The following is a 121,896-nucleotide window of genomic DNA, read 5'->3' as shown; positions in this document are numbered from 1 at the left end:
CCCGGCACTCAAGAGGCAGAGGTAGGTGGATCTCTGTGAGTTTGAGGCCAGCCTGGGCTACAGAGTGAGTTCCAGGATAGACAAGGCTACACAGAGAAACTGTCTTGAAAAACCAAAAACCAACCAATCAAACAAACAAAAAAACCAAAACCCAAACCACCACCCCCCCCCCCCCCCCCCCCCCCCCCGACCACCACCACACCAAACCAACAACGACACACCAGCAGGGGTGGGAAGTGTGTGGTGTCTCCATGGTGACGGGAATACCACAGGATGCGGGAGCCAGAGGGCTCCCAGCAATGACAGGAGGACCAGATGGATAAAGTCCCCATCCGTGTCCCCAGTGTTGCTCCTTTGACAAGACAACTGATATAAGTGATGGGACAGATGTTATCTGGCTGCTCCAAGAAATTTCCTCCAAACATTTTCTCATCCTTCTAAACAACCCAAGTCAAAGTAAACTATGAACAAACACCATCTTTAAAAAGTTTATACCCTAACGGTTTGCAGCAAACTAAATAAAACGACGACCTACCTGTTATGTGCAGCACCAGGTCGGCAGCCACGGCACTCCAGCCTCAGCTTAGCTGGCGCATCAGACAAGGTCTGACCTCTGACCTCTTCCCGGTGAGCTGTTGGTGGCTTCTCCTGGCTCTCCTAATTAAATATCCCCAACTGTGATTTTACCGTATGATAACAGTCTGTTATTTTTCTTTGGTTTCTTCCATTACATCAGATCATCCAGAAGGGAAAATACAGACTATACAATTTTTAAGTTTCTGGGGCCAACTCAACAGGTGAAGGTGCTTGTGAGCAAGTATAACAACCTGAATTTAGCCCCCAGAACCCACATGGTAGAAGAGAACTGAATCCTGCAAGTTTTCCTCTGACCTCCACCCGTGACAAGGACGCTCTCTCCCTAACAACGAATGGATATTAACAAAAATCTTAAAGTTCATTTCCTATGTATAAAGTGAAGAATACATATTTTACAGACCTGTTGGCACATTTACATGTGTTGGTGTATACTGCGTTTGACGCAGTCTCTAACGTGATTGCAGCAGATGAGTGTCAGTAGTACATGCATCTCTGTGCCTGGGTACGGCTTCAATACATGAAGCAGTACTGCTGCAGAGTCCTGCAGCAGACAGTGGTGAATGCATGCTCACAGAGCAGCTATACAAACGCAACACCTGCTCAAATTCCCTAAGTGGTCACCACTTCGGCAAAATGCCCTCCAGTGATTTGTCTGTAGAAGTGATGTGTAACTGAGTACGGCTTAAGTCTTAATAATTTAAGGTGAAAGTTTTAAGATCTGAGGATGGGAAAGAAATGCAACTTCAATTATAAATTTCTAAACTTTGGGAGAAGTTTATTAAAAGTAACATGTAAAACATCTTCACATTCAGAGGAAAAAACCCCCACAAATGTCTTGGGAATGAATGTGTGCTTTAATTGTTACCATGTAAAACATTTTCATATGACAAACTACTTGTAAATGTTTGCTCACGGCTTTGTGAGAAAATCAAGTGTTCTGTGTGGTAGAAATAACAGCAAATTGGAACTAGGAAATAGTGGATTCTAGCCCACAAGTTAGCTGTAGAACCTTCTAAGTCTTCTGGTCACAAAAGCCTTCCTTTACTATTTAAAGAGATCAGTCTGATCTTTAAATTCCCACCCAGCTTCAAAGTACAAAGTGTGTGTGTTCATATTGAAATGTTGATCTTATATTCTCCTGCCCTCCACTAGACACTGAAATGTTTATTGTATTCATATTCACACTTGAGTGCTTACAATCAATGCCTATTTCTCTACCTTAGACAACCAAGTTAATAACTAAGTCTAAATGACAAAGTGCCCTTGTACAGAGTGTCTAGCTTCTTAAAAAGGCATAAAACCAGAAATGGAGGGATGGCTTCAGTGGGTGAAGGCATCTGCCACCAAGGCCAGTGACCTGAGTTTTGTCGTGGTGGAAGGAGAGAACCAACTCTCACAAGTCATCCTCTGACCTCCACATGTGCTGTGACACATGTGCACAGCCTACCCACATAAACACACAAAATAAATAAATGTAAAATAATTTGAAAAAATTGAGCTGGAGAGATGGCTCCATGGTGAAGAGCACTGGCTGCTCTTCCAGAGGACCTGGGTTCAGTTCCCAGCACCCACATGGCAGCTCACAACTGTCTGGAACTCCAGTTCCAGGGGATCTGATATCCTCACACAGACATATATGCAGGCAAATGCACAGGAAAAAAGTAAATTTTATGGTATAACAGATTAGTACTTAAATGAAAGTATAACTATTATGTTAGAACAAGTAATTCTATACTAGCATGGTTGTTACGTTCAATATATTTATACATCCTATTGTTATTTTTGAAAATTTTGCTAATTTAGAAAAATTTGAACTTAAAAGATTCCCTTACTTCTGATATATTCTAGAGAAACATGAATTAGTTACAAGACACAGAGAAACCCCATTACCTTAAAGGGCCGTACTCACCAGCATCTAAGATCCAAGTGTGTACTGTATGGTAGCTTTGTGTATCTGCTTTCCTGCAAGACCACAGACAGAGAAGTCTGGCGGACAAAGAAGGATCACTAGGAGGCATGTGCCCACATAAGATCAGGACTCCGCTGCCTCACCCACTCATTTCCATCAGTACTTAGTGCTAGCTCAGTGCAGGGCAGCTCCAAAGTATTCTTATCATGGCATGCAAAGTAAAGTGACTAACTGTTACGGTCCACAGAGACAAGACAGTTTCTAGTGGCTATCCCTGGATGTATCCAAAAAGTCCCACTTCTCCTAGTTTATTAAAAAATATGGTTGAAACCCAAGGTACACTCACTTCTCAATGTCCTGTTCCTGAAATGCTGTGAAAGCTGAGGAGGGGCCCTCTGTCTCCCCAACCCCAGCACTCAGCCTGAGTTTGAATGTTACTCACAGATTGATTTTATATAATGCACATTCACACAGTAAGTTTATTGTTAAATTATTATGGTACCATATGCAGAATCAAGGGGTTGTAAGAAGTAAGGGGTTGATCTCCTTGTGCACTGACACGGAAATTCTTGAATAAATGAACAAATTATCAGCTAGGAAAGAAAACTGGAGCAAAGATTTTCTATAAGTCTTCTAATCCCTCTAATAGTTATGGAAAACATGCTCAAAAATTTAGAAAAACATTTTTAACATTAGACATATTAATAAATAAGCTATATTTACCTCAATAAATTGAAAAGACTTCATCAGTTTTAAGGGCAGTCTATATCTGGCTAATGAAATTATAAATATAATGTAGGCATCAAAAAATACAGGGGCGGCATAGTTTAAATTTTCCCGAATGTTGGAACTGTTAATGCTGAGTTTCCAGTTCCAGGATTGTCCACTCCCCGAGAGGTGAACACTCTTCAGAGGGGACACTGGCCATGGTGGCACTTGCTGAGGAACCATCCAGTGGGGATGACACTTCACTCCATCTGTTCCAAGTGTCAGCACGTGCTGAACCCTGAGGGTCTGAGCTATCTCGAGCTAGAAAGAGTGTCTGGTTGATTAAATACTGTGCTAAACTCAGGTCTTCAGGAAGAGAACTTGTGACATTTAAGTTTGCGTCTTGTTCAGAGAGCAGATCTCTCAGGAGTGCCCAGTCCTGTTTGGCAAAGTGCTGACCGTCTTCAGAGTCCCTGTCTATGACATGGATTTCTGATCCCACTTTCTGCTCAAATGCTTCTGTTATATCCACCTCATAGACTGGAGAGAGGGTTTGTGAAGGCCGGTGGTCATACATGCAGGTTTGTGCCAGTGTGCCACAATCCTCTATGTCTCCTGAAATAATTCACAATACTACACAATGTAAAAATTGCACATCGATACCCCTCAGAGTCTTGTAGAATAGTAACACCATATAACAGTATTAACTGCCCTCAGAAAAACACAACATGGAAAAAAATAACATTTTTACAAAATTGACAAAATTTTTGAGGCATTTATTTTTCTGTTAAAAAATTCAAGGGTAATGTTTAGCAGCAAAATCAACATAGGTAACTAACAATAATTTTCCACATTTTAGTTTGAAAACTTAGAATACAGAAAATAACATAAATTATTTAAACATAAACATAAAAGTACAGACAAATCTACTTCACTACAATAGAAACTCAAGGAGGAAAAAAAGACAGTCATTTGGAGATACCTTAAAAATGACCGGGTTTCGGGGGTGGGGATAAATACACTGTATCTAAAGGCTTATGTGTATATTGCACATGCAAAGGAGGATGCAAGCCAGGACAAACAAACAAAAATACAACTTTGGAAGACCTCCTAGTCTTATCATTTTACTGAATAGGGATTTCTGGTCAATATTTTTCTTAATTACGATACACAATAGTTACTCAACCAGCTACTATTGCATATTTTAACTCATTAGTCTGAACTATTGAAATAAGGAAGACAAAAACACAAAACAATTAGACAAGAAATTATCTTAGCATGTGAAAGAAGACTGGGCCTTTTCATATATTATCATTGCTTCTAAATATAATCTCTTTTAGGAAACTCATCTTTTTGCTTGAAAAATTTAGAATAGAATTATATTGATACTGAAGAAGTCTTAGTTTCTGTAAAATGCATATAAATTATAATAATTAATCTAGTTAAAATAGTTGAGTGCTTTTCAGTACAGACTGCTATAGTTATTGCACAGCCCTCTTAGATATATCTAGAAAATTCATAAACATATCCAGTGTAGAATACAACTTCCAACAGCGAAGAATGCTTGTATTAAATCAGACATAACAACTGAAACGACACCAAGCTAAGTTCCTCTTTTTTTCCAGGTAAGATCTAGTATGTTATCTGTGTCTAGTAAACAAGGTTTTCCACTACATACTAATTATTCACTAAGATTGTAAGCAAACAATAAATAATGAACAGCTAGCTCATTTTGATATTATTAATAAATTTAAATTCTCATTTAAAAGCTGGAACTGTAGCTTAAATATTCTAATTAAAATATAACATCCAGGGCTACAGACCACTCTAAACTTCTATGAACTTATTTTCCTATGTGTCTAGCATATCTATTTCTGTACATTACCTGAAAACACAGCATTATTAGCTTTCTTGGGAGCTGTGGAATGGCTCTCTTTCACTTGACCTTCCTGAGGCAGAACCTGGCTCGAATAGGAGTCTAGAGATTTTGTTGAGCTGATCTTTGGTATGCTGGAGCTGAGTTCTCTCTGATGAAGCTCCAGATGACACGGTCTTTCTTGAGATTTCGTGTCACCATCCACGAGCATGCTGTGCTGCTGGAAGTCATTAGCCACCTCACTTCTATTATTTACTTCTTCATCTTCTGGAGAAAGCTGTTGGCTTCCTGTGGATGGAACATCTAACCTGTTCTTTTGGTCTGTTGAGACACTCTGTTTATCTTTTCTTGAAGAGTCTTTGCTACTAGGACCCAGGAGAATGCTTTCATTTTTATATAAACAGCCTTTATTGTTGTGTTTACAATGTACAGTAGTATCTTCACTTTCTTTTGAAAATCTGGAGTAGCCTGTCCTTCCATGGTGCTCATAAGAAACACCATCAAAAACATCAGAAGGTGAAAGAGAATCTATAGAGGGTTGGAAGGGGGTGTGAACTTCCCCTTCATCAGACCCCACTTCTTCACATTCATCTACTGAGAGCAACACCGACCTTCTAAACCTTTTCGTTACAGAAAACTCACGACTTTCATGTTCAGTCCCATCTTCAAAAGCTAAGTTAATTATTCCCTGAACGTGCTGAGTACCTGAGTTGGACGGGGAGGAATTTTCCCCAGCATTTTCTGCTTCCGATCTTTCATCTTCTGTTTCATCTGCTGAAGAAGAAACCTGGTCCATTTCCTGAGCAAATGGGATAATGCCTCGTGGGATACTTTCTCTTTCCCTGGGATGGATTATCGTGGATCGAGACCAAATGTCTGGCTTTTTCCTGGGAAGCTCATCATCACTCGTTGAGTTAATCTGGAAAAGGTCGTTCCCACTTTGCTTTTTCATTTTGACTTCAATTCTTAGGTTAGTGTCATACACTTTCAGTTCTTCTGGGGTGCTGGTATCACTGCTGCTTCTTCCGAGAAAGTCATGGCACAGCACAGTGCCACACTTGGAGATGCCTCTGTCATTGGAACCCTCATCATCCTGAGACCCTCCAGCATCATAGTCTTCAGAGCGGGGCTTTATGTCATCCGAAGATGTGGTAGCACTGCCAGTGTCCGACTCTGGGCTCTCTCTCTGATGTGTGGCACTGGTGCGCAAATCCCAGGGACCCAAGAACGGAGCTTCTGGAGTTTCATGGCTCTCTGGGGTTTCTGATGTTTCCATATTTTTATAATTTTTTTCTGATGGGTATCCCAAAAGACATCTGGAAGAGACAGCTGAGCTGACTGTAGCACATTTACTGTCCTTGGTAGCAGAGTCACCGGGTAACTGGCTTTGAACTGATGATTTTCTTTCGTCCTGAACAGAGTTGACGGTACCACTTGTCCCTTCAGGAACACACAGTAAACTTTCCTTCATTTTCACGCAGTTCATACTTGGTTTAGTGTCTGTGTTTTTTCTTCCTATTTGTTTCTCTCTATCTGATAGTATATAGATTTGCTCTGCTGAGTCTGAATCACAAACTGGGTTAGAGTTTATGGAGTTTTCATTTGGACTTGAAATCACAGATTTTAGAACAGTAATGCTATGACAATTCAAATTTGCATTGCAATGATTCGAGTCTCTGTAACTGGATGTGTTACTTTGATCTACACTAGTTTGTTTTGGCTTCAGTTCATGTTTTATTGATTCCTCCAGCTTTGAACTATTTTGGCATTCTAGCTCGGGTTTCCTTTTTTCTTGACTGTCTAATGGCTTCTGTGGGTGTGGTCTGCACAGTGACTGGAGTGCTTCTGCACCACTGGTCTCAGAAGCCAGGTTAACCAGGGACCTGTGAGACCTCTGTTTAAGAACATGGTTCTTGTCACTGGCATTGGGAAGTATGCACTTCTGTGTGGTGGCTGTTTCGGTTTTGGAAGGTCTCTGAGAAGCCTGAGTTTGTAGCATCCCTTCTCCAGGAAGCACTTTCTGTCTTGGATCTTTGTTACTCAGAGTTCCACCTTTCTTGGACTGAGTTGGGTTTTTAGGCATGGGCACCACTTTTGCATTGACCTTCTGCAAAGTTCCATGTACTTGCCTGACAATTTTCCTCTTAGGTATTTGTTTATCTGCAGCTGGACTGTGCCTCAACTTTGTCACACTTTCATCAGACTGCCGGGAAGACACTGAAGATCTCACAGAGTGTGGGGACTCGCCATGGGATCCTAAGAGAGTTGGAAATGCAAAGTATTCTCAAATTCTGAGTGAAATTCAATGTTTTCAAATCACTTTAGAGGAAATAAAATCAATAAAAGCAACCAAAGGGAGACATATAATACTGACAGACAAGGAATAACGAACAATAAGAAAGTAAAAAAACTTTTCTATTAGTATTTACAATATAGAGGGACTATTCCAAGACCTGAGTAAAAACCCTTATAGCAGAATCTCTTTTCATCAAGAATTTTTATCATTATTCAAAAATTGAATTTACATAAGTGTGTAAGAGTAGAAAATCTGATTTTCTTTTATCAAAGCAGCAAGAAAGGCCCTCTCTTTGAAGTGTTTTTTTGGGGAAGAGGGGAATAAAAAACAACACAGCTAAAAACAAGAACCGACCTAAAATAAAATGGACATTTATGCAAATTGTTAGTGTTTCTTCAAACTGGAATAAACTTATACTAGAGGATGACAATTGTTGCTTATCAGGGCTAACGACCCAGATCTGTAATGAGAACCAGACTGTCGGATACAGAAAATTCAGAGTAAAGTTCATTAATTTTTCATTAAAAATCCCATTTATGCATTCTGGTTAAAGTCTTAAAAATAAAATTTGGGGCACTCAAATCTGCCAACCCCAATTGCCAGCTTTATTTCTGAGTGTGTTTGGGGTGGAGTGGTATGGGGGACTAGACTGGCCAGGGACATGTGGAAGGTAAACAAGTCTTCTGCCGCTGAGCTACCCAGTCCTATGAAGTCATTTATGTCTAATTTCCAGCTAGTACTAGAATATGAGTAATTTTATCTGCTTTAGTTTCCAACTGACTTTCAGTATTAATTCATTATGCAAATAAAGATCATTTTTCTGATTTTAGAACTGCTCTAACGCATGAGTGCTTAATACATAAAAAGCAACTATTTGTGTGTGTGTGTGCTTGTGTGTGACTGTGTGCACGCCAACGGTCAATCTCAGTTGTTACTCCCCAGGAGCCTCTTAGCAGCACTTGGGGCTCACTGATGAGGCTAGGTTGTCTGGCTGGCTATCGAGCCTCAGAGATCCATCCATCCATCCTGCCTCCCCAGGGCTAAGATTCTAATGTGCTTCATTACACTTGGCTCCCCCCCCCCAACCTTTATGTACTGAGACATTCCCTCAGCCCCCTTCCACCTTTCCTCCCCCTCTATGTATTTTGAGATAGTATCTCATGTAGTCCAGGCTGGTTTTTGAACTCACTGTATTGATCAAGGATGACTTTAGCTTTATTTCCCCAGTGGAACAACTACAGGTCTGTACCACTAGCCCAGAAAGAAAGAAAGATTTAAAAATGGTTGCTCTATGCAGATTACGTGACCTAATCAGTATTCTTCTTTCTCAGAACACTGAAAACAACAGCATGGGGACAGGTTCTGCAGGAACTCCCCCAGCTCCTGCTGCTCCTTAAGAACCCTTCAGTGCTTTTCACAGACAGAATTCCCCTAGTCACCAAGGAAACTTCCAAGAAACCTAAGCATCTCCACAAAAGGACCAGAAACACAGATGAGACAATGACTCCTTTAAATGAAGGACAGGAAAACCAAAATCAATCCCCCAACAACAAAACATTTATAGGAAAACCATAAACTTGAACTACGTCCCACTTTGTTCCTCTCTGACTACAGGTCCAGCCAGAGCTTTGCTTGTCTAGCTGACACAGGACTGTACCCAGAATCCTCAGGGCCGCTGCAGCTTTACCTTGAATCTGAGCCAGGGTGGGAGGGGCGCTCTTTGTCCGTGGCTGAGCTGCTGTGTGTCCATTGCTGCTCCCTCTCTTCTTCACAGTTGCCCGTGGTGCTGGGTCATTAAGGCCTTTACCACTCACCCTTTTTATTACACTGAGGAAAAGGACTGAACTTAGCATCACAGTGATACTCCAACACAGGAACTTACAAACACCGTATACGACCACAGCCCCATATGACCACAGATCTTGTCAAGAAATAGAAATATATATCTCTTCTGAAAATAAACCTATGTTCATAAACCTTTAAGTTTTGAAATAGTAGACCATATATGATAAGACAATGCATAACTTCACATGCCATTTAGTATAGCTAGGAAACTTTTACTGCATTGCACCATTTTATATAAATATGAAATAAAGTTTAAAAATATATTTTCACTAATACATTTAAATGAAGAAAAGTCTTTAAGAATGTTCAGTTAGAACTTAGTTTATAAACAGCAGAGACAGGTGAAGAGTCCTACCTTCCACCTATGTTAGAGTCCTGTTCATGAATGCTTTTTTTATTGGGTGCTCCATTGGTAATTCTTGAAACTGGTCGAGATTTTACAGCTATAAAGAAGAAATATCAGCCATGAGAAAGAGAACATTAAAAATAGTAACAAATTGGATAAATATACAGATTAGACACTAAAAATCAAGTGCTGACTGGGGAAAGACCATGTTCTCTCATTTTGCACATATGCATTAAAAACACAATTTTATCACTTAAAAGTGATTAAAGCATTCAAGGATCGCTCTTTCTGGGAAATTTTAAGTACTGGGACCTACTAACAATCAGGGCTTCAGGGCTGGGGTACAGCTTGTTTAGCAGAGTGCTTGCCTGGCGCAGAGGAAGCACTGGGCTTCACCTCCAGCACCACATGAACCAGGCATGATGGGACGCAACTGTCATCCTAACACCCAGGAGGTAGAGGCAGGAGGACCAGAGTTCAGAGTCATCAGCGACACAGCAAGTCTGAGGCCAGCATGGGCTACTAGAGAGAGCCCGGCTCAAAAAAACTTTGGCACTTCGAGTTGGTGATGTAGATTGTTTGTCCAGCATGTACAGGGCCATGGGGTCTCTCTCTTTCTCTCTCTCTCTCTGTCTCTCTCTGTCTCTCTGTCTCTCTGTCTCTCTGTCTCTCTCTCTCTCTCTCACACACACACACACACACACACACACACAGAGTGCTAACCCACCTACAGTTGACACGACTCCATTACTCAACGCCTGTCCTGGAGAGTCACTCAAATGCGGCTTCTCGTCAGATGACCTGTCTCCCACCGATCCGTTTTCTTCGGGCTCATCCACACATCCAGTGGAAGTCAGAAGCTCCATACTCGAATCTGCAGATCTACTAGAGGGTCCCACAGTGGTGCGGCATGAAGAATCTTTCCTTGCCACTGTTTTCAAAGGCTTGGCTCTGGGTTGCACGTTCAGGTTTGCAGTGAGGACCTTGGGCCTGGCCCCCGTGGTCTGCGCTTCTTGGCGCCTTACTCCTTTCCCATGCACCGCGTCCTTCTGTCCATCTGCTGCCACTCTTGCTGGTCTTCCCACAACTTTGGATGACAGATCTTCCAACTTGGTGTTATCACTGTTTTCTATCTGGGGCTTTATTATAGTTTTAGACTTGCCAGAAACATTTTTCCCCTCAGTTTTCAATTCTTTTGTAACTTTGGATATTTTTGTACTATCATCATGCTTGAATGCTTTATTTACACTATTTCTGTTAGTGCTGGATGTATGTCCAGATGCTCCTAACCCATCAGATTTCATCTTCTGATTAGTAGAGAGATATGTTCGACACGGTGTTTTGTTATTTTCTGTCCAAGGTCTTTTTTTTATAACATCAACTTCAGAGCCTTGTCTCCTTTGCTAAAAGAAAAAGAAAAAAAGAGAAAAATCTTATAAATTGACAAGTCTTTGATATAGAATACCTTATGTTTCAATAAAGTTTTGGGTTTGTTATTGTTATTTATTGAGACAGTGTCTAACTATATAGCTCTGGCTGGCCTGGAACTCATTCTGTAGATCAGGCTGGCCTTGAACTCACAGAGATCCACCTGCCTCTGCCTCCCAGTGCTGGGATTAAAGGTGTGCACCATGATACATGGCTTCAGTGAAGTTTTTATAAGGAACAATTTAGTAAAGCTCACATTAAGCTAGGCAAGCGCTCTCCCAAGGAACGGCACAGTCCTGGCTCTTAAATTCCTATGAGGATTTAGGATCACTCAAAATGTTTTTTTTTTTTTTTTTTTTAATTTTATTTTTATTTATTGATTATGTATAGTGTTCTGCCTGCATATATGACTGCAGGCCAGAAGAGGGCGCCAGACCTCATTACAGATGGTTGTGAGCCACCATGTGGTTGCTGGGAATTGAACTCAGGACCTCTGGAAGAGCAGCCAGTGCTCTTAACCTCTGAGCCATCTCTCCAGCCCCCAAAATGTTTTTTACATCATTTTTTTTCAATCATTTTTCATAAAAACTTTAGGTTTCTAACTATATTACCTCAATCAAATCTGAAGTGCAGTACTAAATGTTTATTTAATTTATGGTGTTACAGTAGAAATTAATCCCCGAAGACTCAGGCTATCCTGAGTAAATAACACTTGAGAGTTTCTGAAGCCCATTGTCAGGGTCCACGCTAACATTTTTATCTATCATTTCACTTTCATCCTTAAAAGTAACCCTGTGAAATAGCTCCTGTGGCTGTCTTCATTTATTGGATAAGAAATTAGGTATTAAAGCAGACATGTGACTTACCCAAGGTCACATGCCTGGAAAGGACAGAATTGGGACTTGAGTTCATGATTTATTGTTATTAGGATGTAGTCATCTAAATGGTATAATCAAGGGACATTATAAAAATTTTCACTAAAAATTCTTCAACTCAATGCCAGGAAGAGAGTAGGTTTAAAAAAAAAAAATCCTAGATGGTCATACAGTACTAGCCATCTATAGTCTGTGGAGGAAAAGACATCCTGAAAACACCTGAAAAGGAGAACCCAAGGCACAGAGAAGACTACTCAACCATTCTCTGGCCTGACCTCAAAGATGGTGGGAATTTTAGAATAAAATGTTGTAAAAACATCAACATATGTAAACAATGCTGATTTTTTCCCCTTGGCAAAGCTGAGTGAGACTGTAGGCAGAGCTTATATTGTCTTTATCTTTTATAATTAAACCCCCTTTACATTCCACAACATACTGGCGGGGTCCAAGAATGTTTGTAACTGCTGTTAAAATAAGCATGTAGTGATATATCATTCAAGGCTTAATTTCTAAATATATAAAGGCTCTGTATATGAGAAAATGGAAATACTTGGACAACACACATGTATATGCATACATGTATATGTATAAAGAGTAAATAAAGGCTAAATCTAGGAAAAAGCCAGGTATAGTGATAATGGAATCAGTAGATTATTGTCTCAGCTTTGGCTTACTGGGCCTGGGATATTTTGGAAATTTTAAGCATATTTTGTCTTTAGATTATGTATATCTGTAGAGTGGAGAATGGTTTTCTTCAGAACAGTGTTCCAGAATTCTAACTGTTGTAAACTTTTCTTCATTTCTTATTTTCTTGACCAAATCTTAACTTGAAACATAATATTCCTCCCCGCCTCTGTTTTTCAAGACAGGGTTTCACTGTGTAGCCCTGGCTGTCCAGGAACTCACTGTGTAGACCAGGCTGTCCTCAAATGCACAGAAACCACCTGATTCTGCTTCCCAAGTGCTGGGATTTAAGGCACACACCACTGTGCCTGGCGTATTTCTCTATTTTTAACACTGACAACTTAGCATGCTCTGCCGTAAGGCCTCTTCCCCATGCTTAATTAAAACTGATCCCACTTAGGTCAGTGTACCATTATCTCTGTGAACTTTGAACTGTTATGCTGTGGGTAAATTTATGTATTACATGAGATAAATATATCCTTTAGAAATTTCACATTAATATCATATAGCATGATAAGGACTCAGTTCTATACGTTTCTAGGCAGCCTTAAGACTTATGTCTGTAGCCGGGCGGTGGTGGCGCACGCCTTTAATCCCAGCACTCGGGAGGCAGAGCCAGGCGGATCTCTGTGAGTTCAAGGCCAGCTTGGGCTACCAAGTGAGTTCTAGGAGAGGCGCAAAGCTACACAGAGAAACCCTGTCTCGAAAAAACAAAAAAAAAAAAAAAAGCCAAAAAAAAAAAAAAAGACATGTCTGCAAAGTTCATATACATTTTTATAAATGCACAGCCAACTGGAGGTGGTCACCAGTTTATTGACAAAAATGAAAACGGAGGACCCATCTTCTCAAAGGAAACCTACTTCTGTTCGACATCTTTTCTACTTTAGTGGTACTTCAGACTTCTTTTGAGACAAGGTTTTTCTGTGTTGGCCATGAACTCACAATCCTCCTGCCTCAGTCTCCCTAGTGTTGGGATTACTAACTTAGACTACAATGCCCAGTTTATAAACAAACTTACAAGACAGAACAGTATGAGTCACTATGTATCTAATATCCAGCAGTAATAATTACCAATTCATGGCCAATTACCAATTCATATTTTGTTTGTACCCGCCCCCAATTTATTTTGAAACAAGCAACAACAATTAGAATTTGTTCTATTTTGCTGGCTCAGCAGCAGGACAAGGCCTAGCACACCATGGGGTAGATTTCCAGCACTGAAAAGAAACCAAACCAGACAAACAAAACCCAGTCAAAGAAGCCGGGGAAAGTACACAGAAAAACGAGCAAGCAAGAGCGGGTTGTGAGGGGGCACAGAACACACTCAGCAAGGCTGGGAAGTCAGGGCTCCCATGCTCACAGAACGGAAATTTTAGGTGAGAAGGAGAGTTCAAAAGTGCTTTTGTCTGTTTTTTTTTTTTTTGTTTGTTTGAAGACAGGTTTTCATTAGCCAAGCTGGTTTCGAACTACATCCATTTCCCAGGGCTGGGACTGGAGGAGTGCACCAGTACTCTTGGCTCTGAGGGGGCTGCAGTGTGCAATTCTCATTAGACGCTGGGGAATGTGGGGTGCAATTCTCAATTTATTAGATGCTGGGGGCTCAGGTCGCGATGCACAGCAGAATATGAAGCACTCCAGAAAGCAATCCCAGGAGGTTTGCTGACAAACCCCCATGTCCCAGTTTCCAATCAGAGATATTTAGGGGGTTATATCACGGCTGCAGAAGTAGTAGTTCCTACCTAATGGGTTATAAGGAAGAAAACAGTATTCCCCATCTAATTTTCAACGGAAATATGTTTTTTACATTCTAAATTAGAATGCTAAATGAATAGTCCACATTATCACTGGAATATGCACAGTCTCATTTTGTACTTACATATTTTATTGATTACATGAATATCTGTATAATATAATACCATTTGAAAGGAAGAAAAATACATTTCAGGCTATAATAAAATCATCAAATAATTTTTTTAAAAAGGAAAAATAGCAAAATTGCCATTTTAATGTTTTAAGAATGGGGTGCAGTCAGGTTACTCTGATGATTACACAGGAAGTCTCTAGAACCTTGTCATGTTCTGGTAATGGGAAGGCAGTCTAAAAGCAGAAATCAAACAGGATCATAGATGTCTAAACAACTCCTGGTTTACTGGAACAGCTCCAGTATGTTAATTTGCCAAAAAAAATTTCCAGGAAATGAAAAAGGCACATATTTCCTATACCAAATGAATATTAGAAATTTACATAATTTAAAATGTATATATTAAATGCTTAGTTGATTTTTTTAGACTCAAAATTACTTCCTCTTAAAAATAGCTTTAATTAATAAAAGATTTATTTTGAAATATAAAATAATAAATTTAAATAGCTTTCTCACTGGGACCCGTCCAGTGCTGGATGTTTACCTGAGAACTGGTGAGCACAGGCTTTCTGCCAAGTCTTCGATCATCACCTTTGTCAAATGCAGCTGTGGGAAAAAACCAAGCACTTTATTTTTATCAAAAACATTATTATTACCAGAGAAGCCCAGGAAAAATAGAATGCCAGGAGAAAATGTTAGATTTTGATATATATTAAAAAAAAAAAAAAAACAACTTGAAAGCAAACCAGTACACAAAACAATTTATATCACATTTTAGAATAAAGAACCTATTCTTCAATCTTATTCTCTGATCCGGAAAATTTTGTTTTTAAAGTTAATAAATGAAAATGTAAAATCACATACATTCATTTAAAAAATCTAGAATTTTCACAAACTATAAATTTTTGAATATCTGGTTTCATTTAGTTTCTAAATTAAAAAATAATATTTTACACATAATTTAATATGAGAAAATATCCAATACTATAAAAATATTCTGCTGAAATTAAAAATATTTTCTGGTTTACAGATTGATTATAATGGTGGAAAGAAGAGAAGCATGTAGTTCTGAGAACACAGCAGGAGACAATCCTATAACTCATCCATCCTCACTGGAGCTAAATAAAGATTCACTTTGTAAGGTTATGCGGGAATTACTGGGGGCCTCGTGCTCGGCACCAGGAAAATGCAGAGAAAGAGTCTGAGGGGCGAGGGCTGACGTCCAGTTTGGATTTCCAAGGTTTACAGGGCTTGAGGTTTGACTATGAAGGAATGTATTGGCACATACAATTTCTCAAATGTATTTACTTTTAGTAAACAGCTATCGAGCATCTTCTACAATGTCTGTTCCACAGGATGCATGCTACACGACAGAGCAAAGACGGGTCTGCAGCAATCAAATGACCGCACAATAATACACAGAAGATAAAGAATTCTCCATCAGTAACTCAGCAAGAGAACGTTAGAGCAAAGATGAGCCACAACAGTAACCACACACAGGTCAGGCTGCACTACACCTCAACCACTTAAAATTCAAGATTACCCTGATGCAAGGAAACACAATGAGAGGTTCATATGATAATTAACTGCATGGCCACGGACAATTTGTCTACATATGTATATGAGTACGTGTAAACTTACTCAGATTTCTAATTAGTACTATAAAGAACACTGAAATTCAACTTAGTTGTGAAATCCTCTAAAAAAGAGAAAAACAAAGTTTGCTACCAATCAGAAGCGAGCTCACAGGACACCCACTGATGGGACGCTCATCTTTGCGTCTTCACATTGCAGATTTTGAAAGCTAATGTCTAAAATTCAGCACAGAAAAGTCACAAGGAAAAAGTGTTCAATTTCTAAAGGTTTGATGATTTTTATTACATGAAAAAAATTATCTTTGAAAATTGTTCTTTAAATTACATCTAGCTGCTTTAGTAAGCAGGTCTCAACATAAATATATCACTTAAGAATTTTATATAGCTGAGATATATTTTATCATACACAGCTTCCATGTTTTAGAACACTAAAATGTCTGTTCCATAAAATACAGTCTTTTAGCTTAATGTCAAAAAAAATAAATAAATAAAAATGTAGAGCTGCTAACATGCCAGTGTGATTTCTGAGGCACCTGCTTTAACCTAAAAATAGTCATGAAGCCATTTTAGTTCCACACCCTCAAAATTCTATTTCAATACTTTTTAAACACACACACTTTCTGATAGATATACATCTTTTGTTTAATGCTAATGCTTCAAACCGTAACTAGTAAATGTCAGAGATCACTGTGCGGCACCCGAGGGACCCTCCGCAGTAGCACACACTGCATCCCTGAACCAGTCACTCATGAAATAAAGCCATCTAATCTCAGCAAAACCACAAGAAAGGTTCTTATGATAAAGATGGGAAGCTTCATGGTGAAATACGTTTTCATAGGGGAGAGAGTATGCTTGGTGATCTGACTGTACAGATTATGTCCTTTTACAAATCTAAGCTCTTCACAAGGATTTTTTTTTAAGCAAATTTGGCTAAAAAATATGAGGATTAAAAATTGATAATTACATACGTTTTCTAAGAACAGCAGATAAAGCATGGTTTCTCAAAGCAGCCTAACACATCATCACTAGTTTTGGGTGGCACTCCATTACTGAACAGAAGCTCACAAATGCTAATTAACCAGAATTCAGAATGCCTTCAAAATATCTGCTCTCACAAAGATCACAACAAGAAACTCTGAAGATTAACATACCTGCTTGGATTTTCTGCTGGTCATCTATGTGCATCCGTTTCCAGCCTTCTGTGTGACGAACAGCATAGAAGGACTGAACCAGGAAGGTCCACAGCTTATCACGCACAGCTTGGATCTTGCACGTAAAGCCCTGTGTTCCAGCAACAAATCAGCAGCTGGTGAGAGCCACATTGTCATAGCAACCAGTCATTATTCCTTTCCGAATCTACTTACTCCTAAGCTAGATCAATGATGTCATCAGTTACATTTCTAAGATTATCGAGCACATGCTATTTATGAAGGCTCACTCATTAACAGAATTTTACAGTGAACACGAAGCTGAATGCTACTCTTGAAACATTATTTTAAAACAGCAATGGGCTTTATACGAACACCTTCCACAACCTTTCACATTAACTATGACATGACAAGGTCAAATACTTTATGTGATAATAATAAATTTGATGAAACATTTTATCATTCTTGTAGAATAAAAATGCAATAATTAGTAATTATCTATTGTCACTGATTTTGCATTTAAAAAGAACTGATATTTAAATTTTTCATTTTTCCTACTCAATCTAATTTAAAAATAAGGTTGGTTTTGAGAAATAAGGAATTACTAATACCATATAATAAAATACTAATGATGAAAAATACTAAAATATACATTTTATATGTATAAGTTTATTATAATTATCAGAAAAAAATACCAAAGTTACATTGTGCCAGATAATTGCTAAGTCCCAAGCTGTGCTTAGAATTAAGGATCCAAACTGCCTAATTCTAAACTTTAATAAAAAGTTAATTTGAAAGCAAACATAATTGAAAAAAAATTTTTTATTAGGAAATATTCCAAATAGATACAAGAAACTGTATCAAGTCCCAAGGTGTCCAGTACCTGACTACAATGACCTGTGCAACATTCAAACTGTTTACAATATTACATATTTTAATGAACTTTGTTATATTCAGTACCATTTCCTTTGTACTTTCAGAATTCAGTAACGTGTCCAGAGCCATAAGGAGGGAGCAACTATTTTCAGTGGTAATATTGTCTTCAATTGCTTTAAAAATTTTGTCCAACAGATGAGCTGTGCTGCTCATTGCTTGTGACTACAAAACACAGAATTTGACATTTAATGAAATACGTGTAAAATATACAAAAAATGTTAAAGTCTAGTGTAACAGCAGTACAACTGTCACGGCTGGGTACATAACATCACCTGGAAACACATCTGCTTTTCCTTTTCTGTTCGAAGACTCCACGAGCATCCACCACCCCCTCCATACACACATACACACACACACACACACACACACACACACACACACACACACACACACACGAGATACATGCACAAACACACATGTGCACACAGACACACACTCGAACAAGACACACATGCACAGGCACATGAATGCACGCACACATACACACAAACGCACACATGCACACGTGTGCACACAGAGTTTTCAGGAGCCAATATAGCCTAATAATTGAACCTAGAAATAAAGACAACATCTTTATTCAGTGACTAATTTTAGAAAAAGTAGTTCCTTATAAAAACAGAGTTTTAGAGAACCACCATCTTTACAACTTGGGTCTCTAAAATGTGCTCATGGTGACCAAGGAACAGAGCTGGCCCAAGTGACAATGTGCCTTGCCAGGGCACTCAAACCTGTCCCTCCTGCTTTCTCATCTGTGAGCCAAAAATCCTGTCCACCATGCTCCAAATCTGTTGCAAACATGCCATCTGCTGTGGAATTTACTTGTCAGAATATTTTAATCAAAGGCAACCTGACTTTAAAAACACTTATGTAATTAAAACCAGAACACCAAGATGGGGCTGAGTAGAACACAGCCTCTGGACACGGTACCTGTAAGAGCAGAGTGAAATTTTCACTCTCAATGATCTTTGAGAAGTTTTCTACAATAAATGCCACACACTCTTCTTGCAGCTGGGATGCCATCGACAATGCTGCTTCTGTCCACTTCACTCTGGGTAAACCCATGATTAGCCTGTCACTTTCCATCAGAAGAAAAGCAGCATTCCTGTGATTCTAGAATTTTAAAAACATTTGGAAAAATTAGGTAGTATTACTATTCATAAAATAACTTCATAAGCAAATCAAATCATTCTCATAGGGATGTTTCCTATGAGAAACACAATCCCAGGTAGCTATTACCTTTGCCAATCTATAGAGGACTATGTGGAGTGGCCAGCAGCAGCTCGGCCCACAGCTCCTTGTAGCAACAGGAGCCATCTTAAGAGAATATCAGCCACGGGTCAGCCAGTCAACCCCCATCATTTTAGAAATAACAAATTACAGTTTCTAGCCATTCAGTTGTGAGATGGGTTTCTTACACAGCAATGAAATGGAAGACTGAGTACTTAGCATAGATGCTGGACATTCTTTAATTACTGAGGACCGGCTTCCCTGATCCTTACACCTTTACCACATACTTTTTGTACATGCTATCAGAAAACTTGTCCCTTTTCTTTAAAGCATGTAATTCAGATAAGATTATTCAAATATGAACATAACATCTGCACTGTATGTTCAACATCTGGTTTTGCTTACTGCTGTACTGTAGGGCCTACTACAGAATGAGTCAATACTGAAACTCTATGTTCATTAGGTTTTTACTATTCTCAGCCTTAAACAGGACACCTAAACCACCTACTCCAAGGCTCACGGTACATCACTCAAGAGGGGGTAGAAAGAATGTAAGAGCTGCATGACATGGCCATGGTACTAACAAATTCACAGCAGCTATGGCTGCTGCAAAAACCCAACACAAAGCTGGACCCATAAATATTCAGTCAGAGATAGGGGAGGGGCTCATGGGGCCCAACCTGCCCAGGGGAGGAACTGGCAGTCCAAGGTTGCTGGAAGAGAGGAAGTCATTGTCTTCATTGAGTTACTCATGCTTCAGGACCATGCCCACACAGTTAACTCTGGGTAAACCCAGTGGGTTGCCAGGTAAAAACAAAAACAAACAGAAGGACATGAAACTGGGATGAACTTGGTGAGGAGGACCACCAGTGGGGGGTGGGTATGAATATGACCTGAATGCATTACATACTTGTTTGAAATTGTCAAGAAATAAATTAACAAAATAAATACACAGACAGTCCTCTACTTATCTACATGGTTCCCAATGTTTTATTGTTATGTAATAATGAATTACCTTACATATAATATTTTATACATATGTAAATAGAGATATAGGATACATTCCTAGAAATAGAGTTGATAGGTCAATACTACTTGACTACTAAAGACTGAGACTGAGAACTAGATCACCAGGAAGTGACCTCAAGGTCACCTGAACTACGATGAGGAAAGCTGGACACATTTACTAGCTACTTGTTATTCAGTGTGTGACCTGTGACACTGTATTAGCCAGAGCTTATTAGAAATACAGAATCCCTGGCTCTTCCTTTGACTTAGCGAGTTAAAGTCCACACACTTAAAATCCGTAAGTGCTTTTGATGGGTTTAAAGTTTGAGAAGCACTGGTAGTCTACTGGTATATTCACCGTGAGAATGACTGGGGCTCACCTCTGTTCAGGACTTTCTGAAGAATCTCTCACCTTGGGGCTCAGCAGAAAGCCAACAAAACAAAACAAACAAAAGTTCTCAGCATCTCCTGGAGAGAGACTGTGAACCTGAAGTCCTAATTCCGATGAAGGTCTTGACTGTTAACCTAACCTTTCCCTGAATGACAATGGGGTCCACCATCCCCTAGTCAACTGAGGGCCATCAGAACACAGACCACAGATATGTTAGCACTGCTAGCTTAGATCTGGTTACCATGGGCTCTCTTAGAAGTTGGACTCAACTTTCTGGGGTGATGTCAGTCTCACTGACTCAGAACACTAATGGGAGTTAGCACAGGCCGCATGCCTGGGCTCACTAGGAACAAAGAAACAGGAGACTAGCAAGAAGACTTGAGTAGATCACAACTTGATGGGCTGATCAGTCTCCAGCAGGAGGCCACTCCATGAAGACCAGGAAAGGTGGCTGCTTTTTCTAACACAATAGAAAGTCAAGCTTGTCTAATATGCAGACACTAACACAGAATTAAGAGAAATGAAAAATAATCAACGAAGTAAGTTCTAAACAAAAAGCAAGGTGGGTCTCTAGAAACCAGTCTACACTAAATGAAGAACAGGCAGCCGAGATGCTGAAGTCAGTTCCAGACCACACAAGAGTGAGCACCATGGCAAAGCCAGTCAGTCACCCTAGAAAGCACTGTCCTCCTACCTCACAGTAAGAAGAGCCTAATTTCTGTTCTGAAGAACATGGAAACCTTATACTGCAGTGCAGTTTAGTAAGTACACAATGGCATCACACCTAAAGAAATGCATATATCATAAAGATCTGTACTACTGAGGAGCCAATGAGCACCTGCGACTTTGTGAGTCAGAATCTTTTCTGGTAGAACCTTGTCTCAAGGCTGATGGCTGCTGACTCATCAAGACAGTGTCTGATGAAGACTGGGGAGACTGCTAAGTTCTTAAAATAAGACGAAAATGAGGTTTGCCACACTAGCCTTTCCTTCCAAGAGATTTCTCTGTAGAATGTGATGCTGTTTCACCTACAAATACTTTACATTTAGCCACAGAACTTTTAACCTTTGAGTCAATACTCTCAAACCCTGAGAGGAAGAACTAGCATCTCATGGGGATGAGTCTCCTAACTGGTTATCTAATAAAAAGTGATCAGCCCTGAAATCATATATACAAACCACACTAAATGGACTCAGGAGGTTGTGTGTGTGTGTGTGTGTGTGTGTGTGTGTGTGTGTGTGTATGCATCATACACATATGATGCACTTATGCATCTCTAACCCCCCTCTCTCCACCACCCCATATATGTGTGTGTAACAATAATCAAAGAGGCCATCAATTTGAGAAGGGGTGAGGAAAAGGGGACATTGGAGCAGTAAGGAAGAAACATTGGAGAGGCTGGGGAGAGGGAGGGGGTGGGGAGAGGGAACATGGGAGGGGCTGGGGAGAGGGAATATGGGAGGGGTTGAGGGAGGACAGAGAAGAAGGAAGTGAGGCAATTATATTTTAATTAAGAAAATTTTAACAAACAAAACACTCTGTCCCTTTCTTACCAACTACATTTACGTACCATTTGAACGCTCTATCATTCTAACACTGTTCACAGCATCTGTTCTAGTAGATTCCACCTTAAGAACTGACTTTCAGGACTGGGCATGGTGGTGCACACATCTTTAATCCAAACATTCATGAAGCAGAGGCAGGCAGATCTCTGAGTTTGAGGCTAGCCTGGTCTACATAAAGAGTTCCAGGACAGCTAGGGCTGTTACACAGAAAAACCCTGGCTTGACCCCCCGCCCCCCCTCCAAAAAAAAGAGAGCCAACTTTCTTTGCTCATCTTAAAAATAAGCAGCAGCTACTCATTCATGAAAGTAGCATCAAGAGGTTGTAGCCATTCAGCCACTTTTCTAGACTTGATTTCTAATTTCATTTCTCTTACTATTTCTACCACATCTTCATTTATTTCCTTCACTGAGTTTTAAATCCTCCAAATCATTCAACCAGGAGGATTAGAGTATGTTTCTTCCAAATGTCTGCTAAAGTTGTGTGTATGTGTGAGTTGTGTGTGAGAGAGAGAAAGAGAGAGACACACATTCAGGTACACAAACACAATAAATCTTTAAAAAAAACAATAAAAAAGATAAGCAGCAATGCTTATGTTAAAAACACAGTGGTGTGCTGAGATGACAGCTTTTTAGTGTGGGTCCTGGGACTCAAACTCGGGTCATTGTAATTATGCAGCAAACGTTTTACTAGCTGAACCATGTCCCCAGGACTCTGAATACTCTTAATGGCATCTAGACTGATAAATGCTTTCCAAGAATGTTCCAATGTCCTTTGCCTAGCCAGATGCATCAGAGGGTCACTATGTGTGGAAGCACGGTGTTATAAACCATACTTCTGAAACAATAACACTTGAAAATAGAAATTACTCCTTGATTCTGGACCACAGAATGGATTCTGGGTTAGCAAGTATAAAACACTAATCCATCACACATCTCCATGAGAGCTTTTGGGTGAACAAGTACCAAGTACATAGTCAATGAGTAGTATTCTGGAAGGAGTCTTTTCCTTCTTTTTTGAGGAAGAAGTCTCTACAGTGAATTTAAAATACTCATCAAATTACGCCATGAACAGACACTACTTCAGACTTTGTTGTTCCATTTACAAAGTGCAGGCTGCATGGGTTTGGTATAATTCTTAAGGGCCCCAAAATTTTCAGAATGGTCAACACAAGCACCAGTTTAGAGTAATCAGAGCATGAGTCCCTAACAGAATCAGAAAGTCATTTGATGCTTGTGGAATCCTATATGACATCTTCTTCCAGCACAAAGCTGTGTAATCTGTACTGAAAACTGTTTATGTGGTCACCAATCAAGCATCTTAGCTAGGTCTTCTGGGTAATTTCCTAAGGAGGCTCTGGCCCAGCAGCCTCTGCAGCAGCAGCAAAGCTGTTTTGCTTTCTTGTCTCCTCTGTGCTTCCGATAGCAGCATTTTACATTTCCTTATTAACTTTTCCTTTGCATCCATAACTTGGCTACCTGGTCCAACAGGCCTGGGTTTCAGTTCCTCTTTTGTTGTTGTTTATTTGAATTCTATTTCTGAGATAGCGTGCTGCTATGTAATTCAGGCTGGTCTCAAATGCTCAAGTGCTGGAGTTGCAGACATATACCATACACCAAGGCACCAAAGCTGTCTCGGCTTTCTTTTGACATGCTTTCTTTGAAAGCCAGGCTAATCATTTCTAGCTTTTGACTTAAAGTGAGAGATCTGTGACCCTTCATTTCATTTTGATACTTATACCCATTGGTATACTTATACCCTATTCATAAGGTTATGAATAGGCCTATAGAATAAAAATACAATTGTAAAGAAGAAGGAGCAGCATGGTTTGATGGGCTTATTCTTCAATTAAACTCAGCTACCACTTATGAAAAATCAAAATGAAACCCATTACAAGACATTTGATTCAGTTAACACCTCCTCCAGCGTGGGTGTTAACGGACCTGCATCAGGCTCATCTCCTCTATTCCAGACGCAGCACCGTGGGGCCCCATCAGCAATCCCCCAACCTACTTCTCTAGTTTGAATCTGTTCTCTACCCTCTGGCTCAAACCACCTCTCTTCCTCCAGTCACATTTACTTTAGTCTCTGTGGTCTCCCATACACACTCATTCATTCGTCTATTTGACAATATACCAAGTACCTAATATATGCTGGGTACTATTTCAAGGCTGGGTCTAAATTTTAAATAAAATTGACATGACCCTAAACACTAGTATCTTTAGAATGGCAGCAATATATTTTAAATCTTCTTTGTCATTTACTGATGTAAGCATAAAAGAAAACATCTCGACCATTCTTTTCTCGTCTATGAAACAGATAAAACAGTATCTGTCTTATACTAAATTTCACAAAAATAACAATATATGAACTCTATGTGTCTGATAAAAACACTCCACTACTTAGGGGTACTACTTGTACTTAGCAGTAAATAATATTTCTATTGAACTGAATTACAGCTGGAGTAACTCCCTTCATGACTGGGAGTAACTACTCAACAATGAAGAAAACTAACACAAAAACAGTGACAAGTGACAAAGCCCGGCCTTCAGAGTCCATGAGTGTCACCTCATGAGCTACACTTGTTTTCCCAGTTAGATTTATTCACCTGTGCCACCCAGGCTCATGTTATCATTTAACCATGAATAAATCACAGGAGCAGGGCTGCTTAAAGTGTATGAGAGACAGACAGACAGACAGACAGACAGACAGACAGACACACACACACACACACGCGCACATACAGAGACAGACAGACAGACACAGAGAGAGAGACAGGAGAGGAGAGGAGAGGAGAGGAAAGGAGAGAGAGAGGGGGGGGAGACACTCCTTGTCTAAGGCAAGAGAGGCTGAAGGAGAGGACAGCTACAGGCTCTTCAGTGTCAACAAAACGATTCAGCAAATATGCAGCAAATTGTGAAGCCAAGAGCAACAGCATCTGCCTTTACCACATCTTCTCTCTAAATCTCACTCCACTCTGCTTGCGCAGGCTAGTTTTATGTCAACCAGACACAGGCTAGCATCATTCTGCAAGAGGAAACTTCAATTAAGAAAATTCCCAGACCAGATAGGCCTGTGGTATGTTTTCTTAATTGCTAATGTGTGGCAGTGCCCGGTTCACTTGTGTGGGAGGGGCCATCCCTGGGCCAGTGGTCCTGGTGCTATAGGAAAGCAGGCTGAGCAAGCTATGGAGAGCAAGCCAGTAAGCAGCTCCCCTCCATGGCCTCTGCATCAGCTCCTGCCTTGAGTTCCTGCCCTGACTTCCCTCAGTGATGGACTGCTGTCTAGAAAGGTCCTTCCTAAATTGGTTTTGGTTATGATGTTTTATCACAGTAATAGACAACTAACAAAAACCCCAATTTTGTGGTCACTCTAACTGGATATGGACACAGAAGAAAGTTCAGGATATAGACTTTGTCACTGCCAGGCAAATGTTACAACACCATACCACCAAACCCTGTCAACCTGGGACCTGAATGTAACTGCGAACTGTGCTTTGCTCCCTAGTGGAAAGAATAAGTCATGCTGTTTCCTAAAATGACACAGGTGTCACTCACCATACAACACGCTAACCCTTTTCTAAAAGGAGAAAATAAAGACAGAGTCTGTGTATATGCTGTGTGTGATACTCTTCAAACAGACTCAGTTCTCAGGGCCTACCAACAAATATGGAGGCGCAAAGTGAACTGGTACCAGCATGTCTTAGACCTTAGCAATGAAGTCACAGTTAAAATTAGGATATTTGACTACTAATCAGACAAACAGAAGAGTGTGAATACTGCACATGTGTCCTAACTGCGGCTCATTCTGGAACTGACACAGTCATTTTTTTTTCTTTCTGTTTTTATAATCACCTTCCTCCACTCCTGATTCCACATTTTGATTTTAGCAGCCGCCTCTGCTGTGTGTGGCTCCTAAACTGGCAGAATGGGCTAGACTGTTACTGTTAAAAATCCTGGGTCCTTATTGTCACTGCTCATAAACTGCTATTGTTTCCTGCTGATCTGATGCACAGAACCTGGGTGTACTGCATTCCAGATGTGTTCCGATGTAGTCCTCCTTATCCACAATGGAGAGTGGCAGCCCAGTCTCTCCCTAACAGCCAAGCTACTTCTTGGCTACATGGATTTGCAGACCAGCTAGAGAAGGCTGGTTCAACTATCAGCTCAATGGAATCCTTCCTGTCTGTATTCCTGATGGAAGCATTCTTTTCACTGGTGCTAAGGTCTCTACATCAGCAGCGCCCAAAACTGCATAGAGGAGAGGCAAAATTGTGCTTGTAGGTCAATAGGAACAATTCTGTGTGAGGTCAATCCCACCTCCCCATCTTGATTTCTGGGTACAGGAATTTTGACTACAAGAGAAACAGCACCTTAAATGCAAAGCTGACGTAGTGCACACTGTATCTTGGAGACACTACCTCAGCCTGGGAAAGTACTGCCACCTAGCTGGCACTGTAACGTATCTTCTAAAGGCCCTCTTCCATTCTATCAGACCAGGAGTTTCAGGGTAATAGGGAAATTTGCAAGTTCAACGAATTACACAAGCATGAATCCATTGATTTTCATTTCTGATGTGAACTTCTTAGTCATTACTGTACTGTGTAGAATCAAAGATGATAAACAAGGAAATCCATACATTCATGGATAGCAGTTTTAGCAGAAACACAGAGTTAGGAAGGTAAATTCACATCCAGAGTAAACATCTATTCTAGTAAAAACAAATGTATCTTTTCCATGAGGAAAGCTGCCTCCTGTGAACAACCTGTCACCAGGTGGTGAACCATCCCTTGAAAGAGGATGCTCCTGAGAAGGTCTAGTGTTATGTTCTGAATCACCCTGGCGATGTCAGCTTCCCTGCACTGCTGAACCAATGCACAACCTCCATTTCTGGAACCCTTATGTTAATGGTTCTACCCCAAACTAGTGAAGTAAGCACTTGAGAGTAGCTTCCGAAGACCAGGATTTCAGGGCTGGATCTCCACTTTGGTCCTGAGTTATCTGAACTGTGACTCTCACTTTGCTTTTATAGAAACATTAACATTCAATTTCTGCATTCCAGTCACTGACTAAGCTACCTGATGGTACACATAAAGCATTTAGATTATACTTACTAAGGACTGAATCAGCATACTGAGACACGTTTTCTGAATTTCAGGAGGCACATTTGCAAAGCTTCTTTCTGACCAAAACCTTGCAAAATGGCTTATAATCCAGCTGTTAAAGTAAATAATCCAAGTTAGAGTAATGAAAAAACGTAAAAGTCAGTATTTTTTTCAATCATATAAGCACATATAAACCACATATTGGGACCAACCCTCACTTAATTTTATAGGCTCTAAGATGGACTTAACTATATTCACTTTCAGAAATGTAGAGGGCATGAGGTCATCATGCTCATGGATAAATATTGGAGAAACCAGGAATGTTATCACACAGGGCTGTCTCCTCAGTGGCGGAAATAAAATATGTTTCCACCCAGAAAGCTAGGAGTGGATTTTATTAATAACCTGGTGACCTTTGCTATCTGTAGAGTCAGACCTCACCCAAATCCCCCAGAATGTCTATTCCAGACTCTCCCTCTTTAGACCTTTATCTTTAGCTCCTAGTTAATAGAACCCATCCTTAGGGGGATGTCACATGCACTTTATAGCTTGCTGACCTCTACGCTGTCTCAGTCAGAGACCACACTAGATCTTAGGCCCTTTACCTATAGAACCCACCCTTGTGGTCACATGTGGGGTGTTTACCCACCAACCCCACAGCTCCCCAGAGTTTTCTTGAGTATGAGCAGCAGGAAATATTAGATAGAAGGATTTATTGCGGAGAATCTTGCAGAGATAAACAGATTGAAAATAAGGGATAGCCTCGAGAGGGCCTGGAACCTTTTCCAATGGGCCCCGACTGCCTCTGCCCCAGGGTTTTATAGAGACGCCAAGGGGTGGAGCAAATGACCTCCTTCCCCAGCACAGCCAAGTGCAGACCATCTCAGACACCTGCACTCAGGCCCGTGGTTCTAATCATCCTCTATGTGCACTGCTGGGTAAAGCCACGAGGAACCCGAGAACGGGCTCCCACAGTCACATGTACTTTGTAAGGGAGTTTCTAAGTAGTCACACCTTAAGCTTTATTGTACACCTGGAACTGGAATGATTCCTGCCTGGAAACTCTTTTCCAAATGGTACTGTGTATAAATATGCTTATAATAAACTGCCTGGCACCAGACTCCCTAAGTTTGATCCAGACCGACTAAATCAGGCTGAATGGAGTTTTCATTCTCACCTCTTAATGGTTTGTTTCTCTGGCTGCCGTGATGCTTGAAGGGACTCCCACACAGAAACACATACATGTTGGTTATGTGTACATTTTTACATAGCCCTGGTTTATCTTCGATGAAACTGACCCCATGTGTCTTAAGTAACATCTAAATCCAACTTCTCAATTGGTACAACTAGTTAAGCACTTGAACTGTGTTTGAAAAAACAGACCAAGACTAAAACTGCCCACGAATGTTAGACAGTAGGAGTATATGTTATGTATACATATATATAGAGGACACACAATAACCACGGCACTGCATAAGGTGACTTACTTCATGCAGTCAGCAAAAAGACTTTCCACTCCAACTGAATGAGCAATAATTAGGCATTCTAGAATCGATGCCAGTGTTCTGGGAACAGGCTAAAATTGACAGAAAATATCACATTCAGTCTTATTAATTTACAGAGGCTGAAAGTATTTGGTTCATAAAGAAAATCGGATTTATATACTTAAACCATGAATAAATACGTATAATTCAAAATTTGATAAATTTAAAATTTCACTTCTTGGAGATCATTATGTAAAATTAAACAATCCAGACTCAGAACAATAAGTTATACATGCTTTCTCACACATGCAGATGTAACTTTAAATTCATATACATCTGTGTGTGTGTGTGTGTGTGTGTGTGTGTGTGTGTGTGTGTGTGTTTCTGTAGCACATCAAAATAGAAAAGGACTACGAAAAGGATGAAGAGGTCTAAAGCGGGGGCAGCAAGGGACAAGCAACCGTGATGGGATGTGTACGGCTAAAGGCACTAACCTCAAGGCTCCTTGGGCCCCACTGGTCCCTGTTAACATGGACACACATCAAAGCCACCAGGGTCCTCTGGCCGGCAACCCCACCCACCCTCCACTGCTACCCCAAACCTCAGGCTGTTCCAGTTTACAGCTCCCTCCTCACCACAGCTACCTTGTACCTGGCAATGCTTTCCTTGCCACCCTCTCTGTCCCAGGGAGGTAGCCATGGCAGCTTTGGACTCCCCGCAATGAGAGACAGCCATGTAGCAGTTTCTTATTTCCCAGAAACCTTTCTTTTCACCCAGTGGGAGGTCTGGTGAGGTGGTTTCACTGTGCTATCATTTACACCTAACAATCTGGGAAAACCAACACTCATTTGTTAGTTGGGAGTTTATAGACTACTAAAGATGATCAACAACCTATCCCTACAGCAAACTTTGAATACTCTCTGCTCTACAAGTAGAACAAGGCTTCTTTAAAAACATGTGCTTTTTAAAAAATATTTTTATTTTATAATTAACTTGATTTCACATATCAGTCACGGATTCCCCTGTCCTCCCTCCTCCCACCCCCCATTCCTACCTCCTCCAAGGCAAGGTCTCCCCTGGGGAGTCAGCCCAGCCTGGTAGACTCAGCCAAGGCAGGTCCAGTCCCCTCCTCCCTGCACCAAGGCTGAGCAAAAGTGTCCCAGCATAGGCCCTAGGTTCCAAAAAGCCAGCTCATGCACCAAGGACAGGTCCAGGTCTCACTGCCTGGGGGCCTCCTAAAAAGTTCAAGCTAATTGACTGTCTCACTTATCCAGAGGGCCTGGTCCAGTTCCATGGGGCTCCTCAGCCATTGGTTCACAGTTCATGTGTTTCCACTAGTTTGGCTATTTGTCCCTGTGCCTTTTCCAACCACGGCCTCAATATCTCTCGCTCATACAATCCCTCCTCTCTCTCACCGACTGGACTCCCAGAGCTCCACTGTCTGATGAAAGAGGATGTGGAGATCCATGGCTGAGCCCCAGGTGGAGCTCTGGGAAACATTTCCTTCTAATCAGGGCAGTGATTTCAAGCTTTTGAACTATAACCTGCTATTAACTTGATTTTTCAACTGTTGAAGTATTTAAATACGTCAGTATTTAAGAACTGAACGTAGCTTGGGGTGTAGCTCGGCTGGTAGAAAGCTTGTCTGAAATTCATGAAGCCTTGGGTTCAAACCCTAGCACTGCATACAGCAGGCATGTGAGTGTAAGCCTGTAACTCCAGTACTGAGGAGGGAAGGCAGACGGTTACTCTTAGCTTCGCAGTGAGTTTGAGGCCAGTCCAGGCTACACGAGATCCTGTCTCAAAAACTAATAAAAATAAATAACTGGATGTAAATATTTTGCTTTGCTCATTGATGCTTTTCTTTTTAAATTTTATTTATTCTTTAATCTTTATGTGTGTGGTGTTTTCCCTGTGGAGGCCAGAAGAGGGCGTCAGATCCCCTGGAACTGGAGTTACAGGTGGTTATGAACTGTCACATGGGTGCTGGAAATCTAGGTCCTCTGGAAGAGTAGCCAGTGCTTTTAACCACTGAGTCATCTCTCCAGCCCTTTAATGCTTTTCTTAAACAAGATCCCTTTAAGATAACTGATACTCTAGGTTTTCCTAAAATCAGAAGTTACCATCATTATATACATTATATAGTGGTAATTCCATGAAATGAAATGATTTGGCTTTCTGATCCACCTCATAAGGGACATCAGATCAGTATGGTGGAAAGGACTTGCATGTACACACTTGACAGCCTAAAAGCACCCAGATGTCTGAAAAACCATAAAGTGTGCACAAGAGTTAAAAAGTCTAGAAGTCCAATTTTATTTAGGAAGAACCAGCCCTATGTAACACAAAATCTACTATTTAATGTATAACAAGAATAATTTTTTTGGGGGAGGGGTTTCTAGACAGAGTTTCTCTGTGTAGCTTTGGTGCCTGTCCTGAATCTCACTCTGTAGCCCAGGCTGGCCTCGAACTCACAGAGATCCACCTGCTTCTGCCTCCCAAGTGCTGGGATTAAAGGCGTGCACCACCACTGCCTGGCCAACAATAATTTCTATAAAAATGATTAAAATAAAAACTACGTACTGATTACCAAGTGTTTTTATAAGCAAATGACTGGCCTCCAGTCATTTTCAGAACCTGTTAATGGAATTTGGGAAGACATAATTATAAGAAAAAAATCACAATGCAAAGCCCACCATAACCCTACTAAGGAAGTCCAAATATGTTTAACTATATAAAATGTTGGATAGAAAATTAATGAAATGACTAAAACTAGGTTTAGTAGATCTGGAGCCAGCTGTCCATCATATGTATTCAAATGTGTTATTAGAAGTTTATGATGTTTAAGTTACTGTGATGCATCAATAAAGACTGAAGTTAAAAATGGTAACATTCAAAACTTCATTTATAAAAATAGATGTTAAGGTCTACAAAAGCAGTAATGTTTAAGAGCCAGCTCAGCAGAAGCAGGAATCATCTCAAATACTTAAACACAGCACCAGTCTACAGTAAGATGTTCCACAGAATGGCATACCACATAAACAGAATTCCCCCAGGATCTTAATAAAAACAAATACCCCCTTTGTTTTTAGACACTTAAATGCTAATCCTTTTGTGGTTCTTGGTGTGATAACTGGGTTCTCACACTATTATGTGAAGCGTGCTGCCCTCAAACCCATTCAGTGTCAGCAAATGAACTGTCCAGTTAAAAAAAATACCAAGTGGATTACTGTATATTATTGTATATTGTACTGAAAGTATAACACAAGAAGGTGCATTTGACTCCTATGCTCGTGAACATATGGAGAAGAGGCAACTGTGTGCAAAGATTCCTTATGGAAGAGACTTACAATGTAGACAGGAACCGGCTTCTCAAGCAGTCTCGGCTCAGAATGGGCACTGACACAGAATGTTTGTTTTTTCAGCTACTACTTTAAACCGTATCTGCCAGACATGGTGTCCCAGAGTGTCGCTTTAATACTTCTGTGATATCTGACTCCAGCCTTTCCCTCCTCTCAGACTAAAACTCTGGGGAGATTTAGAATATGGAGTAGAGAACAGTTCACTCTTCCATTCTCTGGATCTAATTCCTATGGAAGCAGAAACTAAGATGGCAGGGAACTGTCCTTGACTTTAATTCAGGGAGACAGAAAAAGCTTTACTCAACATAGACACTGATTTAAATGTTATTAAAATAATAAAATTAGAACTCAGACAAATGGGTTATAGTGCATCAAGTACCTAATAAGAAAAAATAAAGAGTTGTTCTGTTCATTATTAAATAAATAGATGCTCAATGAATTATAGAAAATGTATAAATTAAGAAAAAGCATAAATACATGAATTAACTTACATTCACAAAGTATATTAAAGAAATGACCAGTCAAAGCATAAAGTACAAGATGGGTTTGAAATGCACAGTACAGGATCTTTCTTTAGACAGTAAATTTGTGTAAACCAAAACATGTTCAAACCCCCTCAGAAAACGACTGTTCTCCAACCCAGTGAAATGCTCTGATGTGGCAGAGGAAAAACAAAGAACCAATAAAGCCTCGTGTGCTCTGCTAAATGGAGACGGAAACAGCTTTCTTTTTTTGTGTGTCAAATTCAGCAAGAGTCCTAGCTGTACGCTATCTTTGAATTACACAGGATTCTTTACATACTGTCAGTAAACCCCCTCATCATTTGACATTCTTTTAAAACCATTACAGTCAATTTCTGGTTTTTACAAGCATATCTCATGTTATTTCTCAACAAGAGTGCATACTAGCTAGACTGTGGCATTTTTAAGCATGACTGTGTTCACCGTTCCCAGTCGGGTGTGTGATAACTGGTGGTGTGTCAGATGTAACAAGTACCTTCTGAAAGAAGTTACAGTAGTCTCTTCTTAAGATGTAGACTGCTACTTCTCTCAACCCTTCCAGGCCGTACATGTCAGCCACGTTCAGTATCTGACTAAAGAAAACACATGTCAGCTGATAATTCTCAAATGCAAAATCAAAGTACAATACACAATAATTTCTTGATAATATAGTATGTCCAGAAAAAAATCTCAATTATAACTCTATTTGCTTTACATACATAGGTCAAAGTTGTCGGCACAGACACAGGATTTGGTTGTGGCAAGGAGGGAGGAAGAATTGAGATGTTGTGACATACAGAATAAAAGTGCTTTAAAGGCTATAATTTTTTTTTTTTTTTTGAGACAAGGTTTCTCAGTGTAGTTTTGGTGCCTGTCCTAGATCTCGCTCTGTAGACCAGGCTGGCCTCAAACTCACAGAGATCCACCTGCTCTGCCTCCCGAGTGCTGGGATTAAAGGTGTGCACCACCACCGCCTGGCTAAAGGCTATAATTTTGTAAAAAAATTTTATTTTATGTATGTGAGTATTTTGCCTGCACGTATGTCTGTATACCACATGCATGTCTGATGCCCTTGGAGGCCAGAAGAGGGCACAGGATCTTCTGGAACTGGGGTCACAGATGGTTGTGAACCTCTTCAAAACCAACAAGTACTTTTAACTACAGAGTGAGTTTTTAATCTTTCTAGTCTCACACTTACTGTTTTTAGGTATCCCCCCAAAACATAATCAAAACAGAACAAAATAGACAATAAAAGTTAAGCTGCTACTTCACTGACACTTTGCAAAACAGTTCAACAAAACAGAACCCATATAACTTTTATGTTCAAACTTACTTTTAATAAGTAATACATACCCAACATTAGCTTTGTCTGGTAAATCCAAAGTCCCTCCATATATAAAATGCATCACAACATTCATTTCTACATGGGTGATACTGCAAGAAGAAAATAACACTCAAATCTAGAAACAGTTAGGGTTTAATTAATATCAATGACACATCCTATTTTCCCATAAACTTGAAGTTCTAACCTCTATTCTTCAAATAACATCATGTCAGTATAACATTAATTTAAAATCAGCAGCTCTGCTAGGCATGGTAGTGCACACCTTTAAACTCAGTACTTGGGAGGAAAAGGCAGAGAGATCTGAGTTCGAGAACTTGGTCTATGTAGCAAGTTTTAAATCAGCCACAGCTACACTGTGAAGCCCTGAATCAGAAAATAAAGCAAAGGCTGGAGAGCTGACTGAGCTGTTAAAATACTGTTGCTCTTGCAGAGGACCTGGCTCAGTTCCCAGCATTTACATGTTAGCTCACAGCCATCCTTAACTCCAGTTCTAGGGGATCCAACACCCTCTCCTGATCTCCACAGGCACCAGGCACACACAGGGTATACACACACACACACACACACACACACGTAAACACACACACACGTAAACACACACATATATATACAATATACATATATGTATGAACATGTATATATGCAAAACATTCATATACATACAATAAAAATAAATCTAAAAAAATTAAAACAAAACATCTCTAGCAGCTATGGATTTTTATGTAAGTTTAAAATGTTATATATTTTCAAGTCTTTTTCTTAGTCTTTGAGGATTTCATATATTTTAATTTTTACCACATTCTGTTGCATCCCCCAACTCCTCCCCAATTTCATGTTCTTTTTTCTCTTAAAACAACAACAAAAACAAGAAAAACTAAAAACATGGAGTGATCTATGTGGAAAGTGCTTCTGAGCACGAGGCATGCCCTGAGCATGGGGCGTGCCCTGGGGTAAGGCTGATCTGTCCAGTCACTCCACTGCAGGGCGTTTACCCACCAACCCTACAGTTCCCCAGAGTTTTTTTGAACGGGAGCAGCAGGAAATATTAGATAGAAGGATTTAGATTGTGGAGATAAACAGATAGAAAATAAAGGATAACTTCCAGAGGGCCTGGAACCTATTCCAACGGGCCCTGTCTCTGCCCCAGGGTATTTATAGAGATGCCATGGGGTGGAGCAAAAGACCTCCCCCCAGCATAGCCAAGTGCAGACCATCTCAGATACCTGCACTCAGGCCCGTGGTCCTAATCATCTCTCTATGTGGACCTGCAGGGTAAAGCCACGAGGAACCTGGAAATGGGCTCCCACACTCCACCTCCTTGTCCTGGCAGCTGTCATCTGTGAACAGCTTCCTGAGGGGATAGGACTTTGTGCCCACTGCCTCTCCTTCATGCTGGGGTTTTGTCTGGCTTGAGCTTGTGTGCATCTCACTCATGGTGTCAGAGTCTCTGTCAGTGTGTGTGGATCTGCTCTGCTGTGTCTAGTAAAATCATGAACCACTTCTGGCCCTTACAATCTTTCTGCCCCCTCTTCTGCATAGATCTCTGAGCCTTGAGGGGAGGAGTGTGCTAAAGACACGCCATTTAGGGCTGAGCATTCCTAAGTCTCTCACTCTCTGCATGTTGTCCAGTGGTGGGTCTCTGTAAATTACCACCTACTGCAAGAATAAGCCTCTCTGATGAGGGCTGTGCAATGCACTGATCTACAGGTATAGCAGTGTGTCACAGGAGTCATTTTATTGCTGTGTTAATTTAGCACAATAATTAGCCTCAGTTTCACTAACACTATCAGGTATGAGTTCTACCTCATGGAGTGGGCCTTAACTTTTAAACATGGTTGATTACTCCCGTAATATTCGTACCACTATTGCATTGGTAGAGTATCTTTCAGGCGGGTCATTACTATAGCTTCCAAGGTTCATAGCTGGGTGAGACTGAGGCTTAGTTTTCTCTCCTAGTTGTAGGTTTAGCGTCTTCTCACGCTATGACAGCTGCCCAATGGAGATGATGCCTCCAGTTGAGTACTAGCTACATTTCCCATGTTCTATGCTACAAGTATGCAGTGTCTTCAGCAACAGGGTCTTACTATCAGGTTGTGGAGGGTAACCAGTGAAACTGGCAATACCCTTTAGTGTCTGGGGAGGGACTAAGGGGCCCTTTTGGCCAAAGATTCAAAAAAAATGCAACCTACTCACGGTACTGGGGTTTTTATTTGGTATCATATGATATCTAGTTGGGATACTGTCTTCCTCATTATATGAATGAGTCTTTTAAAATCCTTTTATATATGTATATGTATTAGGAAGCTCCTACAGCAGTAAGTTTTAATTCGGCTTTTTACAAGGCTTGTAGTGTTAGCTATCCGTCCCCACATTTCCAAGTCTACCCTGTCCTTCCCACCCTTTTAACTCTCTTGTTCTAATTTCCCTGTTGTCTTTTATAACACCACATTCTATGACCCCTTAAGTCCCTTCTTTCCCCGATCCTTTACTAGCTTCCTAACCTCTGTGGGTTCTCTAAATAAAGCATACATATTCGAAAGCATAAATGGTAACATATAAGAGAAAACATACATGTTTGCCTTTCTGGGTCTGGGTTACTTTACTCAGGATGACTGTTTCTAGTTCCATCCATCTACCTGCAAATTTCATTTTAACAGCTGAATAATTTCCCATTGTGTAAATGTACCACATTTTCATTACCCACTCATCAGTTGGACATCGAGGCTGTTTCAATTTCTGACTATTATGAGTAGAGCAGCGATGAGCATGGATGAGCAAGTATCTCTGTTGAAGGTTGCAGATTTCCTTGAGTGTGTGCCCAAGAGCTGTGTAGCTGGATCTGTCAGTAGTTTAACTTTTTGAGGAACTGCCACACTGATTTTCATAGTGGTTGACAAGTTAGCTCTCCCACCAGCAATGGATGAATGTCCCTCCTATTGCAAATCCTCACCAGCACGAGCTGTCATCTGTTTCACTGATTTGGCCATTCTGAGTAGAATAAGATGAAATCTCAGTGTGTTTTTAGTTCCTGTTCCCTGGTGGGTAAGGATGTTGAACATTTTTAAAGTGTTTCTGAGCCATTTGTGGTTTGCCCTTTAAGGACTCTCTTTAGTTCTATACCCCATTTTAAATCGGGCTGTTTTCTTGATGTTCCATTCTTTTGAGTTCTTTGTGTTCTAGCTTTCTGTCAGATAATTGGTAAATACCTTTTCACATTCTGTAGGTTGCCTCTCCTCAAAGTATAGTGTCCTTTGCTTTGTGGAAGCTTTTCAGTCTCATGAGGCCCTATTTATTGTTGGTTTTAGTGTGGTGCCATCGGGATCCTGTTCAGAAAGTCTTTTTCTTGTGCCAATGAGTTCAAGCCTATTCCCTATTTTATTTTCTATTGAATTAACAATATCTGGTCTTATGTTCAGGGTTTTGATCTATTTGGAGCTGGTTTTGTGCAGGATGATAAATATGGATCTATTATCTTTCTTCTACATGCAACTTCCAGTTTGGCCAGCACCATTTGTTGAAGATGCTGTCTTTTCTTCAGTATGTAGTTTTGGCTTCTGTCTTAATTTGGGTTTTCATTGCTGTGAAGAGACACCATGACCACAGCAACTCTTAGAAAGGAAACATTTAACTGGAGTAGCTCGCTTGCAGTTTCAGAGGTTCAGTCTATTATCATCACGATGGGGAGCATGGTGGTGTGCAGGCAGACAGGGTGCTGGAACTGAGAGTCCTACATCTTACAGGCAACAAGAAGCTAGCTGGCTGTCACACTGAGGGAAGCTTGAGCAAAAGAGACCTCAAGGCTCACCCCTACAGTGACACACTTCCTCCAACAAGGTTACACTTCCTAATAGTGCCTCTCTCTAGTAGTTCCACAACCACCATAGCTTGTTTGTCTAAAATCAGGTGTCTGTAGCTTGTATGGCGTCATGTCCAGGCCTTCTATTCTACTATTCTAATTACATTGATCAGTGTGTTCATTTTTACACCAATACATGCTATTTTTTATTGTTATATCTCTATAGGACAACTTAAAATTGGGGGTGGTAATACCTCCAGCAGTACTTTCATTTTTCAGGATTCTTTCAGCTAGCCTGTTTGTGTGCATGTTTCCACATGAAGTTAAAGATTATCTTTTCATTTTCTGTAAAGAACTGTTTTGGAATTTTTATGAAAATTGCTTTGAATGCACAGATCGCTTTTGGTAGCACGGCCATTCTCACTAAACCAACCCGACCAATCCATAAGCATCCATTCTCTTGTGTCTGCTTTAATTTCTTTCTCCAATGCCTTAAGGTTTTTATTATACAAGTCTTCTGCTTGCTTGGTTAGAGTTACCATAGGATAATATTTTTGAGGCTATTGTGAAAGTTATTGTTTCCATGAATTCTTTCTCAGTCTATTTGTTATGTGTATATAGAATTTTTGTATGTTAACTTTGTATCCTAGTACTTTGCTAAAAGTATTTATCAGCTGTAGAAGTTTCCTGATGGAGTCTTTAGGATCATTTACGTAAAAAATTGTACTGTCTTCACATAAGGATGACTTCTTCCTTTTCTATTTGTATCCCCTTGGTCTCCCTCAGTCATCTTATTGCTCTAGCTAAGATTTCAAGCACAACAGTGAACAGGTAAGTGAGAGAGAACATCCTTGTCTTGTTCCTCATTTTAATGGAAATGCTTTTGAATTTTTTGTTGTTTTTTCTGTTTAGAATGATTGCCTTTATTATGTATCTTGTATCTGTAATCTCTCCAGGACTTTTTATCATGAAAGGATCTTTGATTTTGGCAAAGACTTTTCTTGCATCTTCTTCCAGAATTTTTGAGTTAGAAGGGATTTTAGAGGTTGCTGTCCAAATTTTTTATTCATTCAGTCCTATCTACTGCTGTGAGTGTAGCTCAGTGACAGAGTATGCAATGCCCCTGGATTCCATTTCCAGCACTATACACACACACACACACACACACACACACACACACACACACACGAGATATAATCTCTCCTCAGCACCTTTGATAAGTAGCCTCTGGCTTTACTTAAAATGAACACTTTTATTCACTATAAGGCTCCTTGCTATACATACAAACTTTTTTTTTTTTTTTTTTTTTGAGACAGGGTTTCTCTGTGTAGTTTTGGAACTGTCTTGGATCTCATTCTGTAGACCAGGCTGGCCTTGAACTCGCAGAGATTCGCCTGCCTCAGCCTCCCAAGTGCTGGGATTAAAGGTGTGTAACACCACTGCCAGGCTCAAACTTCTTAATTACAACTTATCAAAGGCTCTAGCTTGGCTGGTGTCCTGAATTAGGTGAAAGAATAAAGACACGACTCAAGAATTGACATTTGTAGTAACTGTACGATTTACTGACTCGGGTGACGACCTCTACTATGTTGAAATTTAATCTCCACTATAGGACATTAAAGACAGAGCCATGTGTTTAGGATTGTGCATTCATGAGGATTAATGGATTATCTTTAAAGCTGGTCTACTATAAAAACCAATTGGACTAGGTCTCTGGGGGTGACCTTGTCTGTGACACTTTGGGGCTCAGCTAGCAGTAAAGCAATCATCAGACGTATCTCATCAATCTTGGACCAGAATACCCCAGTTCAACCAAGCAGAATGTTAATAAGGCTTCCCCTTTTCTTTACTTCCTCCCTTCCTTTCCTTAATTTTTTCTTTTCTCTCCCCTTTTATTCCCTCTCTTCATCTCCTTTTCTATACCATTCTCATTCATTTTGAAGTCAGAATCTCACTATGCAAGTTAGACTGGCCTGCTACTACATGGCCCAGGCTGGCTTCAAACTGGTCATCCTCCTGCTTCAGGCTCAGATTGTCTGTTTGACTCTAATTTAACCAGTCTGTGGGATTGTTATTAGCAACAGAAAATAAAGACAACTTTCTTCCCTTTTCATCTCAAACTTTCATTAATACTATCTTGTTGATGGCATTGTTAAGAATTACCTTTCCCAATATACACCACTCTATTTGAAAGGGAATCAATGTATCTGGTTGGTAGATAACAATTGATCGGTTCTTGCAGTAAAGTACATTGTGGATTAGTTCAATGGAACACTATAAAAGATTTCTGTAAGATATAAACACTGTCTTGTTTTCTCACTTCATCTGAAGATTCATGCTGTGGATATCATTCTGTATAAATAAAACACTGATTGGCCAGTGGCCAGGCAGGAAGTATAGACCGGACAAGGAGAGAGGAGAATTCTGGGAAGTGGAAGGCTGAGTGGGAGAGACACTGCCAGCCACCGCCATGACAAGCAGCATGTGAAGATGCCGGTAAGCCACGAGCCACGTGGCAAGGTATAGAATTATAGAAATGGGTTAATTCAAGATATAAGAATAGTCAGCAAGAAGCCTGCCACGGTCATACAGTTTGTAAGCAATATAAGTCTCTGTGTTTACTTGGTTGGATCTGAGTGGCTGTGGGACTGGCGGGTGACAGAGATTTGTCCTGACCGTGGGCCAGGCAGGAAAACTCCAGCTACAACAGACAAATATATTTTAAGATTTAAAATGCTTTAGTGTCACTGTGCCTTAGAGAGCGCCAAAGTGAGCTGATATTAAGAGAATTAAGGTAAACCTGAGTTCCAACCAAAGCATTTAAGACAAAGCTCTCTCTGTAAACACTCCCAGTCCGACAGAGCCCAGCATTTACAACTAATGACAAAATGTTAGTTTAAAATGTTATTACACTCAGAAATACAGGATGTAGTACACAATATCCTTATTTTTCTTAGATTCCTCAATAGTTCAATTTTATAATTCCTTTAAAATCCTTTATAAGACAATCTCTCCAGTTAGATAACAATGACTAGTTCTTTCTTTGCAGCTGTGGCTGCAAATTACAGCCCACCAATTAGGAAGCTGAGATTTATTACATGTGTATTGTTGGGATGACTCTGTTTCTTATCATTTACTTAAGAAATAGAATGTGACCTTAAAATGTAACTCCTATATTCATCATGAAAGGGTCAGTTGGGTAAATATAGCTGTGAAAGACAAAGAGATTTGGAACCAATGTGAGAGAATCAGGGTAACCAACATGAGAGAATAAAGGGGAGCCAATATGAGGGAATAAAGAGTATTCAAACATGAGAAAATAAAGAGAGAAACCATCAGAACACGTGCGAATTCATTCTATTCCTAAAAAAGCCCTCAGATAAGAAGCCCAAAGTTTCGCTAAGCTGTAGCTTTCTCTTTGAGCCCTGTCTGCAGCCTTGGAGCTGATCTCTCAGGCTACAATACTCTACCTCAAAGAATGACTGGCGTGGTGAATGTGGAGGAAACACAGAAAGCATGAATGGGATTATTACACATTGGCTGAGGACAGAGAAGAACAAAGACATACATGATATGTGCCAGTTGGTTAAAACTGTCACCAACTTACACAAAATTTTAAGATTTGTTACAGGAAAACCATTAGACACGCACTCTATAAATTACTTTCTTTTGCTGAGGAATCCCTTAATCGATACAGTTCTTTGACTCTGAGCAACAAAAAACCATGTCATTTAAATGAATGTCAAAAAGTTGGCTCAGTAGGTAAAGCCCTTGCCATGCAAAGTGAAGACCTGAGTTTGATCCCCTGAACTCACCACAGGAGGAAAGAATGGGCTCCTAAAAGTTGTTCTCTAACCTCCACACATATGCTGTGGTATTACATGTACACACACACACACACACACACACACACACACACACACTAATGTAGAAAAAAGGCTTTAAAGAGTTGAATTCTGAATCAAACTAGTATTATTCCTTAACTTGAATTCTCACTGAATTCAGTTTTCATAGAATATATTGACAGTTTTTTTTTAAAAGGCAGACGTCTATACTATATAAAACAGGCCCAGCCAATTTCCAAAATTAACACAAAAGCAGCTACCCTTAAGACCATCACACTGAAAAGGTCTGGCTTCTGCTAGCTCAACCTTTCCTACACTCAGAGGGCATTTTAAACTCATCTCAAAGAAAGAGATCTCATCAGTATGATATACAGATCTTTCAAGTTGTTTTATTTTGTTTTGTTTTAAGATTTTTTTAAATTTTTATTTATGTGTCTATTTGTGCTAGTGCCCACGGAGTCCAGAAGAGGACATCAGATTCCTGGAACTGGAGTTACACACATCTGTGAGCTGTCAACATGGGTGCAGGGAAACTGACATGGGATCCTTTGTAGAGCAGAAAGGTCTCTAACCTATGGACCATCTCTCCAGTCCCCTCAAGCTGTTTATCAACATGGATAATGTCACCAACAGATCTACTTTTTCACTCCTCTTATCCACAGGCTATAAACCTTCCAGTCTGCCATTTAAATACCCCATAATTGGAATGCACCCATTATGAAGTGACTGTGTCCTCCCCAAATTCAAATGTTGATGCTCCAACCTTCAGCATGTGGCAATGAGGCTACTAAGGAAATAAATAAGCTAAAGTTATGCCAGAGGATGGAGCCTAGGTAGAACAGGATTAGCGTTCTTAAGAGACACACAAATAGCAAAAGCCATGTGAGATGCAGAGAGCCGTTGTCTACAAGCCCTGGTAGATGTCAGCTTTATTAACATCTTGAACCTTCAGTCCACAGAACTATGAGAACACGGGTTTATGTTATTTCAGCCACTCAATTCTGGTACTCTGTTACAGTGCCTGAGCAGATTCATACAGGATCTCTACTACTAAATGCTCTCTACTGCCTTTTGTTTCAGAAAATGTCATTTGTTGAGTTCTACTGAGCACACAGGAGTGAGTGCTTTGTGTGTCTTCTGTAATCGAGTCCAGTCACACTGCCTCGTAGAACATCACACTCACTTACCCTTGAAGAGTAACACACTCTTGGGAGCTTTCAGCCCAGCAGCCACTCAGCATGGCAGCAAAATAACCAGACCTGGCACTTAAAATGGCCCTGCAGAAAGAGGAGGAAAGCAGGTGAGCATCCACATACTGCGCAAGCGGACATCTTATCAACCTTTCACTTCAGCTTGTACCAACACAGCCTTACTTGTCTGGTTTGTATTCACTGACAGAATTCCTGTAACAAAAAACTATAAACATAGTTATAGCTAAACATTTTGTCTATTTAAAACTAACTCAAAAGTCAAGCTTCATAGCACATGCCTGTAATCCTACACTTGAAAAGCTGAGGCAGGAGGATCAAAATCTACTTGGGCTACCTCATAAGACCCTGTCTCAAAATTCAAAACCAACCAACAAACAAATTGAGTAAAACACTAGTTACAGTGCCCTTATTATCACTTAAACACTTCCTCTTAAAAGTTCTTTATACTTACAAGACTAAGAAAATAAGCCATTTACAAATGGGGAAATAAAGAACAAAGATGTACTTACTAACTTTCAGGAGCATTGTTAAGAAAAAGACAAGGGTCGGGCAGTGGTGGCGCACGTCTTTAATCCCAGCACTCAGACAGCAGAGGCAGGCAGTTGTCTGTGAGTTCGAGGCCAGCCTGGTCTACACAGTGAGTTCCAGGACAGGCTCCAAAGCTACACAGAGAAACCCTGTCTTGAAAAAAACCAACCAAACAAACAAAGAACAAAAAAAAACCCCAAACAAACAACAACAACAAAAAAAAAAAAAAGAAAAAAAGAAAAGAAAAAGACAGGCTGAAGCGATGGTTCATTGGTTGAGAGCACTGGTTGCTCTTGCAGCAGCCCAAAATTAGGTTCCCAAACCTACAAGGCAGCTGACAACTGTCCATAGCTCCAGTTTCAGGGCATCCAAAATCCTCTTATGGACTGTGGGCACTAGGCACACATATGGTATCCATAAACACATATAGGCCAAACACTCATACATATAAAAATAAAAATAAATTTTACAAAAAGGGAAAGATGTGGAAATCACTGTCAATGATTTTTTTAAGAGGAACTTTTCAATAGAGGTTCTGAGATCTGGCTTAGAATTCACCACAGTTGTGTTTGATAAAAGCTGTATTCTAGGCCTGAGACAATGACAGAAGAGAGATTTCCTTTTGAATTTTCATGAGATCTTCTCAAATAAAATATTAATCAATTATTTAATTCCGAATACCCAATGATTTTATCTGTATTGGGTTTTACTGCAGGTCTGAGAATGTGCACTGAGTAAGACATAGAGAACAGTGTTAACTCTGGTGGGGGATGGGCTGGAGTGGAAAGGAGGGAGGGAAGGGCACTCTGTCAATGGCTTATTCGCACATATGCATGCATATGCACACGTATGTACATGTACTAAAAAATAAGCATGTGTTAAAGGCATCTGTATGACCACTGTTGGCAGGGTGGCATCCTGGCAGTCTTCATAGGCTTGATGGGCACTATTACAACTTGGCACATTAAAAAGGAGTTTTGGTAAACAACCCAGGATTTGAGTTTGAATCCTCAAAGTCAAACTCTAGGATGAAGAGGTCAGGAAACAAACATGTCCTTGTAATGACAGCTTTGAATCAGTCAATACCTGACGACAACAAAGTGATCTAGTCTACCTGCCATCCAAAAGCAAGAGAAATCCTGTCTATATTAAAATAGCATCACCCAAGAGTCACATGCCTGTGCTGGATGGTTTTATGTCACTGTGACACAAGCTAGAATCACTGGACAAGACAGAACCGCAATTGAGAAAATGTCTCTTTAAGATTGGGCCTGCAGGGCATTTTCTTAATTAGTGATCAATGGGCTAGGGCCCAGCATAAATGTGAGTGGTGCCACCCCTGGGCAGGTGGTCCTGAGTTCTACAAGAAAGTATATGAGCCATGGTGAACAAGTCGGTACGCAGCTCCCCTCCATGGCCTCTGTATCAGCTCCTGCCTTCCAGGTTCCTGCCCTGTTTGAGTTCCTGTCCTGATTCCTTCAATGACAAACAATGATGTGGAAGTGTAAGCCCCCTTTCCTCCCCAAGTTGCTTTGGTCATGGAGTCTCATTACAGAAATAGAAACATTAACTAGAACATAGGTCACAGTATAAATTTTTGGTAAAATGACAAGAAATAATCCAGAAATAAAACCGCAAACTGCATATTAGTGAAGCGGGGAGGTAAAAAAAAATTCCACTTATACTAGTATGGAAAAGGTTCCAAAACATAGGAACAAATGTAGCAGAAAAAAAATATATAAAAATTCTATACTAAACTTATACAGAATAGTATAGACAAATTCAGAATGAGCTAATAGAGAGCTAAAGTCCACCCATTGATTTGACTTTTTATCTTATTTCTGGATTTGCCAAGTGTTTTCAGTGTATATACACATTTCAGTGTATACACACACACACACACACACACACACACACACACACACACACGAAACATATACCTCAAACAAGCACCAAGAAAAAGAAAAAAATGAAAAAACGGGAGGCATAATTTCAAACAACACACTGTCACTTACTAGAAATCAATAGTCATCAAGACACCTCACACCACTTACAGAAAACAACTAACAATAGAACCACCACTAAATGTACAAGTTAATATTATAAAATCTTCAAGGAAAGGAAAACACAGGTGGAAATCTTTTAACTTTGGAGTAGACGGTGATTTTTTTATGTTATTTATCTTTATTTTACGTGTATAAGCGCTTTGCTTACATGTATGTGAGAGGGGGCATCGGATCACGTGGGACTGAAGTCCCAGAGGGCCGTGGGCCACCACTGAGCCATCTCTCCAGCCATGGACAGAGATTTCTCAGAGGACAAAAAGCACAATACGGAACTCTTCCAAGTACATTAGCATATTCACCAGGACAGACATTCTGTGCCGTCAGAACAATCTCCATATTTAACTCAACTGAAATAATCAATGTTCTAGGACTGCAAAGGAATTGAACTAGAACTCAGTAATGGAGATGCAGTGAAAAATTCCCTAGTATTTGACAATTAAACACACTCTATTGTAGGGCGTTTACCCAACCACCCCCACAGTTCCCCAGAGTTTTCTTGAGTGTGAGCAGCAGAAAATATTAAATAGAAGGATTTATTGCGGAGAATCTTGCGGAGATAAACAGATAGAAAATAAAGGATAGCCTCGAGAGGGCCTGGAACCTATTCCAACGGCCCTGACTGTCTCTGCCCCAGGGTTTTTATAGAGACGCCAAGGGGTGGAGCAAAAGACCTCCTCCCCCAGCACAGCCAAGTGCAGACCATCTCAGACACCTGCACTCAGGCCCGTGGTCTAATCATCCTCTATGAGGACCTGCTGGGTAAAGCCACGAGGAACCCGAGAACGGGCTCCCACACTCTATACAATACATTGGTAAAGAACTTTCAAAAAAATTAGGAAATACATCTTTAATTTAAAGAAAGAAAAATACATCACCGGACCCAGTGGCACACACCTTTAGTCCTAGCACTCAAGAGAAAGGCAGGTGAGGATCTCTGTGAGTTCTAGGCCAGCCAGGGCTACACAGTGAAACCTGTCTCAGGAACATACCACAATCTGTGGCACTCGGCTGAAGCATTGCTCAGAAAACCTTTAGCTTTTAAATTCCATCTTGGAAAAAGGATGGCTCAGTGTGTAAATGCTTGGTGTGCAAATGTAAGGGCCTGAGTCTGAATCACCAGCACTCACACTGTCTGGAGAGATGGCTCAGTGGTTAAGAGCTCTGGCTACTGTCCTAGAGGACCCAGGTTTGATTCTTACCACCCATATGGTGGCTCACAAACATCTGAGACTTCAGTTCCAAAGGATCTGATACCTTCTTCTCACCAGACATGATGGAACACACCTGTAACCCCAGCCTTAGAGGCATAGGGAGATGGAGACGGGTAGATTTTAGGGGTTACTAGCCAGCCAGTCTACTTGAAAGTTCTAGATTCAGTGAGAGACCTTGTCTCAAAATACAAGGTGGTGGGCCTACAAGATGGCTCCGTGGGTAAAGGCACTTGTTACCAAACCTGATGCCCTGAATTCAATCTCTGGGACTCACATGGTGGAAGGAGGGAACTGCTTCCCATAGACTGTCCTCTGATCTCCACCAACATGCCAAGGCATGCATGCATGCACGTACACACTAAAAATAAATGTACTTTTAAAAGAATATAAGGTAGGCAGCAACAGAGGAAGATACTTGAGGCTGACCTCTGACCTCCAAAACTGTACCTACAGGAAGCATACTTGTAAGAAAATGCAACACACGCACGCACGCACGCACGCACGCACACACGCACGGAAAGAAAAAAAAGACTCATAGGTTCCTATCCATGGTCTAAGAAATACAGGAGCCAGGCATGGAGCACATGCCTGTAATCCAAGCACTGGGAAGGCAGACAGGAAGAGAGTGCAAGGCTGCCAGTCTGGTCTACACAAACAATTCCAGCCAAGACTACAGAACAAGACTATCTTAAAAGATAGAACAAAACAAAAAGCATGAAGTATGACAAAGGCAGAGTCTTTAAAGTCTGACAGAGTCTAATGAACAGATTACATGCATTACAGTTTATGATTCCTTCCTAAAGACAGAAAGACAAATGGCAAGAGCTTTAATTTACGAGATGTTTGTAGTAACGTGGTGATATTTTGTTCGTGATCTAACAAATAAGCTTGCCTGAAGATCAGAGTGCAGAGCTAAGCCACTAGTCAGCCATAGAGGCCAGGCAGTGGTGGTGTACACCTTTAATCTCAGCCCTCGGGAGGCAGAGGCAGGTAGATCTGAATTCGAGGCCAACCTGATCTCCAGGACAGCCACAGCTACACAGAGAAACTCTATTTCTCAAAAAAATCAAAAACCAAACCAAACCAAAACAACAACCAGCGCACTGACTTGTCCTTCCAGGACGTTGCCTCGGCAGCCTCTCACTAAATTTAAATGTGTGCACTCTGTTCTGTTCTGTGCTTCATCCCTTTTCCTCTGTGGATCTCAGTCTCACAACACCCACAGTCTGTGAGTGCTCATCCAACAACTGTTGCGGGGTACTTTTTGAGAGAGGCCTCACTAAGTTTCTCAGGTTTATCTGAACTGATTGGTTAGGATTGGCTGCAAACACTTGGTGATCCTCCTGCCTCAGCCACCTGAGTGCTGGAATTAGATGTGCACCACCATGCCCAACTCATTGAGACACTCCTCATGAACAATACCATTAGAATTCTGACAATCCATCTACACAGTTTCTCTGGCTAAGCCTAATCATAAAGACCCATAAATACAGAGCATGCGTCTCCGGACATTCCTGGAGAATGCATCCCTTCGACCTCTGACTGTGTAACTCACATACAGCCCCAGTGACAGCACTCTGGAATCTAAACCACACTAATCCTGAGGCCACCTTCTCATAAATCACTCTTGCCAGTGATTGAGCATCTGTGAGACGGGGCTTTTCTGATGGGTGACTCTGCTTGGACAATTCCCAAAAGCCTTGTGAGAACTTCCCCAGACATACACAGCAGCCTAAAGTGCACGTAGTCCATTCCCGTCATCCAAGGTCAGATCAGCACTGCAGCCCAACAGCCCTCAGGGTTCTCTGGCTTCCGCCCCATGTTCTCTCATATTTACTGTACATATTTCCTACAGTCTAATCTAATCCTGCGTCTGCATCACAAGATTTAACTCTCTCAGCATGCTAGCTCTTTCCAGAGAAAGCATTAAGAGCGTCTAAGGATTAAGTGATTGCTCTGATCTTAAAATAGAAACTTAGAAAAGATTCCTTTTTAATTAGGACATCTGCCTCCGGTTAAAAAGTAATGCCATGGATGGTATGGCATATTAAGAATCTTTGATGCATCCTTTTTATTTTCCAACATGTCAGAAACTATTTTCTTCTTCTGACTAATTTCAACTGGCAGTGCTGCTGCCGGCCCTGTCCAGATGCCCCAGTTTCCCCCTTGCTGATGCTTTGTGCAACGCTACTCAGTGTTTCCCAAGGTTAGCTGAACTAGATTCACTATTCCAGGCAGAACAATGGCCTGGATCACTCAGAAAACGGCTCTAGACGAGATAACTTCTAAGTGCTCTTGCTTGAAGGGACACATAACCGACTAAGGACCAAACACAGAACAGTGGAAACATCCTCTAAAGATGTCACCATTATGCTCTCTAATTCTTGACAGATATTTTAGAGAATGTCTTTTGATTGTGGCTTTCATGGGACTAGCCATTTTAAGTTAAATTGTAAAGTGTAACAAATGTCCTATCAGCCGATACAGTAAGGCCAAATTCACAGCTGATCAATGAAAACTATCAGGATTTTAAAACAAGCTGCATACACCACAGACCTGAAATGAATGCACAGGACGGAGAACGCAGCTCAGTGGCTGAGCTCTGGGCTCTATCCACAGCACCTCAAGTGCCTTCACTTACTTATCTTTCACAACAAGGTCAATCTTTCTTTAAAAATGAGGATTCACTTACCAGGGCCTCTTTTTTCTTGCAAGAATAAAACATGTATGCATCATGATTTCTAACTCCAATTTCTCTAACGTGAAGAAAGGGATCCAAACTTTGGTGAGTTCATCTGGGTGTACTACTTTGTTATATCTCAGAACCTGTCTTCCCAGCGTTACACTGTTTTCACTAAATTCAATAGCAACTTTAAGTGCCCCTTCCCTAAGTATCTTTTCAAAGTATCCACATTGATGTTACTGGAAAGGATAACTTTTTTTGTATTTTACATATTTTTGGATTAAACAGTATTCATTAATTTATGTCATCAAATTGATGGATCCAAATGGGATGGGTATACTGAGAATAAACCCAAGTGATTTTTGGAAGGCACAAACTTAAAGCAGAAGTAAGGTGCAGTAGGAAAACAATCTGCTGGGCGTGTGTGTGTTCAGCTAACTGTGGGCAGCAAGGTTCCCAGAGGGCCCCTGGGGAGCCTGAAGCAGAGCTAAGCTAAGACCCTCTAGCCTGCGTATCTTGTTTGTTTCAGGCACCAGGTGCCTCTTTTTGCCTTTAGTTTCCCCTTCAGAACCTCCAAGGCTAGTGGGACCAAGGGATTTTACCTCTTTCCCTTTACTGCTCACATTTCTAAGTTATCATTATTTTAAGACAATCTACCACTAATAAAGTAATACTAAGATGTTAATCACCTCCTTTTGTACAGTAATATGAAATCTTATAATTATTTCATTAAGTATATGTATCATTAAGTAGAAATCCTATAAAGACGGGGATAGCAAGTTTATTCTGTGAAAAGCCAGACAGTAAATATCTTAGGCTTACATGTCCACCTTACAGCTTCTTTGTCTTGTCTCATACTTGTAGTTTGCTGACTCCTGCAGTGTGGGAGGTGTACCAGACAATACCAAACTTCTCCAGATATCTAAAGTGTAGAGCAACTAACATTTGCTTTCAAAGTGTTATAGTATGCCAGCCACACACAGGTAGGTATGCTTTGTGTGATTATCTGATTCAATTCACACAGCCTCTTATTCTATACTATTATTATTACTTTTACAAATTAAGAAATTGAGACAAGAGATTAAACTATCTCTGCACTATTAATAAATGCTTACATCAGAATACAAATTCAGATAGACCCAACTTACTAAGGCTCACCACTTCTGAAAAAGCTTTCAGCTAATGTACCCAAAGATGCACAGATAGTGGCCTGGTCCAGAGTAGTATGCTGACCCTGTGGTGCTGTGCAATTTATTAATCTTAAAGAAGGACTGGACAACATCACAATCCAACAACGAATCTCTAGTATTATACACTAAACACTGATAGGAAGAAAATATCAGACCCTGAGTGTCATGAAACTAAAATTAGGAATCACTACCTTGCTTTTTCAATAAGGCAACAGAATCTTAATTACGTGACTCAGAAATAAACAATCTTTAAAAATGTAGCGATCAATTTATCTGACTAAACATTAAAATAAATGACATTTAAAATGGGAGGTCAGGAACAGATGGTTGTAGTTTGGAGGTAGCTTCAAGGTGACAGGAGGAAATAGGAGCAAATAGAAATACTCAATATGGAGATGGGATTCATCTGGTAATCGGTGAAACTGAGACAGGAAGCTGATGCTACAGAGTTCCACAATAAGCAGCAGTGTGTTACTTAACACTGAATAGTGTCAGAAAGATAGACCATAACTAACAAATGAGACCCTAGGAGGCTACTAGACTTGTATTTTACATCACTTCCTACCCCTGAATAAAAAACTCTCTTCACTTCTGATTGGGGTGTCAGTATTGGGTATAAATAAGGACAGATAAAAATATGGCCAGTACACAAATATGTGATTTCTGAGCTATTTGTCTCAAATATTTGAATATAAAAATATTTCTATGAACTAAACAGAAATGTTCAAATTTGAGCTGGGAAGATAACATGATTCAGAATTTCTATCATAATATGCAAAACAAAGTAGGAAACAAGTCAGGTTTTAAAACATATTCTTAGGAAGTTGCTTTTCTATTAATTCAAATTTCCTTCTGTTACATGGACAAACCATACCATAAATAAAAACCATGTCATAAAGTTTATTTTCTAGGGTATGGAGAGGTTAGGAGCACTTGTTGCTCTTCCAGAGGACCCGAGTTCAGTTCTTAGTGTCCACATGGTGGCTCACAAACCTAATATTCTAGCTCCAGCTCCTGGATGACCTTAGTGCACTCGCGGTGCACATAGGACGGCCTGCAAGCACTGAGGACAAGCTGCAAATAGCCATGCCTGCCTCTCCTCTCTGTCAGGAATAGCTTCAGGAATCCAAAAGCAGAACTTTGGTGCCCATAAGGACTCAAGAAAAAACTGGGTACAAAATGAAGTCAAATTTAACAGTATTGGCAAAAGATAGACAGACAACAGACACACAAGAATGCATGTGCACACACACACACACACACACACACACACACACACACACACCACTACAAAGTCTGCTTTGTCCTCAGTAGGAACACACAGAGGAACTTCTTATCAATCTTCCTGTTTCAAATGGAGGGAAGACTGTCTGGCCTTCTCAGGCTTCTGGTTGATTCTAGCCCACAGTTGAGACCTGGCAATGTTTCTTTCCCTCCAGTCTCTGTATTACAGATTACAGATAATCTGTATTTCTTGTTAATTTTTTTCTTCTTTCAAGCAGATTTTAGCTACTTAACAATGAAAAACCCTGGCCAAAACAGAGCAGAATTTAATTTGAAACATAAAAAGCCTGGACTATCTAAGCAGTCTAGTCTAAAACACGAAGTTTTTCAAAAGTACAAGGAAACATCAGATCTCCTACCCAATGCTATTCATGAACATCCTCTATTTAGAATCACAGAACTTAAGCCAAAATGCATTCATATATGCTGTTCATGTAGAAATTATATTTATTACTATAAAGCCTACAAAATAAAAACTGCTTTTAAATACATTTTCTGTGACAGTAGATTTTAAACCTATTTTAGGCAGGATATTTTCTTCTGATTAAATCTTAGCTTCATGTGGATTTGCGCAGATTTACTCAGGCTGAAACTTGCACATGTGTGAACCTTCAGGCACAAGGCCTGTGTGATGGCTGACCTCTCCTCTGCCAGATTCTGACCCTGAGCAGCTACTGTGGAGCCCTGTGTCTGCAGGAACTGTGGCTTGAAAAGCACTGAGGCACGAAAAGATACCACTTTTCTCTGACCCAACACCACAATACCAATCAATCCATGTCTTTACCTGTGAGCTCTGAAACTCTTCCCATCAACACAAATATCGATGTCGGGACAACACTGTTTCACGTAAAGCTTCAACAAATCTTCTCCTAATTCAGATGCAGGTTCCAGGTCATAATTATCTTTAAAAGAGAAGACAAGGAATAGCTTCTTTAATATTATAAACATCACTAAATTTCATTTTCTAATGCTTGCAAGTAGCTTTCTTCACAATTATCTTAATTAAAAATAAAGTAAAAAATTTTAAATCATTTATATTTCCTACTTTGAAATATGTATTAATTAAATATAAATATACCTTAAATATAAACCTTAAAATAGTTAGATTCAAATATATTAATACTATATGACAAAAACGAATTTACTTCATGAATAATTGAATTAGCAAGAGCAATTTCTGCAGTATTGATGTTATTTTTTCATACTCAGTTCCTGACCTCCTAAGCTACAGAGTGGACACGGACTGGCCTCCAGAGGTCCATCTGTAAAAGGCCTGGCATACAGGATGGTTCTCATGGAGATACTGTGGTCACTGACGGGGTGGGAACAAGTGAGAGGTTCTCAAGTCACCTGAAATCAAGTGTCAGACCCTTGCTTCTCTTGCCCTTACCCATGTTGTTGTTTTTTGAGACAGAATCTCATGCAGCCACACTGTCCTCCACCTACATAGGTAAGGATGATATTCAACTCACATTTCTCTGGCCTCTACCTTTGGTCTGCTGGGATTACAGGACTGCACCATGTCCGGTTTATGTGGCACTGGGGGTCAAACCCAGGACTTTTTGAATTCAAGGCCATCCCTCCTTTTCCTCATCTGCTCCCCAGCTATGAGGTCAGCAGTCTGTTCTGCCAGGTGGGCTCCATCACTCAGTTCACTCTGTCTACCAGAGGTACACAGTAAGGGTCTGGAACCCCGAAGCCATGAACCCAAGAGTGTGTGTGTGTGTGTGTGTGTGTGTGTGTGTGTGTGTGTGTGTGTAGTGCAATGTGGTGCAGTGCAGTGGCCACAGAAGCCTTAAGAGGGCATTGGCTCACCAGGATCTGGAGTTACTGTGGTTATGAGCCACAAGATATGTGTGCTGGTATTCATCTGCTGTAAGAGTTCCCTGGTAGAGTTTTTAGGTCACTTATATATACTGTCATGTCATCTGCCAATAATGATACTTTGACTTCTTCTTTTCCAACTTGTATCCCCTTGATTTCCTTTTGTTGTCTTATTGTTCTAGCCAGAATTTCAAGTACTATATTGAATAGAAATGGAGAGAATGGGCAGCCTTGTCTTGTTCCTGATTTTAGTAAAATTACTTTGAGTTTCTCTCTACTTAACTTGATGTTGGCAATCAGCTTGCTGTCTATTGCTTTTATTATGTTTATGTATGTCCATTGTATCCCCGATCTCTCCAAGACTTTCATCATGAAGGGATGTTGGATTTTGTCAAAGACTTTTTCAGCATTTAAGGAGATGACCATATGGTTTTGTTCTTTCAGTTTGCTTATATGGTGGATTACATTGCAGATTTTCATATGTTGGACCATCCGTACCTACTTGTTCATGGTGGATGATCTTTTCGATGTGTTCTTAGATTTGGTTTGCCAGTATTTTATTCAGTATTTTTGCATCAATGTTCATGAGTGAAATTTTCTGTAATTCTCTTTCTTTGTTGAGTTTTTGTGTGGTGTGGATAATCAGGGTGACTATGGTCTCACAGAAAGAATTTGGCAATGTTCCTTCTGTTTCTATTTTGTGGAATAATTTGAAAAGTATTGGTATTAGCTCTTCTTTGAAAGTCTGGTAGAATTCTGTGTTAAAACTGTCTGGCCCTGGGCCAGATGGAAAGATCTCCCAAATGTTCATCTTACCAAAAGCAATCTACAGATTCAATGAAATCCCCATCAAAATCCCAACCCAATTCTTTACAGACCTTGAAAGAAAGAAAAACAAAAAATCTAGGATAGCTAAAACAATCCTGTACAATAAAAGAACTTCAGAGGTATCACTATCCCTGATTTCAAGCTCTACTACAGAACTACAGTAACAAAAACCTCCTGGTATTGGCATAAAAACAGATAGGTGGATCAATGGAATCAAACTGAAGACCTGGATGTAAATCCACATACCTATGGACACCTGATTTTTGACAAAGAAACCAAAATCATACAATAGAAAAAAGAGGCATCTTCAACAAATGGAGCTGGTCTAACTGGATGTCAGCACGTAGAAGAATGTAAATAGTTCCATATCTTATCACCCTGCACAAAACTCAAGTCCAAGTGCATCAAAGACCTCAATATAAATCTAGATACACTGAACCTGATAGAAGAGAAAGTGGGAAATAATCTTGACTGCATTGGCACGGGAGACAACTTCCTAAACAGAACACCAATAGCACAGGCACTAAGATCGACAATTAATAAATGGGACCTCATGAAACTGAAAAGTTTCTGTTAGGCAAAGGACACCATCAATAGGACAAAATGGCAGCCTACAGAATGGGAAAAGTTCTTCACCAACCCCACCTCCAACAGAGGGCTCATTTCCAAATTATATAAAGAACTCAAGGAACTAGATATCAAACCAAATAACTGAATTTAAAATGGGGTACAAATCTAAATAGAGAATTCTCAACAGAAGAATCTCCAATGACCAAGAAACACTTAAGGAGATGTTGAATATTCTTAGTCATCAGGGAAATACAAACCCAAATGACTCTGAGATACCATCTTACACTTCAGAATGGCTAAAATCAAAAACACAAGCAACAGCTCATGCTGGAGAAGGTGTGGAACACGGGGAACACTCCTCTATTGTTGGTAGGCATGCAAACTTGCATAGCCACTTTGGAAGTCAGTGTGGTGGTTCCTCAGAAAATTAGGAATCAACCTACTACAAGACCCAGCTATACTGCTCTTGGGCATACACCCAAAGGATGCTCAGTCATACCAAAGACCTTGCTCAACTATGTCCATAGCAGCTTTATTTGTAATAGCCAGAACTTGGAAACAACCTAGATGTCCTTCAACCAAGGAATGGATAAAGAAAATATGGTACACTTACACAATGAAGTATTACTCAGCTGTTAAAAACAAGGACATCAGGAAATTTGAAGGCAAATTGAAGGAACTAGAAAAAAAAAATCATCCTGAGTGAGGTAACCCAGACTGAGAAAGACAAACATGGTTATGTACTCACTCATAAGTGGATATTAGCTGTAAAATAAAGGATAACTATGTTACAATCCACAGCCTCAGAGAGGCTAGCTAAAAGGAAGGTTCATGGGGGGACACCCAGATCTCCCTGGGAAGGGAAAATAGAGATTTCATGAGTGGACTAAGGGCAGGTCAGAATGGGAACATGAGCAATCAGGTTCGGCAGGGGGGATGGAGGTGGAGAGTACTGAAAGAGACTACCAGAAAGGGGGTGCATTTCAGGGTCAGGTTAAAAACTGGAGCAAGGGAATCTCCCAGGAATCTACAAGGAAGACCCTAGCTTAGACTCCTAACAATAGCAGATAGGTAGCCTGAACTGGACATCACCTGTGGTCAGATTGGTACCTAGCCCAATTGTCATCAGAGAGGCATCATCCAGCACCTTATGGAAACAGATGCAGACCCACAGCCAAACATTAGGCAGAGTTAGGGGATTTGTCAAGTACTAAGCAGCAGCCTGGATCCACAAAACGAAGGGGCCTCCAGTCATTTCACAGATAGATCCTCAGTATCTCCAGCATTCATTTGCACACTGCTTACTTCACCTCCCATCACTGTTTAGTTAAGGCTAGCATATTTACATGTGAGCTAAATGTGCACTGACTCTTTTTTTCTTGTCAGTATTCCCTAAAAAATGCAGTTTAATAACCATTTACACTGTATTAGGAATTCTCGGTAATCTAGAAATGTGAACATACAGGAGGATGTAAAAAGATTATACACAAATCTACACACTTTTATATCATAGGGCATGTAAGCATCCACAGATTTTGGTATCCTGGGTGAGAGAAGGTCCTGGGACCAATCCTCCGTGAATAACAAGACATTAGTGCTGTGGGATGTTCTGTATGGCAAATGTGTTGCTGATTAGTCAATAAATAAAACACTGATTGGCCGTTGGCTAGGCAGGAAGTGTAGGCGGGACAAGGAGGAGAATAAAGCTGGGAAGTGGAAGGCTGAGTCAGAGAGACACTGCCAGCCACCATGATGACAAGCAGTATGTGAAGATCCCGGTAAGGCACGAGCCACATGGCAAGGTATAGATTTATAGAAATGGATTAATTTAAGCTATAAGAACAGTTAGCAAGAAGCCTGCCACGGCCATACAGTTTGTAACCAATATAAGTCTCTGTGTTTACTTGGTCGGGTCTGAGTGGCTGTGGGACTGGCAGGTGAGAGAGATTTGTCCTGACTGTGGGCCAGGCAGGAAAACTCCAGTTACACATTAGTAGCAAGCCTTTCACTGTCTCTAACTATTCTACTTTGGACAATCACAGAGTTATCCTTCCCATACAACTCTCCTAACTCCAGTCTCTACCTGCATCCCTCCCCGTGCCCTAACCCTTCCTGTTCCCACTATAGACAAATACACACATATCCCACTTCTCTGCTTCCAGGCACAGTCAGTCATGTACACTCTGCTGGACTATTCTCTTAAGGCAGCTCTGCTGCATTCATTTGTGTTCTTCTTTGGGATTCAACTGAAAGGTACTCCTGCAGGGCCTGACAGCACAGGCCCACACAGGCCTGAATTCCTGCTAAAGGCAGGAAGATGGCAAGTATAAGGCCTGTATGGGCTTCGGAGTGAGTTCAAGGACAGTCTAAGCAACTTAGTGAGCCATTGTCTCCAAAAGCGTAACAAGGCTGGGGACACAGCTCAGGGTTAGACTTGCCTAGCAGTGTAAACTCACTTTGATCCCAGAACAAAACAAAGCGAAAGACATTCCCTCCCGCGTGCACCTTTCTCTGGAAGTGAGCTCAGGTTACACTTGCTCCTACTTGTATTCTCTCAGCAACCTGCACCTCATTCCACTGGTGCTGCCTACTAGGCTCAGGCAGGAACCTGTTTTACTTTTGTGTGTTTAAGTACACAAAGCAGGTACGCAATTAAAAGATGTGATAGACAACCAAAATGACACTCATTAAGAGACAGACTAAAGACGTCTTTATGTGGTAGGGCACATTTCTTTGGGGAAAATATCAAGTAATTAACAGGACTCTCAGTGTAGAAGCGGATTATAGGTTTTCCCTGGCATGATGGAGAAAGGGGTCGAGGGGTAAATGAACCTTGGCAGAGTTCTCTATCTACAGGATGACTAGCTACCAGACATTAACTTGTCCACTGTTCTGAGTGGCCTTTGTCCCTTATAATCTCTCGGTATAAAACAACAATATCAGTCACTCTGTAAGCAGTTCCTAGGATTTTGAGATTCTAGTATAAATGGGCCTCCTTCAAAATCAAGAATATTCATTTATTCATAATTAGGTATGGTGAATGTAATAAGGAAGAATTCTAACCAAGAGTCAATCAGTTTGGTTGTTATTCCTCACAAAACGCTAGTAATAAGATACTACACAATCATTTCATTTACAGTAAATTCTTAGCATTTCTTAATTTGCTGTTGCTGTTGTTGTTGTTTTTAATGGTGAAATTTCACAGCACAGGAAGGGTAACATGAGGCCTCTCTAGTGTCTCATGAATTTGATGGCAGCTACCTGGCACTAAGGTGCTCCATGAACAATATAAAGTCTACTCTATGATCCAAAGTCCTCAGGTTTCCTGTTGAAATGTTTGCCTATCTAATTAATCTCTTTTCTCCATCAATTAATAATTAACTCTCAATCTGCAAGAATTCTGACATCTACTTCCACAAGAACAGTTATTCATTTTCAAGAGGCAATACCATATGCACTGTAGTATTTATGTACAATGAACATTACACACAACTTACTTATGTGCTTCTTAACCACTGAACACATAAAACTAGGCTACTACTTTTATTAGGTCATAATCTTTTTTGAAATGACTCATGACAAAGTTTTCATGCTATGGCAACTTTTATGCTTCCTGGTAGTTTAAGGAATATATATGCTGTGTTAGACCTAACTCTCAGCTAAAACTTCTCTTCTTATTGGAATAGATTAGAATGAGAAGCAGTAACACCGAGGCTGAAGTAGCTGGAAAGAAAATGTGGAATTATATGTAAATATATTTGTCTCCAATGACTTGGAGAAATGATAAAGGGACCACAGTAGTGTTTTCCCTTTCCCAATGCTCATTAAAATAAACAACCACCAAATCTGGGAGAGCAGCTTTACAAGCATGCTTTTCTCTACTACATCAGAATATAATTAAATCTGTGGCTATAAAGTTTTTAAAAATCTAGCAAAATATCTCACCACTGGAAATAAAACTGCTGCCTCCACCAGTAATATCCTCTGGAATTTCACGCTTCCCCAGGAAACAAGTGGACGAATCTCCACAGCCCTGAAAGCTAAAGTCAGGATTTGTTTCTGGCATTACATTTTCCACTTTCATTTTTTTAAGAATTTCCTCTTCATAGTTTTGTATGCTTTTGTTTGATGAATATATAATCCTAAAAGACAAAACATAAAATATTAATCAAAATAAAAGTGATTTTTTTTTAATTTGTCTTTTTGTTTGAGACAGGGTCTCTTGTATCCCAGGCTGGTTTTGAACTCGCTATGTAGCAGAGGATGACCTTTGAAAGTCTGATTGCTCATGTGCTGGGGTTTATAGGCATGTATCATCACATCCTGATTATGTGGTGTTGAAGATGTAGTACACCATTTGCCTAACATGCTTGAGGCTCTACAAACAAACAAACAAACAAACAAACAAAAAACCCAGGACTAGATGGCTTCCTTGGTAAATTTTACCAAATTCTTAAAGATTAACACTAGTCTTTCACATTTTTTTCCCCAAAAAGTAGAAGAGAAATATGTCCCAACTCATTCTCTACAGCCAGTATGACAGGTATAAAAGAAGACAAAGGTATTGTAGGAAAAAAAGAATAGGCCACTGTTCATTATTAGTATAAGAAAAACATCCTCAGCTGGGCCTGGTGGTACACGCCTTTAATCCCAGCACTTGGGAGGCAGAGGCAGGAGCACCTCTGTCAGTTCAAGGCCAGTCTAGTCTAAGAGCAATCTCCAAGACAGCTGGGACTACACAGAGAAACCCTGTCTCAAAAAGAAGAAGGGAAAGGAGAAGAAGACACCCTCAACAAAATAGTAGCAACATATAAAAGGATTATACAACATAGCCAATGACGATGTACTTCAGGGACTCAGGAGCAGTTAAAAGAAAATCAGATTTATACACTATGTAGACAGAGTAAAGGACAAAAATCCACATAGTAAGGCTGATACTTGGCACTAAGTACCTACTTGAGGTTGATGTTGTGAGTTTAAAGTAGGTCTGGTTGGCATGATGAGGACACAAGACTGGAGGCGTTAAAGGATACAGGACTTGAGGGGCTGGGAGCCAGCTCAGCGGGTAGAGCACCTGCCTCACAAGCATGAGGATCTGAGTTCAGATACCCAGGCCACACTTAAAAAAGCTGAGCATGGCTGCACACGCCTATAACCAACGTCGAGGGTGCAGACAGGTGCATCCTGGGAGTTTGCTGGCCAGCCAGCCTAGCTAAAATGGCAAGCTTCTGATTTGGTAAGAAACTTTGTCTCAAGTAAGTGGAGTGCTAGAGGGAAACACCTGATGCCTCCTCTGGCCCCTGCGGGCAAGGTACAGGTGTAGGCACCCACACAGGTGTGGGCAAGGCACAGGTGTAGGCAAGGAACAGGTGTGGGCAAGGCACAGGTGTAGGCACCTGCACAGGTGTGGGCAAGGCACAGGTGTAGGCAAGGAACAGGTGTGGGCAAGGCACAGGTGTAGGCAAGGCACAGGTGTGGGCAAGGCACAGGTGTAGGCAAGGCACAGGTGTGGGCAAGGCACAGGTGTGGGCAAGGCACAGGTGTAGGCACCAGCACAGGTGTGGGCAAGGCACAGGTGTAGGCACCGGGACAGGTGTAGGCAAGGCACAGGTGCAGGCAAGGCACAGGTGTGGGCAAAGCACAGGTGTAGGCACCCGCACAGGTGTGGGCAAAGCACAGGTGTAGGCACCCGCACAGGTGTAGGCACCGGCACAGGTGTAGGCACCAGCACAGGTGTGGGCAAAGCACAGGTGTAGGCACCCGCACAGGTGTAGGCACCCGCACAGGTGTGGGCAAGGCACAGGTGTAGGCACCCGCACAGGGCTGTGTGGGAAGCAAGAGCTGGTCGGGTAGGACAAAGCACAGACAAAAGCCTCATTTGTGGCTTCTGTGGGAGGGAAGGAGCAAGATGAGGTGGTAACTGAACAGGGTTAGGGTTCGGTGCTTTGGATAACGTAGGCAGGCACATGAGTGAGGGCTGCTCTCTTGCCATCTGTTACCTGGCCTGGGATATGCAGGAGAGGGGAATGTTAAAATGTAAGAACCAGATGGAAACAGAAGGTATGTTGGTGTGTACAGGGACTCATGGTTGGCTGGTTTGCAAATCAAAGGTGTGTTCACAGGCAACTCATTTGCTGCATCAGGAATTAACTAACCCTGGAAGGGGCAGTCTCTCCTCTGATGTAGTGAGAAACTCAGTGAGACTCCAGATACCAGAGCATCAAGACTACAGGCTAAAGGTTGTAATCTCAGAAGTAATTTTTAAAAGATACATGGCTATAGCTAAGAGGCATCTGCTGTAACCTCAGACAAGGGGATGATCACCAGAGCCTAAGAACTCAAGGACAGACTAGGCAACATAGTGAGATCGCCTCTCAATACGTAAATAAGTAAATAAATTAAAATACATACACAGCTGGAACATGTACCTGAGTGGGAGAATGTGAGCTTCCATGAACAAAGCCCTGGGTTAAATACCCCCAAATGCAGACAACACAGCTAACACAACAAGGAGAATCGACCCTCTCACTTCTAGTCCGAAGCAGGGAGGAAGTGGGAACCTCCATGCTATGTCGGGTGCGAACTGACTGACACTTTGCTACTGTTCGGTTACTGATGTTAGACTGAAAATACCAAGGTCCTCTTTCTTTCTCTTCCATGTGCATATGCACTTTCACAATAAACACAAGGTTAAAACCTCCTGGAAAATCAAAGATATTTTATGATCTTAGTTGTAATCCTGAGGTCATAAAACAAGCACTGCTTTCAAATGACACCTGAGTCACACACGGTTTCAACTGTTTATATTCTTAACTCGAGTGCATGGTAAAGTACTTATTGTAGAGTAAAGAGCAACATAAAAGAGTTTCAGGGGCTTCATGGACCAGAAGAAAGGGTATAAAGTGAAACAACTTAAAAACGATTGAATTCCATATAGCAAAAATTCAAAATTCTATTTTATCAAAAGTTTTATTTTTTAAAAAAAAGTCTAAATCAGGCAAGGCATGGTAGTACATGTCTTTAATATCAGCATGCAGGAGGCAGAGACAGACAGATCTCTGTGAGTTTAAGTCCAGCCTGGTCTACATAGCTAGCTCCAGGACAGCCAGGGCTACAGGGTGAGACCCTGTTGAAAGAAAGAAGAAAGAGAGAGAGAGAAAGAAAAGAAAATCTAAGCCAATGTTTTCTATTATAATATGCCCTTTATGCTTTATGAATGACAAACTTCAATGTAATCTGCTAAAAATTTGGGGGGGGGCAACATATAAGCACTTTCCATATGCAGAGCACTGGCTGAGGTGTCACCTGTGAAGTGACATGTCAGACAATCCGACTCCAAGAAGCTGACATGACCATGACACACCATGACTACTCAACGCTAACAGAGTGAGTAAACGCCCAGCACGGAGGCCATGAAAGAGAGAAAGTACAAAGCCAGCTCCTCTAACTTCCTTCTTCTGAGAAAACTGAAGCTGACAGGAACCACACAGCAGCGGAAGGCTGAGCTCTCTTCACTCCCCCATGCTGCCACGGAGCCGATCTTTCCTCGCCGCCGTTCACTATTTATTTATTTATTAATTTAGACACAGGGTTTCTCTGTGTAGCCCTGGCTGTCCTATGTAGCCCAGGCTGGCCTCGAACTCACAAAACCCACCTGCCTCTGCTTCTAAAGTGCGGGGGATTAGGGGTGAGTGCCACCACGGCTTGCCTCTTCCCTATCACTATATATATATATATATATATATATATATATATATATATATATATATGTGTGTGTGTGTGTGTGTGTGTGTGTTGATTTATATTATTTTATGTGTATGAATGTTCTGCTTGCATGTGTGTCTGCACCCCATGTGTGTGCCTGGTGCCTACAGAGGTCAGAAGAGGGTGTTGTTAACACTGGAACCAGAGTTAGGATGGCTGTGAGCTGCCATGTGGATGCCTGGAATGGAACCCAGGTCCTCTGCAAGAGCAACAAGTGCTCTAAACCACTGAACCACCTCTCCAGCCCACTTATCTATCACTTTTAATGATGGCAAATAAAGGTTAAAAATAATGTAATGTCTCCGTTTCCCTATTGCTGAGATTACAGGCACATATACATCTGGCTGTGGATCAGTCGAGTTTGCCTTTGCCAACACTAAGTCTCTAACATTAACAGTTTTTGTTTTTGTTTTTGTTTTTTTATTTTTTGGAGACAGAGTTTTTCTGTGTCTTAGTTGTCCTGGAACTTGCTTTGTATACCAGGCTGGACTTGAACTCACAGAGATCCGCCTGGCTCTGCCACCTGAGTGCTGGGATTAAAGGCGTGCGCCACCACTGTCCGGCAATACAATAATTTTAATGAATAGGTTTTTCTTAGATTATGAAATAAGGAAAATATGCACACATATTTTTTAAAAGACAAATGTTTATCAGATTCAGATGTAAGAGGAAAGTAGATGAGGCACTTACTGTAAAAAGGCTCTAAATTCTGAAGCTTCAACATTGTCCACAGGAACAAGCTCATTTGTTAGGCCCCTCGACGTCTGTCCAATGACGTGGAAATGAAAGCCAGGAGCTCTGGCTAGCAAGACTGCCCTGTGCACTTTGAACAAAGAACCACCAACAGAAAGAACAGTGTCTGTGTGGATTTCTTCCCTTAAGAGCCTGTTGGGGAAAAGGGTTACAGTTGGATTAGTGATGCTTACAACAGGTAACAGGTTTTGAAACAACCTACATACTTCGAAATGCATAAGTAACGAAATAACAGAGGCCAAGCGAGATGGCTCAGAGGGAAAAGGTGCTCACCATGTGAGGCTGGTGATTCAACTTCCTGGAACCCACATAAAGGCAGGAGAAACCAACTTTACAGAAATAATTTATAGAAAAACTGGGTTTGTTTGAGTTCATTTTAAAGAACACTACACTTAATATTGGTTTTGACTCTGATTTTCTAAAAACCTATAGTCAAAACAAAAAGGATTTCACTAAAAGATAAAAAATATTTTCTTAATTCTACTAATAAATCTTATTTCCTGCTACTGTCCTGGCTAGTTTTATGTCAACTTGACACAAGCTAAAGTCATCTAAAAGAAGAAACCTCAATTGAGAAGATCCATCTGAGAGGCATTTTCTTAATTAGAGATTGATGGGGGAGAGCCCAGCCCACGTTGGGTGATGCCATCCATTCCTGGGCTGGTGATCCTGGGTTCTTTAAGAAAGCAGGCTGAGCAAGCCACAGGGAACAAGCCAGTAAGCAGCACCACTCCATGGCCTCTGCATCAGCTCCTGCCTTCAGGTTCCTGTCTTACTTGAGTTCCTGTTCTAACTTCCTTCAGTGAGACTACAATGTGGAATTGTAAGCTGAATAAACCTTTTCCTCCCTAAATTGCTTTGGTCATAGTGTTTCAATGCAGTAATAAAACCCTAACTAAGACAGTTACTTACATTGATTTTCCTTTAAAATGTACCTTCTTGAGTTTTATAATGGACACACAGAGCAGAAAGTTAACTTAGCTTCTGACTATCAATGAATCAATTGTTCAAAAATCATACTAAAACTGAACCAAAAATGTATAAAGTCAATACCAAGAAACAAGACATAACAATAGACAATTCAGGTTAGAAACTATTACACTTTTGTTAATTACCAAGTCTGAAATGGAGCCTTGGATGTCAAGAATGTGACATTTATGCCCTTTCCCATCCCCACCACAGAATTAATCATGCTCTAATCATTAGTCAGGAGATAAACCCACTTGAATCTCTAGTGTGCACATGTAGTTATGGCAAAGCCCACTGATTTCATGTATGTGTAAACTGAAAAACAGAAAATAGCAGAAAATGTCATAATCTATTCATTTGCCTCTTTTTTACTATGTATTTCTGCTCTCTACATACGTAAAATACTTTGTTTTACTATGCCAAATCACCAATATCATCAAGGTATGGATTCTCAGAGGACTTCTGTATTGCAGGATATAATTGGCAATCACACCCATGCACCACAGGAGGATCATGGACTGGGTAAAGATATCCATTACAGTGAAAGCTTGGAAAGCAGCCAATGACACTCAAGGTCCCCTAAGACCAGGCTAATGGCTCCTTCCCCAATCCCATTACACCAGGTCCATGCCTCTATTATAGCATTTCTGTCATTGCATCATTATTATTTTTATGCATCTCTCCCCACTAGATATAATGAATTCCCAAAGGGCAAGAACTGTATGTCATTAGTCCACAGAACAAGCTCAGTATTTGCTTGTCCACAGATCCCATTTTACTAAAGGAAACAAATGCCTCAGAGCACAGACGCTTTGGAAACTTCGTGAACATGTTTTAGCTTGGTCAGTTTTTTTTTTCCACAGATTATTTTCAAAGGTAACTAACTTAAAGTTATACAGAGTGTGTTGTGCTGAGCCCCTACTGCTGGCCACATGGATACACAGACTTCCTACTCTAGAGGCCCACACTAAGCCAAGTCTTCTCATGTGGCAAGTTCCCAGGAGATGAAGAGTCTGGTCACTTAGGTAACTTTACAGAAGAACCCTCTTATCCTCACAAATACATTAAAAGCCCACTCCATAATGCACAGCATCAAACCTGGATATTTTCTCCAGACATACATACCTGCTGTAAAGTTTGATTTATATATTAGGCGTATTACTTACTGATAAAATAGAATACATACAATAATATACTACAATCAAACTTATTCAAAGTTTAACAGAAGTGTTTTTTCAAATTTTATCTGAAAACTCAAATTATACACTAAATTTGTTCCTCTCTCCCTCCCAGCTTCCCTAATGACCCTAGCACCCCTCTAATGTGAATAAGGAAGCAACGTCAGTAAACATCAGTAAAACTGAGTGCTCACTGGCTCACCCAGAACTAAAAGCTAGAGGAAAAGCAGACTGGAACAAATGCCCAGCTTATTTCCTCCTTTTTCTTTGCTATCTACTGTTCTGACCTGCCACAGTCTATTTTATATTGCTGTGACAGTATATCACAGACAAGACATTTACAACAAACAAGTTTATTGGCTTATAGTTCCAGAGGCTAGCAACTTCTGATCTCAAGATACTAATATCTGGTAAGGTCCTCCATGCTTCATCATCACAAGGTGGAAGGCAAGAGGGCAAGCGAGACCAAATAGGGCCAACATGGGTGCGCCCATCCACACAGGTCAAGGTTGATGTCAAGTCTCTTCCTCAATGGTTCTCTACACTTTGAGAGAGATGGTCCACTGAACCAGAGGCTGGCTCACTCTGAGATCACAGTGTGTGACACCACATCCAGCATTTTTACATAGGTTCTGGGATACTGAACTCTCATCTTCATGTTTGAACTGCAAGCACTTTATGGTTGAGCCACCTCCCTAGCCCCAAATTCACTCTTTAATAAGGGACCCAGTTTCACCCCCAAGAATGGAACCTTCAAGGCCTAATCACAATTTAAGGACCTACTGCTCCAATGATAGTTAAATTTCAACTTGTATTTTGGAGAGGACAAATATTCAAATCAGAGCATAACCTATATAAAGCATTTCAGACTCCTATTAAAGTTTAGTTACCACTAAACATTTTGTAAGTATGAACTGTGTAACAAGAACATGAAGACAACTAAAAGACTAAAACATAGTGCTTACCCCGTGGAGTTTTAAGTATAGAAGAGAAAACCAGGTCTGGAAATTGAAAGAACACGATACATCCAACAGCAAGCAAACTCCCCGACCCCAACCCATCCACCCCAGACAAGATACCACACAAGACTGTATATGAGGTAGTATGTTTATTAAATGTTACAGTATATGAGGTAGTATGTTTACTAAATGTTACAGTATATGAGGTAGTATGTTTACTAAATGTTACAGTATATGAGGTAGTATGTTTATTAAATGTTACAGTATATGAGGTAGTATGTTTATTAAATGTTACAGTATATGAGGTAGTATGTTTATTAAATGTTACAGTATATGAGGTAGTATGTTTATTAAATGTTACAGTATATGAGGTAGTATGTTTATTAAATGTTACAGTATATGAGGTAGTATGTTTATTAAATGTTACAGTATATGAGGTAGTATGTTTATTAAATGTTACAGTATATGAGGTAGTGTGTTTATTAAATGTTACAGTATATGAGGTAGTGTGTTTATTAAATGTGATCTTTAAAGACTTTGTAAGAGTTGTTAGAAAAACAAAGCAGAAGGGGTTTCTGGCTTTGTTCTTTACAACGTAAGAACAAATGATCCACAGGGTGCTTTGGGGTGGTACACAGCAAGGGGCTTTTAAAGGCAAAAGCCACATCCTGGAGTCTCACTCTGCAGCTGCAGACATGAAGGAGAAGAAGAGGAGAGAACTTAACAGACCCCACTACTGGAGCAGAGTCAACAGCTTGAAACACGAGGAAATCCGTAATCTGCCTCTTAGTGATCAGTCATTAGTTGGGCAGAGCGGGACTTGAAGTGAGGACGCAAACTCCTTTACAGTACAAACATGACCCCAGGAGCCCGAGTCAGGTGAGGGTCAGTGGTGGCAGAGGATGAAATTTAAAAACACGTAGGTAATAAAACTAGAGTTGACTGGACATAGAAGTGACAGTGAAAAATCTTTGGTTTGGATAATTGGATACTGGTGATGCCACCGACCTTTAACCTGTAGTTGCTGCCCCGTTTCTCTCTTCAGCTCATCTCTTCAGATGTATCTCTAGTTGTCTCCCTGAGTATTCAGTATATATTCAGTGTCCTAAGGTTTGGAGCCTCTGCCTACTGTCTTCTTTCTCAGCTGGCCCACATGTATTCAGTCAACAACCCTGTTAACCCTCCATTCCCACTGTCAGTATGGCATCCCCAACTACCATAAAATCTCGTAGCTGACCTGTTTCTGACTTCTCTTTTCTCAAAGTCAAAATCTAGATGTTAATTTTGATTTTTTTTAGAAACACCAATAGCTCTACAAACTACCTGCAGAATCCACCCCAAACATTTAAGTACAGAAAGAAAGCTATTATCTACAGTTTTAGTCTGTTTATCCTCACATGCTGCTGTTTTGTCTGCCACGACCACAAACATCTTCCAGATAAAACAGTCTGCAGTCTGTCTTAGTGAGAGTTACTGTTGCTGTGATGAAACACCATGACCAAAGCAACATGGGGAGGAAAGGGTTTATTTGGCTTACAGTCCACAGCGTAGTCCATCACTGAAGGGAGTGAGGACAGGAACTCAAATAGGGTAGGAACCTGAAGGCAGGAACTGATGCAGAAGCTATGGAGGGGGGCTGCTTTCTGTGTTGCTCAGTCTGCTTACCATGGGCTGGGCCCTCCCCCATCAATCTCTAATTAAGAAAATGCCCAGCATGGATCCTATGGAGTCATCTTCTCAGTTGAGGTTTCTTTCAGATGACTCTAGCTTGTGTCAAGTTGACATAAAACTAGCCAGGACACAGTCAAATCTACTTATATGACCCTGGTTTTTGCCATATATCCCAACACCTTTATCTCATCTGAACTGGACTGCATACTAAGACAATGTTAGCTTAATACATTATTTAAGCAAGGTAACTTCTGCAAGACAGTCTATGATAATCTGGGGACCAAGTGGTAGCTCTCTAAGAGCGCACACCCCTTCCCTCCTCCAGGGAAGGGGTAGTAGTGAGATGACACACGTTTCCTCCCCAGAAGCCCATCCCTCAGTGCGGCTACCTGCAGCATGATGGCAGAGCTTCCTCCATCTTGTATCCTTGCTGACGCCATTTCAGGTTTAACTAGAATTTGATCTCCTCGGTAGAAAATCACATGAAAAGTTGCCCAGCTCCAGTGCAGGAACCTGAAGTCAAGGTGGGCCAGCTAACATAGCCTCTGTTAAACTGTGCAAACCTCCCCCTGCAGCTAACCTCTCTGTTACAGTGATTGCTTGTGGGGAAACTCCCCCAGCAGCTGCAGGTTTTCGCCTTTAAGAGCCCCTTGCTATAAATGCTCAGGATGACACTTAGATCCCTGAACACCTAAGTGTAGTCCCAGCTCACAGGAATAAATAGTTTCCATTGGCTATAAACTCTGAGTGGTCATCTCTGGCCGGCAGGCTCCCCTAACAGCAGAAAGCAGCTTTCCTGCTTTTCTGAGTCCAAATTTATTAACTTTTCCTGCTTTCTACCCTTTTCTTTTAGACACTGGCCTAGACACTCGAGACTTTCTCACTCTTCTTTGGAAATACCCCACACATCCCCTGGTACTTGTCTTCCACTGGGGAGCCTGACACCTTTCTCGGACCCTGGCACCTGAAAAGCTTTAAAGCTTGCCTATTGAGTCTGTTTTTAAATTATTTTATTAACGAGACTATATATCCAAAGAAGAGAAGGTTGGTTTTCTTGGTAACATATGGAGTCCAATGTTGAGGATCCCACAAAACAAACAAAAAACAAAGGAAAGATTTGTAGAATATGGGTCAGAGAAATGATGGTTCAGAGGTTAGAAGTACATACTGGTTTTGCAGAGGATCTGAGTTTGGTTCCCTTCACCCACATCGTTATCGAAATAAGCCTTCCCACTGAGAAATCACTCTCCACCCTTAGCATGTGTCTGGCTACGGCTAATTAATGCCCAAGGAAGAGCTGGCCTTGAACAGATTTTACTAATGTTGTACACACCTCAGATTAATGCATTTCACAATCACTGTCATCCTTAAATCAAGTCCCAGCCCCCGGGTTGCACTTTGAACAATTTAAACAGAGACAAGAGACTGCAAGTCTGGCCTCTTGGGCAGACTAGGTGTTTGCACAGCAAAGATATTGCCAGAATTATTTTAAATACACCAGTGGAGTTCTTTCAGCATAGCTGTTACCCAGGGTTATTTTTCCCACTTGGCATTATTTTCCTGACAGAAGCGAGGGGTGGGGGGAATAGGGGTATGGAGGGGGACCCTTAATGGCAGACTGGAACTTAATGGTAGCTGTGACCCTGCGCGGGCCCCTGTTAGAGGCATGTTGTTCTGTCCTTCATTCCAAGTGAACACTCGTTTTCCTAATCGTATCCTTTTCTCACAACTTTTTAAAGACATGGTTTACGTTCCAGGGCCTGGACGCAGTTCGACCTCAACAACAGCCCCCTGCCCGTGTGTAAATCTTGGCACGAACCGGTGCGGCTACGCATCCCTGTAGTTTTAATGTTTGTCCTCCTTCCGAATGCAGTGTGTGGGGTCCCTTAGGTCGGGCAGAGCCTCTCTGGGAGATGGGGCGCCAGGCGGGCGCCCCACAGGTGCCGCAGGACCAGAGCGAGGCGGGGAGGGAGGGAGGGAGGGAGCTGCGCGGCTCCCGCCTCCTACCTGAGCACGTCGCGGCTGAGCTGCTCCGACACCACGGCCTTCAGCCGGCGCCGCTCCCCGGGCCCCTTCCTGGGCGGCCCCTTCCTGCCGGGTCCTGGGGACCTCAGGAGCGCCGCGGGGGCCGCGCCGCCCGCCGCACAGTGGGCCATGTCGACCACGGAGCCCGGCGTGCCAGGCCCCGCGGGACCGGAGGGGGCGTTCCCGCTCGCACGGCCGCGCCGCGGAGCCCGCCCCCGGGAGGAAAGTTCCCGCCTCGCCTCGTGTGCAGCCCGGGCCCTAAAGGCGGCGGACGCGGCACCAGGAGCCCGCGGTCACGTGACCCGGGCTCTGCGCGCAGGCGCACTCGCTCTGTTTACAGCGGCCGGCTGGTGTCTGGGAAGAGGAAGTCACCAGAGCTTCATTCCGGTCTTTAAGGAGCGTTGTGGAGGACTGTGTCCTCTGTCCTCTTTATCTACGAAGGACGGGCTCACCAGACTTTTCCGGTAGAGTCCTATGTCGCGAGCAAGAAGGGAGATACAGATACGCCTAGGTGGTATAACAAAAGTTAGGTTTTATTTTACGGAGGGTCATCACAGAAACTTCACATTCCTAACTACGGTCCTAAGCCTGTCTTCCCAAAGCTGCTCACCTGTGTGTAGGTCGGCTCCAGGTTCTAACAGTCTCTGATTCGAGACTCAGGATCCTGGGGGAGATTCTCCAGCCGCAGGGCAGACCACGGTGACATTCTCTCCAGATATGCAGAGCAGATCATTGCTCGTGGTCTCCGTCTCTGTTTATATACTGTCCAGACGGCGTCTTGAGGTTCTAGGCCTGTGTCTGGTTATCTTGAGTAAGCGATGTCCCTGGCCTCTAGTTGAGGTGCAGCCTCGAGTGTAGTGGGGATCCTAAGTTATTTTTGCGTGTCTAAAAGGCATTTCTCACTGTGCTCATGACACCTTCCCGAAGCTCAGCTTTGAGTAGTACATGCTTTTGGTTAAGATAAACTTGAGAGTTAACCCTCCCACTGTTTATGGCTCTTTACCTTCATGCTGCTTGACTCCTCTTTCCCCGTTTTTGTTTCCTATCACCACTGTTACATTATCTGTCCCCCTAAAGGCCCCCCCACCACCAATAGTCCTTTTTAAGTTGTATGGCTTTTATGGTATTCTAAGTTGAACACACAACTCTAAAGATTCCAAGCTAGGATCCACTTTTATTAGTGAAAACTTTCAGTGTGTTAGGTACAAAGGAAACTCCATTTCCCCAAATTACGGTGGTTAAACAAAAGTTAGCATTCCTCGGGAACTTGTGAAGCCAGTTCTCTACCAAAAGGAGCCATTTCCTTTATCACTGGTGGAAGGGACAAATGGCTATTTTTGTGTCTATTAGCATGCTCGCCTCCACGCTCTGTCAGTATCATTATTACCTTTTATACATTTCAGAGTCCATGTTAGCATCCTAGCTCCTCTTACCTCCTCCCAGACCTTAAATGTCTCCAGCTCATAGCCTTCTGTTCCCCCCAGCTACTCATTCTCTTTATAACCCCGCTCTTTGGCCATGTTCCTTTTTTTTTTTTTTCTCTGTCCCTCGCTCTTGCTCTGCTCCTGCTTCTCATGGCCAGGTCTAGTCTGCTGTCCATGTTCAGTCTACTACTGTCTATCTGTGCTCTGGACTCTTCCATAATTTCACTTTTCTTTACAGCTGAATAAAATTCCATTATGTATTGTCAGGTCCAAAGAGTATCCCAAGCACCCCCAAAGGGCAGGCCCACTGACTTGGTCCAAAATTGAGTCTAAGATCAGCTCAAGATGAACTGTAGAAAGATTTCTGCTGCTCAAATTAAAGACAGAATTTCTCAGGAATTCGTGAAACAGATTCCTTGTATGCCAAAAGGAGTCATTTCCCTTGCCTCTTGCAGAAGGGATGTATGGTTCTCTTTTGGCATATGCCTATGGCACCCATCAGCATTTCAAAACCCATGCTAGCCTCCAGCCCCCTACAGTTCCTTACAAGTTCCCAGTATACATTTCAGTATCCACACTAGCCTCCCAGCCCTGTATAAAAGCAAGGTTTTTTTCCACCTGCTCTCACTATTCTCACTTCTCTAGCAAATAACCCTAGCTGTGTCCAGTCCGTTTTATTTTTCTCTTTGCTTTGGGCTCTTCCAGATGCCTCTGGCTGTTCTCTCTCTCTTACACACACACACACACACACACACACACACACACACACACACACCTTCCCCCTGATGAAGGAGTGCCCATTTCAGTGGTTTCTTTCCCACGTCCTCACGTGTATATACACATTTTCATTATCCATTCTACATGTAGACTGATTCCATTTCTTATACATTGTGAATAAAGCAGCACCAAACATGGTTGAGCACATATCTCTATGGTAGGATATAGAATTCTTTTAATGCCTCCTAGGGATGTTTTCTCTGTCAATTAAAGAATTAAAAGGCAAGAAAGATGTTACCAGAAATCCTAGGGAGTCCCAGTGGAGACATTATATGATACCTGGCAAATCAGGGTCCCCTCATTGGGGTTCTTAATCTTATTAAAATAATTTAAGAATGAAAACAAACAGGAGCTTGAGGACCATTTATTATCGATTTAAAGGAAAACCCTGGGGGCAAGCAAGCTATAAATCTTTTCACTCTATCTATTTATTAGGTTGCAAAGCTGTGCTCCTGCCTCTATTTTCTGTGCACTACAGGCATGTGCCATTGTGCCCAACAAACATTATCTTAAGGGGGACAAAAGGTATTATAAAAACCTAATTGAAATTCCTCAAGTGTATTTTAAATATGATTAAATATCTGTGTTGGTTAGTTTCTGCCAACGTGACACAAACAGGGTCCTTTGGGAAGAGAGAATCTCAACTGAAGAATTCTCTGCATCAGGCCGGTCTGTGGACAAGTCTGTGGTGCATTTTCTGGATTACTGATTGATGTGGGAGGTCCCAGCCCACTCTGAATGCTGCCTTCCCTGGGCCAGTGGTCCTGAGTTGTATAAGAAAGGAAGCTGAGTGAGCCATGGGGAAGCAAACCAGTAAGCAGCTCCGCTCCATGATTCTCATCTCTGCTCCTGCTTAAATGCTTGCCCTGGCTTCCCTCAGTGATGGGCTGTGATCTGAACATGAGTCAAATAAACACTTTCTTCCCCAAGTTGCTTTTTGAGGACAGTATCTATGCCACTTAGAGTAAAAACCACTGAGCTTTTCCACAATTGATACTTTTTTTTATTTAGTTCATGGTTTCCACCTAAAAGTTCTTCCCCTGTTTCCAAAATGACCTGAACATTTTTAATGCTACAGATGCACTTTTACTTCTTGTGGTAATGAATATACATAGGCTGCCTGGAGGTCTAGGTATGAATTAAATAATTTGGCATATGCTGGATGCTTCAGGGCAAACTTCCTAAAGGTCATGTATGACACTTGAGCTGAATCCTTGCCAGCTATCTGCTGAAAGAGTGTGGAAACATCTAGGTTTGGCACTCCAAAAGCTGCACGGAGTATAGTTGTTAACTCTGCTTCTGTTATATAGCCGTCCTCATCAAGATCAAAAAGTTTAAATGACATTTGCAGAATCTTCTCCGTGTTGGAAGGGTTGCACAGGACAGTTAGACCTATCACATACTCTCGGAAGTCTATGGTGCCATCGTGATTCCTGTCAAAGAGAGAAAAAAGCTGTCTCAATGGCTCTGAGATTGGGAGTTTTAAATGACTTGAAAACTCTTCAATTCCAATCTTGCCTCCTTTTGAGGAGACTGCAATTGCAGCATATTTGTCCAAGTGCTTGTGGATATTGTCCCAATCTAATTTCAATTTCTGACTGATTTTCGTAAATTCCACCAAACCAGCTTCCATGGGTAGTTGAAGGGCACCAGCAGAAATCATCAGTCTACAGTCTTCGAAAGTGTGTTCCGTCACAGGGAGTCTCAAAGCGTTTGCCATGTTGATTCGGACTGTGTTGGCAAAAAGGACAGGGTCTTTCTTTTCTTCTTCACTCGGGATATAAACAGGCATAAATTCAACTTCCACTCTAGTGAAGGGCTGACTCAGAGTCAGCATACATGCCTGGAAGCCTGTGAACCCCTGCCAGGTCCAGGTCACGGTGTCCAGGGTGTTGGGGTACCTCAAGAGCACTGGTTGCACAGGGACGCCTGGGGAGAAGGCTCCTAGTTTAAACGTGACTAGACAGGAGCGATTGGTGCATACTCCTTCCGGGAAAATCAGAATCTGCGGCCACTTCATTTTGGATATCACTCGAGTCAGGATTTCATTCCGGGTAGTCTTTCTAGAATTCGGGTCTTCGCGTTTCACAAGCACAGGCTGAGTTGACAGGAGGCATTTCCCAGCCAATGGAATCTGCACATTCTGACTTGCAGAGACCACAGAAGGGAGCCCCGCCACAACGACGGCGATGGCGTCAAAGAAGGTGGAGTGTGGCGCGGTGACGAAGATGGGGGCCTCCTCTCTGGTGGCCCTTTTCCCTTTCACCTTAATCAGGAACCCAGCAAAAAAGAACGTCATACGAAACAAGAACAGGAGCGCCGGCTTCATCAGATGTTTCCTCCAACTCTTCATGGGTTTGGTAGGTTGAGTAGGCAAGTTGATGGTGGTGAGTGTGGCCATAGGCCAGAGAAAGATGAAGAGGAAGGCGATGCAGGACACACGCACAGGTACCAGCACAGTCCCCAGGAGGATGGTGCAGGCCCAGCGCCAAGCACTGAGGTGAGTCTGCTGCATGAAGGGGTTGGCCACTGCAGGCGAGTATAAGGACCTGTTCACCTCCCGGGCAATCCCGCTGTCCCACACCTCCAACTCGGTGGTGTCTGTGGTCTGTCTGCGCTGGGTCAGATGAGCCATGAAGCCTGCTTCTCAGCATTTGAGTATCCCTTTCCCCACATTCGGGAACCATTTCCATTTGCACATAATTAGCACTCTTACAGCCAATTGTTGGTTAATAGGAAATGATGCATTACCTTTAAAAATCAGAAAAAAAAATCACAGAGGCATTAGGATCTCATCAAGACAACACCACAGTGTGTTGTTTTGACAGGTACACTTTAAATTTTTTCACATAACAATTTCTGGTACTTATTCATATATACTTACTAAGGTGATATTAATTTGAATGAATAAATATTAATTACAACTTTCAAATTTAAGTGATAATGCCAGTAAGTTTTGCTATGGGCTGCTTTGAAAACTAGTGAAATTTATCCATTGTCCCTACAGAATGATTTCTTTGCTGATGGTCATATCTCTTTAGGCTAAGAAGGCTAAGTAATGGCACCTTAAACATTTGGATCATGAGCACTTTTCCATACACATAGAAATTTAGGGAGGAATAGATTTGAAGAGAGGAAGAGGTGGGGGAGAGAGTAATGGCTCTGTGACCTGAGGGTAGAAGGGCTTTGTATGGAAGGAAGGGGACCAGCAGGAAGCGGAGGACAAAGGGGATGAGGTAGTAGTTGACGAGGAGGATGAATGTGAAAAAAAGCATGACATATGTGAGTGAAATGCCATAATGAAACCCATCACTTAGAAAATTAATAATTCAAAAAGGAAAAATTAGAGTACATGAACTCTAGTCGGCCAGAGTTGACCATGCACGTGGGGTTTATTACCAGAGGCCATCCCCAGCAGTGGACAGGTCCCACCAGAGGAGGATGTGAGGAGTTGGCGTGGAAGGAGGTGAGCCAGGCCAGGGTGGTGGTGAGAATCTTGCAGCCTGACTGACTAGCAGCCAAAGTGCTTCTTTATACATAAAGAATTTAGTAAGCAGGGATAGATTCATATGGTTCCAAAACATAGATCAGATCAGTTATAGTTTTGGACATGTGTTTTACTTTCTTTTGCATAACTTTTAGTCATGATTAATAAATTATGACAGAACAGAGTTGTCATTTCCAATCATTTTCCCTCAAGTTTTGGCATCATTAATAAACAGAGTTATCATTTTTACTCATTAACCCATAATCCAGTTTTTAAGAATCTAGAGGTATATGACAGCCTGTTCTCAGGCTGGTAGCTCTGGTTGCTACAAGGACACTAGACCAAAACAAAAAATCTTCAAGATATCCTGGGCATTTTGCCATGTCCTAAGCAGTGTATTATTAACTCTTAGTGGTCAGAGTGCCCAAGAAAAGTCTCAAGTCAAAGCTACTGCAGTTACTATTCGAATTCTGGCATAATACAATGTTTACATTTTATATATTCATAAAATTTTTATATGTCTAATCCTGCCATTCTGTTGTTCCCTAGTCATATGACACCACAGTGGGTCTGCATGTGCTAATTTTTCTAAGAAAGGGAGGTCCTAACATCTCATTCTTATATCATTTTTTTACATCATTCTTTGTTTATTAATAAGTTTCTGTGTAGGGTGGAGGCAGCTTCAGCTAATCTAACTTTGTTGCTGTATATGCCACATAATTGCCTGAGTGTACAGTGGGAAGAGGCTTGCAATCTGATCTGTGGGCAACTCCTCTAGCCCACCAAATCTTGTTGACCTTTTCAAGTTTACTTTGTTTTGATTACCTTGTTCCTGAGTAAATACATGGACAAGTGTTTCAAGAATGTCTCATAGCCTCATAAAGAGACCTTTGGCTTCTTTATGTGTATTATAACCTCCAAGGTGTAAGGAAGACCTTCAAGTAGATAAAGATGTCTCCCTACAAGAGGGAGTGGTACTATGTTCAGGACTTTCCTGGGGAGGCTTAGAAGCAATACCCCTGGGAGAAGGCATAAATGATTCATAAGAAAATTTCCCTTGATCCAATATCCTCCAATTGTACAAATATTAAAAGTTACCCAAGTATGTAACAGGTGGAGATGAAAACCAAAGGTGGCATGGCAGCCATGATGTGGCTCAGCTTTGCTGGATCTTTGTCAAGCAGCTGTGCTGGCTTTGGGACTTCTGCTGTTCCATTCAGTTATGGCTGTGCTGGTTTACAATGTTAAGATCAGCCTATATGAACCAGTCAACACCCTAAACTGATATTACATGAGAAAAAAAAACTGTAAAACCAACTTTGTCAGTAAGTGGGCTTTGAATAAAATAAGATCTACTTTACTATGTCAACACAGTCTCCAGGACATGTTTTTTCTTTGATACTGTCCTTCGGAAGCCCAGTCAGTGCGAACCAGGCTTTCTTCTAGACCTGGTAGCATTCTTGACTTTGACAATGCTGTATTGAGGATTCCTGCTATGTTTGCTAATTTCTAATTTGAATTCCTTTTCCCTGAATTAAAATGATTATTTAAGCCCCTGAGTTTCCGTCTGTTGACATACATTAGGTTAACCATACAACAGGAAGAGTGCTATGGATACCAAAGCTTGATAAGCAAGGTGTGAGCCACTGGAAGGCCACTTCCAGGTGCCGACATTTACACATGGGGAATTGACAAGTCACATGTTAAAACTTATTCTCTTATCTTTCCATTGCTGATGATACTCCCTACCTTATGCTTTTGTTATGAGCCTCCAGCATAATGTTTGTAAACAAACTGAGCTTTTATTGTTGCTATGGCACAGTAAGAATTCTGAGGACACTCCACACTCTCCTGTCACTATCAGGACTGTCTGTAATGAAGGAAATTTCACTAGGGTGCTGTGACTTGCCAAATGCTAATGAATGTCTCCTTTGCCGAAGAAGACACCCCAAGACAGTGGGCAGCAGCAGTGACTGGACTCACACTGCCCCCTCTCCTGTGACTTCCTACTCTACAATGTTCATTTCTACCTTCAGCTTCTTCTTGTTTTAAAGAAAATAATTTACTAATTTTTTGTTTTATGTGTATTAGTGCGAGGGTGTCAGATGCCCTGGAACTGGAGTTACAGACAGTGAACTGTCATGTGGGTGCTGGGAATTGAACCTGGGCCCTCTGGAAGAGCGGCCAGTGCTCTTAACCCCTAAGTCATCTCTCCAGCCCCTCTTTCAGTTTTCCTTAATTGCATTCTGTATATAGTTCTTAGAAAACGTTATCACGCCATCTTTCTTTTATATTCCACGTGCCCGATGTGGTGTGGTGTAATATTTGATTATAACATATTGCATTAGTTAGTCCCTGCCCCCTCATTCGTCGTTTCAGTTATCTGTGGTCCACTAGGGTTTAAAAATATTAAATGAAATTTAAAAAATTAAGTGAGAACACAGAAATAATGCATAAGTGTTTTAAACTGTACAATAGTCTGAGTGGTGTGATAAAATCTGCCACTGTTCAGCTTCATCCCTTCTGGGGATGTAAATTATCTCTGGGACAGTCAGGCTGAGTGTGCCTCTATCCAGTCAACTTTCAGATTGACCGCTCCGATGTGCAGCACTTGTGTAAAATAACATCTGCATTTTGCTCAATGTTACTTAATTTCACTCACTAATGGCCCCCAAAATGCCAAAGAGAAGCCGTAGTACTACTTCTAATTGAAAAGGGAGATGTTTCCATGACAAATGAAAAAAAAATACTGTAAACATGGGAGAGAGAAAAAGAGATTAATGCTAAATTTGATTATCACACCTCAGACTGAAAGAGTTATGGACACAGTAGATGGTGAGGGCTTAATTAAGATGAGAAGTTATTGATCATATAGGGTTTGTTCATCTACAGTTTGGCATCAGCTGGGGTCTTGAGACTGTATTTATTCACTAAGAAATTATCTGAATGTCTACAATGTAGCAGGCCTTTATTCTAGACAATGTACATCAGCTTTGAAAAAAATTAAAAATCTTGTCGTGTAAAATTTGGATTCTAGTGTACAAAGGAATTACAGTATTCATTTCTAACTGCATTGAAGGGATAAAAATATGTTTTCCTACTTGGTTGTTATAGCATGTACCAATTTCAAATAGTTTAATCATTCATCATAAATAGAACTTAAGACCCATTTTCAGAAATACTCATCTAGCTAAGTTTACATTCAAATTCCTTTATATATTATAAATCCACAGGAGTTGATGGTGGGATTTTATTGGCTAAAAAAATAGTAAAAAATAATATTTTAACAATGAAATTAAAATGTTTGCCATTGCAGATCTGCCTTTTATACTACGGCACAGCTCATATTCATGTATATTTATAAAAGGCACCATATGTTAATATGATAAAGAAAGCAAGAAGCCAAACCTGAGCCATTTTTCCCAATTACCTTTTTGTACAACTATGTATTTTAAGGCAGATGTTTCTCTGTGCAGAAATAGACAGTGAAAAAAATTACATAGGTTTTTTTTCAATACCATGTTTCACTATATTTATTTATAATCAAGCATATTAAAACAGGGTTTTTTTTTCTAATAGAATGTAAGTTGATGAATAAGTTTTAAGAGGTTTTCGAGATTCCATTCTAGACTCCTCATCGGAGATAAAGTCATTGTCTTCTCGTCTCTTCTCTTAGGAATGCCCATATCAGCCTGTTCACTATGTCAGGTTGGTCTTGCTGAAGCCAGTGGCTACCTTCTGACAAAATGGTGAGTCTGAAATAGTTTTTAACATAAACCTTTGTGACTTCAGCCATCTCAGCCTCCATAAACGCATCTTCCTCTCCCCATAGGAGTAGCGTCGGCGTCGTCACCATGTGATGTTTGAGAGGCAGGCAGCTGTGAAATCAAAATGCGTTGGCTTGAGAATCATCGGGAAAGTTTGAGTAACATTCTTCCATAACATTCATGGAGATTGTGCATTCCTCAAATACCTCTCGCTAACGGGGTGAAAATTGGTTCTTGGGAGGGTAGAAGAGCCTTACATTTTATTCATAAAACATAGATATGTAGAGATTACAAACATATTAAATTTTCATGGGGCAAGGTGATTGAGGGGGAAGTGTCTTTAAAAGCTCCCTTGGGAAGTGATAATGAAAAATGGTTATAGTCATGCTAATTATGCTGAGTGTGTGGGTGAATGTTATCTCAGTACTCAAGAGGCAGAGGCAGGACATCCATCACTTCAAGTTCGAGGCTAACCTGGGTTACATAATGAATTCCAGGACAACATTGACCAAAGTTGAGACTCTATCTCAAAACAAATTAACAATGCCATAAACAAGGAAAGCGAAAAGGGGGATCTAATAAAAGCTTGTCAGTAAAGTGAGGGGGCAGCCTGCACTTATCATCTGCGGAGGCCAGGGCAGGAAGTGCTCTGGGGTCTGCTGACCTGCCAGCCTAGTCTCATCCTCAAGCCCCAGCTACCCAGTAAGAACCAGCTCAAAACACAAGGTGTGTGGTTCTGAGCGGGACACCCAGGCTGTCCTCAACACTAAAGGACACACACACCTACACATACACTCACACACAGAACCAATCATCTTTAGATTTTATAGAATGGAATTTTGTGCAAGGCCAACCAGGGCTACATAGTGAGACTCTGTCTAAAGAAGAAAACAAATGAAAAAAAAAAAAAGACAACATAATCCAAACAAACAAAACCATGACTTCTGCCTTCCATAGGCTTCCTGTCTCCTGGAGATAATGGTACTTCCTCCTGGCCATGAAGGTCTTCCAGGTGGGCAGTTATAGTAAAAACTAAGAAAGGGCAGAAAGATAAGAATGCTTTTCCTCTTATGGGGAGTTCTTGATCCTTTGTTGCTGTGGGATGTTCTGTATGGCAAATGTGTTGCTCTGATTGGTTAGTAAATAAAACACTGATTGGCCAGTAGTCAGGCAGGAGGAAGTATAGGCGGGACAAGGAGAGAGGAGAATTCTGGGAAGTAGAAGGCTGAGAGAGACACTGCCAGCAGCCACCATGACTAGCAGCATGTGAAGATGCCAGTAAGCCACTAGCCACGTGTCAAGGTATAGATTTATAGAAATGGATTAATTTAAGCTATAAGAACAGTTAGCAAGAAGCCTGCCACAGCCATACAGTTTGTAACCAATATAAGTCTCTGTGTTTACTTGGTTGGGTCTGAGCGGCCGTGGGACTGGCGGGTGAGAGAGATTTGTCCTGACTGTGGGCCAGGCAGGAAAACTCTAGTTACACTTTGTCTTTTGGTTGTGATGGATTATCATCTATATAACTTGGGACTGTGAACTGAAACAAATCCTTTCCCCCTTAATGGCTTTTGTCATAGTATTCTGTCACAAAGCAGAAAAGAAACCAAGACACTGACATACTGATTTTTTGTTTGTTCAGACATGATTTTACTGTGTAGCTCAGGCTGGCCTTGAATTTGTGATCCTCCTGCCTCAGCCTTTCCAGTGCTGGGGTCACACACCATACATCACCATGCCCGTTTGCTGCCATTGTTTTGGTTATCTGATTTTATTGCTCGCTCTCTTCCTTTTCCTCTTTCCCTGACTCTTCTGAACTGGGAGTCCACCCTACAGATACTGGCTTAAAAACACTGCAAATAGTCGACTCCCACTGCTCTCCCTCTTCCCATGCTCCTCGTGCCCTCCAGCCCTGCACTCCAGCCCCACTGGCTCCACTTACGCTACCATAGCCACGTCTCCACCTCCCACACAGCCTCAGTCCTTGCTGTTCCCTTTTCTAGTCCCCTCACCTTGGCCTGGTCTTGACTTCTTTGTTCAGACTTTGTCTCCTCACTTCTCACCTCTTTCTTTCAAAGTTTCTCTGTGTGTTTGTAACTTACATGGCTTCATTATGGTGGTTATTTATCTACATGGGGCAAGGTTGAGATCAGGGTCCTCGTCTTGTTTCACTCAACATTATACCTTGACAGACCAGGACACAAAATGCTCTCTAGAATGTTTTTTGAGTGAATTAATACATGGTCATTGCAATATAATAAAAATAAATCTACTCAAAAGGAAAGAATAAGTGGATAGAATTATGGATAAAACAAGCAATGGCCACTTGGTGGTGGGGTGGGGAGAACCTATCATTTTATTCTCTACTTTTCCATGTTTTAAATTTTCTATGAAAGAAACATATTGAAAGAATCAGAATATTCTGTTTGGGGCTGGGCTGATGGCTCAGTGCTGGCCACACAAGTATGAGGACCCAAGTTCAAATCTACAAGTAACATAACACCTGAAATCTCAGTGTTCCTATGGACAGTCCCTGGAGGCTCATGGGTGAGTTAGTCTGGGGGTATGTAGCAGAAAAACAAGAGACTCTGCTTCAAACAAGGTGACAGAGATGAAGACTGACACCCAACGTTGTCTTCTCTCTGCCACATAAGCACTATATAGTATGAGTACACACATACACACACTCACACACACACACACACACACACACACACACACACACACAGAGAGAGAGAGAGAGAGAGAGAGAGAGAGAGAGAGAGAGAATGAGAATGTGGTGTGTCTAGGGAATAAGTGGTAAACTTAATTTGAAATAAAAAAATATTTTCTCTTTAGATTGAAATATTTTACTTAATCCCAAAGAAATTATACTGACTTGAAAATGTTTCGATAATGGTTCATTGGGCCACTTAGTGCCCCAGGCTGTGAGAAGACATAAATGTAAGCTTCTAGGTCGTCTGCAGTCAGCCGGCGTCCTCTCCGCCCAATGCCGGTGCTCTGGCTGGTGAACAGGTGTTTCAAAGCCTTATTTAAGCAAAAAGAGAATAATTTTAAAATTTCAGTTATCTAATAATAAACTAAATCTCTCACCTTAAAGGGATTGAGGGGCTGGCATTGTAGCTCAGTTGATAGAGCACTAGGCTATCGTGCACAAAAATGTGGCTTGATCCCTAGTACTGCTTAAACTGAGCACAATATCACATGTCTGTCAACCCTGCACTTTGGAAGTAGATTCAAGGGGATCAGAAGTCAAGATCATCTTTCTACATACAAGTCAGTGAAGGCCACCCTGGCTTATATGAAGCCTAGTCTCAAAAAAAAAATGGGGGAGGTAGTATGGTAGTTAATATGGAGAGATACGGTAGTTGATGTGGAGGGAGGTATGGGAGTTGATATGGGGGAGGTATGGTAGTTGATGTGGGGGAGGTATGGGAGTTGATGTGGGAGAGGTATGGGAGTTGATGTGGGGGAGGTATGGGAGTTGATGTGGGGGAGGTATGGGAGTTGATGGGGAGGAGGTATGGGAGTTGATGTGGGGGGAGGTATGGGAGTTGATGTGGGGGAGGTATGGGAGTTGATGTGGGGGGAGGTATGGGAGTTGATGTGGGGGAGGTATGGTAGTTGATGGGGAGGAGGTATGGGAGTTGATGTGGGGGGAGGTATGGTAGTTGATGTGGGGGGAGGTATGGTAGTTGATGTGGGGGGAGGTATGGGAATCGATGTGGGGGGAGGTATGGAGGAGGTATGGGAGTTGATGTGGGGGGAGGTATGGGAATCGATGTGGGGGGAGGTATGGAGGAGGTATGGGAGTTGATGTGGGGGGAGGTATGGTAGTTGATGTGGGGGAGGTATGGGAGTTGATGTGGGAGGAGGTATGGTAGTTGGTGCGGGGGAGGTATAGGAGTTGCTCTATCTCAAGGTCTCATTGCTTATAGATGCATTTCACATTTCTGCTTTCCTAGCTTTTTTTATTCTTCCTTTTCAATCCCTTTGTGTATTTCCCCCTCTTGAGAAGCATTCTATCTTGGTGCCTATTCACATTCTATAAGACCCTCCTAGGCAGTACCCCTACCAAAATGCCTTCCTTAATATTTCAACTACTGTTTAGTGGCCAGGAAGCTCCTTCTTACAAAGTTATTCAAACCAGAATAACAAACACTTTACATCACAACTTAGTTTATACCCTTATTCCCACCAGTTTCATAAATAAATGAAGTGAAAGTTTAAAGAAATAGCCTTTAGGCTTATTACCACACTTGTTGATATTTTCAAGTCAGTTTTGTCACACTTGGCTTTTAAAATCCTAACTGCAAGCTATTAAATTGCTATAGTGATTCTCCCACATTTCAAAAAGTACCACTCTGTTCCATTATTTATCTACACACAGATCTAAACCACCTGTCCAGAGTCACGGTCATGCTTGTTTAAAATGTGAGTCCTGGAGGCTCCTGATACCCTGGGTCTGAGTCCCAGGCCCCACATGGTAGGAAAAGAACTGACTAATGCACTCTGTTCACTCACCTTCACATCTACCACACACACAAATAATAAAAATGGAATAATTTTTAATGTAAGTCCTTCTACACAAAAACACACTTGCAAAAATGTGAGATAGTATTATACATGATGTGATTAATTACATTATTTGTAATTGAAAATGACCAGAAAAAAGGTCAATACCCATCAATTGAGGACTTGTTGAATAAATTCTCCTACAGTCACACAATAGTTTACAAAGTGCTCTTAACACAGGTAAAGATGAAACTCTATGTTTCACTGGAGTAATGGCCAGGCTACATTACTAAGTGAAAAAGAAAAAAAAAGAACAAAATAAACAGAACACTGGAGTACAAAATAGTGTCTATTGTCCACTATTCACTGTGTAAGAAGGGTAAAGGATCACTTTATTGTAATAAACTCACAAATAAAAGCATCACTTGGCTAGATTAAGGTAACTGCAAAAACAAACACCTGCCCAGTCTATATTGTTGTAGAATATTATTTTAAGGTGTGTTACTTGTGTTTATGTTGCATTTGTTTAACTCTGTGAAGCTGTGTTACTGTGCCTTTCTTTTTTTTTTTTTTTTTTTTTTTTTTTGGTTTTTCGAGACAGGGTTTCTCTGTGTAGCTTTGTGCCTTTCCTGAATCTCACTCTGTAGACCAGGCTGGCCTCAAACTCACAGACATCCACCTGCCTCTGCCTCCCGAGTGCTGGGATTAAAGGCGTGTGCCACCACTGCCTGGCGTTAATGTGCCTGTCTAAAACACCTGGTGGTCTAATACAGAGCTGAATGGCCAATGGCGAGGCAGGAGAGAGAAATAGGTGAGGCTAGCAGGCAGAGAGAATATATAAAGGAAATAATCTGGGAAAGAAGATCAAAGAAGGAGCCAGAGAAGGAGGAGTACTCCAGGGGCCAGCCACCCAGCTACACAGCAAGCCATGAATAAGAGTAAGATTTACAAAAGTAAGAGAATGGGAAAAGCCCAGAGGAAAAATGTAGATGGGATAATTTAAGAAAAGCTGGTAAGAAACAAGCCAAGCTAAGGCCAGGCATGGATAATTAAGAATAAGCCTCCATGTGTGGGAGCTGGGTGACAGGACCCCCAGAAGAGCAAAAACAAACCAACAACATTATATATTTCAGTGAACTTCTCTATAGTTAGAATGGACATTCTGAAGCCCTGGAGCTTCAACTAAGGTTTTACACCTCCACTATCAACTGAATTTTTTATACTTTTCGAACATACATACACACACACACACACACACACACACACACACACACACACACACACAAGAACCAATAGAACTAGAAAAAAAATCACATCGAGTGAGATAACCCAGACTCAAAAAGACACATGTCATATGTTCTCTCTTATTGGAGGCTCCTAACTCCAGATCACTAGATGTGAGTACATAGCCTGTAGTAGCTATAGAAACCAGGAACGTAAACAGCACTACTGTCAGGAGAGGGGAGTTGGGGAGCAATAGAGGGGAATAGCTGGTAGAAGTGATCTAATAGGAAAATGGGAAAGGAGCTGTTCTTTAGGGGAGGGGAGGGAGGTAAACACAGAAGCAGTGGGAGGTGGATAAAAAAACAATAAGGATGTCTGAAAAGCTGCAAAGAATCATACTATTAACTACCTAAAAAATAAAAACCTATGATACATGTCATCCCATGTATTATATACATGCAAATATATACATATATTTGGATTTGGAATGTCAGTGCTCCCTCCAAAAGTCAAAGACCACCTCACAAAAATCCCAACACCAAACATGAGATGCCTTCGTTTGAGTTATTATCCAGGGCTGTGTAAGAGATTCCCAAATCATTCAGGCTTTGGCTGTTGCTCTTGGTTGCCTCCAAAAGGTGGAAGGTAAATTCTTAGTGCTGAAGACACCATGCACATCAGAAACAGGGCACAGAAACCCCTGAGGTGGAACTGACCTGAATGCCCCTTCCCTGAGGACTAGCTTTTATGGTACCAGCAGGCACCAGCAAGCTTCCAAAGGAGGGGAGCCACCAACAGTCCTACCCAGCTGTGACACCTGCGAACCACATCAAGGACCAGTGTGACGAGATAACACTAAGGGTGTATATAGTAGGGGCATACACCTCTTGGTGGTAGCCAACAGCTTTCTAATTGGACTTGAGACCTGTTCAACCAGAGGGATGCCATGACTGGTCCTGGAAACCTAGTTAACTACTCAGTTAAGCTAGTGAAGTCATGGTTATTGAAGGAGGGTCTGCAACCTCTAATTTACTAAACCAGCATAGTCCCTAACAACAGTATACAATGTTCATCCTTATACCCACGGATGAGTACACAGTCTTCACGCTTCACCAAGGAAACATCTCTTTGCAACTGACAGAGGCCACTACAGAAAAACCACATCTAATCAAAACACAGAGTTGTGGAGCTCAATCCCAGTGGATACATCTACAAGATATTTCCACATCCAAGGCTCAGGGAACATTGTCAGAGAGAGGGCAGAAAGACTGTAAGAGCCAGAGGATTGGGGAGTTTGCTGTGAGATTGTGTCTCCTAGTGACACCAGAAGCTACACCCATGAGTCTCACCAACGTGACCGCCGAAACAGGAGCTGAACAAGGATGACACCAATGGACGTACCAAAGTGGACAGAGAAAAACCCAGGAGGCCTCAACCCTACTCAAAGAACTACAGGCAACTGAGGAGAGCTGGGGTGAGAGAACAGGTCCTCCCTAGAAAAGAGCACACCGATTGGTTGGCCAGTGCCAAATGGCCAGCTCTGAAAACACACAGACAATAATATTATTTGGAACGAATAAGTTATAGTTAGCAATATATATGTATGTATATATACGGTAGTGAAAAGGAGGCCATAAATTTTAATGAGAGTGAGGAGAGGCATATGGGAGGGTTTGGAGTGAGGAAGGGAGAAATACTGTAAGTTATCTCAAAGGGGAAAAAAATACAACCTAGTTGAAATTAGAAAAACAATGAACTTGTATCCTCTTTGCAAGCGGTACGTTCTTTTCCCTGAATTCCATCCTTTCTCATGGCTTTACCCTTTCTTGATCTCCTTTCTGAATGTTACACAACACTCACACTTACAGTTGTTTACACATAAACATGCATGCATTATAGGCTAGGTTATATTTTACAAAAATAGATAAAGAAGTCAAATAAGATGGTCTCCTATGAGAGAGGGCGAGAGCAGGGTGGATGGACAGACAGACAAGCAAGACTGCTCTAAATATGCTTTGTCTAAGCCCTGACATGGAACGATACAAATGTTTTATATAATATCAAAGAAGTTAATTAAAATCCTGTTGTAAGTTTACTTTGGAGATGCAAGCAAGATTTCATGATTCATTTCTTCTTTCTAAAAACTATAAACAAATTTTGTCTGATAAAAGTATCTAGAAACCCCATAAAAATGATCACCTTGACATCCAAACTGTGGTCTCTAAATACCATTTCCCACTAGGCAGAATAACAGTTTCTTAGATAAATGGATGATTCCACACTGGGACAAGAAGTGACAGGTTCCTGAGTTAAATATTAACTATCATCATTTTAAGTGATTATGTAACAAAGACACAGAAGCCCAGCTACAGGGGCTTCCACTTGGCTCATATGGAATAATGTGGGCCTCAAAAACAATAATGACTAGTATTTACTGGCATATCAAATATATACTCATTACGTGATCATTCATCTTGTTATTTTGTATTAAAAACCACCAAAAAGATGGGAAAAGTTCCAGTTGATAAAAGCAGAAAGAATGACAGAATTAGAAAAATCGCCACTTTGCATACTGTACTGAAATAATAAAACTAGATTGCTAGCAGCAACATAAATTTGGCACAGTGCCAGGAAATTGTGGCTTGGCTGGGCTAACATGTAACTGAAATGGAGACAACCAAACATATCAGGTTTCACTGAGAGGAAATGTATAGTATTGCCTTTTGAAAATCCTTGTCCAATTATTAAAGCCCAATATAATTAAGCCATGGCTATTGGGTCATGTTGAACAGCACCACCTCAGAGCAGCTAGTAAATCCCAACTGTGCATCCTCCGTCAGGGCGAGCTATCTAATTGCTTCAACTTCAAGTTTGCTTATTAAGACAGGGTCTGGCTGGCCTGGCCCTTACTGTGTAGACCAAGCTGGACTCAGATTTGTGGCGATCTTACTGCCTCAGCCCTCTGCCTCCCGAGTGCCGAGATTACAGGTATGTGCCACCATGCCCTGGTAAGAGATGTTTAAGAGAAAAGCAAAGAAACAAGGAACTTGAAACAACTTTTAAAAGTTGTAGCAGCTGGGTATGTTGGTCTGACCCTGTTGTCTCAAGCTACCCAGAAAGATGAGGTAGGAGGATTTCTTGAGCCCCCAAATTTAAAAACAGCCTGGGAAATATAATGAGTCGCTGTAAGAAAGGAAAAGGGGAGGGGGCAGGGGGGAGAGAAAAGAGAGAAGAAAAGCAAACAAATAAACATAACCAAATACAATACCTGTGGCCCTTGTTTGATTCAGAAAAATGAAGTTTGTAAAGACAAGTGAAATCTTTAAGGAAATTTGAACACATATTAAGGAGTTGCTCTTTGTTTTGTTAGGTTTGACAGTATTAGAGTTATGTATTTTCAAAAGCCCTTACTGGCTGGGGTGCATCTCAGTAGTTAGGGTGTATTTAGCATTTTCAAAGCTTTGAGTTAATTAGGTTCATTCTCCAGAACCTCATCCAACCTCAGGAAAGGGCCCTCACTTGTCAAAGATATACATGGAATTATTTCCAGTAATATTATTATTACTTTTTTTTAAACCTCCCCCAACAGCTAATACTGTCTAAGGCATCCAAGAAGCATTCCACAAGCTCCTAAGATGCTTGTGGTGAGGATGTATGGCACACTGACCCCCCGGGAGCAATACTCAGTGCTCACTTTGTTTACAGGTTCCTTTCTTTCTAGGGCTTCCATTTCTGCTATCTAACTTTTTCTCTTGGAACTCACAGTGCCTACCTCTCCAACAGAAGCGTTCTAAAAAGAGATGCCCACCTATAATGAAGGGCTAGGACTTGGGCAGATTCCCTAATAGGCACATAGGGGGAGGGGCCATGCTAGGTAACAAAAGTAGTGACCTTCCAAGATAGCCAGCTTCTCCCTCACCTAGGATACAAACGCCTGGCAGTTTAAAACAAAGGCCTTGAGGACTTTTCTCCTGCCTGCAGGGCCCCTGCTAACAGACTGTCTCAATAAGTTCAAGGCCAGATCTGCACAAGTTTATACAACCATTGTGGGCCAATTAGCCATCCTGTCTTTCTTCTTCAGACTGGCCAACCCTAAACTGGGGAGGAAGACCTTTCAGAAACTTAAAAAAACCTCGGCACTCAAGAAGAGACTGGAGTTTTGGTTTCCTGAATCGTTGTTTTTCTCTGTGTGCCTACCGCAAGTGTTTCCTCACGCCCAATAAATAAATGTCTCTCTTCAACTGCTGGTTCTCTCTGCTCTCCTTTGCTATGTCTGAGATTTCTCTGCTGATACCCCTCTTGTTCAAGATTTTTTTCCTGCCTTTTAATTCTTTAACCGGCAGAGAAAACAACCGAATTAAGAGACTCCTAGATAGTAACAATAAGATACAAGCTCCTGTACAAAGTTAACAGCCAGGCTTTCAAACACATCAATAGAGATATAAAGATAAGTAAGCCTGAGAGAAAGTCTTTAAACCTACTGTGTGGTTTGAATGAGAATGGCCCCATAGGCTGGTATGTTTGAATGCTTGGTCCTCAGTTGGTGGAACTGATTTTGGAAGGATTAGGAGGCAAGGCCTTGGGAAAGGGAACTGTGGTTGGTATATAAAATGAAATAAATAAATAAAAAGGAGGTAAGGCCTTGTTGCTGGAATAGCTATCACTATGGTGTGGGTTTTAGCATCTCAAAGCCCACACCAGGCCCAATCTCTCTTTTTCTTCCTGCAATTTATGGATCAGATATGAGCTCTCAGCTACTGCTCCGGCACCATGCCTGCCTGCCTATCAGCCACCATGCTCCCTGCCATGATGGTCATGGACTGAGTCTCTGGAACTGTAAGAGTGTCCCCAATTCATTGCTGTCTTTTATAAGTTGCCTTGGTCATGGTGTTCCCTCATAGCAATAGAACAGTGACTAAGACATCTGATGATTAAGTTTTAACATTTTCATTTCATTTTTCATTCTTAAAGATGGATTTTCATTAGAAATATTCATCATAAATAATAATTACAATAAAGTATTTGTTTGACTTACCTTGAAATCATTAATTGAGAACATAAATTCTGGGAACCATGGTATTTGGAAGAAGTAATAAAAGCTAGATCTGAACAGCTGGGCAGGGTGCCGCAGTATGTAGTCTGAAATTAAAGTGCTGTGTTAGACATCATCCAAGAGCTGTAAATTAGTTACTGTTGAGGGAACTTCTTACACTGATTTCACTTTTTAGGCAATCCCATTAAAGAATCCATAAGTAAGCTTTCGTATACCCTTGTCCTTTTATTTTGATTGGTATTTCAGTGTTTAGAAAAGTATAGCATTTTAAACAAAAAGGAAGTTCCTCTCTATGAAGCTTTCACTCAGCAGGAAACCCAGATTACTCTGCTAGTCCTCTAAGGTCATTATCCTACACCTAACAATTTTCTTAGGAATTTATGGCAATGTAATATCCCATTGTTTAAAAGAGTTTTCTTATAGACAGATTGAAGTCTTTACCACTGACCCTCAAGAGGAACTGAACCATTTCCTACACATTTATTCATGTATCTTGAAAATTATTCATTCAATGACAGTTTTTGAATCAACTGAAAAGGGGTTTATCAGTGAATGAACAGAAAACGCTCCCAAGAGATGGTCCTCTGCAGAGAGAGCATCCAACATTTTCAAGATCACTCCAAGGTCAGTGGTGTGAGCTCCAAAATGGGCCCCTCAACTGCTGGTGACAATGTCCTGAACAGAAAGACTCTGGCTTGATAAACAGAAGGACTGTCATTGGGTGAACAGAAGACTAAAGTCAGGTTTCTGTTTTCCAGGAACCTCCATGAATCTGCCCCCAAAGCTCAGCTACCCTGGGGCAAGGGCTCCTGATCAATCCAAACAGCCCATATCAGTTCAAAGACAGCCCAGCACACACACACTGTCATATAAAACCTGCTTGCTTTTCTGACATTTTTCTTCTCTCTGCCCCCTCACCCCCCACACATCCCAGAGATAGCCTTGAAAGTTTGATCCCCAGTAAACCTTTCTTTCTACTCATGGAGTGGTCCAGTTTGGTGGTTTCACTGTGCCCTTGCAGATAAGTGGTAGAGTGTTTTGTCTAATGTGCACAAGGCTCTGGGCTCAATCCCCAACAACACACAGCATAAGGAAAATAGAACAAGGTAATCTTATTGAGAGTGATAGTGGAAGAGGGTGGGGAGATCATCAGGAGAAGGCCTCTCAACATGCATGTGGCAGGTGGGCTTGGTGTTGAATGGTAAGAGGGACCCAGCTGTGCGAAGGTCTAGCAAGGGCATCCAGGAACAGCCAGATAGGTCCTGGGTTGACAGATGCAAGAAGCAGAAAGAAAGCCAGAGCGGCTGTGTTCAGGGCAGAGGGAGGCACATAGGAGATAAATGGGGAGGAGGAGCCTGATTGGGTAGGTGTGGAATGGTGAGCACTTTAAATACCTGGCAAGACACTGAAGACAAATCAGGAGAATTCTCACACATGGGGAGTGTTTGCCTGACCTGGTCCTGAGCTCTGTTCTCCTTGCTATGGTTTTTATTTCTCATTCTATAACTATACGCCTGAGTCTGGAGGTTTAGGAATACTCTTTTCAGGTAACTGTACCATTGCTATGCTAGACTTTTTTGTGACTTCATCAGCGAAGCTTTATTTACTTACATCAAGAGAAATCAATTTAACTGATGAAGTTACTGCTCAGTTTAACTGGAAAATAAATCCAGGCATATCATCTGCAATTACTTGGTGGGGTTGTAAGAAACATCAAATATGAGTCTTTCCTATCAAACACTATAAAACTCAGAATAAGAAACTCAAAATTTTATCCCCACCCACACCCCATACAAACGTTTTACTCCCCCTCTGTCCCTGAACTAAGTAAAACTTTTGTTTACACAAAGGTCTACTGGATATTCCAGGAACTTGATGGCCTCGACTACTGATCCTTTTCTCCTTGGAGCAGTGACCACTTCCCCCTTCCTTCATTTCCCGTGTGCCCGTTCTTTTCAGATCAGACCCCAGTCAATGGGGAAAAGACACGTCATCACCTGAGTTACAACAAAAACCAAACGGACTTCCTGCCTCAGTTTGTTTTTCCCTTCTAAGCACAGCTTCTTGGCCAAGAGTAAAGTTTGCCTTGTCCAGACACTCCAGATGGATTGGATGTCTTTCTTTGGGACCCCAAACTTACTTCTAACAGGGCTAAAGCTGTCATGGATAACACATTCTATACTTATTCCAAGTGCTTCCACGGGAAGCCAAGAATTACACTTTATCATATAACACCACCAACAAATAACAACTAACTCAGGGTCCTGAAGACTCAGCAGGTATGCACTTCGATTTCTTAATTTAACTGAGAAAAGTATAACAACTATTAGGGCATTTTAATAGCAAACACCCATCCTACCTCAACAGAGATCAGCTGGTGGAGGTGTACCTGAACTTCAGCCCTGATACTGAAAATATGCAGTGTCTATATAGTCATTAGGACCCTGTTATCCTTATTTAATTTTGAGGAGAAATAGAAAAGTGTTGTTCTGAACTTAAAAAAAAATTATTAGGCATGTTTTTGTGTGTAGGTGTACACGTGACATGCATGCTTATGGAGGTCAGAGGGCAACCTGTGGGAGCCAGTCTCCTTCCACCACGTGGGTTCTAGGGATGGAACTCGGCTCATCAAGGTTGGTACCAAGTGCCTTTACCTCATAAGCCACCTCGTCAGCCCCAAGTTCTGAACTTTTTCTTTCCTAAATGACCTGCTGTGGATCCTAGAAGTACCTAAACTTCAGAAAGCCCAACAACAGTAATTGAACAGGACAAAATTATAATTTTGCCAAAACCAAATATAAACGTGCAAGGTCACTATTAAGCATTTGAGAGTTCCCTTCAAGACTGTCCGTGAAGGACAGTTCATGAGCACCCTTGGGTGTAGCCAAGATCCCTTTAGGTATCTCAGTGATGATCGATCCACTTCACAGCAGTCTGAGGCACTATTTGCTTGTTTTAACCATGTTGAAATCTGCACTGGTGCTGCAAGGCAATGGCAGAGAAAGCTCCTCCTTGAGCACAGGTTGACACAGCGACACGAGCGGCACTAACAGTCACTGTGTTCTTCACCTCTGCACAGCGGTGAATAATCAACTCAGTAATTCCACTAAAAGTCAGTTTTGCAGCCGGGTGGTGGTGGTGCACGCCTTTAATCCCAGCACTCGGGAGGCAGAGCCAGGAGGATCTCTGTGAGTTCAAGACCAGCCTGGTCTACAGAGTGAGTTCCAGGAAAGGTGCAAAGGCTACACAGAGAAACTCTGTCTTGAAAAACCAAAAAAAAAAAAAAAAGTCAGTTTTGCTTAATAATGAAATAACAAAATCTTAACTTATTAATTTTCAACCTTTGAATGTATCTTTTTAATAGCCCACATGACCAGATATAGAGAACATAGTACGCAGTTCTGCTTCTCGCCTGAATATAAGGTGGTCTCAAGAAAAGCACTGTGACCAGGTGTGGTGGCAAAAGCCTTTGATTCCAACACTTGGCAGGCAGAGGCAGGTGGATCTCTGTGAGTTTGAGGCCAGCCTCGTCTACATAGTGAGTTCCAGGACAGTCAGGGTTATGTAGTGAGACCCTGTCTCAAAAACAAAAAGGAAAGGAAAACACCTGTGCAGCTGAATTAATGAGTGAGAGCTTCATTTTTTTTAATGGAATACCATTTTTACTGGAAAGATGTACTATCCTTAGTCAGCATGGATGCTTGCTCTCTCTCTCTCTCTCTCTCTCTCTCTCTCTCTCTCTCTCTCTCTCTCTCTGTCTCTCTCTCTCTCCCCCTCTCCCTCTCCTTCCTTTCTCCCTCCTGCCCTCCCTCCCTATCCCTTGAGACAGGATCTCATTAGTTAGCCCTGGAACTCTATGTAGACCAGGCTAGCCTTGGACAGGATCTCATTAGTTAGCCCTGGAACTCTATGTAGACCAGGCTAGCCTTGGACAGGATCTCATTAGTTAGCCTTGGAACTCTATGTAGACCAGGCTAGCCTTTAAGCTCACAGAGCTCTTCCTGACTCTGCCTCTCAAAGGCTGGGAATAAAGGTGTAGACCACCAGGCCCACCCAATATTCTCTGGAAAATGACCACAATGGTCAACTTAAAAGAAAAATAATCCACAATATCTGTTGTCATTGATACAATTCAGGTTTCCAATTGAAAATAAGGATTTTCATTTGTTTGTTTTATGTATTTGAATGCTTTGTCTTCATTTATACCAGAAGAGGGCATCAGATCTCATTACAGATGGTTGTGAGTCACCATGTGGTTGCTGGGAATTGAACTCAGGACCTCTGGAAGAGCAGCCAGTGCTCTTAACTGCTGAGCCATTTCTCTAGCCCAAAAATACAGATTTTTGAAACGTTTTAATCTGCTAGATTTAATCTGCTAGGAGCTAGAAATTTTCAACATTGAAGACTTTTCTGTATAGAGGAGGGTTGAATTAGTTAATGTGATTTTTAAAACATGTCAACTTGTTGAAAAGCTGCATGCCTTTACAAGCAATGATGATGTTTCAATGCATGATGATTCAAATAATTCAGAGGGTAAGAGTGCTATAGAGAGCCACAGATCTCAATGTAACTATGTCACATTCTTGCTTATGAAATGATTAATTTTTGAGTTTGGTATAGTATTAAGAAAACCCTCGATCATTTGAAAGTTTATTAAAGCACTCTAGCCTTCCCAGCCTCATGTGGCTAGTGAGGTCATGGGTCTTAGAGGAGAACCTGCTGCTGCCATTTCCCGGACCAGTGTAATTCCTAACTGCATTCCGTACACCCACAGCTGAGTGCGGCTCTCACTCCTCACCTCATCAAAAAGCTGCTTTTTGCAACAGACAGAGACTATTGAAAAAGGCCACAACTACTCAAAATGCAGAGAACAACTGACCTTGGGATCCTCGGGCCCAAGTGGTAGATCCACAACACAACTCCTGCACCAAAGGCTCAAGAGATATCAGGGAAGAGAGAGCAGGGGGAGGACCAGGAGGTCTGCTCTGAGGGTGTTATGACAGGGAAGCAACACCCATGAGATCTCAACACGGGACCTGCCTGAACAAGACCTGAACAATTCCAACACCAGTTGACATCCAATAGAGCTGGGAGAAATCTCACGGGACCCCACCCCTGGATGAAGAGCTATAACTGCTGAGAGGGAATTAGTCTTCCCCGGGGATGAGCCCTGTGATTGGTTATCCAATACCAAGTGGTCAGCCCTAGAAACATATGCATGCAGGCAACACTGGAGAGACTCAGTGGTCATATTTATATATTTATTCATTTTCATGTATATGTAACAAAAAACGGTTAAGGAAGAGGAGGCCGTGAATTTGGGAGTGGACATGGTCAGGTGGAGGAAGGAGCAGACGGAGATGTGCAGACACTCCTGCCCTTTCCGATGACAAATTTGTGTGAGGCCAGATTTCTTCTCACACTTCTGCTCTGGGAGCATATTGCGACAGATTGAAGGCAGAAGCAGAGAGGAGAGCCCAGCTGTCTTCTGTTATGCCAGAATTAAAGAGATTTGTAAAATGTGAAACTTTCAAATGTGAACGTAAGTGTAAAATTTTCACTAAAATTTGTTCAGTGTAGTCCAGTTTTTATCACAATATAGTGTTTATGTAAACCTGTAATAAATTTTTGAAATGAGTGGATATATAAATATATTTTAAACATCCCAGTTTTGATTTATTAATTAGTAATCACTTTCGATATAACTCAGATAAACAGACTCTCCTCCTTAGTAATTTTAAGAGAATAAAGAGTCCTGAGGTCAAACAGTTGAGGATTAGAAATACTTTTGCATTCAACAGCTAAAGTACTCAGAAAAGAGAATTTCTTTTTGCCAGGATTCATGACTTTAAAGTATGCCACCACATTCCTTCCCTTATCCCTCTCCAAGTTAAGTGAAATGTTGTCCAAAAAGAATGACATTATACAAGCAAATAAGAAGCTAAATTTTCTTACATTTGTTTTCAGGAAAGTTTAAAACCAAAGTATTAGGCTGGCATTGTAGCTCAGTGGTAGAGTACCTCACTATTGATTGTAGAGACCTGGGTTTGATCCCCAACACACACACACACACACACACACACACACACACACACAGACACACACACACACACACACAGACACACACACACACACACAGACACACACACACACACACACAGACACACACACACACAGACACACACAGACACACACACACACACACACACGCACACAGACACAGACACACACAAACACACACACACACACACAGACACACAGACACACACACACACACACACACACACACACACACACACACACACACAGAGAGCGCGCGCACAGGGCTTGATGGCAAAACCCTCTACTCCCAGCACTTGGGAGGATGAAGCAGGAGCATTGAAAGCTCAGGTGGTCAGCCTGGGCTACAGTGTAAGGCTCTGTATGAAAAAACTACCAAACAAATTAAGGTATCTGACGTCATGTATCATCTCGGCTTAGTGGGTTAACTTTATTTATTTATCTATCTACCGACTTATTTGTTATCTATCTTTGAGGCAGAGTCTCACTGTGTAGCTCAAGCTGGCCTTGAACTCTCCACCCTCCTGCCTCAGCCTCCCAAGGGCTGAGATTACAGCTGTTCACCACCATGCCCAGGCGAATTTAACTTTTAAAAGATTATGCTAACCAAATTTTGCTGGTTTTTAAACCCAAGATGTCAGTGGTGATAGGGAACTAAGTGGTTTAACAAAAATGTAAACTCACCTGTAAATACACTTGGATGTGGGAAGTTAATAACAATGAGCTTCATTATCGTCTCAGGGTAGCAGATGGCAATCAGCCAGGCAATCATGCCTCCCCAGTCATGGCCAATCAGGACACATTTGCTATACCCTGTGACCAAGAAAAACATGTTGGCGTCATTGTAAAGAAACAGGTGGTGACATCATTATCTCACATAAAAGAGTTACATTTCTGAAACTATTCTTTCTTTTAATTTTTATTATTAAGAAATTTTCTATTCATTTAATATATGAACCACAGATCACAGATCCCCCTCTCCTCCCTCATCCTGCCCCCCAGCCTTCCCCTAACACATCCCCCCCATTCCCACCTCCTCCAAGGCAAGGTCTCCCATGGGGAGTCAGCACAGCCTGGTACATTCAGTTGAGGTAGGTCCAAGCCCTCCCTCTGCACCAAGGGTGTGCAAGGTGTCCCACCACAGGTGAAACTATTCTTACCACTATCTTACCCACTATAAATTATACACTTTAAAAACGTGTGTGTGTGTGTGTGTGCATGTGCTCGTGTGCGTGTGCTCACACTTATATTCCCAGTGTGCTTGGATGGCAGAAGCAGGAGTCCAAGGGCAGCCTGTTTTGTACTGTCTCAAGAAAAAAGGTTTGGTCTTATGGACCTATATCTGGAAGCTGTGGTAGAAACTGTAGATAAGTAGGTCATGAATAAGATTATTTGGGGTAGAGTTTGAAGGTTAGCTGTCTTAGTGATACAGTGCATGGTTTATATTATTAATATATTATTCTTTTATTGCCATTTTAGAGTGTCCTTCCTCAAATTATAAAAATCATTTACTATAAAACTGTATGTTGTGGTATGCCAGCAAGAACCTCATACACCTCATGTTTACTAATTATCTTGATTGTACAGAGGCCACATTCAGTGACTGATGTGTGTGTGCCTCCTGGCCTTGTGTAAGCACGTTTGTGATATTGGCATAAGGACAGATTTGCTTACTGATGCATTTCTCAGAACATGTCCTATCATTCAGGGACACATGAATGTGTAAGTTTCATTCAGGGTAATCATAATGATATTCTGAATTAGATTTAAGAAATCGATTATTAGAGATCCCTACAGGATTTCCTTTGTGCATATGGATAAGACTCACCTGCAGTGTCTTTCTAGCATTTCTCACCATTATGTAAGTAACACACACGTATACACACACACTTGCAAACACTCTCCCCACTACACACACACAGAGTCTTCTTGCTTCTATTATTGATTTGGCTGTAAGATTTTGAGATGACAAATTTAGGCCTATTCTAACTGAATTATTGGCAAATCTGAATGAAGCATAAATAATTGAAATCAATGCCAGAATCTGTTACTATGTCAGATTCAGAAAAAACAACAGCAACAACAACAACAACAACAAAAAACACAAACTAAACTAAACAAAAAAACACACTACCGATGGTACTCAGGCTCCACCCACCTTTTATTCCTCTAAAATTACTCACGGGATCTATACTTTAATCATATTATGATAGTCTTACAGTCTTGATTTAGTGAAGTTCCTCTTCCCCTACCCTGGAGTTATTTTATTAACACGCCAATGGCTGGACCAAGGAGATGGCTTAGCAAGTAAAGGCTCTTGCTGTCAAACGTGAGGACCTGAGTTTGGTCCCCAGAATCTGTATGGTGGAAGGAGACAATGGAGAACTGACCTCCACAGCCATGTGCCCCTCCCAATATAAACGTAAATAAACACACCAACAGCAGGACACAGTCGTTTTGTTTTGTTCCTTTAGTCAAAGTGAGGTTTGTAGAGTGGATGATTGTTGCACAAGAAATATACTAAGTGCCTCTTTGATGTTAGACTTGGCCATGTGCCTGGCTTTGGTCCCTTGGTGGCTGCACAACTTGACCTTTGGTTCTGGTGACCATGTGCCTGGCTTTGCCTTGTGGGCTCTTAGCCAAAACACCGTGCAGCTGGGCTCAGCCTCTCACCTCTGCTGTCACAAGAAGACCCCCCTCTGCTCCTATCTATCTCCTTGGCTTGGGCCGCAGCTCAACTCTTACAGAGAAGCCGATCGGTCCCATGTGGACCTACACCCAGCCTGTGGGTGCCTGTAGAACCCTGAACATAGGAATAAATAACATGGTTGTCTTTCCCTGGGTTTGGGGAGATTTCTCACACAGTATTGTAGTAGTTGACAGATACAAGAGAGACCATGTAAGTGCCTCTGTATCTTAAAGTGGTTTAAAAATGAATATTTAGGTATAGGCTCTGAAGAGAGAAATTTTCTGGGTGTAATTTTATTAAAATGATAAATAGTATGCCTTATGTCTGTTTTTGTCCCAGTCAGATGGGGACACCCCCCCTTCTCTTATTCTGCCAAAAGAAGAGAGGAAAAGTTTGTTTGTTTGTGGTTCACTATTTTTGATATGCCAGAGATGGAACCCAGCACCTTGGACATGCTAGCCAAGCAGCCTAACACTGGACAACAGCTGGAGCCCTAAGAAAGTTCTGTTTTAGGTTTTTGTTTTGTTTTGGGTTGTTTTTTTGTTTTTTGTTTTTTTCGAGACAGGGTTTCTCTGTGTAACAGTTCTGGCTGTCCTGGAACTCACTGAGATCCACCTGCTTCTGCCTCCCAAGTGCTGGGATTAAAGGCATGCGCCACCACCACCCGGCAAAAGTTCTGTTTTTAAGTGCAGGTTCTGAAAGCCATTCTTAGCTGGATACTCAAGATTGCTGTGGGATGGTCTGTATGTCAAGTGTGTTGCTGATTGGTCAATAAATAAATCACTGATTGGCCAGTGGCCAGGCAGGAAGTATAGGCGGGACAAGGAGGAGAATAAAGCTGGGAAGTAGAAGGCTGAGTCAGAGAGACACTGCCAGCTGCCATGATGAGAAACAGCATGTGAAGATGCTGGTAAGCCACGAGCCATGTGGCAAGGTGTAGATTAATAGAAATGGATTAATTTAAGCTGTAAGAACAGTTAGCAGGAAGCCTGCTATGGCCATACAGTTTGTAACCAATATAAGTCTCTGTGTTTACTTGGTCAGGTCTGAGCGGCTGTGGGACTGGCGGGTGACAGAGATTTGTCCTGACTGTGGGCCAGGCAGGAAAACTCTAGCTACTCAAGATGCAGAATTTTAAGTTCCTCACACAAACAGTTTGGGCTATATTCCCAGAATGATGTAGCCAGGATCTTGGTAACAGTTTAGCTAGATATAAAACATCCTCCCGAGAAAAGAAGTGGTCAGTTCACAGTTTAGTAAATGTTATTTCCTTTAAAGAATTAATGAGGATACTGGCTCAGGCAATGGAGAGCACTTGCTGCTCTTGCCGAAGGCCTGGGTCCTGTTCCCAGCACCCACGGCAGCTCACAACTACACTGATCTCAGTTTCAGAGGATCTGGTGCCCTCTTCTGGCTTCTGTGGGAACCAGGCATGCATACAGTGCACACACACACACACACACACACACACACACACACACACACACACGTATGCAAAATACTCATATATATATAAGCAAAACACTCATAAACACAAAAAATAGGAATAATAAATAGATCTTTGAAAAAGAATTAGAGATTTTTTAGAGAGCTGACTCAGGTGTTAAGGGTGCTTATTGCTCTATCAGGAGGCTAGAATGTGGATCCCAGTGCCCAGAGCAGGCTCACAAACACCTGTAACTTTCAAAGAACCCAACGCCTTCTTCTGGACTCTTGTGGGAACCTGTATACATATGTGTACATCCACCCACACAGACACAGAAACACATACACACACATAAATAATTTTTTAAAGGGCTAACCTACCTAAGGAGTCTAAAATATCCTTTATGTCTGCAATTAGACAGTCCAGTTTATAACTCTCTTGATGAGTCGGTGCATCTGACTCTCCATAGCCTCTCAAATCCACTGCAACAACTCTGTATTCACTTTTAAATTCTCTCAACTGATGACGCCAAGAATACCTGAAGAGAAAAAGAAACATTAAGAATGTTGGCCCGGGAGACAGTGGGTAAAGTTCCCAGCAATACTGACTCCCTGAGCTTGACCCCGAGAATGTACATGGTAGGAGGAGAAACCCATTTCCACAGTTTTTCCTCTTCTTTCCAGGCATGTGCCATGTCCTCCACATGCACACATACAAAAATAAATAATGTTGACTAAAATCAAGAGTAACATGAACATGGAGAGAGGCTCTGATGCAGATATTCCGATTGGTCAGCACAGTGACACTCTGCCTCAAAACCAACCAACAAACCAGAACAGTAAAGCCTTACTAAGTGGAAAACTGTCAGAAATTACTCTTTAAAAAGCTATGTAGGGGCTAGAGAGGTGTCTCAGTGTTAAAAACACTAGCTGCTCCTCCAGAAGACTGTTATTCCCAGTACCCACATGGTGGCTCATAACCATCCCTAACTACAGTTCTGGGGGATCTAACACCCTCTACTGCCTTCTGTGGGCACTGAGAGCTTGTGTTTCACTAATATATACTGACACACATAAAATTTTAAAGAAATTCAAGGTCATTCTCAGTGACATAGTGAGCTCTGGTTACATAAGTTTCTGTCTCAAAAATAACCAAAAAAAAAAAAAAAACAACCTACCCCTCTTATTAAAAAAAATGTTACATAGTTGCATGTTATGACAGAAAAAAGAGCCACGTGAGAAAGAACCTCCAACCATCATCATTAGGAACACCCATCTCCATCCTCTTTCCAGAAATTCATAACAAGGGGTCAGAATTTACAGAAACTACAAAGTATTAGATATGAAAATTGATATGTATTTTTCTAATCTTACTGAGAACAGTTATCTTACAGGTTGAATTTCTAGATGGAATAAAATGTTGTAACCCTTTAAAATAATAATAAGGAAGATAAGCTTAAGAATTTTGTCAAAATAACCTGGCTTTGGCAGGTTAATATAAACAGAATACTTACGTCTGCAGAGCCAGGGGAGTCTGTCATTTTGAAAACTTACTATATGAAAATCTATTTCCCTCCAAAGTAGATTTGACTTACCTTACTCCACAGTCAAAAAAAGCCTCAGTGTTTTGTTTTTAGTAATTTCAACAGTTGGAATTATGGTTGAAAGGGTCTGAAGATAAGAACAAAGATTGAAAGAATACAACTGAATAATGATGTTTGTGGGCTAGAGAATGCTCTCAGTGTTTACGAGTTAACTGTTTTTACAGGGGACCAGTTTGGTTCCTAGCACCCACCCTGGGCAGCTGACAACTGTCTGAAATTCTAGCTCCAAGGGTTATGATGCCCTTTTCTGTGGTTCTCTTATGAAGTGCCAAGGGGAATGACTGGCCAGCAGGGGCATCCTGGGCTTGGCTGAAGCCCTGTGATCATTACACCTGGCCAGTACCATGACATTTGGTAATTAACTGCTCTGATATTTGAGTTTTCTGGTTACTGAAAATGTCTTTTTGGCATGGATAATGTTGAAATATTGTCTTATGCTTTATTGAAAAGCTGGCTCTGGAATTGGAAAGTTTCTGTCCTATGTCAGGTCAGCTATGTGACTTGTGACAAGACAAAACAGAACAAAAACAAGTCAGAGTGGCTGAAAAATTAGACTATTGGTTTAATTTAACTGCCTAAAACTTTTGCTAAGATATAAACTATATCTCAAGATTTATATGTCTATCATGTGCACTTTCTGTATCTCAAGATTTACAAATTTATTGGATGTGGTTAAAAATCTGTAGAATCTGTGACAAAGGTTGACTTAAAACCTATAATACAAAGTTAATAATTAGAAATTTATACATAGGTGATCTCACCATTCAGGCTGTAAAACTCAAGGTGTAGACAGCATCACTAACAAAACTGAAACAAAGACCTAATCCACCAAAGTTTATAGTTCTGGAAAAGTCTCCAGACATACTAACTTGGCTCTTTGACTTCTATGGTTCTGCTTTTGACTCATGGTTCTTGTTAACTGAAGTATGTCAACCCTGGGCATGTTTTTTGTTTACAAGCTCACCCTGAGAAAGGCTTAGGGGCTACACTGAGATCCTGAACACCCAGTATCATTGCCAGACAACGAGAGTTAGGGCTATAGCTACAAACACCAGAAACTGGAATATTCCTGTCTTACGATGCAGCATGACAGTGACCTAAGCAGTCTGGCAAAGAGCCCATAAAATGTCTCTCCTTACCTAAGGTCTACCCAGGCCAACAGAAACTGACTTAACAATGTATGCCTAGCCTCTTTGTCTTTACTAATTTTATTAAGCTTTAGCTATTTTGATAATCTGGGTCATCCAAGAAACCACGATATTCTGTAATGGTACACTGTGAAAGGACCAGAAAAGAAAAGTTGCCAATCATAATCTTTGTTTTTGTTTTTTGTTTTTGTTTCTTTTTTGTTGTTGTTGTTGTTTCAAGACAGGGTTTTTCTCTGTCCTGGAACTCACTCTGTAGACCAGGCTGGTCTTGAACTCAGAGATCCATCTGCCTCTGCCTCCTGAGTCCTGGGATTAAAGGCATGTGCCACCACCACCTGGTGCCAGTCTTAATCGTATAAAAAGCTATTAACCTGTAAACCATTGAAAATAATTAAGACATGCAAGTTAATAGTCAGTCACTTTATAAATGATCAAATTCTTTACTATGTTCAGAATTATACTTGTAGCTGTGCTAAGTACAAATGGAATTTATTTACAAGAATAAGTTTAATTTGGTCATATATGTGTGTATGTGTAGATATATGTTTATAAATGTGTGTGTGTGTGTGTGTGTGTGTGTGTGTGTGTGTGTTTTCAAGGTAAAGCCTAAAACAAGTAACTAAAAACGAAGGTTTGCCTTACTAACAAGCTTCATATTAAAGGATAAACAGGTTTCAGCTCTAACTTTTACTATTCTTTTATTTAAAAGAACTTGCTTTGCAATGACTGCTCTCAGTAATCAACTACCTATATATGTTTCATGGCAAATGACTAGATAAAAAATTTAAGGCTTATGTAAATGATAAAGGTCTAAAAATAATTTAAGTTGTAAACACTGGAGTATATAAAAACCTTAATAAGTTATGAGGGTCTAAGAAAATAATTTGAGTAATGTAATGTACAAGTTATACAGATATAAAAATGATTTAAAATGAGAGATGTTTCAGATTTCTTTCCCCCCCCCTCTATGCTATTGTTATTCTAAGATTTCAAAAGGTCAGAGTTTAAACACTGATCAATAGAATTCTGATAATCTGGGAAAGTACTGACTACTATTATCAGTCACAAGCTCACGATTTTAAATTTCCTTTGGTTATCTTCTAAGCATAGAATTAAAGATGTTTCTCATCATGCTAAAAACATCTCTACCCAATATATTCAACCCTCTGTGTAGAAAAAAAAAATGTTGATGCCTTTTAACCCAAAGCTATAGCTTTTGCTATGACTCAAAGGCATGCATCTACTCCAGCTGTTTTACAGACACCTGTTAGCTGCTCTTTCTACAATGTGGATTTCAGTACAGATCACAAACTGATAATGTAAGCTTTAGGGACTCAAGAAAGTCATAAGACTTGGATCCATCTCTCACAAGTCAAATGGATTCCAGATAAGAGCTCCTGTTAATCAATGGCTTAAGCTCCCCTGCCTACTGCCTCTCCCTGAGGGGGAAACTCCAAATATAATAGTTTCCTTGAAGTCCTTTAACTTCTGTCCCTGTCTGTATCTGACTTGGCAGAGTTCCACTCAGCTGGTGGACACCATCCAGAGATCAGCTGCGGACTGTAAATTGCTCCAAAGGTGATCTACACAATATCAGCTGCAGGTAAGTCCTACAAAACTGGAAAGCCCTGGCCTTGCTGAAGACTGATGTAAACCAATCCAGTTGATGTGTTTGCTTCCTGTCTCTTCATCTGGGTCAGCATGATACCTTCTGATGATACCCCATTGCCCTACTCCTGGCCTTTGACTAATCCAGACTTCCTGGGCCCTGACAATGGCGTCCTAATTGTAGCCGAAAGCAGTTACAGGAGAGAGTACACCACCCCTTATCAACAAAATGCTGGAATGTTAGATCCAAAGAAAACTCCCCCAAAGAAAATCTTCCTGGCAGAAGGGACAAAATAGCTACATATAATGCCTATGCAACCCTGGCTGTCCTGGAACTCACTGTATAAACCAGGCTAGCCTAAAACTCACAGTGATCCTCCTGGGTGCTGAGATTGAAGGTATGTGTTACCACTGCCCAGCCAGTTTTTTTATTGTTGTTGTTTCTAATTCTAAAGATTTACGTGTGTGTGTGTGTGTGTGTGTGTGTGTGTGTGTGTGTGTGTGTGTGTGTTTGTAGAGGGGTAAGTGCATATGTGTGCAGGTGTCTGTCGAGTCCAGAAGAGGGTTTTAGGTCCCCTTAGAGCTGCAGTTATAGGTAGTTATGAACTCTTTGATATGAGTGCTGGGAACTGAACTCAGGTCCTCTGCAAGAGCCATCGTACGGCCTCCTTGGTTGGTTTGTTTTGGGACAATCTCTCACTGGCTTGACACCTGCAGATCAGGCTGGACTGGACGGCCAGTGAACAGGGGGCCTCTTGTGTTTGCCTCCACAACGCTGGGATTTCCAGTATGGTGCCTGGCTCTTTGACACAGGTTCTAGGGCTTGAACCAGACTCTCACATTCACACAGCAAGCACCTTGCCTACTAAGCCTTCCTACCAGCCCCTAGAGAATAATTTTAAATATCCTTTTTCTAGAATTCATAAATAGTAACATATTTGACTCACATTTCAGCCATAAATGAAAACTCAAGTCACTGTGGTGACAAACGGATGGCATTGTTGTTCATAAACATAAAACAAAAACAAGCCCCTCTGTCACACATTGCATAAACAATAACCCTTAGGATACCGAAACAAAACTATTTTTATACTCTTGGTCTTAAATTTGTGTGTGTGTGTGTGTGTGTGTGATAGTGGATTTGTGATTGTCTTCCTGAAATGGGATCTTGTTAGAAGCCCAGGCCTGGTACTAGCATCATGTATACCCAGCTGGCCCCAGGTGCCTTGGTCTTGTCCCCTCCACGCTGGGATCACAGCCCTGTGCCAGCATGTCTAGCTTTTCCTACAGTTTTGGACAATAGCAGAGAAAACAAACAACAACAAGATGGCCTCGTCCTCTGTTACTTCTGTTAAAATATTTCAGGACCCTTTTTTTCAGGCCAGACACGTTGAGGTGTGGGGCATCCTCTCTGTCCTCGACATGGAGGCTGGGGCCGAGCTCAGGATGCACCGTGTGCACTTGCCTCTGCATGTGAGCCATGGTAGTATTCCAGACAGCTGCTGATGGAGGCGACTCACAGAAACTGCCTGGGTCAGCTCAAAATATTTTTAAAAGAGATGCAAATTGAGGTAGAGGGAAGAGAAAAAAATCATCCTCTGACAAGCAGCCATATTTTGGGCTGATTTAGCTAAAGTTCCCACAGATGTGTTATCTTCTCTAACGTTTCCTGTGGATTTAAAAAAGCAGATTCAGGATCCGGCTGTTTTTGTGCCCCGTGTAATAGTACACATTAAAGGTTGCCCCTTCTCAACAGTCTCGGGAAACAATGATAAACCTGGATAGTACATTAGACTGTATGGTACTCTGGGCTTTAATAACTACTGTGGGTTTTCTTTACTTTTGTGTATATGCATCTGTGTCTGCAGAGACCAGAAGAGGATGTTGGATCCCCTGGTCCTCACACTTGGCGGTAGGTGCTTTACCCACTAAGCCATCTTCCCAGCCCCAAACGAACAGATTTTGAGTATTTGCTGGGACCACGTGAAGGGGTTTTCACATGCTTTGATTCTATCCTCACAACACCTCTGCAAGAATATTGTAAGTGATATCTAGGGTCCCGTTCTATTTTGCTTTTCTGTCACCACGATAAAACATTCTGGCCATAAGCAATTTGAGAAGGAAAAGGTCTATTTTACTTTACAGTCTCAGTAACAGTCTGTCACTGAGGGAAGTCAGGGCAGGAACTGAAGCAGAAACCTTGGAGGAAGACTCCTCCCTTTCTTATACTCAGGATAGCTTTCTTATCTAGTCCAGGCCCATCTGCCTAGCCATGGTGCCGCCCACAGTGGGCTGGGACCTCCTATCTCAATTATCAGTCAAGAAAATCTCTCCCAGACAAGCCCCAGGCCAGTTTGATCTGAACAACTCTTCACTCAAGGTTCCCTCTTTGAGTGATAACAAAACCCAGCCTGGACATTCCTGTGACTGCAAGTGGACTCCCCGCCTTTGCTACTCTGGGCAAATTTGATTAATGCTTCAGAATAATGTATAATAGTAAATAACCATGTCATGCGCTCCAGGAGGTAAGTCCCTACATGTCTCAAATTGTACTGGGAGTTTTTCTCTTTCTTTTTTAGGTTGTCTCCAGATGGAAGAACAGATGACAATGTTTATCCATGCAGCTAAACCCAGAGTGGAGATCTTCAAGTATGCAAGTCTCCTGGGGAAGACACCTACAGAAATTAGGTGATGGGCAGCACTTTGCCATCCCGCATTCTTTTCTTCCATGCCAATACCTTCTAGGACACTAACATTCTCAATGCACTTGTCCATAGACTCCCTTTCATTCATAAAATAATGACTAAATTGTCTAAAGATAATATTCCTAGAGCTAGATGCATGTAAGGTTGCAAGAGCAATCTGGCTGTGATACTGTGTCACCCCATTTATCCCCAGCTGATCTGTCGGGCTAGGTGGGGCACCTGCTTCCTCCCTCACCGCTCTGTGTGAAGCATCCTGAACCTCCCCAATGGAGGAGGGCCTCTCTCTGATCTGTAGCATGTGGGAAGCCGCGCATCCCTGCTAGAACCTCCACATAAGCTCTCAGAGCTGCTTTTAAATCAGGACACAAAATCTTTAAGGCTCTAAAGAATGTGAAGAATTTGCAATGGTAGAATTCCAGACACCATGAGACAGTAAGAGAGAGATCTTGGCCTTTCAAATAAATGTTAGCCAATATTCTACTTTTGAGTCAACCCAGAGAACAACTTTTTTATCCACTCCCTAACCTATTTAGCTCATGAACCATCTGAAGGTCATACCCCTCTGCTGGCAAAAAGGACTTTCTTCTTACCCTAGACTCTTCTATTTCTTTTAAATATGCTAATTTTTCTTAATTGGATGTTACTTTCATCCATTTTTATTTGGGTCCTTAGGGATCTTTAGAGAACAGGAAATATCCCCGTCCATCACTGCTATTGCCTCTGTAAATACCCCTGAATTCATATACTGAAACAATTTGTCAAAATGACCGTTGTCTTAGTTTGGGCTTTCATTGCTGTGAAGAGACAGCACGACCACAGCAACTCTTAGAAAGGAAACATTTAACTGGGGTGGCTCGCTTACAGTTTCAGAGGTTCCGTCCATTATCATCATGATGGGGAGCATGGGGGTGTGCAGAGCTGAGAGAGCTACATCTTGACTTGCAGGCAACAGGAAGTCAGCTGACAGTCATGCTGAGGGAAGCTTGAGCGAAGGGGACCTCAGGCCCCGCCCCCACAGGGACACACTTCCCCCAACAAGGCTACTCCCTTTGAGGGTCATTTTCTTTCAAACCACCACAATAGTATTAAGAGAAAGTCTTTTAGAGAGGGATTAAGTCACGAGGTCTGTCCTCATATATGATATTAACAACTCAACCCAGTAAAGCGCTCAAGAGAATTAACTAGCCCCTCCCCTTTTCTTCTATCCTTCTACCACATGGGGAGATGATATTAGTCCCTTTGAAGGACAAAGCAACCAGGCAGCATTTTGGGAAAAGGGACTGGGCCCTTACCAGACACTGAATCCCCCAAGGACTTAAGCTTGAACATCTTGGCCTCTAGAACTGTGGAAAGTAAATTTCTGTTCTGGTATTTTATTCTAACCACACAAATATTTATTCTAATCAACAAATAGACTAGAATACTAACCACTATAAATTTTTAACTATAGGCATTTTTTTTACTTTAAAACATTTAGGTCTCTAATAGAGCCTACGTTCATATGCTACAGTGGCCATGTCTTCCCTCTGCCTTCTTAACAAGCCAACTTGGAGGCCGTGGTTTGCTGAAATCTCCTTCCCTCGCCCCGGTTATTTTATCCACAGTAGTTACTCTGCAGAAAATGTTTTATAACTTGAAACATTAGAAGACGTTTTTAATCTTCGGAGGGAGAGGCAGAGTTGGGGTGGCTGTGCACACCTGTAAGCGTAGTAGCTGGGAGGCTGAAAGACAAGGGGTTTGAGTTTAAGGCTAGCCTGGGCTACACACTGTCTCAAAAAAAAATTAGGATGGCCATGTGTATGAATGTTTTTAGATTAGGAGGGAAACCATTGCTGTGACTTCAGGAACACTCAGGAGTAATCAATCTGGGAGATGATGTGTCCTTACAGGAAAGAGATTCTACAGTGAGTTCTACAGTTAGAATGTTTGCCCTTGGGAAACTCACAACGACATTTAACTGCGATGGTAACAGCGTCAAGAGTAGGACTCGTTAGGCATGATTAGGACATGAGCAATCCTGACCTCATGGGTTAAGCACAGATTCATCCTCCGTTGCTTTCTTCCCTTTCCACCCTCTGTCATGTGATGGCCCAACATACGGCAGCTCCCACCAGCTCATGTGCCTTGATTTTGGACCTCCCAGCCTCCAGACCCAAGAAAAAATAACCTATTCTTTTACAGCCGCACCAAATGGACTAATCCAGAGTGTTAGGAATTAATGCAAAAGAAAAAAGTTAGTTGGTAAGTTTACCAGAATTCTGGAAATCCGTGAAGCAGCAGCATGAGTGGTCTGCCCCTTTCTCCAGCAGCAACATAGTGGAATCTTAACCCGGAATCCTGAAAGTGGAAAGTATGGATAACCTGTTTATGAGCACCATCAGACTACGACACTTAGAATTTCCATTTAGCCAAAAACACTCTCACTTGAATTACCTTAGCATTAAGAAATAAATATTAATTTAACAATGGGATAAATGGACCCATTCGCCTTTTGGGGTATTACCTTTAGAATACCCCTCTTTGTTCTACTACGAGGTCAATGTATGCATTTGAGCTTCTGAAGCAACGTCACAACATAGCTTTCATCTTCGTGAGGTGTCACGTTTCATCTCCTTCAGGATATGTAAATAATTCTGATCTGAATTTCAATTTTGCTAAGTCTGTCTCGGGTACTCTGCTCAGCTCGCCCGTCAGAAGCTGAACCATCAGTTATGTAACTCACACCCCCTTCTCTTATTTTTAGGTATCTCCTTCCCACACTATTATCTTGAGTGTTTCATATATGGTCCCCTGGCTTCCTGTTCCTCCTGTGTGTGCTTCTATCAGTGGGATATACCAAGTGCCCAAGACTTCACTGTGCACGTGGAAGTTAAGCTAGACCAAAGAAAAGACAAGGAATGGGAACAAGAGAAGAATACAGCAAACGCCAAGGAAACAGGAAAACAGAGAAAAGAAGAAAAGCAAAGTCCCTGAAAGTATGAACGATAATAGAGGTCAAACGCTGAGCATGGACCCTGGACTTTGACGTGAAAGAGTCTGGCAGGTCATTTCATTCAACTCTATCAGGTTACAGGTTTAGAAAATAAGGCCCAGGGGCTGAGGCTGTGGTGCAGCAGCCGAGCATTTGCTTTTCAAGACCCTAGCTTTGGGTCCCAGTACTGCAATCCCCTCCCCCAAATGAGGCCCAAACAAGTCACATAAGTCATAAAGGTAGTTGGGAGGGTTGAGGCTATAGCTCAGTGGCGAAGTGGCATTTACCTGGCATGACCAAGGCCTTGGGCTGGTCCCAACATCACTAAATCAATAGAAGTAGAGAGGAACGTAGTAACTAGGGGACTAGAATCACCACTGTGTCTCTATCTTAGTTCTGCTTCTGGGAAAAAGAAAAGCATTCCGAGGAACCTCATGATGATCTATAGGCTGCATTTTGTCCATAAGTTAGACAGTTAACAAATCTGAACTTGCTGTTACCTTTTAAAAATTGTTTTAGTGGTCTTGTAGAATGAAATGCTATGGCCGCTGGGCTGGATTTAATAAATACTTTATTTTACTGGGTATATGCCAAGTCAATAATTATAATAATGAATTATACTAAGTTCTAAGTCTGTTGAACTTTGGTTCATTTTTCTATTTTGTTTTGTTTTCTTGTTTTTTTCCAAACGTGAACACACTTAATTCTTACGTCTTTTTCATACTCCTCCTGCCTTTCTGAACCCCAGTTGCTGGGGAATTTAGCTCCTGATAGAAAGTCAGGGCTCAGTAACATAAATATCTCCTCGTATGTTGCCTTTGAAAGGCTCCTGAGTCAGACTGTAGGGCGTATCACAGAGACTATTTCACTCCACCACCTGGCGTCAGGAAATAGAATGTCTGTGGGCTGTGACAGAAGTTGGGACAAGCATTGACAATGGACATCTGTTTGTATGGTTGACACCTTTTTTAAGCAGAGCGAACGAAGCTTTATCAGGGAGAAGTGGACACCTACTTTTTATTCCATTATTCAGGTCCCTGACTGCTCACATGGGCATTCCTCACAAACACACACCATTTCTTAACTGTTTAGTGCTGCTGCCTAGGTCATCTGAAATCAGAAATGACTTTCCAAAGAACTGTCCATTTGCTCCATCTCAAAAAGCCTAAGACAGCAGGACATCCTCAGGAGCATTGTTCTGCAGCTGAGCTGAGCCCTAAAAGGCAGAAAGGGTGACAGGAGACGACTTCTCCTTGCAGTAGGAAAGGGGGTAGAATTATTAGGGTTGCTTCAGCAGAAGAAGGATCCGGTTAGAGACATTCCACATAGAAATAGTCTCCCCCCCACCCCACTTACGAGATAAGGAGAAAGCAGACAGACATGAACTGAGCCCCTGTCCAGCTCCCAGCCCGGTCCCTCCTGCCTCCCGGAGCCCACAGTGCGTCCGGCGCCCTTGGCGCCCGCCGCTCCCACGGCCCCCACCCGCGTCACGCTCCCTCCCCTCGCTCCAGGCGCTCGCCGGCCTTCACCTTGATCCGCACGTAGCAGTGGGTCCCCAGGGAGGGGTCGTTCAGGCACGCCGGAGGGTTGGCCCGGGCGGCCCGGCGGAAGGTCTGCGCGGGTGCCCTGCCGATGCTCCACAAAAGTTTGAGCAGGTGGATGGAGGCGCACAGCCCGCAGTAGCCGTACACCAGGGACCAGTAGAGCAGGGCGCGCAGCGCGGGCACCAGGCGCGGCGGGCGCGGCGGGGCCATGGGGCGGCCTTGCGGGAGCCGAGCTGCGGCGTCCCTCCCGCGCCTGCCGCCCTCCCCGCGCGCCTGCCCGGCCCCGCACACGCCGCGCGCCCAGGCCGCGGGGACCGCGCAGAGCGAGGCCTGGGTGCTTGTCCTACGCCCGTGCCACTTCCCTAGTGCCGAGCGAAAGGAAGGCGACGCGGAACGCCATTCTGGGGTCCTGCCGAAGCGTCCTGCTCCGAACAGGTTCAAGCCTGGTTCCCGGATAACCGGGAATGCCTCAGGCCTTCTTCTGGATGCGAGAACCACGGAGGGCGGGAGGGACTTTTGTACTAAATTGCGTCCATTATTTCTTCAGGTAGGTACGCTTGAGAATCTCTTGCAGATGTTAACTGTTCAACTTCACTGTTGCTTCAAAGTTACCAGCTCAGCCAGCAAAAGAGCAAAAGGCACTTTGGACCAAGGCCAGGCAGCTGGTTGGTCTGTTCCCAGGCATTCAGCAAGGTGTTCTCCCTTACCCTCCCTTCTCCTTCTTAATCTTCCCCTCCCCTTCCCTCTTCCCATCCCCATTGGTGTAGATCCCGCAATAGTTTATCAAGTCTCCGGTTAAGAAATATTCATTCTCTCTTCATTCTTCCCACCCTCCCCTCCCCTCCTCTTTCTTCCCTTCTCCCCTTCCCTTCCAGTTTGTGTGTGTGTGTGTGTGTGTGTGGTGTCTGCAGGTGCCTACAGAGGCCGGAAGAGGACTTGGATCCTCTGGAGGGGGTGTTACAGGTGGCTGTGAGTCTGCGCCCTCCTCTCCTCTTGCTGGGAACTGAAAAAGAAGTGCTCTTGTTGCCGAGCCATCTCTGTCCCGTTCCTTACATCTGTATAACTTGGGGCTGTTATAATTACATCTACATAAAATGTTTTGTGTGTAAACATTTTTTATTTTTTTATTTCACCTAGCAATGAGATTGTAGGGCCAGGCAGGTAAGTGGAACTTTGGCTTCCTGAGATAATCAAACTGGTTCCCAGAATGACAGGCGTAGAGGTTCTGCCTGCAGCCTGCAAACCAGAATTCTTAAGGCCTGGGTTCAATTGCTACTCCAAAAAAATGGTGACCATACTGGACTCACCAACAATCTGAGAGAGTCATTGTTGAGTACCATTCTTGAAAGCACTAGGTACTGAACTCTTCTTAATTTCAGCCATTCCAGAGGTACACAGTGAACACTTGATTCTAAATAGAAGGAGGAACTATCTTCAGGAAGGGAGGGAGTTGCTAGAGGGCAGAGCATGGAGGAGGGTAGCTTGTGAAGGTCCATGAATTAGGACAAAATATGTGTCTAAATATGCCATAATAAAACTTACTACTTTGTATACTAACTTAAATAGTCAATAAAAAGAGTGAAACTTAATGTGAATTTATTTCTCTAATGGTGAATAGTATTAGGTCTCTTGAAGTGCCATCCTAATTAGTCTGAACAATAAAAACTCAGATATAAGGGGTAGTGTTGAAAGATCAGAGAAGCAGACCAGCAGCCACTAGAGACTTCCTACAAATCCTCTGACCAAAGGGGGGGGTTGAGATCCTGTTCCCACCTGCTTTACATTCCTGTCTCTGCCTCCCTAATGCTGGGATTAAAGGTGGGCACCACCACCTCTGGCTGTGTTTCTCTTTTAGACTGGTTCAATCTCCTGTAGCCCAAGGTGACCTTGAACTCCTGATCTTCCTGCTTCTTCTCCCAAGTGCTGGGATTAAAGGTGTGTGCCACTGCCTGGCTTCTATGGTTAACTAGTGGCTAGCTCCACCCTCTGATCTCCAGACTTATTTGTCAGAACACAAACAAAATATCATACAACATCCCCTTTGGTTTGGTCACATGTCACTCAAATATACTCTTCTTTGACAAAGCGGCTATACGGGTCTTCTACGTGCTGTTAATCCCCATCCCCACAATGGAACCAGGGCCTAGCAGGGTGGTATGTCTGCACGCACCAGTACTGGGCTATACTCACAAATACCTTTATTCTTGTGTTTTAGGCTTTCTCATAGATGAGTTTGAGAGTTCCTCATAGTTTATTACAAACCTTTGTTAAACATAATGCGGTTTGTCTTTCTCCTTATTTGTATTTGTCTTTTCAGGGGAAAAAAAGCTTTTTAATCTTGGTGAAGTCAAATTTGTCAGTTTTTCTGTTTATTACTTTTAATGTCAAGTCTAAAAACTCTTGGCCTAGCCAGTAGAGCCTAAAAGATTTTTATTTATTATATATACAGTGTTCTGTCTGTATGTATGCCTGTATGCCAAAAGAGGGCACTAGATCTCATTACAGATGGTTGTGAGCCGCTATGTGGGTGCTGGGAATTGAACTCAGGACCTCTGGAAGAGCAGCCAATGCTCTTAACTTCTGAGACATCTCTCCAGCCTGAGCCTAAAGATTTTTAAGTTTTATTATAGTCTTAAAATTGCTTATGATGCAGTTTTTGTATAAGATGTGAGGTTCTGCTGGACGTTCATGTATCTTAGACGCTCCACTGGCACTTGTTGACAAGCCTACCCTGTCTGTAACGAGCTCGCTCCTGTCTACTGGATTGCATCTTCACCACAGCTCTTTATGTCTGAGGTCTCCACTCCATACCATTCCATTGACCGAAAGTATCGGGGTTGTGTCTTTTCTTTCTCTCTCTTTCCTCTCTTTTTATGATCCGTGTTGTATGTGTTCTGTATGTTCTTGTTTGTATCTCCTAGTCTTCAATGGTTTCTTTGCAGCACATGCTTGGAGGGAACTGCTACATGACTATCAGAGAGAGTTGAATATACAACTATTGGCCCTTAGGAAAGAGCATATTTTACAAATTAGTTATGTGTATTGAGTCTGGTTGCTGGTGTCTGAGATCCCATTAATCCTCCCCAACATATGATGATAAAAATATCATTTTAGCTAACAATGAGTTAAGATCACTGTCATATATGGCTTCAGTTTTGTTTCCCTCAATAACTAAGAAGCTGAATGTCTCTCCATGTTCAGTATCCATACACATCTCCTAAACTCTCATCAGGCCAAGAATTAGCAATGCCTGTGTGTTGTTCTCAATTCTCCAGGCTTCTAGTCAGGTGTAACCAAGAGATTGGATTGTGGTCAATGGGTTGTGAGTTCAAGATGCCTCTTTCGAATCTGGCCTTTAAAAACCTTTCCATGAACAATATGGTGGTTTGAATGAGAATGGCCCCAATAGGTTCATGTTTGAATATTTTGTTCTCAGTTGGTGGAACTGTTTGGGAAGCGGTAGGAGGTGTGGCCTTGTTGGAGGAGGTGTATCACTGTGGTTGGGCTTTGAGGTCTCAAAAGCCCTCACCATTCCCTGTTAGCCCCTCTGCCTCCTACTTGTGGATCAAGGTGTAAGCTCTCAGCTACTGCTCCAGTGCCGTGCCTGCCTGCCTTTGAAACTATAAGCCCCCAATAAACTCTTTTTTCTAAATTGCCTTATCACAGCAATTGAAAAGTAACTAAGACAAGGGATTCCTCCCTTGAATCCCCCCACACTCTTCAGAGTTCTTTCTCCCCTCTTAAAAAAAAAACTATGTAAACAAAACAAAAACCTTCCATTTGATCATCTGATCCTATTTTCTTGTGGTCCAGCCACAGCAGAGACCACATGGTCTAGGTGGAGAAACTAGAAACAATGGGGCCACACTGTGTAGATCGAGGGTACACATGGTGAAAATGCCTTTAATCTTAGCATTCGGGAGGCAGAGATCCATCTGGATCTCTGTGAGTTCAAGGCCACACTGGGAACAGAGCCAGGCATGGTGGCACACGCCTTTAATTCCAGCACTAACCATAGAGGTCTGGAGGTCTGTACAGACAACAGGAAGTGATGTAGCTGCGCAGAGAGAGGAAGTGAGATGGCAGAACAGAAAGGTATATAGGCGTGGGTATACAGGAAGTAGGTCTCTCTGGAGGCTGAGGAGTTGGTAAGGTGAGGTTGGCTGTGGCTCATCCTATTCCTCTGATCTCTCAGTTTTTACCCCAGTATCTGGCCTTGGGTTTTTTTTTTTTTTATTAATAAGACCGTTTAGCAATTAATCTTACATCTGATGCCCTAACATTTGTGGCACAAATTCAGGAAAATGCCACTTGCCTGTGGCCTTACAGGTCCTGGCTTAGGCTCAAGTTGCATGTGGCTGGAGTCTCTTTGGCTTTTTCTCTCCTGGTGGGTGATGGGCTCTCTCTTGATTCCCATTTTGGACTGCTACCACACTAGGTAGCTGCTTTGAAATTCCCTTGGACTTCTACCATTCTACACAGTTGGCAGACTTGGTGAGTCAATTAAGATTTCTCAAAGGGAGGAAGTAGTTAAAAGAGAATTTTTTCCCACATTAAAAAATGGGAAACATTTTTACAATGGAGAGAATTTAGTCTTTGTTTGATAACACATTAGGCAGTCTGAAAATGGAACAATTAAATGAGAGGATAATTAATGTTGATGGAATTTACATAACATGAATTATGAATATTATTTGTTTGATCATTTTTATTTTAGCATTAGAAGGTTGGTTAATTTGAGTGCCAAGACAAAAGTTTTAGAAAAACTTGTTAAAACAAATCATAGAGAAATTCAGACCCAGACAGAAGAATTTAAAGGTGAACCTATCTCAGCATTGAGATACAGCATTATTACAGAAAACAGCCTGTTTTCAAACAACCAAACAATCTATCCAGTAACCTTACAGGAACTGCCAAATGCTCAAGGCTATTTATGAGCTAACTGGACTCCTGTGAAAATGTTAGATTTGAGGAGATTTAAGGAAGCTATAGTCTCATATAGCATGCATTCTCCATTTGTAAAGCAGATGTTAAACTTGTGGTCAACTTGTAACAGAATTATCCCTCAAGACTGGAAAGATTTGGTTACAGCAGTCCTGGAGGCTAGGCCACAGTTACAATGGAAAACCTGGTGGAAAGAGGAGGCTAAGACTATAGAACAATGATTTCCCAAGATCAACTTCTTGGAGAAGCCGATTATGCTGATATACAAAGACAATCTTTATGTGATGACCACACCCTAATTTTATGCTGAATGGCAGTCTTGAATTCTTGGGACAGAATTGAAGAAGCAGGAAAGAAAATTGAATCATTTACAAAAGTTATACATGGCCCAAAAGAAACCTTCATGGATTTCTTACAAAGGCTGTCTTCAGCAGTAAACAGAATAATACCAAATTCAGAAGCTAGACAGATAATAGTTGAATCTCTGGCTTTTGAAAATGCCAATAAAGCATGCAAAAGGGTAATCAGGTCGTTAAAGGAAAGATCAGCATCCTTGGAGGATTGGATCAAAGATACAATTAATATTGAATCTCATAACCATGATGATACTTGGATAGGAGAGGTGATTTCAAGAAGTTTGAAGAAAAACAGTAACATCAGATGTTTCAATTGTGGTAAACAAGGTCACCTAAAAAGAGACTGCAAACAGAGCGTTCTGAGACACAATGTTTCTTCAAGGAACAATGGCAACAGAATGCCCCTCCCTTCTGGATTATGCAGAAGGTGTGGTAAAGGCAAACATTGGACTAACAAATGTAGATCAACAAGGGACAGACAAGGTAATCTTGAAACTCCCTGAAGGACCTCTCACAGGCCCCCACTGCAAATTCAGTTCAAACCTTTCTTGCTATCATAGAAGAAACCCCTTCCCAGAGCAATTAAAAACCCAATGCCTATTGTAATAAACCAGGCTGCTTGGGGTGATAGAACAGCTATAGCAGAGAGAACAGAAAATTCAGAAGAAACCATAAAGCGAATTTTTTGGCAAACTTCTATAAATGAATAAAGACCAAAAATAAAAATACAAATAAATGACATTCTCATTGAAGGTCTTGTGGACACATGTGCGGATGTAACAATAATTGCACCAGAATCTTGGTATTCAAATTGGCCTCTTCAGAAGGTAAATGTTCAGCTGTTAGGGACTGGAACATTATCTCAAGTGAAACAGAGCACAAGATGGATTGAAAGTATAGGGCCAGAAGGACAGAGAGGAAAATTAAAGCCATATGTGGCTAATATAGCTATGAATTTATGGGGCTGTAATTTATTACAACAATGGAATACCCAAATTAACATTCCCCCAACCAAAGAAACAAACCATAAACTAAAATGTGTTTCTGAGAAAAATATTAGAAGATATTATAAAGAATAGTCACTAGCCATCCAGATTGTAAAAGGGCACAACAACTGCTGATCTTTAAAAGATACCAACAGCTCTACCTTTAAAATGGTTAATAGACATGGTTTCAGCAATGACCTTTAACAACAGACAAATTGCAGGCCTTGGAAGAGCTGGTACAAGAGCAGTTAAATGTTCAACATATTGAAGAATCAACCAGCCCTTCCTTGTAATTCTCCTCTATTTGTTATTAAAAAGAAATCTGGTAAGTGGAGAATGGTAACAGTCCTAAGAACAATTAACAAGGTAATTCAGCCAATGGGCTCTCTACAATCTGGAATTCCTTTGCCTACTCTGTTACCTAAAGGATGGCCTCTTATAGTTATCGATTTTAAAAACTGTTTATTCTCAATACCCTTACAAGAAAAAGACAGAGAAAGATTTGCCTTCATGTTATCTACTTATAATTCTCAGCTGGTTAAGAGATATCAATGGAGGGTTCTCCCATAGGGAATGTTAAATAGTCCAACTCTGTATCAATATTTTGTATGACAGCCATTGGAAGTAATATGTAAACAATTTCCTAAATTATAATTTATCATTACATGGCCAAATTTTACTAGCTGATTCAAATATAGATACTTTAGAAAGAATGTTTGAATAAGTAAAGAAAATTTTGCCTTGTTGGGGATTACAAATTGCTCTTGAAAAGATACAAAGAGGAGATTCTATTAATTATTTAGGATATAAAATAGGTCTACAAAAAATTAAACCCCAAAAGGTACAAATTAGGAGAGATTGATTACAGACTCTTAATAGCTCTCAAAAATTATTTGGAAACATTTTCTATCTACAGACTGCTGTTGAGGTAAAAAATTATGAACTGAGTAATTTGTTCAAAACCTTAGAGGGTGACAAGGACTTAAATCGTCCAAGAGAATTATCATCTGAAGCTGAGAAAGAATTGGTCTTGGTAGAAAAGAAAGTACAGGAAGGACACGTGGATTGTGTGGATCCAAAGCTCGATTGCATTTTGGTTATTTTACCCTCTAAGCATTCTCCTACAGGAATTTTAATGCAGAGGGAAGATATTATATTAGAATGGATATTTCTACCAAATAAACAGAGTAAAAAACTTATGTGGAAAAGATCTCTGAGTTGATTTTAAAATGAAAATTGAGACTTCATCAATGAGCAGGAATAGACCCAGCAGAAATTATAGTACCTTTAACTAAGAATGAAATTGACAAATTATGGGCAGAAAGTGAACCTTGGCAAAGAGCTTGCAGTAATTTTTTTGGAAAGATTAACAACAAATATCCCTAAAGTGACAGAATTAAACTTATAAAGATAGCTGATTGGATTTTGCCTTGCATTGTATGGGAAACACCAATATCTGAAGCCCCTACATTTTATACAGATGCAAACAAATAAGGAAAGGCAGGTTACAAATCAGAATTTAAGTAAAGTGGTTCAAAGTCCTTATAATTCGGTCCAAAAATCAGAATTGTATGCTATTCTGATGGTATTAATGGATTGTTTTCAGAACCTCTCAACATAGTTACTGACTCTCAGTATGCTGAAAGAGTAGTATTACATATTGAGACTGCAGAATTTATCCCTGATGAGTCAGAATTAACTTCACTATTTATTCAGTTACAAGATATAATCAGGAATAGAAATCATCCCTTATATATAACTCACATCTGATCCCATATGGGTCTGCCAGGCCCTCTAGCACAAGGAAATGATGAGATCAATAAACTATTGATAGGAAATGTGCTGGAGGCCTCAGAATTTCATAAAAACATCATGTCAATATTAAGGGTTTAAAGAAGGATTTTTCCATAATGTGGCAACAAGCCAAGGAAATTGTAAGGAAATGTCCTACTTGTTCTTTTTACAACCAAACTTCACTGCAAGCAGGATGTGACCCAAAGGGTACTCAGAGGAATGAAATCTGGCAGATGGATGTGTTTCATTTTGCAGAATTTGGAAAACTGAAATATGTAGTCTACCACACCATTGATACCTATTCAGTATTTCAGTGGGCAACTGCTCTGAGTTCCAAAAAGGCTGATTCTGTAACCATGCATTTGCTTGAAGTTATGGCCATCATGGGTATTCCTGTACAAATCAAAACTGACAATGCTCCAGCATATGTCTCTGGTAAAATGAAACAGTTTTTTGCTTATTACAACATAAAGCATATTACAGGTATACCACATAATCCTACAGGCCAAGCAGTCATAGAAAGATCAAATCAAATTCTAAAAGATATGCTAAATAAACAGAAATGAGTAACAAAAACCCCAGAAATAGATTACATTATGCTCTATTGTAGCTTGAGTTTTCCTGACTGGCCCACAGTCAGGACAAATCTCTGACACCCGCCAGTCCCACAGCCACTCAGACCCAACCAAATAAACACAGAGACTTATATTGGTTACAAACTATATGGCCATGGCAGGCTTCTTGCTAACTGTTCTTACAGCTTAAATTAATCCATTTCCATAAATCTATACCTTGCCACATGGCTCATGGCTTACCGGGATCTTCACATGCGGCTTGTCATGGCAGTGGCTGGCAGTGTCTCCCTCACCCAGCTTCCTGTTCTCTCAATTCTCCTCTCTGTTAGTCCCGCCTATATTCCTGCCTGGCCACTGGCCAATCAGTGATTTATTTATTGACCAATCAGCAACACATTTGACATACAGACCATCCCACAGCACTCTATTAACTTTGAATTTTCTCAATGCTAATGAGAAAGGAACAACAGCTGTGGAGAGATATTGGATAATAGAAAAAAAACCCTACAGAATTAAATCAACCTATATACTTTGAAGATATGCTGACCTCAGAATGGAAACCAGGATATATATTATGTTGGGGATGAGGTTTTGCTTTTGTTTCTATAGGAGAAGAAAAGTTATGGATACCAACAAAATTGATAAAGTTTCAATTTTGAACAAGAGAGACCTCTTAATTAGAAGAGGTGATAGTTCATCGACCAACATGAACATCCAATTTAAACTAACTTATACCACTAACACATGCTTTTCATTTAATCAGATATAACTTGCCAAAAGGGAACCTCCTCAAAGTT

At 41.4% G+C, this 121,896-nt stretch overlaps 3 protein-coding genes, 1 long non-coding RNA gene and 1 other non-coding gene across 6 annotated transcripts; 2 read left to right on the top strand and 3 right to left on the bottom strand.

Annotated features, from left to right (window-relative positions):
• Window positions 1-1,439: 1,439 nt before the first annotated feature.
• Btbd8 (BTB domain containing 8) lies at window positions 1,440-70,602 on the bottom strand. The gene is made up of 18 exons (XM_059274915.1): window positions 70,426-70,602; window positions 63,579-63,773; window positions 59,070-59,266; window positions 52,687-52,804; window positions 42,917-43,006; window positions 34,097-34,177; window positions 33,240-33,336; window positions 28,885-28,973; window positions 27,407-27,509; window positions 19,032-19,214; window positions 18,129-18,266; window positions 17,172-17,301; window positions 14,970-15,031; window positions 10,305-10,980; window positions 9,587-9,674; window positions 9,074-9,213; window positions 5,100-7,346; window positions 1,440-3,829 (listed from the first exon to the last, which is right to left on the bottom strand). Exons 1-18 carry the CDS (start codon window positions 70,572-70,574, stop codon window positions 3,360-3,362), a joined length of 5,253 nt encoding a protein of 1,750 aa, XP_059130898.1. The 5' UTR covers window positions 70,575-70,602; the 3' UTR covers window positions 1,440-3,359.
• LOC131921323 (small nucleolar RNA U13) lies at window positions 31,988-32,088 on the top strand. Its single transcript, XR_009381950.1, has one exon. It is a non-coding gene; the product is annotated as a small nucleolar RNA U13 (small nucleolar RNA).
• Window positions 70,603-70,796: 194 nt separating the features above from the next.
• LOC131920516 (uncharacterized) lies at window positions 70,797-81,186 on the top strand. The gene is made up of 3 exons (XR_009381669.1): window positions 70,797-70,907; window positions 79,808-79,880; window positions 79,964-81,186. It is a non-coding gene; the product is annotated as an uncharacterized LOC131920516 (long non-coding RNA).
• On the bottom strand, window positions 73,625-77,944 carry LOC131920514 (lysophosphatidylcholine acyltransferase 2B). 2 transcript variants are annotated; one of them, XM_059274912.1, is made up of 2 exons: window positions 77,881-77,944; window positions 73,625-75,395 (listed from the first exon to the last, which is right to left on the bottom strand). In XM_059274912.1, exon 2 carries the CDS (start codon window positions 75,277-75,279, stop codon window positions 73,717-73,719), a length of 1,563 nt encoding a protein of 520 aa, XP_059130895.1. In that variant the 5' UTR covers window positions 75,280-75,395; window positions 77,881-77,944; the 3' UTR covers window positions 73,625-73,716. The 2 variants fall into 2 exon arrangements, with proteins under 2 accessions (XP_059130895.1, XP_059130896.1); XM_059274913.1 differs by lacking the exon at window positions 77,881-77,944 and adding an exon at window positions 77,711-77,860.
• Window positions 79,684-112,654, bottom strand: Ephx4 (epoxide hydrolase 4). The gene is made up of 7 exons (XM_059274914.1): window positions 112,430-112,654; window positions 110,181-110,266; window positions 101,246-101,403; window positions 97,435-97,563; window positions 90,673-90,776; window positions 82,777-82,925; window positions 79,684-80,009 (listed from the first exon to the last, which is right to left on the bottom strand). The coding sequence occupies exons 1-7, from the start codon at window positions 112,652-112,654 to the stop codon at window positions 79,781-79,783; spliced, it is 1,080 nt and encodes a 359-aa protein (XP_059130897.1). The 3' UTR covers window positions 79,684-79,780.
• Between the last annotated feature and the right edge of the window lie 9,242 nt (window positions 112,655-121,896).

The sequence above is a fragment of the Peromyscus eremicus genome, chromosome 10 (assembly GCF_949786415.1).
Source record: "Peromyscus eremicus chromosome 10, PerEre_H2_v1, whole genome shotgun sequence".
Lineage (NCBI taxonomy): Eukaryota > Metazoa > Chordata > Mammalia > Rodentia > Cricetidae > Peromyscus > Peromyscus eremicus.
The sequence above is the reverse complement of the archived record's forward strand: the minus strand, read 5'-3'. Positions and strand labels throughout refer to the sequence as shown.

What these genes read in the sequence shown, in the direction of transcription:
- LOC131920514 (XM_059274912.1), bottom strand. Translation starts at nt 75,279, where the DNA reads ATGGCTCATCTGACCCAGCGCAGACAGACCACAGACACCACCGAGTTG.
- Btbd8 (XM_059274915.1), bottom strand. Translation starts at nt 70,574, where the DNA reads ATGGCCCACTGTGCGGCGGGCGGCGCGGCCCCCGCGGCGCTCCTGAGG. An exon ending in TGGAGTCGTGTCAACTGTAG is followed by an intron (nt 9,675 to 10,304) that starts GTGGGTTAGCAC and finishes TCTTCTTTATAG; the next exon opens with CTGTAAAATCTCGACCAGTT. An exon ending in CACCCTGGCTCAGATTCAAG is followed by an intron (nt 7,347 to 9,073) that starts GTAAAGCTGCAG and finishes CAACTCTCTTAG; the next exon opens with GATCCCATGGCGAGTCCCCA.
- Ephx4 (XM_059274914.1), bottom strand. Translation starts at nt 112,654, where the DNA reads ATGGCCCCGCCGCGCCCGCCGCGCCTGGTGCCCGCGCTGCGCGCCCTG. An exon ending in ACTGCTACGTGCGGATCAAG is followed by an intron (nt 110,267 to 112,429) that starts GTGAAGGCCGGC and finishes TTCCACTTTCAG; the next exon opens with GATTCCGGGTTAAGATTCCA. An exon ending in TCTCAATTAATGATTTCAAG is followed by an intron (nt 82,926 to 90,672) that starts GTAAGTCAAACA and finishes TGCTTAAATAAG; the next exon opens with GCTTTGAAACACCTGTTCAC.